At 36.0% G+C, this 144,179-nt stretch overlaps 3 protein-coding genes across 8 annotated transcripts; 2 read left to right on the top strand and 1 right to left on the bottom strand.

The window, feature by feature from the left end:
- Positions 1–11,976: 11,976 nt before the first annotated feature.
- LOC145661955 (uncharacterized) lies at positions 11,977–26,526 on the top strand. Its single transcript, XM_081727306.1, has 4 exons — positions 11,977–12,159; positions 14,791–15,012; positions 20,967–21,126; positions 26,125–26,526. The coding sequence occupies exons 1-4, from the start codon at positions 12,033–12,035 to the stop codon at positions 26,243–26,245; spliced, it is 630 nt and encodes a 209-aa protein (XP_081583432.1). The 5' UTR covers positions 11,977–12,032; the 3' UTR covers positions 26,246–26,526.
- A 13,890-nt stretch (positions 26,527–40,416) lies between these two features.
- On the top strand, positions 40,417–68,602 carry LOC145661954 (lipopolysaccharide-induced tumor necrosis factor-alpha factor homolog). Of its 3 annotated transcripts, none has more exons than XM_081727303.1 (5): positions 40,417–40,564; positions 53,182–53,297; positions 63,271–63,369; positions 66,913–67,051; positions 68,392–68,602. In XM_081727303.1, exons 1-5 carry the CDS (start codon positions 40,557–40,559, stop codon positions 68,492–68,494), a joined length of 465 nt encoding a protein of 154 aa, XP_081583429.1. In that variant the 5' UTR covers positions 40,417–40,556; the 3' UTR covers positions 68,495–68,602. The 3 variants fall into 3 exon arrangements, with proteins under 3 accessions (XP_081583429.1, XP_081583428.1, XP_081583431.1); XM_081727302.1 differs by having other exon boundaries at positions 63,268–63,369; XM_081727305.1 differs by lacking the exon at positions 63,271–63,369.
- A 2,152-nt stretch (positions 68,603–70,754) lies between these two features.
- Positions 70,755–131,480, bottom strand: LOC145662399 (F-box/WD repeat-containing protein 7-like). 4 transcript variants are annotated; one of them, XM_081727935.1, is made up of 12 exons: positions 131,330–131,480; positions 119,605–120,291; positions 107,585–107,679; positions 103,507–103,630; positions 101,386–101,520; positions 97,492–97,686; positions 95,502–95,681; positions 92,477–92,658; positions 90,660–90,885; positions 81,441–81,651; positions 76,909–77,013; positions 70,755–72,860 (listed from the first exon to the last, which is right to left on the bottom strand). In XM_081727935.1, the coding sequence occupies exons 1-12, from the start codon at positions 131,441–131,443 to the stop codon at positions 72,697–72,699; spliced, it is 2,418 nt and encodes an 805-aa protein (XP_081584061.1). In that variant the 5' UTR covers positions 131,444–131,480; the 3' UTR covers positions 70,755–72,696. The 4 variants fall into 4 exon arrangements, with proteins under 4 accessions (XP_081584061.1, XP_081584063.1, XP_081584062.1 ...); XM_081727937.1 differs by having other exon boundaries at positions 131,359–131,448; XM_081727936.1 differs by having other exon boundaries at positions 131,164–131,389.
- Between the last annotated feature and the right edge of the window lie 12,699 nt (positions 131,481–144,179).

Genomic DNA, 144,179 nt, shown 5'->3' with positions numbered 1-144,179 from the left:
ACAGGTGGCCAATTTACAGAGTAATAAGTAAAAAATGTGTTATGGGAAAATGCAGGTTCAAGATGAACCAGATTAAGATGAGCAGGTGGCCAAGTTGACAGGTTTTACTGTATATATAGGTTGTTTCAAAACAACACTTACATTTTAGAGTCGATTCCTGACACCAAGATAAGACAAAAAGTATCAAGCAACCTAGGTGTAGAAATGTTTCCTTTTTGGCTCTGTGAGCAGTTTAAAAAATGTCGGAAAAATGCAAAAACAGCCATAACTCGAGAACAAAATGTCGGATTGAAGTTGGGTAAAAAGGAATGTCTATTCTGGTATATTTAGTCATAGATTCTACTGATGCACAATTGGATGTGGGGGAGGGGTGGCGCAAAGGTAACCCCCAAAGCAATTAGAGAATTCCTGAGATATTTTATCAGAAGTTGAATGAAAAAAACATCAAATTCAATATTTCAACGAACAAAAATATAGTATATTGTTCAAGTTAAAAGAACACTGTTAGAATTCGAAAAAAAAAAATAGAAACACATGTTTGATCTATCTTGTCTCACAGAGGAAGAACTGTCCGTCCGATGGACTTGGCCTGTGAATGTATAACTAATCATTTACAAAAAGAATATTGAAATACGTATTGAAATACATATGTTGCGCGGAAGTTTGCAGCTTTCGTAATTAACAAGAATGTTCTGTACTTTATGAATAATCTACCACTTTCGTCTCAAAGTGTTATAACTAGGGCTCGGAAGTTGAAGACCTAAAAATTGCCTGAAAAGGACCTATAAAAAGACCTAAGGATATATAGAAATAAATAAATAAATAAATAAAAATAAAAAACGTAAAAACTGGAAAGAGGACGTAAAAATAAGACCCAATGTAATTAGAATTACATATTTAATGAATATAATGCTCAAGAAATACAAGTTTCTGGTAGTATACAATATACTGTTGAAAGAAACGGTGCAGCGGTGCGCATACTCATTTCGGAGGGTAGACTAGTCAGGAAGGAATCTTCCGATTTGTATACTGCCCCAAAAACATTTTGAAAGTTTAATTTTTATCATAGCCAACGGGATATTTGCCCCAAGTAAGGCACTGCAAAAATATTTGTAAAACAGAGAGATTTAGTATGTTCACTAGTACTTTGTCCTAACATAAGCTGTTTTTCCTTTTTCTCCGCGGTCCGGGAAGTACAAAAAAACGACGTTAAGACCTATGAAAAGCTTGGAAAAAGACCAATAAAGAAACAAACGCCGAAAAAGGCAAGAAAGGACAAATAAAATCCACCATTTTTTGGCCTACAATGACCCAATATGAACATATACTATGTTAAGCCTCTTCTTTGGGCACGCGTAAAAAAGACGATTTTCCTCAACTTTCCGGCCCTAGTTATAACTGATATTTGGGGAGATTTCTCAGGCTCTGGCTAGAATTATGTTCTACTAATTTTTAGAAACAACCACATTGGCGCAAGGGATCCCTGATTCGACACCAAGCCATGTGAGTTTGTGGTAGAACATCGTGTACGTGGGTTTTCTCAGGATTCTTCCATTTTTTCTCACATTTTCATTCAATCATAATCATCCTTCTCTTTTAGCCTACAGAATATAATCGTGAGACACAAAACTAAAAGATTTCATTATTTTCCTTTTTGCTAATACATCTGTATTCTTATGGTTTCAGCTAGTGGCTCTCTCAACCTTTTTTGAATGACGATGCACTTAACTGAATACCTACAACATCGCGGCACATTTGGTTCATTTTTTTTATTAATAACTATAGTGTTTTCAAAACTAGAAACAAATTGACGTTTGGAGAAGCACGTGGTACGCTGTTGCCAGTTCGTGCGCATCACGATGAGTCATTAGTTGGAACTGTCCTGTGAGTCTTAACGAAAAGGAAAATTTCTAAATATTGGTTTGTTTGGAATGGATAAAAGGATATGTTTGTCGTCTCATTTTTTGCATGTTGGGAACGAGGGGATGCTTTGTTTTTAATCACTTCCACGTACAAAGAAACGAAAGACTCTTCCTTCATTGTGAAAACACGTATTTCTATTTAGCGGCAACATTAGAATCTTGAGGTCTGTTGCCAAGGAAACCCTCTACCCACTGTTGCTAAAATGACGTTTATGATTCGGCCCTCGCTGAGTAATCGCTATAACTATGTGACGTAGATGCACGTGTTCTTGAGCTCTCAATTTGTTTCTAGTTTTGAAAGCACTTTAGTGTCATTCAATCATTTTTATATATCTCCCCTTCCCCTCCCCCAAGTTGCGGGGCTCGGCATCGGAAGTGTCACTGATCATCTCAGCTGCCCCTAAAACTTTGGATTTGATACTAATACCGGTCAATTTCTATTATTTTTATATATATCTCCCCTCCCCTCCACTACGTTGTACTGTCAAAGTGAAGTGATAGAAACCATCCCAGGTCCGAATCTCATCTATGTTGAAAATTTGATCAAGATTGGTCGGATAGTTCGAGAGTTATTAAGACACATAGTCCCTCTCATTTATACTGTATATACAAGGTGTTTCAAAACAACACCGACAACGTTTGGGAGATGATTCCTGACACAAAGATAAGACTAAAAGTATAGATCAACCTGGATGGACAAATTCTTCTTTTCGGACTTATAGACTGCCGAAAACATGAAAAATAACTTTAAAGACCCATAGCTCCCAAAGTATGGGACCTACCGTTGTCGGGTCAAAACTTCACTCAGGAACTAGTATGTGTCCTGTCCAAAAATCCATGTTGTCTGTGTCAGTTTAAATTGAGAACAGAAGAACCAAACCTTAAGACTGATATTGATTGCCTTTGACATCCAGCGAGCTTGCTGCATTTAGCCCAGGAGCTCGGAACTTGGTCTGGGTTGATGGACCAGAAGGTGAACTTCTTTAGAAGATTAACATCAGCAAGAGCAGTTCGCGATAATCATCTCGCGGTTGATGAAAGCGAATTACTTCATCCTGGACATCACGAATTTATGTGGCTGGAAAATCGTCTGAGATGACATCCTCATACTTTCCCTGATTGATGGAGGGCCACTGTTGCTTGAAACGTTTGAACATGAGAATGTCTGATGAGCAGATGAGTTCTAAGCATTTTCAAAAACAGAGAACAACATAAGTTCCAGGATGTGGTGTCGACATCCGAAGTGTAGAAGACTATAGCTTAGTAGCTGTTCACGAATGATACACGCTCTTGACGAACGGCCAGCGTTGGAACTGGTAGTATCAAAACACATGACACGGATCAAGTTTTCCAGTCCCCATTCCTTCACTCTACTGTACGCAGCGTAAGCGTAGCCTTTCCACTTCCAAAGGATAACTGGAATTTCTAGTAATTTCTTCTTCACCATGTATGACGTATTTCTTAAAATGGCTGAATATTTAAACTTGTAAGATTGGGAGTGTAGACTACAGACAGAGTCATGATGATGTCGCTGTTTTCGGTCATCCTCCAAACAATATGATATAGGTCGTAACATTTTCCCGTCATATGTATTAAATTTCTGTGCTGTTCTTTCTCGGGGCACACACAGACAGACAGAAGCGCCCTGTATATAAGCATACGCATCATTATATTTACAAATTTATATTATTAATTTATTGTAATATATTGTTTATTATTCATCTTAATTTATACATGATGGAATATATAATTATAATAACGCGATAGCATGTCATGCGCAACTTGCACTGTACTCTGCGGCAAACTATGCAATCAACTTCAAATCGCTTGAGCCACCTCTAAATATTAATGAATTCTATTCAAATTTCACAAAAAAAAAAAAAAATGTTTTTCGTAGAAAAGAGCAATATGAAAGGATCAGTTGAAATTTAAGACATGTGAAAATAAGGACCACCCTAATATCTATCTATCTACCTATCTATATCTATATCTCTCTCTCTTTCTCTCTCTCTCTCTCTCTCTCTCTCTCTCTCTATATATATATATATATATATATATATATATATATATATATATATATATATATGTAAACGTGACTGTAATGCTGAGCATGTTTGCTGGTTCTGCAGGCGTTCATTGCTATTTAAGCTGTACAAAATTAGTAACAAAAAAGAAAAGAAACTTGAAACCTATTTGACAAACTATAAAGTTCCCTTTGAGTGCGAAAATCTTCCAAATCTCCCACTGATTGAAACGCGATTAAGAAACGAGTTGAACAAGCTTTGTGTAAAGCAATTAATGAAATATATAACTGTCCTAATAAGAATCAAATCCACTACTGAGTACTGTGAGGACAATATTTGTATCTATGTTAAACTGCTTTTAGGTTTCATGCTTGAAGGATTTGCTTTCCGATTCAGTTCTCTGTTTACTTTTAGCAACTTGTTTTGTAATTAAGATATTGCAAAATGCTCACTTCATTTCACTTGTAAAATACTTGCAAGTGCGTGTGTGTTTCTTCTGTTCTTGAATTTTCAGTAAGTAATTAATAAAAATCCAATTAAAAGTGGCTATTCTTCCCATGGTGGCTAATAGTTAGTGTTCTTTTCATGCATATTTTACAAAAAAGATATTCGATTTCCATAATATCTTGCAACAAAAAGATCAAGCTAATTGCTTCGGCTGCAAACTAAACAGACTGTCTCATTACGTATGATTTCGAAGTAAACCTTAGACATGATAATATAGAAGAAACCCTTTCATATCTGTGACTATTAGCAAAATAGCGTTCTGCTGTTCTTCTCATTGGTAAACAATCACATTGTAACTTTTACAGTGTGAAGCTTAAATATCAAGCTATCATAAATATAATTTTCCTTTAGCCTTGCACGAATATACCTACTTCTGTACAGCAAAATACCAAAGTCACTCTGTGTCCCTGAGGTAATCAACTCTCCCTATACATGTTCGTAGTGCATAGGATCGTTCAAGTTTGTGTTTACTGTAAGAGTTGTAGATTTGTTACTTTTGAGCACCAGTGTGTATCCATTATCCTCATAGTCAACCATTATATGATATCTAGTCAAATGTTGATCAATTTCGTCTAAAATTATGTCAACGTTTAGGAAATATCAAATTGCACACAAAAATATTTTAGATGCAGTCTTCAACACAACAAAAACGAAATAAAAATGATTGGAAGTTCCATAATAGTATATTAGACTAAAATAATCCCAAAAATGTTACAATCTATTAATTTGCATGAGCAGCAGTGGCTCAGTGGTAGAGCATTCTCCTCTGGTGCATGGAGTCCTTGGTTCATTTCCAGCTCGCGCTTTGTGGTGGACAAACATCGTGTGCGTGTATTCTCCCGTTTTCTCCCACTTTATTCATTCCACCATTGCATTAATTTATCATCATCGCCGTCTCCTTTAGCCTAGCCGGCATAACCGTAGGACATAAAAACTGAAAGATTTTATTTTATTAATTTGCATACTACAGTATGTTTTTAACATATCTTTACACGTATTATAGCCCAACTGTATGATACTGACTTCAAAGTGGTAGCGATATTCTTAAACAACAGTCTACTCAAAAGCGTGTGCATGAGGGAGAAGGTGAGCAAATGCCTGCTAATACCTTGATATTGTATAAAATGTCATATTGAAAACCCCATGGCTTAACTATATCTCCTTATTCAGAGGTTTACAAATACCTTGTATACTACCCCGTACATATTTATTACATATCAACCTGATGCTTTCTGCTCGCAAATTAAATTCTATGTGGTAACAGATTTTCTTACACTTACTACTCACCCTTTTATAATACTGATGAAATTGAATTTTGGAACTATGAAAATTATCACAAATATCATGTAAGTTTTATGTTTCTTGTAAGTGCATCTTCTACCTCCCAGTTTACAAAACAAATACAAGGTGTATACGAAAATTATATGTATTTTCTCACAACTTCAGCTGTTTTCAATTTTAGAGTTGTACATTTTGTATTACTGCACTTTTCAACACAATTTCCAGACACTTCCATATACCGTTGCAATCTCTGTATCCTACTACTGATTTTACAAAAAGCACCATTCCTTTGTTTTTATCCTGTAAAATACCTTTTTTTTTTAACTTGTGAGACCATTTTTAAATTTTTAATCTTCATTCAACTGTCAAGGGACTCAATGTGAACTGACCTTGCCCAACTTCAAGTGTCTGTCAAAATCCTTTCTACAACGCAATGAGAGAATCATGTAAGGTTACAGATATACTCAACAGTTAGCCTCTTGTCTCCCATGATCTGGGTCTCAACATGAGCAATGTTTTCTGCAAAAGTTACACAAATTGGACTTCCGGATCTTGGCAGATCTTCAGATTGTGGGATCAGTGTTCCCACGAACATCCTTCAACTAGCGACGAATATCAACAGCTTTTTCACAACGCACAAAGAAAAACTTTTCTTTTAGAAACACATTGTTCCTTTAAGTGATGAAATCTTTTATTTCAGGTCAGTATCAGAAAAGGGATTTCCTTCACAAGGAATTCATTAAAAACGAACACGTATAGAAGCTTGACATTTTGCACAGTTAAGTCTTCAAGTCCAAAGACAGTTCACTTGTAATTATATTAATCTACTCTTATTAGTTTGTGAACAATGACAAAAAGTGCGTAATTTTAGTATGCACCTTGTACCATAAGCTTCATAATCTCTGCATAGTAATATTTTTCAAACTTAATAATTCTTCTAACAAATAATTCAAACTAGAGTCGGAAGAATGTTCTCAGTTTGTTAGAGGTACCCACGAGACAATATTTTACTGTCTCATCTCGAGAAGTCGTCTGCGTATTATCTGTGTCTTGTCTCGAAATGTTTCTATTGGAATAGCTCTGCTTCATTTCATATCATGTGATAAATATTTTGTCTCGTCATGTGGGAAACACTAACTGTGATAGAATACATATAGAAAGTTCGTAGAAAATATATTATTTGTTCTTGTTGTTGTTAAATAATAATGATAAATATTTGGCCAACTCTATAATAATATTTAATTCATATTAAATAATTGATTAAATTTTACTTACATAAATGGTTGGGGTTCGTTGTCCAAATATTATGTTAACGGGAGAAGGTAACTTCAATCATCTTCCCTTATATAATAACTGACCTTAATAAGTTAAATATTAAATAAGTGCTGCATATATGGACCATATATGGAAAAGGATAAGCAGAAGTAACCAAGCAACATGAACAAAATTACTTATCTCATAAACATATCAGAACCTTGGAAGAGAAAGGGCAAACCCGAAAAATCGATTTTTTTAAATTTTTTATCCTCACAACGGACAGGTCTGAACAACATAGATACCGCGTTTTGCCCTAATTCGCCCTTAGTTTTCTCGCAGTTTCAAGATAAACAAAGATTCGCCCACGTTATTTTAATGTACTTGTAAAACTTTCAGCTTGATTTCCCAACACTCCGATTTCAGGATGGCCCTTTCTCCTCCAAGGACCAGATATGACACTGTTAGATGTTAGTAAACTCCGTGTCATAAATTTCGGGAATGATTCTTTATATACTCCTATCAAGTAAAAGAAAATAAGTTCTAATAAACATGGGAGGAAATATTTTATAATTCCCAGATATACCCATGCAATGAGTACTCAATTATAGCAATTTGTTTAAAGAGAATCTCAGTACCCAAACTTATTTCACACAATTCGTTACGTCGGTATCAGGGAATTGTGAAACATAAATATTTAAATGAACTACAGTCTACTTCCTGTACAAAGTGTAATTCCCGAAGCTGTTCGTCTGAGGTCTTATAATTTTCAAGCTATGGTTTTAAAATTTGATATTTCGATTTTTCGCCGGTTTTATAACTCCGAAATGACGCGTTTTCCGACCTATGATTGTTAGACCTTTTTTTCCTTTATTTGAAACTAGCTGAAAGCTAATTCTTTCCATGGGGAAAATAGATCTGTGGAAAATATTTGAACCTCCTCCTCTCTTTGGATACCAATTCCAATGAAAGCTTAATTATGAAAACCCATAAAATGCTCTATTTCAGGAATAAATTTTGAATCGCTCTTTCCTTAGGATGAACCTTTTAATCAAGATGACATGATAAAATTCCAGTGAGAGGTAGGTACTAACTATGTGCCATAATTCATTCCAAACGGTTCCACCATTTTCCTGTGATCGACTACAAAAAAGTAGCAGTCGATTTCAACATGGTCAAAAAAATTCAGAAAATTCCTCCTTCCTTTTAAAAGAGAAATTATCGAAACTACTCAGACAGGAGTCCTCTATTTTTAATGAATTGTCTATAGCATATACCGATTTCTATTTTCCTATAGTTTAATGAGCTCATGAGGTAGTGTATTTTTGGTATAAATTTTGAATCCCCTCTCTGCTCTTAATCAAAGGTAACATAACAAAAACTTAGGCCGAGGTAGATACTACCTATGTTCCAAAATTCATATTTCAAACTGTTCAGCCATTTTCCCGTGATATGATTGCAAACAACATAGCTTTCAATGTAAAGAACCAAATTATACAAAATGTCTCTCTTAAAACGGCTATTTTCAAAAACACTGGGTTATTTTAAATAAGGAATTTTTCCACTGTGTCTTTCTAACTTGACAGGCTCGTGACATATTCAATTTCTTGTGTAAATTATGATCCTCACTCCCCCCCCCCTTGGAATATGTATTTTAATCAAAGTAACATGATTTTTAAAAAAAAAACCTTTGGAGGTAGTTGATAGCTATATTCAAATGTTAATTTCAAAGGGTTCAGTAGTTTTCTCGTGATTCGATCACCTACAAGATCACTTCCTTTTTTATAAACTAGGTAAGGAAATACCTCCTAAATTTATGACACGGAGATCATTAACACCCTGTATATACATATTTTAGACAAACGGTTCACCCTATAAAATGGATCCCGTTTTAAGGGATCTTGGACTTCCACTAAATTTCATTCCTGCAGAGGGGTGTAGCCAAGGGGGGTCCCAACGGAGCCAGGCCCCCCAAATGACTTCCTGCCCCCCCAAATGACCAGCTTTAGAGTTTACATATAATTAATAATTTACCGTAAAATAGTATGTATTATTTTACCATACCGATCAAAAGATAGTATGGTATCTCTTCCTTATACCGATCGGAAATTAATATGATATACTTTTTGTAACAGCAGATTACACAATTTACTGCGATTTATATTTAACAAGATACTATAAATACTACCATAAAACAATGGTATTAAACTAATTAGTAAGTACATTATATTTTTATGTGCTGTAATTAATGTTTTAAAAACATTTTTATCATATGGAAAATTTGGTGGAAAACAGGCAAACAGCGCTTTTACTCAATTTTTCAGTTTGGATTTCATTCGCTCTTTTTAATGCTAATTGGTGTAAAACAGGAAGTGAGATATAGCTGTTAGTAAAATAATTATGCTTTGTCATGAATAATAAATAAATATTTTTGTTAGGAAATATTAAAGAAATTAAGTAATTTCAAAGAAAATCAGTCTTATGTATAAAGGTAATCAAGAAAGTTTTTTTTTTTTTTTTAGGTCTGTGTTCCATTGGCCCTCACACCGTGATTTGAATACGAATGGGGATAAGGCGAAAGTCAGTTGTTGGTGTGGGGAATATCCAACATACTATCTGGTAGTAGCAATTCAGTTACACTGTGAACATGCGTAAGGACAGAGTGAACATGGGACCTCCAAAGAGCTTCATTAGGGCGTGTATGCTATACGACTTCAAATTGGGGTCAAACGCCGCTGCAGCGGAGCGGAAGATATGCCGGGCCTTTGGTGAGGGTGTCGTGACTACGCGGATAGTGCAATGATGGTTTAGCAAGTTTAAGGACGGTGACGAAACATTCAAAGACGCACCACGTCCGGAAGACCAACACATGTACAAAATGAAGATCTTCAAGCAGCAACAGAGGCGAACAGTGGCCAGGCATGTGAGAAACTGGGACTACAATTCAGTGTGAGTGGAGAAACCATTCGGCAACACCTCCATCAACTAGGGGAACACTACAAGTTGGGTCGATGGTTCGTACATGATTTGACTCCTGGTCAGAAGGCAACGTGAGCAGACACCTGTGTTTGTTTGCTGTCTCGTCTGCGGAAGGATCCATTTCTGGACAGGGTTTTGACATATGATGAGAAGTGGGTTTTGACGAAGCTCCACGGCGCCGCCATCATTGGTTAGCTTCCATGCATCAGGAACTGCTACCAGCTGGTCAGAGCATCAATGCAACTGTGTACTGTCAGCAGTTGAGCCGTGTTCAAGAAAAACTCAATCTCTGGATCCAGCACTTCTGAATCGCTAAGGGGTCCTCCTGTTATAGGACAACGCTAAGTCCCATGTGGCTAGGATGACCCGAGACACCATTCTAGGCCTTGGATTTGAAACACTATTGCATCCGCCATACTCCCCGGACATTGCACCGTCCAATTATCACCTGTTCCATTCCTTGGAAAATCACTTTCGAAGACGCCAGTTCAAATCCCTAGTAGAGATGCAAAATGTACTTGATACCTTCTTCGCTTCACAGCCCGCGAAGTTCTACCGCGATGGAAACCATTGCCTCCAAGAACGTTGGCAGAAGGTCGTCGACACTGATATTAACTATTTTTGATCTTCCAGGTAGTCAGAGCCCTAGGTGACATATCGATGTTCGAAGGTGGTGGGTGAAAAAGCGATATAACTTTCTTGGTTACCTTTATAGATAGGTTCTGTGTATGACTTAAATTGAAATAGTTATGCACAAAGGTATAATGTTTCGTCCGGAGCAGTAGTTCTTGCTTAAACATAATAAAAACTACCTGAAACATAATGTATCGAGAAAAAGTAAGTAAATAAATAAATAAAATATTATAATAATAATAATAATAATAATAATAATAATAATAATAATAATAATAATAATAATAATAATAATAATAATAATAATAATAATAATCTTAAAAACAGTGTTTTTAGTTTCCTGGAAGGAAACGAAAATTTTCTGGTTTTTCAGGCCTCAAAAACACTAGCTGCAACACATCTTTTTATTATTTGTACATTGTAGCTGGCCCCCTTCAAAATCGATGGGCCCCTCCTACTTAAACCTGCTGGCTACACCCCTGTTCCTGCATTTCACCATTTAATACCTAGAAACCCATTTGAAATTGCATGATTTCTTTTAAGTGAATGAATTCCGGTAGATTCTAAATATGATCAAATCATGCAGTCCTAGTTTAGGTGAACATACATTCATGACATTATTACTTTCTTTCATTAAGAATTTCGATCTTACTACTTTAGAAAGTGTCACTTAAGGGAGCAGTTGCAATACTAGGTACAGATTCACTTTAGAAGGCCTACCCATTATTGATATAAATATATTGTTACTTATGCCATAAAAAGTACAGTGCAAAAACCATTAGCCAACTTGTGCTATGTGACCTGTAAAAAGTGAGAATTTTTACCTAACCGAATCAGGGCAGGAGCGCAGTAAGGAGGTCCGCGTGGTAGCGTGGAGTGTATCCGTAGGGAACAAACTCGTCAGCGATGGTGAGTATACGCAGAAAGAGGATAGTGAAAAAAAAAATTCATATTGCTAAAAAGCACATGCTTTGCATGTAGCACATATTTGCGACACTTCTATGATCACTTGATACAACGCCTCACATAGCGCTTCACTTTATCATGGCTTATTTATGGAGTATAATGTGGTAAAGAGCACACTTTACATTTCCACCCTATTATATATGAGAGAGGTAAGATCCCGATATATTTTCGATTACTTATTCATTGGTCTTCCAAAATAGCATAACATATTACTTCCCTAAACTTTGCAAATCTATCTTTACCTAATCTGAGACAGCTTAGTATTACGGGAATGCTAAATACTATAATAATGTGGGTTATGTTTTTAAATGAGTTAATTCAAATGAAAAAAAAAAAAAAAAAACATTTGCATCCTTGAGCATCGCCGAGAATCTATTTCCATTTTGAAACTGTCAACACTGCGTAAAATAAAAGCACAGCAAAATAATCTAACAGTTCACAATTGATGAATTTTAAATTGTTTTAAATGTTTAGTGAAGGATTAGAAATAACTATGAGTATGAAACATGGACAGAAATGGATTAACTATAAACCATGGTGGAAAAAATCGGATAAAAATCCGACGAGTGAGATTCAAAAGAAGGACATTGATAGTATGTGCATCTTTTAATATTCATATTATTCATTCGGGATTGTTTTTGAATTTTTAATTTGTATTATTTCAGTAGTAAAAAATGGTACCAGGTCAGTTACAAATAAAATTTAAAGTAGATTTAGTTACATCTGTATGTAATCCAACTGTTTTACTTAGACATGACATGATGTGGGTTTCAAATTCAGCAAACATTAAAATTATTGACAGGAACTGACTCATTGGTCTGTAACATCTATCAACCGTTAAAAAAAAAAAAAAAAGTTATCATAAAAAAGGAATGAATAGCAATACAGAAAGTGTGCAGTTTAAGTTTGAGCATATTTAAGAATTAGGAAAAAAATCTAGTGGTAAAATCCTCGAAAGGAATAGGTATTGATAAGAAACACATTTCGGGATGTCAGAAATAAAACATAAACATGTGAGTTTCTTCTTACTTGTGAAACTATGTTAAATTTCCAAACTGTGCCAATGTGATACTGGTATTGAAATCGGAAATAACTTCTACTTGTAACAGGGAGAGAAGGAACTTATTCTTGAGTTCCTGAAACTACTTCAAAAACCTGTTCCTCGCTATCTCTTATACCGTTCTTGGGTGCCGATTTACTGTACAGAGCTACATATGTTTCTGAAATTCATAGAACATATTTCGGATTGAGTATAGCCCGCTCCCCCCAGTGATTCTTAACGAATCATAGTGATTCTAATAATTCATATTAGTTCATAATGAATCCGAATCGCATGTTATAAAGATTTAAGATGTAAATCTTGTGGTAAGGAAGCTTTAGTATAAGTAGTAGTAGCGATAGTAGTAGTAGTACCAGCAGTAGTAGTAGTAGTACCAGCAGTAGTAGTAGTAGTAGTGGTAGTTAGTAGCAATAGTAATAGTAGTACTAGTAGTAGGAACGGGTTAGAAGCCCCGCAGGGGTTGGTTGGGTTATGTTCTCGATATAAGTAGTAGTAGTAGTAGTAGTAGTAGTAGTAGCAGCAGTAGTAGTAGTAGTAGTAAAGTAGTAGTAGTAGTAGTAGCAGTAGTAGTAGTAGTGACTCCTCCAGTTCCGGTGACAAAGAACTGGGGGGAGCGGGCTATACACAAGCCCATATTTCTAATAATATTTTAATAGACCAGTATGTAAATATTCGAAAAACGTTCTGTTCTTACCTGTGTATTAACCAGTTTAACCTATTAGGCCTAAGCACAGATTGGTCCATAAGCTAGTCATTAAAAACAGTATGAAGTGAAATATCTGAAGGCACAATGCAAACCAGTGTTGCCACAGTCCTAGCTCTGGAGTAGGCTGAAAACAGTACCAAATTGAACCAAGAAGGGGTGAACTGAATAGTTTATACCAGTGTAATACATGGCTCTATAACACGAAACTAAAATAGGTAAACCTCTAGAACACTCTCCCCCTCTTCCAAGAGTCCAAATCAAGAAAATGTTCTTTTTATAAATTACTGTTTATTTGCTAGGATTTTATCCACCTGATTCGAAGTATGTGATGAACTCTGGACGGAATAGTGTTGCTTGCTTTTCAGTCTTCGGTAATTCTTAAGAATAGCTACTTCTCATCTCCGGTGCACGAGGATACTTCTTACTGTTGCATTAGCTACAAAATTGATTCTTCATATTATTATTATTATTATTATTATTATTATTATTATTATTATTATTATTATTATTATTATTATTATTAGTAGTAGTAGTAGTAGTAGTAGTAGTAGTAGTAGTAGTAGTAGTAGTAGTAGTAGTAGTAGTAGTAGAAGAAGAAGAAGAAGACTTACTAATATTACACTGGTCAACATTATCGTTTTTCACAAAATCCTGAGTGAATGCCGAACCTGACGCAGTTTATCCTTCTGAATTCATAAATGTAATCATAATCTTTCCATCAAACAAGATTTTGTTGATAGTCATTTTTTAACCTTTATACCTGAAATAGACCTATTTTCTTGAAACATGCATGTTTTGGGAGCAGCATAGCTCAGGTGTTTAATAACGTAGAAGATATAAGTGTCAGATTATTGTGGAAAGAGACAGCTTTCATCTGATGTAGAGTTTGTTAACATCGATTCCATAGAAAGGTGGTAGATCATTGAATTTCAGCAAAATATTTTAGAAGTTGTATATTTTCAATTCTGCAATTCCTTCCCCCCCTCCTCTTTGCTGCCGCTAACCATGGGCGAAAACTTATAAAAGTTAGACAGCTTATAATCCTATGAGATCGATGACGACAAACTACATACCACGTGAAAGCTTTATCTTTCCACAATAATTTGACATCTAAATCATCCTTCTATGTCAATAAACAGCTCAGTAATGCCGCTCTGAACACATGCTTGTTTCAAGAAAATAGGTCAATTTCGCGTATAACAAAAAAAAATAAATAAATAAATAAATAAATAAATAAATAAATAAATAAATAAATAAAACCTTGCCTGATAAAAAAAAATTCTGACTACATTTTTGAATTCAGAATGAAAAAAGACCCTTTAGACTTGGTAACTTCGATCAAGATTTTATATATCAGTGTTATTATTATTATTATTATTATTATTATTATTATTATTATTATTATTATTATTATTATTATTATTATTATTATTATTATTATTATTATTATTATTACAGCTCAATCCGTGAGTGGTGATGATAGAATTCCGAGATTTCAGATTCATCTGGCTGAAGAGAGAGGTCCAGAACTAGAAACCCTCTATGATTCATGTAGCAGTGGATCAAATTCTGCAAGGGAAGGAGACTCAGAAGATGAGTCGTTGCAAGTGCACCCACTTAGAGGAATTAAATCCAGCAGCCTTATTGAGATTGATTTAAACGAAGATGATGATGATAAAGGTAATTAATTAACTGTCTGAATAACAGTTTTGTCTACGTACAAATAGGGTCGGAGAGTCAATATACCTATAATGTGATTCCACATACTCGCTTCAAGTAGGCATTATGGTGAACAAACATCCTGTGGGTGAGTTTTCTTGAGGTTCTCCTGTTTCCTCTCACTTTTGTCATTTTATCGTAAATATCATCACCGTCTCCCTTAAACTCAGTGCATAATCGTGGCACCTTAAAAAGAAAAATCCTCGTACCGTAGCCGGATCCGTTTGCATGGTCTTGTAATCCACCTAGGCGATATAATGTGGTGGGGAATTACCTATTGTGTGTAAGAGTTGGTCTTGCATGATGGTTTGTGCATCTGCCAACTGAACCGGACTCAAACACTTCCATGATTGGTTCAATCCCTCATAGTCACTTTGTTGCATAAGAACGCAAAGTTTAAGCTCTCAACTCTCTGTGTACTGTACATAAAATATGGTATCAGACGAATGTACTACTTAGTGGAGTTTCAAGGAAAAGAAGGCTTGTTTTGGGGTAGACGAACAAATAACAATAATAATATTTATACATTCCAAATCTATGCCTATGTCTGAATGTTCTACCGAAAAGAAGGTTGTAGCCTACCTACCCTAACATAGTTAGGCGAACCAACTAAGCCAATAGGTTAGAATTAGGTTTTCTATATTTTTTTCATATTCTGTACGTGTCAATATAAAAATTAAGATCAGAAGTAAAGGCATAGGTTGAGGATTACGATTAGGGATACAACTATACGATAACTGTGTAAGTATGATTCAGTACGATACAGGTTAGTCACTTGCACACGTGAATTAACATTCCTCTGCCTTTTTATACCATCAAAAGAGCCAGAAACTTCACAGACTGTTCCCAATTTTCAGACATTTCATCATAAATTAATTTAATGGCCTGTATATATTTTAAAATCACGTTATTAAAGGCAACAAGTTTTTAAAAACATATTTTCTAATAAAAAGACATATCTTCCTAGGTATAGTGTTTATTACGAGTGCACAGAGAAAAATCCGTTGTCCGGACAGTGGTATATTGTACAAATATACGGTATCCTCTTGATTACTATAGAGATCAGTACGCAGCATACGTTATCCGTATGCTACATAGGCACTGCCCTTAGGTGTTACATCATGCCGTTGCAGGATGTATGACATCTAACAGTTTTCTACTTATCACATGCATATACTTATGTTACCTTCGTCAGCTATATGTTATATCGACCATTTGTATATGAGATCCTGACCGCCTACATTGTTTCATACAGAAAGTACGTATAGATGGAACACTTATACATTGTGAGCTAGTGGTCTACTATGCCACGCTTAATTGCATGCATGGAGAGCATGCCCGCGACCGTTCGGTCTATTTGATGGACGGGTTCCGCAAGAATGTAATGCACCCCGCCCGTAGTTCCACAATATACGCTATTGTTGCTCGTGCACAAAGTGCACCGTCAAGATTTGTCCCTTAACCTTGACACCTAAGTGTGTAACCCCCATTCACTGAGGGAGTGGGATACGCCCACTGCGCGGCCAGACCGAAGTCCTGAGTGCCTACCAGTAACCTACTGGTTGAGGCAGACTGCTAGCGAGTCAGTCCTACCATGCTCTGCAGGCATGGCACCCGAGCGTTATAAGGCAAGCTCACCTCCCGCCCGTGTTCACCGTTACCCAGATTCCTGGGATTGGCTCCCACAAGCTACCGAATCCCACGGTATGACCACAGCCCGGCAGAGTCCAACCCAATTCCGGGGCCCCAGGCAATGCCCGAGGGGGCTTGTTCAATCCCGGCCCTGCCTACCTCTATCGTTCAACTGGCAACCTCCTTGTCGTGTAGAGGTACCACGCACACGTCGAGATACTCCCATATCTCATCCCGGACCCAATGGTACGTGTTAAGTCACCATTTGAGTTTGATGCCAGCCCTATCCACAGAGTTTCCTTCCTTTGGCAGGATCAGAACCGTTACCCAGATTCCTGGGATTGGCCCCTCCCCACACCTCCGTTTGGTCCCCCTGCAGGCAGGAATCTAACACCCCCCCCCGGTAGGGTCGTCCGAAAAATACGGGACTTCCTCTAATTACGGTAGAGGTACACCGTACATTACCAGAGCCAATGACTGATGTAGACCGTTTGCTCAAGGCAGACATTGTCATTTGGGAGCCGTGTCTCCCCTGGTAGGCCCGCCCAAACAATACGGGGCTACCTATCTTTAACGTGTTTAGGTACCACGTACACGTTGTAGCAAAGCTACCTGTCCGAATCCCAATGGTACGTGTAAGCCACCATTAGAAGGGACACCCACACCCTTCCTTCGGTAGGGTCGTCCAAACAATACGGGATTACCTCTTCTTACGAGAAAGGTGAACCGTACATTACCAGACCCAATGGCTGATGTAGACTGTCTACCTTTAAAGACAATGGCCATTTGGGAGCGGCGGCTCCCCTGGTAGGGTCGTGGCTCCTGCACCCAGCTCACACTACTGGGACGGAGGGACCCTGAGGTACGAGTATACGTTAGGACCCGGACCCAAGAGAACGCATCCCGGACCCAAGAGAACGCATTACACTCTCTTTGAGGGCAGTACCTACATCATCCTCCCGGTAGGGCGTTGGATCCGCCCACTCAGGGCACACCAACTACTCACTCTTTTTAGCGTGTTGGGGTACCACGCAGCCTTATCTCCCGGACCCAAGGGCACGGCCTAGTTGCCCATTTCGGGGGATACCCGAGGGCTCACCCCCGCCGGTAGGTACGGCAGCCGAAACTACCTACCCCACTGAGGACGTGATGGGATCACACGTACTCTTCCAGATCCAATGGAACGAGTTAGTCGCCCATTTCAGAGGATGCCCCCCGAAGGCTCACCTCTGCCCGTAGGTTGTTGACACCGCGTGCTCACCCACTACTATATGGCAGTTAAAGTACCGGTAGTGAGTTCGGGCACCAGTGTCGCCTATCTCCCCCTGAAGGGTGCCGAGCCACCACAAGGCATGTGACCCAGGAAATACACAGGAGGTCGAAACACTTATACAGAAAGTATTATAAACCATGCGTTTTCAGTTATACGTCTGCTGTACGTTAAGTCCAAAAACGCGTGTAACCTATCTTTTTAAGTACGCCACCTACACTTTTTTTCTCAGTGTGTTTGAGTTTTCCTAACTTTGAGACTAACCTGGTGGTGGATGTTGTTAGTTCCTATCTAGGATACATTACAAATTGGCTTCTTCCTTCAAAGGATTGAACCCCGTCAATGTCATAGAATGTCTTCCCGGTCGGGAACAAACGGGAATCGAATTGGCTTAAAATGGCTTCCCGCCCAGAGATAAGCAGAAATTTAACCCCGTGAACCTTATGATGTGAAGTGTATGTTTCTTCAACAAAATGTTTACCAAATACCTGCTAATACTTATAAGCAAACATATATCTACTTTTTTATATCAGTTCCTGATTCTTGTTGATCTTAAAATGGCTGGACTCGGCTTCCGATTAGGGTAAGGAAATCTTCGCACCGTGACTGTCTCGGTTTGTGAAGTCTGAAACTGTTCTTCCACCTTCACTGACATCTTCAAATATTAATTTCCTCTTCCTGCTGGCGCGGAGTGCCTCGTCCAGCACTCTCTCAGGCTACATGAATAATCAAAAGGACAATAGTCTTGCTCATATAAACGTCCAGTGAGTGATTCGAAACAAAACAATGCGAAGATTAATATTATTATGGCTAACTTGACTAAAAAGTCCAGCGATTCGTGATATCGCGGAAATGTATCATCCGAGCCTTTAAGTCTCTTCGGATAGTTCATTTTAATTTCCGCTGCGTAATTCTGTTCTTTATTTAGGCTTTTCTATAAGGAACATAGAGTCACTTGCCAAATACTCATCAACTACACATCTCTCTGAAGACATGCAATTATTGCACTGAGCTGCACAGGTCCTACTGAGCTGCAGGTTAGCATTACAGCAAATAAACGAATAAATGAATTGCAAATAATATAACTTTATTCTCTCATAGGAAGAAATATGATTCAGTAACAGAAAACAGGTCATCTCCCGTTCATGACTGAAACGCACTATCAGTTATTCCTAAAATATCTCTCCAATAAAGTACATTCTGTCAAGGAAGTACCGGGAATTGGTCAATAAAACACAAATTATGCATAATTCATCCAATTTTATTGTATCGCCTTCAAAGTAGGTCCCTTCCGAAATAATACACTTATGCCAACGAATAATCCAATCATCAAACCATTTTTGAAACGCATTTTCCGGAATCGACTTCAGTACCGTACTCGTCGCGAATTCTCTTTGATGTTTTCTATCGACTGAAAACGGATGCCTTGATGTGGTAATTTAAGTTTTGGAAAAAGAAAAAAGTCGGCCGGAGCCAGGTCAGAGGAATACGGTGTTGTTCGAGATTTGTTGACTTTTTGGACAGAAATTCGTTCACAATTATAGCCTTTTATAAGATGGTGCGTCGGCACTAGTCGAGCAGCAACACATTTCATGCCCAAATAATCGTTTAAAATGATACGAATTGATTTCTGAGACACACACATTTCAGTGGCTATATCTCTCAGACTTAAACGACGATTTTCAGTCACCATTTCCTTTACTTTACTGGTGTTAAGTTTAGTTGAAGACGTTGATGGTCGACTAGAGCGAGGCAAATCTTCCACCACCTCTCGACCACTTTTGAATACCACTCATACGCACGTATTTTTGATAAAGCCGATTCACCGTAAGCCTTATGTAACATTTTCAGCGCTTCGGTACACGTAATTCCGTTTGCAATGCAAAATTTCAGACAGATTGTTTGTTCGATAGTTTTGTTTTATCCATTGTAAAAATTGCCCACACACACTTGCGGTGAGCTGACAAATGGAGCACTGTAAATAAATTGACAAGATGACACTTAAACTCCACATGAGCATAGAGGGCAGTTGTGCTAACGTAGCAACAAGAATTTCTGCGCTCCCTTTCGTTGGGCTTTGTATATGTACAATTCCCGGTACTTTCTTGACAGAGTGTAATAAGAAGTTTTTACATTCCATACACAGAATTTCCCCCCATAATAGCTACTCTGTTGTTATTATTTTTAATAATTTCAGTGTGTTAGATTGTTCATTTGCAGATAGATTTTTCGTCTTGGTTTAGTTTGAACTTTATTCTATATTAGACTTCCCAAATATTGTGGAACATGACGTAACGCAAAGAATGCAAAAATCAATTATAACTGCTATCCCTATTGTCGTAAACTAAAATGCAGATTTTTCTTTGCGTTGACGCAAACCAGTACGTAATGACCCCTAAATCAGTATCTCCGCCCAATCGTAGTACGCTGTTTTGTTGTGTGTAGCTCAACAGATTACACAGATTTGGCAAGATTTTTCAAACATTATAAATTGAATATTCACATGGTAGAAAACATTTTCGATGCTTACAAGAACTGATGTCGATCACAAAAATCTTGTGTATATTAGAGGGGTTTTGATCCAAAACATGTTCGTTAATTAGAAGACTGTAAACGTATCAAAGAACCATCATTACTTCCGCATTTAATTTCGTAGTTCATAAGATGTATTTCTTGACAGTGGCGTATTTACGATTTTGTTTCGGAGAGGGCTTTGCTAACTTTCGGGAGGGCTTTGCCTGAAAATGTGAAAATTCTGCAAGATATTTCATATACTTTACTATAGTAAGTAAGATTTCGGGGGGCTTAAGCCCGAAAGCCTCCCCTTAATACGCCACTGAGTATATATATTATATATATATATATATATATATATATATATATATATATATATATATATATATATATATATATAATGTTTCAGTGTAAAATGGCCTAGTGCTGTATCTGAAACCTATTATAAATAAATAAATAAATAAACAGTATATGCTTTCAAAAGTAAAATTTCTTTCAGACGAACCAGATGCTTCTGAGCTGTCTAAACTGGAGTCATTTACAGACTATTGTTCCACGTGTCTCGCAAAAGTGCAGTGCAAGATAGTTTTCTCGAAACCACAGTTGCAAAAAGCGAATGTGTTGGCACGTTTCTGGTCTGCTTTGCTTGATATGTTTGTGTAAGTTGCACATATTGTAACTAGTAATTATTAATATAAATTTAGTTAATTGCGCACCACGTAATGATTAGGTCACATCACTTTGAAGCATGTGATCAAACTTCAATTTCCAACAGGGATACGTATTATTTGGTTTTGTCTAATGGTTGGAGAGATATTCAAATCAAAATGTAAGGAACAGCTAGTCTGGAAACTGCGATGGCAGCCAATGTATTGATCATGCCTTATTAATGCTTTCATAGTCTGAAAGAAGACTTTTGGATTGCTTTTGGTATCTATAAAGCGCTCGCCCAGAAAAGTCATGCCCCCTCCCCAAGAACAACTTGCTAGTTACATTCTTGAATTGGCGTCACGGGCTAGTAACGGAAATCGCTTTAGGCGTGGGTTCAAACCTGGCCTAAGGAAAGTTTTTTTTATTTTTTAAATTTTCATAACACTTTTTTTCCATTAAAATAAGATGAAAATAATACTCAAAAAGTTATTTACTTACTTTTGTGCAGATAAGTAGTAGTAGCAGGGGTAGGAGTAGGAGTAGGAATAGGAGTAGTAGGAGCAGGAGTAGTAGTAGTAGTGGTGGTGGTAGTAGTAGTAGTAGTAGGAATGGGTTAGAAGCCCCACAGGGCTCTTTTTGTTTCACCTTGACCCCCATGATATAAATTTTGTGACCAACTTAAAACAGCTGGCTAGGGCACGCGAAAAAAATGTACTTCCCAGAGTATTACTCTCCCGAGGGGGTCGTAATTACAGGGGTTGTACACGGTGGGGCACGATGCACGAACAACTATAATATTTGAGGAATAACACATGTTTAGGACATAATTATCACCGCCCTCGTTGTGGGTGCTTGGAATAGCATTGCGAGAGAGTGGTTTAAACAGCACTAAAATATTGAAGCGTATACAAGCGAGCACGAAACGTACGGATGCCTTTTCGACTCTGAAGGACGCAATAGAAAAGATGACTGCGTCGAAACGAGACCGCATAGTGAGGTTACTGGAAGGTGGTTGCAGTGTTGAATTCAGACTTTTGTACAGGGGGGGCAATAGCAATTTAAGGGGGGCTCTCTGTTCTAGATTGCAATAGAGCAGCAGGAATCTGACGGAACAGAACTCGCAACTTTATTGTCCGGTCGGTTGCAATAACCAACATATTGCCATTTTTTTTAAATCTAAGTAACGTTGTAAAGCGTTTGTGTGCGTCTGTATCTAATTTCCAAGTTTTTATATAACTTCTACTTTATACGCGGTTTGTTAATTAGAACAATTAGATTGGGCAAAAGGAGGAACTAATTTCCTTTTTAAAATCCTTGCTTTTAAGACTTTTCTTTCCGAAAAAATTAAACAGAACGAAGCAAATATTTCAATGCATGTGTAATTATAGATATTATAGGGGGGCACATTTATATTCTAGGGGGCTCAGCCCCCCTTGAACATGCGTGAATTCAACACTGGGTGGCTGCACGTACCGAAAACAGTTTGCGTACAGAAATACCACCCCATCAATAATATGTATGCATGGAAACAAGTTGGCGAGCGCTTTATAGATACGTACCAAAAGCAAACCAAATACAATGCACGTATTGCAAACTACCACTTATTATTATTATTATTATTATTATTATTATTATTATTATTATTATTATTATTATTATTATTATTATTATTATTATTATTATTATTATTATTTCAGTATATAACCGTTTTGCAACAGTCTTGACAGTGCGTGAGGTTAGAATCACAGGCTGAAGGATTGATTTGATTTTGAATGTAGCGCCCCTTTCAGCAGCGAGAGAATATGAGATGTAGACCTAAAGCTTAACGTCGAATCCGAAGCACACGAGCTCACGTTGAGAATCGAACCCGGGCATCCTACTCCAAAGGGATGCACGCTAACTGCTTAGCTGCGAGGAAGCTCCATACAAGTTGAAGGAAATATATGAATAATCAACTCATAATAAAACGAACGCTGTTAGGGAAGTCAATTTGTTTAACTCGTTATTGCATATATACTAGTGTGCACAACTTAAGGACAAGATAGATAAAGTAACATACAAATATTGAGTAGTAGGTGGAAGTAATGAAAACCCCATAGTATGTTGCCAGAGCTTTCCTAGACGTACACACGGAGCAATGCATTGTATGGCATGACGTCAACGTGATCATAGCGCCAAATTGGTCTGCTTCCCCAACATGAACAGCTTAATGAAAGGAACGAGACAGCGTCCTGTCTTAATGTGCATTATCGTGTTACTCACGACTAAGTGGCCCGCAGACAACAATTGGCTGACCCCACACAGAGAAGAGTCATCAGATAGCAGCAAGAAGAACGAAGTGTAACATGTGCCATCCAAGAGTTTGGTATTACCCTCAGCATTATTTCACATGCATGGGGAGCGTTCCGAATCACAGGTAATGGTGTGCAAAGGAAAAATGGTGTCCACCATCGTCAACCACAGCAGCGGACAATTGCTACATTGTGCAACAGACCAAAAGGGACCGACGTTAAACAGCAGATGCAATTGCAAATACATTTGACACGGTTATAAGACGCCCGTTTCACATTTTACAGTGACATGCAGACTGCACAGGAGTTGTCTCTTTTGCCTGATTGCTGTTATGTTGTGTCTAGTTGACATCGATGCGGTGGTGCCAAGAACATCAGAACTGGACCGAGGTGCAGTAGGATCGCCTTCTCTTTTCACATGAGTATAGAATGTATCTGAGTAGGGAGAGATAGGAACACGTTATGAACCCAGGAACATTGTCGAACAAGATCTTTTTGGTGATCCAGTTTTTCTTGTGTAGGGAAGCATGATGCTGCATGGGCATATCAACCTCCAAATTTTTGAACACGATATGGCCATTAGTCAACGTCATTGTGACGCTGTAGTTCTTCCCCACGTGCATCTTTCAGGGGTGCAATCAATTTAATCTTTATGGGTGATAATATACGACCGAATAGAACAGCGCAAGCGGCTGAGCACTTGGAAGAGAGAATATTCGGCAAATGGGCTGGCTTACTCATTTCCCCGACTTGAATATCATCGAGCGCGTATCGGATGCTATAAGATGTCTTGCAGCACGTCCAGATGCACCAAGGACCATCCAGCAGTTGTTAGCTCCGCTGGTGAAGAAATAGAACTCATTAGCAACCTTGTGAGCAGCATGGGAACAGCAAGCAGCTGGAGAACTTGCTTCACTGTCCGTGGTTACAACACCCTTCTAAGGACAATTTCATTCCTTCCGTAATGTCAGGGGGCGTCATGTGTAGCAGCACCTTCAGTTTATGTTATTGTCTCTGTATAAAAATGCAACTTTTGTTTTTCTAATCCCATGTTTCTATCTGTCCTTTTCCGTATCATATGTATTACTACTTACTATGTTAATTGATCTCTGCCGCTTAGGAGTGACATAGCATGCGAAACTTACTTCCATCCTGAAATTCTGCATACCAATGTAAATTGCATATAAATTGGTTTAATTTTTTATACAAAAAATCTCTAACAAAAAATAAAGTCAAACTAAGACACTGTTAATCCTTTATTGGGCAGTATTGTTCCTAAGCAACATCGCATTCTACTGCGGTATCCGCACGAATTATAACTTCAGTGACCATTTAATTGGCATTATTGCTTTCATACAATATTCATATACATGATTTGCGGGTCGCTTCTTTAGATACTTCTAATCTTCGTCAACAGGGAACAATCAAATTTAGTATTGTAGAACCTTTATCTCTTACGTTCCGCGAAAGTTCTTTTTTATTTATTTTTTTTATTTGTGGTTTCTTGCTCTGTAGGAAAATATTTCAACAAAACTTTTGGTAATTACTGAGAGTATTCTTATGATATTTTACCACAATAGGGCAATGCTGTCATGCGCGCCGATTATGTGGGTGCTCCGGGGCCCCAGACCCATACAAATAATCTTGTGGGTGCGACGCATCCACAAGATTTTTAGTTTGGACAAAAGTTGGAACCCGTTTCTCTTACGTTTAGTCAGCCGTGTTACCGACGGAGATAGGGCAGCCCCAACTTATTATAGTACCGGTATATTTTACTTTATCACAGCACATGCCTTTATAACAATGTTCATAAAAGATTTTAACCAATGCTCGAAGCGGAAAAGAAGCAGAGGCGCATTGTTTTATTATGATTTTGACTCAACATACCGGCTATTTAAATATTGTCTTGACCACTGATTTTTACTAAAAATAAATCAATCAAACATCGAGACTTCCCTGAAAACATATAGACTAACACGTCCCGCTATTGATATGTACCCACATAAATTTTGGAAAGTCGGCGCCGTTGAATGCTGCTCAGTAGATACACGTAAGACCTATTTTATGGCGATGTTGCTTTGAAATAAACATACTGTATTTTGTAACCAAAGTACAAAAATACTTTAAAAATTACAAAATTATAATCAGGAAAACTTGGTTCAACCGTAAAAGCAAACTAAATATTTTAATGGTATGCTATCAATGCTTGCCCATTAAAGGGTTAAGCAGTTCAATAGTACACAGTGTATAGTAACATATTTGCAACTGTACGGATTCAGTTAGATAAAATGAAAGTACAAAATTGATTATTAATTTCAGTTGTTTTAAATATTTTTACGTGTTAACATGGTTTATTACTATTTTACAAAATATTTGTCTCACATATTATATTGTAAACATTCTTCATTTACTGTTAGTAGGCGTATTAAACAACTATAATAAACATAAAACAAGTAAACCTCATTTGAGGGAATAGAAGGTTGTTTGAGGACCTCCCCCCTGTGTCAATGCCACAGATCTCTTTGGACAAATTCAGTGTCTAAGAAATATAATATCTTAAATAGTCAGTGACATAATTTCTTCATAATTAGAAAATACAATTAGTTGTTAGCTTTTATAGGCTCAATGTAGTTAGATACGTATAGGTAGTTAATATTATGTTATATAATTCATCGGTGAATGTATCTGAAGAAATATTTATGTCTTCTTTTCCAGTATTGCGCTAGGATACATACGAATTCCGAACAAGGGAAAGATTCGAATTGTACAACATGTCTGTCCATTGTGTGGTGATGTCATTAGAGAAATACCCGTGCGGGTAAACACAAGACGCTGATTTACAAGTTATACTAAGAAATTATACACATAAATATATCCAGAAATATGTGCTAAAATAAAAGTGGATAAGAAATCGAAATACATACCTGTGCAGGGAGCAATCATAGTACAGTTGTTGGTTTTCTAAAATGAAACATTCGGGAACTGATGCATCTGTATTTATGTACATAACATATGTACACATTCTTATAAATTTGAATAACAATTTAATAATAATATTCTTTGATTTAATACTGTGTGCTTCGCCAATGTTGCAATTGGAATGATAGAATAAATAATAAAACCAATAAAATGAAAATCAGTAGATTTTGTTTTTCAAAAAATTACTTTTTACTTGTTATTCTATAGATTACTCTGAAGTATAAATTATTTTATCAAAGAAAGAAAAAGTTTCAATTATTAAAAATGATTTACAACGCTGCTGTATCTGGTCACGCATCTTTCCTTCGTTTCAATCAGTGTTCGTGAGTTTTAAGTTCTAAAATGCGTAAGTCTTAAAGTATAATTCTAAGCATTCGCGCCGACTATGTGGGTGCTCCGAGACTCCAGCACCCACACAAATAATCCTGTGGGTGCGGCGCTCCCACAAGATTTTTAGTTTGATAGAAATAACATAAATATTCCTCACTTACCATTTAAAAAAAATAATAAGCAATTAAAACATTGAGATGGAAGTTAAAATTTCTAACCTCTAAAACATAATTGTTTGTTACAAATTTGTTTGTATTGTGCAAAGGCAACCAAGCAACACACTGTCCCTTCCTTGCTTGTCTCTGGCCTAGTCAAGGGTAGTTCTCACAATAAAAAAAAAACTACAGTATATTGTGAATGAATCCAGCACAGTCTTTTATGACAGTGTTCATAAAATATTTTAACCAAAAAGAAATCAATCAGAAAATATCCAGACTCCCCTGAAAACATGTTAAGACGACCCGCCATTGATATGCACCCACATACATTTTGGAAATTCGGCGCCGTTAACCCTAGGTTCTAAATTTTGGATCTTATATGATTGAGAATTCGTCCATCTAAATGAACTTAGTACTTGTGCAATTCAGGATTATGTACTTATTTGATTTTTAGGACTTCTGCACATTAGGACTTGCGCATACTCAGTTAAGTTTCTTTATTTCTTAAATTTACCACCACTACAGAGAATTGCAACAGTGCAATAGTTACAAAATGTCTGTTACAAACACAGTTAATAACAAATATAACATCAACATTAGTAATATTAAAACTATTATTATTATTATTATTTATTCTGCAGTTTTACAGGAATTATTCAAACATCTTACTTGAGTGTAATGTGAAGATATGTGTATTTGGACACATAATGAAGCATTTTATTTCGGACTTTGGGACATTTTATTTTAAAATTCTATGCAGTAAAAAGCATCATCGTTTATTTAAAGTTGAATCACTTTTTGATTTTTTTTCTAAGTTCATTTACTTTTCTTACAAGGAAGTTTTCTTGCTGTTTGTTAATTCCTTCAACACATGTAATTTCTTAATCAATAAAAACGACAGATTATTTCTGTGTCAGCATTCCTATCATCACCTCACCTTTGGTTAATCTATGAGCATGTACTTTTCATCGAAACAGAAGAAATAGTCAACGACCCAGGATATTAACCCGGAGGGGTATCGAACAAAACCATTGAGGCACTTTTGGAAAGAGGTAGTCCGGATCGAATGAGAGACGAGTCAACATGTAGGAACACTAGCTACAATTCCGAGTTTACGAGAAGTTTACCTTGCTATAGCCTAGAGAGCACTTTGTCTTAGCTAACGTTATAAGCTATCAGCTACGATGGACAATTCGTTAAAGAGCGATTTCGATTTTGATTAAATTTACTGTTTTCGCAACGCTAGTTTTCCTTCCCGGGTTTCTATGACCCTTAACACACGATTACCTGAACGGAGAGAAGGATGGACGGACATCAATCCACTGGAAGAATCGTCGAGGAGGAAGCACCGAGATTTACAAGTAAGTGCGAGCAGATTAACCAATCCTAAAAGTTACTCCCTTCTCACCCTTTTCAACCCCTTCGACATCACAATCTGTTTCTTTTGTACATATTCAATTTTATTTGTATGCAACCCAGGTCAGATCCTGTACTTTACGCTCTACCAAATTCAATGTTTACAAAATCCTGGGCGCAACTTGTCAGTTTTGACATCTCCAATTACACCATTAATTAGTACGTTGTCTGAGCTTTCAGACTGACAAGGGGCGACTGCACAGTAAGAATGAATGAAAAAATATATTTTTTCTTTTAGCAGATAGGGTATATAACTTCGGTGCATTTCATTTTAGAAGCGATTTTATATATAAACTAGCTGAACCTGCGCTCTCTACTCAGTGCATCATTCTCATATGAGCATGAATCTCCTTGTCATTCCTCACAACATCTGTACATGTTCTTTTACAGACACAAGTGAAAGACGTCTTGATAAAAATCGGCAAGGAATGTCATAAAGGGGAGATTTTTTCAATTATTTTTTTCAATATCCCGCACCTTCTGCAAGATTGAGCCTACTTCCGGTTGGAGTTTCTAATTCATGTATGATCAGTGTTTTCTTTCTTTTGCATGCAGTATGTAATAAGCAAATACATTACATACACAATTAATTATGTCAGTGATATATGGTGTTCATTGGGCAAAACATTCCAAACAATAAAGATTCATCCTATACTGGAGAAATGGTTATCCTTCATTGTTCATTATCACTGAGCCATGAAGCAAACACCTGAGAGATATGCAACCCTTGTATACAAATATGCTGTGTTGGAACGTATAACTCAGGATATGATGCTTTACTTTTTGAAATTTCAACATTTCCAGTGTACTCCTAAAAATGTAATGAAGAAATAACAGTCACGGTTTTTTATATATTCAATTAGAACTGGACAATCTACACAAAATTTGGAATTGACCAGCGAAATCAGCAAGTTTCTAGCACTTGTGGTTTTCGAGATCTCATTGTCGACAGGACTGGAGACAAACATAAACCTAGTATTTTACACACATATATAATACATAAACACATTTTATAATAAATACTACCCCAAATCCGCTATTATCACATCAGATCGATTAAATTATAATGGCTAAGATTTTCAGACCAACCGTTTTCTATATAAAATTCTTAATTGAGTGGTTTTAGTGCGTAGCCATTTGAACAAATGATTCAAATCCTACACATGTTATAAGAGTAATGATTGCGCCACCTTATAAACAACAAAAGAACATTTAAAACCACATTGCTATATTACATTGTGTACATTTCCATTCATAAATGCATAGACTATATTCATAATTTTCGCTTCTACTACAAGTATCAAAACAAAAATCAATTGCATATTCTCTTTCGGTCCGTGTTGTCATAGTCTATTTTTACTATGTTTTGTTAGGCATTAATTATATAAATAAATCACATTTTATTTTATTTTTAATTCTTACTTCTCGGCAGCCTTATAGTGATCCCATGGAAATATGTTTATATCATCTTCCAATGCACATTTTTTATCGTGTATAGTACTGAGTATTAGCTTATTCACTTCTACAACATATACTTCAATCTTATAACTTCTAATTAAATTTATCTTCTTATATGTTCCTTTTAATTGAACAAACAGTTTTGGTATTCATTAAATGTAAGTTCTTTATATATAACATCATTCTTGATCTTCTAAGTCCTTATATGTTGTTAAGTCAATTTTGGTGTTTTAATAGAATACATTTTAGATCTTAATCCAACAAATTCTTCTATAATTGTTCATTTAAATTCATTTTTCGTTTTCCTGAGTATCTTATTTTTCTGTGGTTTTCTTTCTGATAATTGCTTATACCAAAGTATTAAGAAAGCTTTACATATTTTCATAAAATCTTTATTTGAATTCGGTTAATGTAACCACAGTATCAGTATCACTATAACACACCTCCATCTTATCTCCATACTTAGGTTTCATCACATTATAATAGAAGTCGTACATTAAATATTTTTATAGGTCTAATATGTTTATTCCTACATTTTGTTTGTTAAAAGGTAATATAGTTTTATTCATTATTATTGCGCAGAGGTTTTCTGTATAAATTATTCTATTTCTAAAATTTGGTTTTGCAATCAATCTCTCCAACGTTAATGGGTCACTTTCTATTGCTACTCGCTTACATTCCTTTCTAATGTTTTCCATTATCTTGCTAAACATTGAGATGTTCATTAACGTATAAAAATTATTTTTCAATATCCTTTAACGCTTTTGTTTCCGTCTGTTTGTTTAGGTCAGTATAATTTTTTAATCAATTTCACTGATTAAACTGTGTTACTCGATGCATTTACTTTTAATAAGTGATATATATTGTTTTAAGTATCGATAGCGACTCTAGGAGCGGATCCAGGGGCCATCGTCCCCTCCCCCAGAAGATTAAACAACTTTCTTATTTTATATACTTATAAACAAAACCCATCCCAGAGTTTGGAGCTCTTAAAAGTAGCTCTAAGTAGCAGTATTACAACTCACCGCCCGCCAGAAGTCCGTTCTAGATCCGCCCCTAAGTAACTCACATATTTCTCTTTATCGTATAGAGTTGTCAATAGCTTAGATTTTTTGAACCAGGTAGACAAATGTTTGAGCAGCTAATGAATAGTCTTTATGATAGTAATATAATTCTTTTGAATATTCAAGATCAACTTCTAAAATACAACCAACATCAGAATTATCAGGAACATGTTCGAAATCGATTGATTTTATTTACTTATCGTCTAACCTTTTAACCTATATGTATTACCGTTAAAAATATAGCATAGGAGATACCGTGGGGTCCCTTTGGGACCCCAATTGAAAATAAGTAACTTTTGTTATTTCGTGCAGAAATTTCAAAACAATACTTTATTGCACTGCACTCCAACTCAGACTGTCACTTTCAACATTAGTGACATCATCGTCATCTAAAATGGAAAAAGAAATACTTGACGACCTCGTCACCAGATAACAGACACAACTGCAACGCACAATAATCAAGTCATGTCATCTTATGCGGTTATTACTTGAACCAACGGGCTTTAGCCCTTTCTTCTTCGTTTGCTAAGAAGAAAAAAAAAGAAATAACCAATTATTTATATTAACATTACTTAGAGGGTCTTTTACGACTCCAGTCGTAAACAATCATCTTTTACAAAACAGCAAAACAGCAAACGATATCTTGTGTTCAATACATTAAACACACACACTGAGAAAAAATACGAGAATAGACTTAAATACTCAGGTGCATTTAAGAGATATACTAAATTAAATATCTCTGGAGTCCCAAAAGAACTCCAAGGTAGTACACAAGGGTTAAATGCTTTACATGGTAAGTATTGACTCAAACCATCCATAAAGATTTCTGCACCTAAGTACTGTACACCTAAGTAGGTAAGAGTCTTCTTTATTGTTATAATCTTTCATATAAACGTTGTTTTCCTTATCATATCCCTTACTATATTGACATTTCTTTTCTTACATTTTCCTCAATAGTTAATACCATATCATTATCATTTAACAGTTCTAATTCTTTAGTTGTTGTTTTCATCATTGTGTCCCATGCTAAATCTGAAGTGGTCATATACCAAGCAGGATCAAGACATTGCACATTCACATATCTGGCATTTTCAAACACATCTACCACTAACAACAGATCTGCTTTTAAATACAAGTCATGATATTGTCCAAGAAATTTAATGTTAAATTGATACCAAACACTTTTCGCATGTTCGGACTCCATCACTAATTTCAGTGTTGTTATTTTGTAGAGCAACGCTTTTTAGATTATAACTTTTTCTGTAAATTTGTTCCAATCATTAATGTACTAGTATGTTCAAATTGTTCTTGATTGAGATAGAAGTGTTGTGTATGAACCATTTGCTCTGTTGTTAGATTTGGTGATATTTTACCCAAATTAACGCCATAAATCTAAAAGAGTGTATGGATTTTAATTTCATATTTCCAGCTCTTTTTACTGAATGAGATATACAGTTCTTCATTATTTGGTATTATATCTTTCGTTTCTTTATCACATCCAAGTTCCGTTATAAGCAAGGAAGAGTTATATCTTGCCAAGTTATGTATTGTGGCTGGTACAAACTTTGAGACTTCAACTTTAAAACTACAGTTATTTCAAAGAGAAGCTACAAATTCTGTTTTATGATCATGGTGTTTAATCTTGTTCTTCAGTATATTCTTTATTATAGTAAAAATAACATGCAGATTTTTTGAATTGTTTCTTTTGTTTTCCTGTTAAAGATAATTCATTATTTTCTTTATGCATGTTTCATATTGTTTTGGCTTTCTTCTCTAACTTACTTATGAATTTCTTTGCAAGTCTCTACCTTTATATGCAACATGATTTGTTTTAGCTCCATTGCATGTTACAATGTAATAAGAGAAACCCGAATAATTTGTCGTTGATATTACTTTCCTTATGACTCGTTTTCGGGACGACACTCTACAGCCCATAATCTTATATAACAAACATTCAAAATCAGTATTAATCACAAATGACATTTCCATTGTATATTGATAGTTCTTAAATTAGTTATAAAAACCATTCTTTGGCATCTCTATCTTGATTGCTTCGTGAGTTGAACAATCTTTCTCATGTACCTTTAATCTTTCTTGTCACCTGAAATATATATATAAAAAACCTTTCACATATGAGATACTTCTTTTCAAATTTGTTTTGTTAAGAATTAACTAATTCAAGGAAATTTCTAGTCCAACAATAACGTGTTTAACTCCTTAACTCCTTTATTTTGTTCTTTTATATGTAATATATTAAAATGCTTTTCTCTCTTGTTTTGTGTGTGATATATACAAACTGGATATTTTTCTTTATTGTATGCGTACACATTAATGGATATATCAAGTCTATTTTCAATGTTCGGAATATCATTTAATGTTACAGGAAAATGAATATCTTTTAGTTTCCATTCTAGATTCATAAGTTAAAATTAAGTCTTTCAGTTTAACGTCCCACGATTATCCCCTATAGACCAAGAAAGACAGTCTAAAGTCAATAGCCGCGCATTACTTGTTGGTACTAGATGAGCATAGAATTCATGGGTATAAGGCTCCAAATATCGAATATAAGAAATGTTTTATATTTTTCATCTTCGTTTAGTACATTGGTATATATATTTTTTGTTTTTAATGACATCAGTAAGTTCCATATGTGATGTAAGAAGTTTATATTCATAAGAGCCCATCCAGATACTCTAGCTTGGAACTCATTCATTTTAGTTCTTACATCATCTTTACTGTTACTTGTAAATTCGTTTAAATTTGTTGATTCAAGTACAGTAAGGTATAAATCAAGTGTTATGTATGGTAAGGTATAAATCTCTAACTTATTTTTCTTACACTTCCAACTGAATGTTATATCGTACCTTTGCACCATCGTGTTTGTTTAGACATGTGCTCTGCTTATTATCACTTTGTATGTTGCTTTTATAAGATCTTTTAGAGAATCGCATAAACTAACTTCAAATCTTAATATGGTGCTTTTGTTGCTAATCCCCACGTTTCTAGTCTTGATTTTAATGGCATATCTTAAGACTATACTTTTTTGGTTATGTTTCTGGTCATTCTAGTTTCGGTTCTTTAAATACATCTTCAAGGGTATATCACTTTCTGTTTAGGTTTTCATTACTCATTATGTTCTTAAAGTTTTGTAGTCTAACCTATCAGTTGGAAATAACCTCTTATTCCTTTTTTTTTTTTTTTTTTTACATATTTTTAAAATTCAGTTGCAGTGTGATTGTTTCTCATCATCATTTTGTTTTCCACTTTGATCTTACCGATGATTTCATTTTTCGTACTTTCTTAACATTACTATTAAGACAAATCTCTTATTTATTATATAGAAAATATTTGACTCTTTCATTTTTCAAATACAGCATCTAATATTCGTCGTATGGATGCTGTGGAATAAAGTAGAGTTTCGGCTGGTATGACCCTGCAGCTGTCGTGTGGAGTGTTATGTTTACTCGTGATGGAGCTCTTGCTACAAGCATAACTAAAATGTCACTATCCGAAGCAACTACTGTAACTTTCAGCCTAGATGTTGATTTATCCAAAGCATTAGGAACTATAAGTGTCAGCATCTCATTAGTTTTCCTCAACTTTCATTTTCCTTTCTTCAAGAAGAGTTTAAGTTGTTGAATAAATCTTTTTTGTTGCCATTGTTACACAAAAATCGGATTGGGTACACAAACCATTTTGTCCTTCCACCAGAATATCTGCATAGTTTCGTTTTCTTGCATTGCGAATTTGCTCCTGCTCCTTCGTTGCTGTAGCAGAATCGTAACCATTGAAAACTACAGTCGACGAATTAGAGTAGTGGGTAGAGATATCTTACATATCTCGCGCACCGGGACACGTCTCGGTGTTCCGGTGGGCCAGCACGGGTCTGGAGCAGCCATATGACTTTCCGAACCAACATCCCATCGTCTACTGTCCAACAGACAAAGTTTTTTAAAGATGTTTTTCGGATGAAGTTCTTAGCAGATCGCAAATGGATGACTTGTCTGCTTTTCATATTTTGGTTCCACAGAATAGATCTAATGGATATTGAGTTAATTTATATTTCAGTACTTTCTCTGTTTTGATTACACGTGCAATTCTCATGAAAAGAAGATTCGTGTCAACTGGAATAATATCAGGAAGTTTGCTGCATGGTCCAGAGCAAGATATCGGTTTCATTTTCTGAGATCGCTTTTGTTTGATGTTATTACCTGACCAGCGAATGAGTGCGGGCGGCCGGTTTTGGAACTAAAATACAAACAACACTGTTTCTAACCGGATTACTTGCAATTAATCTATCACAGTTCTTTTTTGTTCAGTTCGTAATAAACCACTTCACGCATATGTTCAAGTTAAGATAAACACAGTTTTGAAAGTTGTGGAAGTTATTTCCAGAACATTTTAAGCAACCCACAAAAAAAGTACACACACCCTCCATATTAATTTCGCAAGAACTTGCGAATAAATTAACATCAGTGTTATACAAAGAAACACTAAGAGCTTCATAGCATTCGAGTGTAAGGAGTTTCTACTCCTCCTATTAATAAAACCTCGAATTTCATCTTTGTGAATTAAAGTTAGGCCTATACATTTGGCAACTGTGGTCTCATTGTATAAAGCAAGTTTTACTGTGTAATTTTAAAATAAGATGTCTTCGAAATTGCGACCTGGTCAGGCCATGTGAACTCCGATCGATTGTCTAAGCAGTCTTGAGTGACAAAATTATTTTGCGTTGAGATCATATTCGAATGTGCTGTAAAGTCCGATGAGAGAGAAACTGATAATATTTCACCGCCACACTGCTAGCCTCCTCCGAAGGAGTCTTGGATTCGCCCCTAATTGAGATTGTAGACAAAGATAACCTGTCATTATTTAGCATGGTTTGGTAATAAAGAACATCCAGTATTTCTGCCACATTTTGAACACTTTATTTAATAGAAATATACCCAATGTTGCATTGGGTGCGGAGGGGGAGCGATTAAAGTTTAAAGTGGGGTAGGCCTACCTGAAGCTTCCTTATAACCAGTATAATTCAGGAAAAAAAACTGAATTACGTATAACCAGTGAAACTCAGAAAAAAACTGAATTACGCATTAAAAAGAAAACAATATACATTTTCAGGGTAACTCTTACAACCATTACGCTATTATAAGATTAATGATACTTCTGAAACTGATTAGGGTGAATATATAGGTATATTTGAATAACAAAACGACTTGCATAAGTTTTTCAAAGTATCAAGTTTGAGAAGAACGAAATTTGTCTTCCACTGTTATCTCATTGCTCAAAGAAACTGGTGATTAAATAAATGGCCGGAAATCACGTAACCGCTTCTTACATAAATTCATGGAGATGAATGTCAATATTAGGTACCTAAGTTCAGTATTTAAAAAAAAAAAGCCACCCAACCTTTCGCAACCACACGTAGCACATTTTAATACTTGAAAATATAGTTGGTTAAAGACGATTGCCTTTGTCTTTGAATGTCATGACAATACAGGGTTTTTCAGATAAAGGAGGGGGAGGGCCGGGTTTTATTAAGCAAGACTACATTTGGTATGTTATGACATATAGACCAGTGTTTCTTACAGACATGTTTTTAGGGGGCACTGCTGCCCCGGAGTTCTGGAAGTGCCCCCCGGAGTAGACCAAAATAATACATCTATACAGTGGCGTATTTAGGGGGGGGCTTCCGGGCTTAAGCCCCCCCCCGAAATCTTACTTACTATAGTAAAGTATATGAAATATCTTGCACAATTTTCAGATTTTCATGCAAAGCCCGCCCCTCCGAAACTTAGCAAAGCCCTCCCCGAAACAAAATCGTAAATACGCCACTGCATCTATAATATAATAATAAATAGAATAGTACCAGCAGTGCCTTCTGGAATACAAAGCGTGCCCTCTCGGAACAGTTTCTGAAAGAAACACTGTTATAGACAACTTTTTCCTACAGGCTAAACTCAGTCCTCTGAAGTCAATCGACAAATGATTATATATTAGACACAAAGGTAACACTAGGCTCTCAAGTTTCAAAATTATATTGTGTGTGAAAGCAGTTAGTAGAATTAATTCTTTGTCACCTGAGAGCTAGAATCTGAGAGAAATTCAGAGGGAGTTCAAGGGGAATTCAGAGGGAGTTCTGTCTTTATAAATAGAAGTTGTGAATTTATTGTGTTTAAGTAATGATACGCATACACTATCCATACGCTGATGTTTTATCAATACTTCTATTACAAGTTTACCGAAGGGCTGGATTTCGATAATAGTTAAAGTGAGGGCAAGGGCGGATCCAGGACGGACTTCTTGGGGGCCATGAGTTGTAATACTGCTACTTACTGCTACTCTTCAGAGCTCCAAACTCTAGAATGGGTTTTATTTATATAAAAAATATGAGAGTTTTCTCTTCTGGGAGACGTGGATCGGCCTCTGAGTGAAGGATTGTAAAATTAATTCTTGGGTCCTCACTGGGAATCGAACCCAGAACTACGTACAGCAACAACACGTGCGTTAGCCAACAGACCAACGGAGAGGACTTCGACAGTTCTTGAGTGGAAACATATCGGAATACTTCCCTGGCCAAAATTCGAGAAAATAATTTATTTGTCAACCGATAAACATACACTTAAAACAAACACAAGCATCGTGAGCCTTAACCTTAACTGGATTTAAACTTACAGTTACAAGATATTGGGCAAGTCTCTAAGCTATCAATCCTACATTAATCTTCTTGTCATTGACATCGTCATTCCTGCGTTTTACAGGTTGCTCCTGTTTTATAATGAAATCAAATAAAACGTAATTAATTTTTCATACTTCTTTCGTACAATCTGCTTAATACACGGTAGAAACTCACTGAATTGTCAATTGTACTATGTTGCTCTTAAACTGCTAATTTTCATGCATATGACCATTCCTGCATTCAATAACAACTATATAACTTGTGGGTTCTTTATTAAGTGCAAACAGATTAGGCTACGTATAACATCTAAAATACAACTTTTAAAAGCCGTTGGATACACTACAGAGTGACAGTGTCCGCTCCCTTGTCCCACCGCGCTTACCAAGAAACCGATGTAAACACAACAGCAGCGCCATTCTCCAAAAACCGCACTAATATCCTGGTCAGGTAATACCAAAATTCAAGCCTATCAGTTTCGAGATGCAGTTTTCACCCACAGCTTCCGCAGAGTCACAATTAACTGAACCTTCAGCGACGACACATGTTGCTACAGAGATTAGATCACTTGTTTCCTGATCAAAAGGGCTGTGGTCATTCAACCACGTAGTCAGCTTCTGGATATACCTTGTGTCGTGCAGTTGCCAAAACTCTTGAAGTTCCACATATTGAGATGAAGAAGAAACACCGCAAAAGGTTTCGTCAGCTTCACATATCCTCAAAGTTCCAGGAAAAGAAAGAACCCACTGGGAAAGGGTAAGATCATATCACTCTTCACTCCGCTCCAGAATTTTTCACTTCTTCTGATACTAAAGTAGCCTTGAACAACAAACTTTTCAAAGTCCTTAGTAGAGATTGTCGATAGAAGATCTTGCATTTCCTGTACATACAAGTGAGCACATTTTGTATAATTCAGGTGACCTGCAGCATGCAGATGAGGCAACATGCTTTTAACGCAGTGCAAATGAAGTTTCCAATCCGAGGTACTTTCTGCCCTAATAAACTAACGAATCAAATTGATGTGTTTGATATACTATATCTACAGTGTTGTAGTTCTATTGTTATTTGATAGATTGTCACATGCATTTTTTATGGCGGATAGGATTATAAAGACAACATTCGTTCACTAAGATGTGCACAGGTAGTTAAAGAATAGCTGGATTTTCCCCCATAAGACATCCTTTCCGCAGGGCTTGAAACCTATGAGTTTGACAACTGCACTTCAAAATATGATTACGCTGCCTGTATCTGTCACACCATGTGGACGATCCTTCAGTAGGATGAAGGTGATAAAATCGTACTTGCGTTACACAGTGTGCCAGGAGAGCATTACAAATCTGACTGTTCTTTTCATCGAGCATGAAAATAGCATTAACTTTGGATTTTGAGGACAACAAACTTCCGCAGCTACCGAAAAAATAATGGTAGATTTTAATCTGAATGTTAGTGCAAAAACAGGATAGTGAGATAATAATACAAAGTGCTTCTTCCACACTGTCCCCCGGAGCTCTGAGAGTGCCCCTCGGATAAGAACAAAATACTATGCCTATAATACTATAAGAAATAGAATAGTACAAGTAGTGTGCCCTTCAAAATACTAAGCGTGCCCCTGGAACATTTTTTAAAAAGAGAAACTGATAATACGGTAGTTGAAAATATCATCTCATGTAACTATATACAGAACAGGCATTTATTCAGCTCATATTGCACACAAGCCCTATAAAATTACAAAAAGAAAAGTTAATTAATTAAAAAAAACTATAAGCCTATATTATAAAACTATACATAAAAATAAATCTCCGTCAAAATCTGACTAGAATCTCTACGCGGTGAAGGGTGATAACGAAAAAGAATTCCGGCAAATAATAGAAATGTGCACTCGAATTGTTTTTCAAACTGATCTCGTTGAATTTTACTTATCCCGGGCCCTAGTTGGGCTTACATCATCTCTGGCTAAGGATCCATATATTTGTGAAATTTAAGGAATTTAACTTTAAAACAGTAATGTAGAAGCAATGAAAACATCTCGATCTTTCTTCGAACGTGAATAATAACGTACAAATATATAATCAAACACGTAAGGAAGGTATTTTTATGCCACATACAGTTTTTTTTTACTATCCTCATTTATACGTACCCCCACCACCGTCGCTGCCGTGCCTGTTTCTTACGGACACGCTTAATTGAGGATCCCTGCTGCGCTCCTGTTCTGACTCAGTTATATAGCATTCGTACTACTTACTGGCAACCTATCACAAGTTAGTTACATATTTTTGCACAATAGTTTTAGAAAAACGAAAACTGAAGCCCTCCCAAAGTGAATCTGCAGCAAGGAATGCAAGAACATACCCCAAAAATTATTGTTTAAGGTGCAGAGTGAATTACTGGAAAAGATTATATACAATGAATGTATGTATGGGCCCAGATTTTCAATCTGCAACCCATATATCTATAAAGTCATGTGAATTTTGACAAGAAACCAAATAGTATTATAAATACACATAACTTTGCATTCGCATATTTTCCTCAAATTAAAAAGGGTAAGAGTTTTCTACAGGCATTTCATTCAATTGAATCGTTCAATGAACCGATTCATAAAGAACCGGTTCCTGCCCTTGAACTATGAAATGGAAATAATCAAGGATGTTATAAATAGATGTTATCTATTTTATAAGATCCTTGGAAATAATAGAATCATTACAACATTTCATAGTTCAAGGGGAGGAACCGGTTCTTTATGAATCGGTTTATTGAACGATTCAATTGAATGAAATGCCTATAGGAAACTCTTGCTTTAAAAAGCTATAAGCGAAAGTATCTGGTATATTATTGATATACTCTTTACAACTTCAATATCATATTAATGTATACTCTATCTTCTAATCTTCTTTGACCTGCAATTTTCAAATATTTTGTTTAGAGCTATTTCTATACTCAAACTTTACATGTGCTTTTTTTTATTGTAATTTTATATTTTTCTTTAGTTTTGTGCCTATTTATTATTAAGATAATATTCAATGACAAGTATTCTGAAATAATTTTAAGAAGAAACTGGGTGATTTGTAAATGAAAAAGTAAGTTTTATGTGCATCTAATTATTTCACTAAGTTTTTGCCAAGTTTGTAACTATTACATTTGTTACTGTTGTGATCGGATTATAGGGGAGAGTTCCCGATATCGCACCGGGTTCTAAATCGCACCATCCCTAGTTTAAAAAGAACCGTAGTACTAACATGCCATCCCGTAGTTAAATACCTAAGCATACTCCCAAAATTGCACAGCAAAGTGACGACGTTCAGTAAGTTATGTGATTGTGGAGTACAATAAAATTGGAGTATTCCTTACTAATTTTCGGGATATTTCACTATAGAATAAGAATTAAGGTAAGGGAATTAGCTTATGTTTCAATAAGTAGTAATAAACAAAATACCATTAATATTATAGTGACAATCTCAAGTTATGGTTTTTAAAATTTGTGAGGTATATGTAAAAAAAAAAATCATTTTTTTTTAAATGACATAATTTCTCAAATCGCACTACTATCGTATGTCTGAAATCGCACCAGTGCAGTTTTGACTCCCGTGTTGTAATCGGTTTTCATAACTTTTTTTTCTCGGTACAATTCACACAAAACGGGTACACGCCAGGGGCGGATCCAGGACCGACTTCTGGGGGGGGCGGTGGGTTGTCGTACTGCTACTTTTAAGGGCTCCAAACTTTGGGATGGGTTTTATATATATATATATATATATATATATATATATATATATATATATATATATATAATAAGAAAGTTTCCTCTTCTGCGGAGGGGGCGATTGCCCCGATCGCCTTCCCCCCTGGATCCGCCCCTGGTACACGCCAATATGGAAAATTGTCTCCGGAGTCTATGAATCGTGCTTTGAACGTGTATATGGAAAATAAAGTGAAATTAAATGAAATAGAAAGTAAGTATTGTATTCCAAACAAAACATTTTTGCGACACTACCGCGGTGAGGTGGCATATGGAACCGGAAAAACGGAAAATCGTCAAAGCTACTAACAAGAGTTCATGAAATCATTACGCTGCCCAGTGCCCACTCCAATAGCAGGAGAAAGTAGGCCCACCAACAAACAACAATAGAGAACAGAAGTTTTCCCGTCAAGTCCTTAGAAAAATAATCTTGAAGAACGACAAAGGCAATCAAGAGTATCTAATTGTGTGGAGAGAACTAATCTTTCTGAACCGTGACCTAGGTCTGTATGTTCTTCAGGAAACCTTAACACCAAAAGTGTACTCGAAAAGTAGATACATCCAAATCACGATGCTCCGAGCTACATATTCGCAGTGTTTCAAATATGGCTATTGAACAAGATTGGTTTTGTCCTTTGTCAACAAAATTTAGTCGAAGATATGGTACAGTGTGTTTTGTGTAAAGTCTGGATGCATGAGCCTTGTGCGGGTGTTTCAGGAGATTAACGTACATTCCAATGTGCACATAAGGTGTAGCTGTCCGTGTTCTCCATAAATACTGATACGTTTACGTTTCATAGGATTATGAGCAACATTACTCATGGATTATTGCTTATTGAATCAACAATATGGATATTTTTTCCTTTAATGATATATTCTTCCTCATATTAATAACACTCAGATAAAAGAATGTGATATATCTTCAGAAATATTAATTTGTTTTATTTATAGGGTGCATTTCTACTTAATTAGCTTATTTCTAAGACGTTATTTCTGTGCTCGGTTATTTAAATTGCAGTATTTTTTTCTCTTTAAAAATGTATTATTCTTCGTCTTAATAAAACATGAATAAAATAATGTGATATTCAATGGAAACGATAATTTATTTTATCCACAAATTTTACTGCATAATTTGCATGTATTCAAATGGCGGTGCAATTTCGGCTTCACATAGTGCGATTTGGGAAACCTGTTGCGTAAATCGCACCAATCGAAGGTTTCTAAAATATCGTCATTTTAATCATGATCATGATAAGATATCGTTATGAAATCACTGTGAAAGGATCGGAAAACTATAGAGTTCAATACGATCAAAAAATCATTTTAAATTTCAAAAGTTTCGAATTAAAACAGTTTCTGTAAAAAGTGGTGCGATTTTGGCTACTCTCCCCCTATGTATGAATCTAAACGGCAGTATTATTCAGTAATAAATGAGTACAAAATAGACAGGGCCGGCCTTAGGTGATGCGGGGCCCCAGGTTTACAACTAACTTGCACCAAGGTCTGTAAAACCAACATATAGCCTATACCCATAGGGAGAGCGCATATATATATAGTGGGTTCCTGTCACCAGGGCATGGCGCGTCCTCAGGTTACGGATCGAGGAGAAGGCCTCTAGATATAGAGTTTAGCTGCGAATATACTGAATAAGCAGTAGAAGACAGACGACTAGGAGTGATCCTCCAGCTTGGGGGTTTGGGTAAGACTAACAACCTCATCCTGTAAAAGAAAAAAAAGCACTTGTTCAGAAATATTCACAAAAGCCTCGGACAAGGACTGATAACTTGGCACGACCTCAGCAAAAGAAAATGGACATGAGATTTGGAACATGGAATATTAGAAGTCTTTATAGGGCAGGCGCGTTAAACTCCGTAACGAGTGAGTTAGAGAAATACAGGATGGACCTAGTAGAAGCTCAGGAAGTTAGATGGGAAGGAAATGGATCTGTGAATTCCGGAAATTTTACGTTCTTTTACGGGGAAGAAAATAAAAATCACCAGTTAGGAATAGGGTTTTTCGTTCACAAACGAATATTACCAGCAATTAAACGGGTTGAATTTGTTACTGACAGACTTTCTTTAATTACTCTTAAGGGACGGTGGTGTGATATTATTGTTTTAAATGTATATATCCCAACTGAAGATAAAGATGACGATATAAAAGACAGTTTTTATGAAGAAGTGGAACGGATATTTGAACAACTCCCGCGATACCATATGAAAATTCTATTAGGGGATTTCAATGCGAAGGTAGGACGTGAGAATGTTTTCAAACCGATTATAGGGAACGAAAATCTGTATAAGGAAAGTAATGACAACGGTGTTAGACTCGTGAACTTTGCAACATCCACAAACCTAATCGTGAAGAGTACAAAATTCCCACATCGCGAAGTTCATAAATACACTTGGACATCATCAGACGGAAAGACACATAATCAAATTGATCACGTTTTAGTAGATAGAAGAAGACAATCTAGCATAATTGATGTCCGGTCGTTTAGAGGCGCTGATTCTGACACTGATCTCTACCTGGTAGCAGCGATAATACGGAAGAGATTTTTGTTTAATAAAGGTAATATTCATTGTCCGAAAACGGAGAGATTCAATTTAAAGAAATTAGAATAGAGCCAGGTAAGAGAGGAATACCAGATTGAAGTTTCGAATAGATTCTCGGCTTTAGAAGATTCGGAGTGCACTAGTGTTGAGGATACCTGGATTGAAATTAGAGATAGCGTTAAAATTTCAGCAAAAGAAAAATTGGGACACGCGGAAATACATAGGAACAAACCATGATTCGACCAGGAATGTATTAAACTAACAGAAAAGAGAAAACAGGCCAAATTACGCTGGCTACAAAATCCGAATGAAATAACTACACTGATATCAGGCGGGAAACTTCCAAAACATTTAAAACAAAGAAACGCGATTTTTTGAAAGCTAAAATTAAGGAACTTGAAGATAATAATAAAAATAAAAACATCCGGGACATGTATAAGGGGATCAGCGAATTTAAGAATGGCTATCAACCTCGTGCTTATATATTAAAGAAATCTGACGGTGCAGTTCTCACTGATACGGATAGCATCTTAATGAACAAACTCCGTGGCTCTGGATAAGTAGCTTAACAAATAAAACACAGTTCTGACCAGAGCAGAATGAAATATATTAAAACTATACTTGCAATGTGTTACAGTTTCAAGGACCTAACGTCCTCTTCATCAGACACAGACACTCTACACAGAGAGTGTCTGTGTCTGATGAAGAGGACGTTAGGTCCTTGAAACTGTAACACATTGCAAGTATAGTTTTAATATATTTCATTCTGCTCTGGTCAGAACTGTGTTTTATTTGTTAGGATAGCATCTTAAATAGATGGAAAGATTTCTTTGACGATTTGCTTAACACGCAACCAAAAACTAGTGTGCGTGGAGAAAAGGAGATACACACCGCAGAACCGTATATTCCAGAACCCAACCGAATAGAAGTAGAAACCGCTATAAAGAAATTAAAGAAACACAAATCTCCTGGTGTAGATGAAATTCCGGCTGAGTTAATTTTAGCGGGAGGCGAAAAATTGTGGAACAAGATACACAAACTCATTCTCCTTATCTGGAACAAGGAAGAATTGCCACAAGAGTGGAAAGAATCAATCATTGTCCCAATTCACAAGAAAGGCGACAAAACTGACTGTAATAATTATCGAGGCATTTCTCTTTTGTCAACATCCTATAAAATCCTTTCAAATATTCTATTAGCAAGATTGACCCCATACGCAGATAAAATTATTGGAGATTATCAGTGTGTATTTAGACGAAATCGATCAACTATCGACCAAATATTCACCATTCGCCAAATACTCGAAAAAAAAAGTGGGAATACAATACCCTGGTACATCAACTATTTATTGATTTTAGAAAGGTGTACGACTCGGTTAGGAGAGAAACATTATACAACGTTCTTACAGAACTTGGAATGCCGAGAAAGCTAATTAGATTAATTAAGATATGTTTGAATGAATCCCAAAGTAAAGTCCGGGTAGGAAAATTTTTGTCCACGAGCTTTCACGTCGAAAATGGCCTGAAACAAGGAGATGCGTTGTCGTCATTATTATTTAACTTTGTTCTGGAATACGCTATAAGGAAAATCAAAGTTAGCAACCAGGGCCAAGAGTTGAACGGTATTCACCAGGTTATGGCATATGCTGATGATGTAAATTTAATAAGGGATGATAGGAGAACAATAGAAAGAAATACAGAGATCTTATTAAACGCTTGCAGGGACATGGGTTTAGAAGTAAATGCAGAGAAAACTAAATACATGGAAGTGCGTCGGGACCGTAATACGGCAAATTATGGATTCGTTAAAATATTAAATAATACTTTTGATAAAGTGGATAGTTTCAAATATCTAGGATCAGTATTAAAACAGAAGAAAATCATATTCTCGAAGAAATTAAATGTCGACTAAAAGTAGGGAATTTGTGTTATTATTCGGTTCAAAATCTCTTGTCGTCGCGAATTCTGTCCAGGAATCTGAAGCTTAAAATATACAAAACGATAATCATGCCTGTTGTTCTGTATGGTTGCGAAACATGGTTGCTTACTCTGACGGAAGAACATAGACTGAAAGTATTTGAGAACAAGATCCTGAGACGAATATTCGGACCCAAGAGGAAGGGGAATGGGGAATGGCGGAAACTTCATAACGAGGAATTACATAATTTATACGGTTTACCCAACATTGTTAGGGTCGTCAAGTCTAGGAGCAGTGGCGTATTTAGGGGGGGCTTCCGGGCTTAAGCCCCCCCGAAATCTTAATTACTATAGTAAAGTATATGAAATATCTTGCAGAATTTTCACATTTTCAGGCAAAGCCCCCCCCCCGAAAGTTAGCTAAGCCCTCCCCGAAACAAAATCGTAAATACGCCACTGTCTAGGAGGCTTAGGTGGGCGGGTCGTAGCTAGAATGGAAGAAAGTAGAAACACTTTCAAAGTCTTGACTGGAAGACCAATCGGAAAACGACCATTAGGAAGACCTGGGCGCAGATGGTAGGACAATATTAAGATGGATCTCGCAGAGATTGGAATACAAAGTTCAATCCAAGAAACTGGGTGCAGTTAGCTAAGCATAGAAGTTAGTGGAGAGCTTTTGTGAACGCGGCATTGAACCTCCGGGTTCCATAGGAGCTAGTCTTGCACATCAGGTCTTGGTCTTTGTCTTACAGTTAGTCTTGCTTGCAAAAGTATTGCAAGTCTTGCTTTTAAGAAATCTTATGCTTTTCATAGGTAAATTTTACTCTGGATATAAGGGATATCAAATTCTATAGTGCGCCAATAGTAACGGAAATACATTGTATTTTTCTAAATGTAATATAGTTTACCTTCGTGTAAGTATGATGATAGTGTACAACATAGGTAATGAAATTTATTTTTTTTTTCAATGGGTGTCCATGCTTCATTACTTACTTGCCCAACGATTCGTAATCTTTATATATATATATATATATATATATATATATATTAAACAGATACAATAGTCCATTGGTTCCCAAACTGGGGAGACTGCCCCTGAGATGCATGAAAGAAAATGAAAAATGAAAAAATGAAATGAAATTTTTAACTTTTGTGTCCCACTTTTATGCCGTCTAGACTAAAGGAAACGGTGCTGATGAGAAATGAACGAAATGGTGGAATAAAGAAGGTGTGAGGAAACGGGATAACTCCGAGAAAACCCACGCACGTGGTGAATGTCCACCACAAAATTTATTTAGCATGAGCTGGGATCGAACCAAGGACCTTCATGCACCAGAGGTGAAAGCTCTACCACTGAGCCACCGCGGCCCACATGAAAGAAAATCAAGACGGCACAGATTACTGAAATACCATGAATTGCAAAATTATTTTTAAACTCTAAAGGCGTCAGATTTTTTTTTTTTTCTTTTCAACCACGATTAGCTAATCTTTGTATTGAACAAACTTCTAATTAAATATTGAGATTTTGTTTTACTGATTCCAATATGTACTCTATTGGGGAGAAACGTGGACCTTACGCAAAAGTGATGAAAAAATTGGAGGGTTAAAAATAGCAATAGGGAAGAAAAGAAGAATTTTAGATGTAATTAAGAGGAGGAAGAGGAAATAGTAGGAGACATTGGCTAAGAAAAAACTATATTATGAGGGAAGTGCTAGAAGGTATGGTGGAAGGAAAGAGAGGGAGGAGACGAAGGAAACTGTAGTTGAAGGAAGGTATTGAAACAGAAAATTGCTGCGTCAAGACGAAGAGACTATCTGAGGACCACCGTGCATCGAAGCTTCTCAGTTGCAGCAAGTAACCTGCCATTAATGGTAGAGTAGCTATGATGATGATAATGATATGTTTAGCAATGTTGGCCGAGAGAGAGAGATAAAATTAAAATAATAATGAATATAATCAAACTTCTTAATATTTTAGAATAATTTGAGTGAAATGTGAAAACTACTCAACTGTCTATGTTTTTTGTGTAAACTCAATTTATATAAATACTTTTGACCTACAGTATATTAGAAATACAAAATAACGGCATCAAACTCCAAGTTATTTGAAATAACTGTACATAATCATTCTCACTTGTGAGTATGGATTATTTATTGTTGTATAATGTTATATCGTTCAACACCCGATATGCCGTGGAGGCTAAAAGTTATATTGATAAACAATTATTCAACGGCCATGATATCTGTATTAAGCTTGCGGTCACATGCACAAAGTTTGCGTCAATGTCATGAAAATGTTATTTCGATATTAATTTTATGAACACACGTTAAAGACTTCCAACTAAAGCTTCAGCTTCGGAGCCAAGGCCATATCCATGTAGTCGGCACACATGGTATACGGAATTACCAAGGTGCAATACTACATTTCTCTTTAGTTTTGGAAGAAGAACACCACTAATATGTTTTGAAATGAAATCAAATATCTGGTTTAACGTCCCACTATAATGCATTAAGGTTAAGGGAAACGGTGATGATGAGAAGTGAATGAAATGGTGGAATGAAGAAATTAGGAGGAAAGAGGAAAACCCGGAGAAAACTCAAGCACACGGTGTTTGCCCACCAAAAAGCACACATGGCGCAAGCTGGGATCGAACCAGGGATCCTATGCACCAGGTGAAAGCTCTCCACTGAGCCGGTATTTGTGCAAGACTTTTGCGCAAGTCTTGCTCTTGGTATTGGTCTTGTAGGTATGACCTTGGGCTTGGTCTTGGTCCTGTACCCTTTGGTCTTGGTCTTGGTCTTGCATCAGGATTCCTGGTCTTGGTTTTGGTCTTGCATGCAAGACCAAGACTCTTACGCTCATCACTACTCGAACCAGATTCCCGATTAGAGAGCACACAAAATTTAATTTAATAATCACTCCCTTTCATTAATCATCCATCTCCTAAGAACAAATCCTGGGACGTCAAATAAAAGAAATGTATAATTTTCATTTGATTTCCAAAGCTTAATAGAAATTTTGCAGTCAGAATGGGTGGCAATCAAAATGTGCACATAAATAGGTCTAATGCGTGAAAGTTAATAGACTAAACATGTATAAGGTACATTTCAATACAAAATTATATAGGCCTATATGTAAATAGGTACATTTCAATACAAAATTATATATATGTAAATTTACAACTAGCAATATTAGTACATCATATCTGAAAAGGACATAATCATAATACTATTTGTTTTAGTGACCCCTTCCCCGAAATTTTGAAAAGTTGTTAAAATAAAACCTAACATTACGTTTTCAGTCCCTACATTACCAAATATTAACAAACACTGAGGGCCCCTGGACCTCCCGAAAAGTTTAAAGTTGTTAAAAGAAACCTTAAATTCGAGTTTTAATTTCCCCATAGGCGAAAACATTCCGAGGGAGGACCCCCGAACCCATCCCGAAATGAAATCCTGGCTATACTACTGTGCATATATTAATATAGTAAATATCTATAGTACTATAGAATTTCATACTAATCTATTAAATACAACAGTGTATCAGCAAGCCAATCTAACAAATTTTGACATGTACTTCGAAGAATTGAACACTCTTCGAAGGTGATGTATGCCTAACTGACCCCTTGCCCCACTCTGCGTGCGGCCATACATACAATAATCATATTTTAAGACGTGTTTTAAAAATTTAGCAAAAGTTGTCAACAATTCTTATATTGTGGAAAATGTAAGAGAATGACGTCTTAAATGTGTCATAATAGCTATAAATACCATAGTTTCTTTGCCAATTTGGCCTTACACGAATTGATTTTCGAAAGTTATTTTGCAATTTAAGGTTAAAATATTAGTCCCTACTTGCACTGTGTGTTAATATGATTGAATAAAACGTAACACTTGGATATAATTTCTTATAAAAAGTCGCCCGTTACTAAAGGCATACTTGAAAATGAATGAGAAAACGAGAAAACGAATTCATCTCACATGTTAGGGTCTGTTGGGGCAGGGGCGTCATTTAGGGAGGGCAGGAGGGGGCAATTGCCCCCCCCAAGAGCTTGAGGAATGCATATACTTTAATCGATTGCCTACTAATAACTAGTACAAAACGTGAAATTCTTATGTCGGTGGTGCTCTTGCCCCCCCCAAGCAAAGTCTGAAATGACGCCCCTGTGTTGGGGGTGTGCAGAATACTCCCTTGACATATCTATTTGTACAACAGAAGTTGTAAACGTAAAAAATAAGCAAACTACTGCAGCATCAAATTCAGAAAATATTTGCGTATGTCCGGGAACTTAATACAAACTATTCATTTACTTGTTAGGGAGAGGCCATACTCTCTCCCTTGTGGAGTCTATGGATGTACTGTACCTGTAATTCAATATGATGTGTGTACTTGACAACCGAAAGTAGCAGAGCCATCTTAATGATACCATAGCCATTTGGCTGGGGGGGGGGGGGGGCGAGCAGAATGACATGTATTAATTACATGTGTTAGGAACAAAATTTAGTCATAGGGGCCACAACACACTTGTTTGCTCTGGGGCCTAATATGCTGTTAAAACAGCACTGGAGAGTAGAGTAGACGGAGCTAGCGCGGGGCCCGATTGGGAGCAATCGGTCCAATCGGCTTAAGACCGGCCCTGAAAATAGAGTAATTTGTTGATGTTGACCATGAGCTTCCGAACAGAGACTACAGGATTTGAGAGAAGGCGTATATGCTGAATTCCTCTGACGTAAGGGGGATGTATGTAATTCTGTTGCAAGTTGGAGTGTCGGAAATATTGTTTAAATAAAGTTCGAGGATGTAACTGAAGATCACGAATGTGTGAATTCACTGGACTTATTATCTTCAAGATGACAATATGAGAGTGCAGTATGGTGTGGTGTGGATAGATGGTGTGGTGTGGATAGATTCTGTATTTCCCATCCCTTTGCATCTACGGACAAGCATATGACAATCATTACGTCAAAGACAGACAGACATGACAGCTCATCGCTGAATACTACTACCCTTCATTCAACTTGCTACTCCAGTTTCCCCGAACATCGCCGAAGACATTCTCACCAATGTGTTTGACAAGCACAATCACGTGAGACGAATTTGGCATATAGATTCTTTGTAATACATTCCGTTCAACAATCGATTGTTTAGTTTTCATATGCCCCTATGAGGAAGTATGGTGAAAGCCGTCCTGTTCAGGAGTGCCCATCCCCTCGACGCTTTTGGCACAACTCTCCAACCCAGATAGCACGAATACTTGCGGCAAATTTTTGCTTCGTTTAGTGGAGCAAACAATCTGAAAGTTTGCGAAGGCAAAATTTCTTAATATTTATTAAAAACTTTCATTATGATCTGCAAATTTTCGCTGATTTATAAAAATAAATTCACCACTGCAATTAATTTGCATCTTTTTTGAAAATATAGCGTCGAAAGTTTGCCGTCGCAAACAGTTTGCAACTCTGTAGAAAACTTGTTTCGAAAAACTTGCTGAAAGCAAATATGTGATGATATTACCGAGTGCGCGCGCATGGTACCCAGAATTCACTGCGCTACATCAACTGTGACAAAACAAGCGGGAAGTGAGAATCGAGAAAAACCAATACATCAGAGGACTCCAGAATAAACTCACTGGTCTCTTATCAAATGTTTTTATTGACCCAGGCAGCCTGACGTTATTTTGTGAAAGTGTGTGAGAGTAAGTACAGGGATATGATCGTTGAGTAAGTAGATAAATTGCGATATCCTTTGTCTGTGCGTTTATCGTTCGCAAGTTTTTTATCTTTGGCAAGTAGCTAAAGATGTTTAATGCTTGCCACTAAGAAAAGACGGATCCACATTATAAAAATGTTGATGTTTCATAAAGTTAGGTTTCACTTCATAAATTTGCAGCAAACATTACCTGATACATTTGCAGCAAACATGATCTTGTGACCGTGAAAACACTTTCTGTAATGTTGCTGCAAACCTTTCAATATTTTCACCAAATTCATCAGCTCATTTTCGGAAATTTTGTCAAAGAAAATCTGCACAAAATATTTGCAGCAAAGTCCTGGTAAACGTTCTTGCTGTGCAGTCGCAAACATTTCGTTTGTATTGGCAGATGTTTTCATTTTCTGAGGCAACTTTGCTGCAAACTCAGCCAGCGTCAACTTCGTTATTTGCATTGAACTTTCGGCAAATTTTCTCATTTGAAAAGGCAAGTTTTTTGCAATCATTTTAGTTTGCCTTTGCAAATTTTTAAACATTTTGAAAAAGTTTTCTGTGCTATCTGGGAAACTTACCATTCTACACCCCTAAAATTACCACTCTGCCACCCAAATTTACCATTTGATTGTACCATCTTCAATGAAAAATTATGTTTCCCGAAATATTCTCATGCGTGCAACTTTCGCCCCAAAACTCCCTGTGGGCACCTCTGGCCCTGTTAGGTAGAGTGAAGGCAACTCAACAATCTTTCTTCTTTCTGTCGAGATGCTTGCTGATTGTAGTATGATGCCACGTTCTCAAAATACAAATTTTGAGCAATAGACAATACTATACGTCCAAAAACAATTTCCACTTTTTTTTTCAACTTGAAAGCAGTATCTCAATGGCCCAACGCTTACCTAGTTTTCTTCCACATTAATATAACCCTTCTTCCTTTTACCGAAGCGGTTCTTAATCACAGTATGATGCTACAAAATTAAAATATAAATTTCTAAGCAATACATTTTCCATCTTTTTTAAAAGTTTATTTATCAGTTATTTCTTCAACCTGTTAATTTCTTTGCATATATATATATATATATATATATATATATATATATATATATATATATATATATATATATATATATATATATATATATATATATATATATATATATATACAGAGAGAGAGAGAGAGAGAGAAATAGATTAAATTACGACAAAATTGTATTGATGTCGCTTTCTCTCTTGTGTCTTTAAGAAAAGAAAAAGAAATGGCTATAGGAGGTGTATTTAGGAATCCTATTGCAGTTTGTATCCCAGGCAATCTTACTCAGTTGTGCCTTTGTTGAATTTACATTTCTAATAAATTTCATTCTTTAAAAAAAAAAAATGTAAAGAAACAAAGAAAGAAAAGGCACGAGAACCCCTAAAAAGAAATCCTGTATACGCACTTCCAAGGGTTAAAATTAAAGAGAATTATATTAACTGCATCATTGATGGAATAAGAGATCAAATGCAAGCAGTGGCGTATTTACGATTTTGTTTCGGCGGTGGCTTTTCTAACTTTATTCCTGGAAAAATGAAAATTCTGCAAGATATTTCATTTACTTTGAAATTATAAATAAAGTTCCGGGGGGGGGGCGGTTAAGGCCGGAAGGCACCCATTAAATACGCCACTGAATGTAAGCTTTATTATTTTATGCTTCATCGAATTAACATCGGCTCATACAAATTTCTTCTTTTTTTGTTTTATAATAATTAGTGATTTCAGCATAGAGACTGCTCTTTTGCCTTTCAGAAATAATATAGTGCACTACACAATGCTTTTATCTGGACAGAAGCTCTATGAAAGAGAAGGTTCTTTAATTTCAAGATCTCTATCAACCTCTTGCCTGGATAGGCTACTTTTTCAAGGTATGTTTATTCATAAATCTTCCTGTATAGTATTCAGATTTTTTTCTGTAAATTCAAAAATTACTGTTAAGGGAAGAATGCTTTCTAAAGATAGCAACAAAGTCATCAGCTCTGTGACATAAAATTCTGGCAGGTTTATTTTCAGCCATTCGATCATTAGATTTATATACTGAACAAGTTTTAAAAGAATCGTTAAGTAACAGATTGTATACGCGTGTCAAGTTACACAAACCACCAACATGAAAACGACCGGAACATATCTCAGAATTATGGGCTATTTATGGGCTAATTAGTTGCTCTAATCCCAATTTTTGGGCTCATACCGTTTAGCGGGAAATCCGATTCAAAATGGGCGAGTCTAGCTTGATATCAAGCTAGAACCCCTCATATGGTTACGGTAACAATGGTCCGATCGAAAAAAATTCAAACGCCAGAATTATGGGCTATTTATGGGCCAATTAGTTGCTCTAATCCCAATTTTTGGGCTCCTACCGTTTAGTGGGAAATCGGAATCAAAATGGGCGAGTCTAGCTTCATATCAAGCTAGAACCCCCATATGGTTACGGTAACAATGGTCCGATCGAAAAAATTCAAACGCCAGATTTATGGGCTAATTAGTTGCTCTAATCCCAATTTTTGGGCTCCTACCGTTTAGCGGGAAATCCGATTCAAAATGGGCGAGTCTAGCTTGATATCAAGCTAGAATCCCCCATATGGTTACAATGGTCCGATCGAAAAAATTCAAACGCCAGTGTTATTTGCAATTTTTATGGGCTAATTAGTTGCTCTAATCTCAATTTTTGGGCTCTCACTGTTTAGCGGGAAATCGGAATCAAAATGGGCGTGTCCAGCTTGATATCAAGCTAGAACGCCCTATGCGGTAACGATGCTGATCCAATAAAACTCAAACGCCGGAATTATGGGCTATTTATGGACTTAAAATTGCTCTAATTCCGAGTTTGGGGGTGTTACCGTTTAGCAGGAATTCTTCGTCAAATTGTGGGATTCAGCTTGACTTCTAGCTCTGGACCTAGTGCTATAATACTCCGATCAAATCATTAAAATGCCGGAATTATGGGTTGTTTGTGTACTATTTAGATACTCTATTGTCGATTTTGGTTCTTCTATCGTTCGCAAGAAACCTCATGCAAGATTGATATTGATTTCTATATAACGTGGGATGATAATTTCAAAGTTGCAGTGAGAAAACGTCGATGTCTATTAACGGAAAATTGATTTATTTGCATTCTCAAAGAAATGCAAATATATATCTCTACTAGTGAATCCATGAATTGTCTTTTCACGTTTTTATGTTCATTATATTCATTATGAATGAAGTGAGAGGAAATGGGAGACCTCCGATAAAACCGAAGCACATGGTGTTTGTAAACCACAAATACCACTTGGCGTGATCTGGGTTCGAACCAGGGATCACACGTACAAGAGGTAAACGCTCTAGCTCTGTACCACTGCGACCCCAGCAACGGTGAACAGGCATTTCCTTTGCACAACTAATTTATTTAAAAAATAATGATATTTCACTATATAAATTCTATATATAGACTACTTACTTCCAAACATAATGAACATAAACACGTGAAAAAATAATTATGGATTTACTAGTAGAGATATAGATTTACATTTGCGGAGAGTGCAAACAAATCAATTTTCAGTTAATAAACATCGATCTTTTCTCACTGCAACTTTGAAAGTATCATCCCACCTTATCTAAAGTTAATATCAATCTTGCATGAGATTTCTTGCGAACGATAGAAGAACCAAAATCGACAACAGAGTATCTAACTAGTACACAAATAACTCATAATTCCGGCATTTTAATGATTTGATCGGAGTATTATAGCACTAGGTTCATAGCTAGAAGTTAAGTTAAATCCCACAATTTGACGAAGAATTCTGCTAAACGGTAACAATCCCAAACTCGGAGTTAGAGCAATAATAAGTAAATAAATAACCCATAATTCCGGCGTTTGAGTTTTATTGAATCGAAGCATCGTTACCGCGTAGGGAGTTCTAGCTTGATATCAAGTTAGACTCTCCCGTTTTGAATCCGATTTCCCACTAAATGGTAGGAGCCCAAAAATCGGGATTAGAGCAACTAATTAGCCCATAATTAGCCCATAATTCTGGCGTTTGAATTTTTTCGATCGGACCATTGTAACCGTAACCGTATGGCGGGTTCTAGCTTGATATCAAGCTAGACTCGCCCATTTTGATTCCGATTAACCACTAAACAGTAGGAGCCCAAAATTTGGGATTAGAGCAACTAATTAGCCCATAAATAGCCCATAATTCTGGCGTTTGAATTTTTTTTGATCGGACCATTGTTACCGTAACCATATGGAGGTTCTAGCTTGATATCAAACTAGACTCGCCCATTTTGAATCGGATTTCCCGCTAAACGGTAGGGCCCAAAAAATTGGGATTAGAGCAACTAATTAGCCCATAAATAGCTTATAATTCTGGCGTTTGATTTTTTTCGATCGGACCATTGTAACCATATGGGGGGTTCTAGCTTGATATCAAGCTAGACTCGCCCATTTTGAATCCGATTTCCCACTTAATAGTATGAGCTCAAACTTGGGATTAGAGCAACTAATTAGCCCATAAATAGCCCATAATTCTTGAGTTTGAATTTTTTGGATCGGACCATTGTTACCGTAACCATATGGGGGGTTCTAGCTTGATGTCGAGCAAGACTCGCCGATTTTGAAACCGATTTCCCACTAAATGGTAGGAGGCCAAAAATTGGGATTAGAGCAACTAATTAGCCCATAAATAGCCCATAATTCTTGAGTTTGAATTTTTTGGATCGGACCATTGTAACCGTAACCATATGAGGGTGAGTTATTAGGAAGAGAAAGAGAAACTGGTTGGGACATTGCCTAAGAAGAGACTGTATCATGAGGGACGTCCTAGAGGGTATGGTGGCGGGAAAGAGAGGAAGGGGGCGAAGGAGACTACAATTAATGGAGGATATTAAAACAGAAAGATCATACGCGAAGACGAAAAGGTTAGCGGAGGACCGTGGAGCATGGAAGCTTCTCAGCTGCGGCAAGTGACCTGCCAATAAAGGCAGAATTAGTGTTGTAAAAAAACGGTTTTTTTTTTCTGTGAAGTTTTTTTTTCAATAAAAAACATCGTTCTTTTTCATGTTTTTTTTTCAAAAGTCTGTTTTTTTTTCTGGCAACTATTATTTATTGATTTATGTTGCAGTTTATGGAAATAATTAACAGAACTTAAGTCGAAGCCCTCGTAACTTACAAATCGTTTGTTTCTTTGAACCTATACGAGCAAAATTGTGTGATTATTCCTTTCGGCCCCAGGTCATTTTTGGCGTTTTCATAAATTTCCAGTTAGTGACTTATTGCTCAAAAACTATTCACTCGATTGATATGGTTAAGGCCTTGTTTTCAAGAAAATGGATGTGGCTATTTTTTGGTGTAAGTTGCATTGCAGTGTTGCCAACGGGTGGGAAATTATTGAGGGAAATGTAGGGGTGAAAATTTACAAAAAATTCCCTAACCGAATTTCAAAAAATTTTTGTACCTCGCACCACTGCTGCTATATGGGTTCAAGTCACCTAAACAAATCTTTGGTGTGTTGACAAGATACAGTGAAATCCTGAAGTCGCTGGCTTCCATTCAAAGAGGGGAAGAAAAAATTCTGTCATACACATGAAATTTTGACACTTTTTACGCCTCAGAAGCAAAAATCAAATATGCCGGGGTACAGCTTCTCTAATTATCCTATTGAAACTTTTTATGGTGCGTTCTGTAGGGCAAAGAGGAAGCTTTCAGGTAGTGGTACGTTTGTTTCAATGTAGTCAGTAAGAGGGTAATATAATAGAGGGGAAAAGGGAAATTTTCCCGAATTTTTCACCTAATAGCGGGCATTAATTGTTTTGGTTGGAAACGTTGCCATGAGACAGACGAAAACTATCTGAAAATAAACCGTTGTACTCCAAGAATATATCCTACAAGTATCATGGCGATATATAACAAAGTAAGCATGAAATTTTTAAAAAAACCTCTCATTCTACCCCAGAAATTCACCATTTTCTTACCATTTCCAGAACATGGTTTATTATAAACCTCAACTGTACTTCCCCTAATTATTCTAGTGAAACTTTTTATGGTGCGCTGTGTAGGCTAAAGATGAGGCTGTTAGACACTGGTACATTTGTTCGAATGTAGCCAACAAGAAGGAAATATTAGAAATAAAAAAGGGAATTTTTCCCAAAATTTGCCCCTAAAATCTGGAATTAATTTTTTTTGTAGGTAGCAACACTACTATCAGACACACACAAACTATCTTAAAATAAGCTTTGGTATCCCTCTAATATATCCTACAAGTATTGTGACGATATCTAATAAAGTAAGCATGTCAATAAAAAATCTCATTCTACCTTTAAAAATATCACAGTTATCTTTCCAATTAGAGAACAAGGTCCACTGTAAACCTCAACTGTACTTCCCCTAATTATCCTATTCAAACTTTCTATAGTGCGTTGTGTAGAGCAAAGACGAGACTTCCAGATACTGGTACGTTTGTTCCGATATAGCCAACAAGAGGGAAATAATAGAGACAAAACATATAATTTTTCCAAAATTTCCCCCTTAAATCTGGAATTAAAATATTCTGTAGCTGGCAACACTGCTACCAGACAGACGCAAACTATCTTAAATTAAACATTGGTACACCACTAATATATCCTACAAGTATTATGGCGATATTTAAGGAACAAAGCTTCTAATTACCAAAAAAATATTACGGTAAACAGAAAAGTAAGGAAAAACTAGAAAAATCAACGGCTAGAACCTAAATACGAATTTTACGTGCGCCCCCTAATTACCCCATTGTAACGATTTGTACTTTCGTTTGTTAAATAAGGACAAATGTTCGATTGGCGTAAGTTGACTTGCACTCGGACGTATAGGTACGGATTTATAAACAAAAATTTCTAATGTTTTGCCCAAATATAGGAGAATTTTAATTTTCCTAATTGGTAACACTGTGCGCAGGCCCGTCCAATTGATGTCAACAGTTAGGTATCCATCCGAGGTATCTACCTGGCAAGTCTTAAGAATGTCTTTCTACAACGAAGGAAGCTACAGGAAAAAAAAGTAAAGGAAATTCGAAATTAGAAAGTTCTCGAACTTTTGACTGAGGTGAAATTTGAGAAGGAAATTCGACACCAGAAGAAAAAGAAATTACTATGATAAACTACAGACCAACCACATTTTGCAAGAATAATATCCCGATATCTTAATTAGTGTCCACACTGGAGCGGATTAAACAAGTGACACACCTGTGTGTGCCACTTTGGCCACCTGGGCCACCGAGTATACATTTGATTTCATTTTTTTGACTACTAACTCGTGTTGTTGTTGTAGTTATAGTCTCGACTAATAACAATATCGTTGTAAACAATAACTTTATAAGGAAAATTTTCTCTCCTTTTTACATCTTAGTTCCAACACTGTTGGTGAGAAATGTAGGGTGTTTCAAAATAAATTTTGGGGTTTTAAGTCTTCGTAGTACTTATTACATTTTAAGTACAATTATAAGCAATGCATCAAGTAAGAGCACCTCAAACAGTCTTTGCTACAAGTGTTCGATGTGAGATTCATTCGTCACACGGCACACATCTAGTCGATAGGCGAGAAAGGCCCATAAACTTTCCGCCATATGGCACAAAACACATTCAATTTAGGGGAGTTTCGTTTCAATTGTACCATCTCCTGAGGATTTGCTGACGGCCAGATGCAAACATTATGAGTGTTCACATTAGCTCTTAGGTGAAAAGTCGATTTATCACTGAAGACGACACGATCCAGAAAGTCTTCATTGTTATGCAGCAATATTTCACTTGCGAAATTGGCACGTAAACCGTAGTCTGTAGGCTTTAGACCTGTAGCAACTGCAAACAATAAATAAAGACGTAGTTGCAAGCGTCTCCTTAATATTCTTCATACAGACGGTTGCACTGTACAGGTTCAGTCTTTATTAAAACATAAAAAGCTTTCTGCTCTCTAGTCTCCATCTTTGCTACTTGCTCTTTCTAACGGCAGACAGAATAAACAACGCATGTACATGTGTGCGTACAAAACTGTTTGAGTTGCTCTTTCATTTGATATAATATTTATAATTGTAAGTTAATTGTAATAGATACTACAAAGTTTCAAAACCCTAAAATTAATTTTGAAACACCCTGCATTACTTCAAATTGAGTCATCCTATATTGAGGTCCTAGTCAATTTGTCGCCTCGTGCAATGGCATAATTTGCCGCCTCCCCCTTTCTCCAGAAAGAACAAATCTTAGAAGTCATGATTTTAAGTATGCTACTCCAGCATGAACAACAAAGGTGAGGGTAAGTGCAGTCGCACTCAGAAAGGTTTAAATACTTACTAAAAATGCAATTCCGTTGTGTATGTTTTTTTCTTTAAATGTTAATGTGTTATGATAGTGAAAGATAAAGCAAACACACCTGCAGAGGAAAGATGGTAATCCTTTTTATAGAATTCACTATCGAGCTTCAATCTCAATGTATCAGTTTGCAATTCCAGTGCAACTAGCTCTTTTATCTTTATTTCTTGATTTTTCTTCTACATCTTCTAACATTTAAAAAAAAAACTTGTTTCTATCTTCAATGATAAGGAACTTGCTTCTAACAAAAACAAGACTAGTTGTCATATCAAAACTGTGATAACTTACTAAATGGAACAGATATTCACTACTATTCGAGAATTGAATTCTTGCATTTGACAACAATCAAGCAATTTGTGCTCGGATTTATTCGATCATTTGCTTTAGCATTGTCCATGTGGCCTTAAACTAATGCAACCTAAACATAATTTATGAATGTAGTATTCAAATAGAAGGTCAGCTTAGTAAATGTAACTACCATCATCATGACGTCTGTTTCCAACAAGAAATATTTAATTTAAATAATAAACTTATGACAGATTTTGCCGGACCATCCAAGCTTGCCATTCCACGCAAATACACGTGTTGCATATATACAGTGGCGTATTTAGCCCCCCCCGAAATCTTACTTACTATGGTAAAGTATATGAAATATCTTGCAGAATTTTCACATTTTCAGACAAAGCCCCCCCCGAAAGTTAGCAAAGCCCCTCCCGAAACAAAATCGTAAATACGCCACTGCATATATGGTAGAGCCAGCTCTGCATATCATATATATCTAATCGACAAATTATTTATATATGACATTTAGAAAAATACTATTAGGCAAATTAGTATTAGTTTTTATCTTTAGACAAGTTATTGGAATTTTATACTGTTCGTGACATTATTTTCGTACTTATTAAAGGCCTGCTTTTACTAAAAAACATAATTTCATTTCTACTTTTATTTCTTAGTTGATATTGATGAAAACTGCTGAAACCTGAATTGTTAATAGGTATGGTATTCATGTAAATTGTAAAATATTTGTAGGGTATCAGTATCTAGCGTTTAATTTATGTTGCATTTTACGGTGATTACACCTACATAAAAATATTTCATACTTAAATAGACGTAAGATGCATTGCAAATGACTATTTGAAAAAAAAACGAAATTTAGAAAAAAAAAACGAGAGGCAATGTTTTTTTCTAAAAAACGTACATTTCTGAAAAAATACGAACCGTTTTTTTTATTTTTTTATTTACAACACTAGGCAGAATACCTATGATGATGAATCAGTGACGAAACTAGATATTTGGCGGTCCAGGGTACATTTTGCGATTAGTACCCCCCCCCCCTTCATCTACATCTACACCAATAAACACACAGGTTAGTTTGCTGGCGCCCAGGGCAACTGTCCCGGTTGCAGCCTCTTTTTTTGATCTGGCCGTAGTTCAATTATTTTTTGATACTTCTACCCTTCAGCTCTAAAACTGAGTAATGAATTGCCTTTATTTCATTAAAATGATGAAGTGAACACTCTTTGAAGCCAAAAAAGGAAATGTTTTTCTTTTCCTGATATCAAACAGTGTCAGAACAGACATTTCAATGGGAACTCCTAGCAAAAGAAGTATACGTGGCCTTTTTCTTTCTTTTGCTTGCCTTCACTAGTTTTTTTATTTTTATTTTTGTTGTAGTTGAAGTAACTTAACGCTACTATCCTGTAGTCAATGATAAATTAATATTGTTAGTTTTGAGATTAGATTTGAAGGAGGGGCATTAATTAGTACAGTATATCCTGTTGAAAATGCATGTCACCACTGATTTACTGTTCTGCATAATTACTACAATGTTATTTTCTCAGAAATGCTTAATTTTCTCATAAATACATGCATATTTTGACGAAGAACAAATATAAATCTGTAATAAAAGTGGGTATTCACTGACTGAACTTACTGAATGGAATATCTGTTGACCAGTCCCATAAACTCCTGATATCTCCAGCAGTATCAGTCTGTGTGTGGAGGGGCGAAGAATTTGAGCAAGGGGGCCTGGCCCCCTAGGCCTTCCCTTGGCTTCGCCACTGAATAAGAGAGTCTTTGTTTTTATGACTCCAACCCAGTGGTTAAAGTGAGGCGGTATGAGCCGGTTATGCATCCGAAAATTCGAAAATCGGCCGGTATGGAATACCGGTAAAAATAACTTATTTAAATTGTAATTGGCGTGCAGAAAAGAAAACAGATTTTACACACAATAATAAGTACGACGTTAACATTGACTCAACAAATATATCTGTACTATCAAAGATTTCGTTGCTGCTGCTTCGAAAGTAAATATCATTCCCCATTACCCTATTCAGTGGCAGAATTTGTGCTCTTGATTTTTTCAACATTTGTGTGAGCAATTCTACCTCTCTCTCTCAAAAAAAAAAAAAATAAATAAAATAAAATAAAATAAATAAATAAATAAAAAAATAACTATCGTACCACCCGCCTAGAATGCTTAACCTGACAGGACTCTTTTTAAAATACAGGATTATTCTTTTCACATTGTCTGGACTTCTGTGTTTATAATTATAAGAAAATTAGTGTTGACCAGGAGACGAGATGAGACCAGAAGAATTTTTTTGAAAATGGAAATTAGATTGGAAAGGATCATTAAATACTAGTGGAATACAATACAATACAATGGAATACAACGGAAAACAATATTCATTGAATACTAAGATGATGATAGGTGGGGAGTAAAACATTTACAAATTACTCATTTGCTGCAACAGTGACACAACTCAAAAATCGCAACTTTTCAGGAGACGAGTTTAAAAGGTTTCAACATGTTATACTTTCAACAGTAATTTACATAAAGAAACTGCTTCCTCTAAGCCAATTTTCCAATTTCAGACGTCTCGCTCTAGAAATAGAAAGTAGATGCATAACGGGTTTTCTTCTTCCCATTGACTCAATAAGAGTTATTTTTGAGTTGTGTCTCTGTTGTCACTATTGAGTTCTCTCTCTCTCTCTCTCTCCCTCTCTCTCTCTACATTTTCATGTAAAAATGGTTAAAAAATGTCAGGAGTAGAGATGCTCTTTATGGTTCTGTCAAAATTACTGCTCTAAGTGGTCATATTTGTTCCATACCGTCACCTCCTCTAATATCACTTTAAGTACTGCTCCAACCTCTATACTTACTTACGTCCGTGGCTATACATCCCCCCCCCCTTCCCAGACCAGTCCAGCCCGAATAGCTACATGAAAAGTTCCGACATTTTTGCTTTGAAAATGTGGTAACCCTTTCTCGGGGATTCGGATTCGGGAGGCATCTTACGTTAGATGAGTAGGTAGCTACTAAAACGATGGTAGTGTTAACAAATCCTTTCCTACTGTAAAATTCCCCGGCAATGTTGAAATTTTCAGTTTCTTTGTTTATGTATTTACTTACTATTCGGAATTTAGCTTTATATGTATATACTGTATATATATATATATATATATATATATATATATATATATATATATATATATATATATATTGTTATTTTGCAGCAGACAAAGAGAAATCTAGTTTTTATAACTCTACCCTGATTCCTCCAAATACTTCTTCAGTCAGTCCATTGGTTAGCAGTATTGGTGGCGAGTCAACTCCAGGTTTGTATTAAGTAACATTTTTGTTTTTTTGTTTTTTTTTTTTTTAAAGTTGTAACCTTACTTACACTCGCTATCATAGTGATGAATAGTTTTAATACTAAATCTTTCAGTTTAACGTCCTACGATTATGGTCTTCAGGCAAAGGGAGACGATGAATTAAAGCAAGTGAATGATGATGGAAGAATTGGTGGAATGAAAATGTGCGAGGAAACCAGAGTATCCATGAAAACCCACGGACACGATGTTGTCCACCAGAAACCTGGTCGGAGATCGAACCAGGGACCCCACGCACCAGAGGTAAGCGCTCTACCACTGAGCCACCGTACTCCCTTTAATACTAAAAGAACGTGTCTTATACAGGGTGTTCAGAAAGTAACTTTGCAGTGCCATGTTGTAGTGTGCTAAGTATTGACTGATATGATTGTCAAATAGTAATACAACATTTTCCATTGTTTAACATATTTGAACCATATTTGACCAGGTATTTGTATTTGTTCACAGGTCCGGTTTGATTGAAGACCAACATCTTGTGACATCATTGCGATCCAGGTTATCATGTTGTCAATTAAACAAAGAGTGCTTCTTATGGAGCATGTGTTCCGCAATGGAGACAAGTTTACCTCAGCAGTAGAAGCTGCATTTGGAGCAAAGTTCCCAGGAGTATAGATGCCTAACCGCAATGCTGTACGGAACCTCACCACCAAGTTTCCAAAGATCGGGAGTGTTCATAATGCTCCAAAATCAGGTACACCATCCACAGCCACATCCGCAGAGAAGGTGGCAGAAGTGCAAGACGTGATGCTGCACAGTCCAAAGAAATCGGTTAGACGGCTACCTCAGCAGGCCCACGTGTCCGTGGGTTCCACTCACAAAATTCTCCGGAAGTCACTGTCCATGTATCCGTACAAAATTTCGATCGTGCATGAACTGAGAGACCGATCGCCCGGCGCGTGTGGAATTTTGCAACTGGCTCCTATCCTTTCTGTAGGGCAATGGTGAGGGGATTCTTGACAAAACGTTTTTAACGGATGAGGCATGGTTTTACCTCTCCGGTTACGTGAATAGCCAGAATGGTCGTGTGTGGAGTACGAAGAATCCGCATGAATTTCGTGTGTCCCCACTGCATGATCAAAAGGTTGGTGTTTGGTGCGCCATGACTCGTAAACGCATTATTGGTCCCATCTTCTTTTAGGACACCATAAATGCAGAACGGTACTGCACTTCCATTCTGGAGCCCTTCCTAGATGAACTGAATGAGGACGAAATTGAGAATGCCTGGTTCCAACAGGATGGGAAGACTGCACATACCGCCCACAAGGCGATGAGCTGTTTACAGGACATCCGCATCATCTCGGTGACCGCATCATCTCTCGAGGACTCTGGCCTCGGCGTTCACCAGACTTAACACCACTGGATTACTTTCTATGGGGTACGATGAAGGGAAAGGCGTATGAAGGCAATCCGCACACCATACAAGAACTCCAAGCTGCACTGATACGTCACATTCAGAACATAACTCCCGATGTTCTGCACAACGTCTTCAAGAATATGGAGAAACATGTGCAACTGTGTCTTCAAGTGCAAGAGGATCACTTTCAGCATCTCTTATAACTTCCATGACATTAAAGTTTAGCTTCAAGTTAATTTCAGTCGTTTAAAGTGGTTTATGGAAAATAAAATACGGCAAGTTATGAACTGCATAGTTACTTTCTGAACACCCAGAACTGATCTGCAATCAACTTAGAATAAGGAAACAATTATATTAGGGACGGCCAAAATTTTTCGAAATCCGAAACATTATTTTTCGGAATCGGAAATTGCACTTTCCGGATTTCGGAAAAATCCAGATTCCGAAATTGGTCATCCCTTTTGTTTTTTTCGGTTTTGGCCCAGTGTCGTAAGGCAAATGGAAATTATTTGAATTAAGGAGTATCTTTCTGGCGTCAAAAGTAATGTAATCGGGAGCCAATATTATATTATAGGAGAAGTTAATTAAGCATGACGTAACATAAATAGCCAAAAATACCACAGATTTTTATTATATAATGGTATGATAGCAGAGCCCGTGAGTGACAGTTGTGTGCAGAAAACTCTCATAAAGAAGCGAGCACGCCTTTGGTGCAAAGTCCCGCGTTCGTATCCCGGTGAGAAATCATTGAAATTTGAAAGCCGATTTTCACTTTAAACTGTAGGTCCATGTCTCATATAGCCCTAGTTTTTACAACGAACGCTACTCTACAACAAACAAACATATAAGTACGGAAGAATGTGGGTAGCCATGGTTTCTTCTCTAAGCAAAGCAAACATTCGTTATTACTAATATGTCCGTGGGTTTTCTGGGTGTTTACTCTTTCCTCACATATTCTAATTTTATCAGTTCTTTCATTATCATTTGTTTTCACTAATCATCCGTCTTCTTAAGCCCAAAGGGCAGATCTGTAGGGCCTCTTTCACACTACACGCCGTCCGTGAAGGGCGCAGTGCCGTGTGTACAAAAGTTATGTCATAAAACATACGGCTTTTGTGGTAAACATCACGGCAGCTTTTTTGCCAGCCAAACTAATGTGTCGTTTTTATAATAGAGACTGTATGGATGATCGAGGTAGGTTATTATATTTGTACTGGTTCTACTTAAAATCTAAAAGACGAAGGCACAAAGGAAGAAAATGGGTTTATTTCTTGAATATTCAAAGATCTGTAGCTGGTGCATTTGTGCTATTATTTAGTGACTTAAGAAGTGATGAAACGATTTTTTATAATTATTTTCGTATGTCGATAGCAACCTTTGATGAGTTGTTAGACGAAATAAAAAGACAGATTTTAAGGCAAAATCCCGCTTAAGACATGCCATTTCACCGACTGAAAGACTTGCCGTAGCTCTGAGGTATAGTTGGAAATTCTAGTTGGAATTGAGGTATAGTTTCGAAAATGTTTAATGTTCATATTTACACGTTTGTATGCAATTGTAAATGGTTTAGAAACTATATATCCCAAGTAATAAAATATCACATTTAATTTTAAAAAACAGGATATAAATCACATTCTCCGAAGTATCAATAATACAAGATTAAACTATAGAATTTTATCAGGCACACGCCGTCTAGTCTGCAGAGCGACAATAGTAATCAACATGTCGTGTACGGTGGGGAGCCGAGCATCGTCTTGAAGGATGGCGTGATGTTTACGGCAGCCGCATGCGGCGAAACGCCGTGGATAATCTGAAAAGCCTCATATATACTAATGGTAATCAAATAATCACAGCGCCTATAAATGCCAGATGCGGCACGCGGCAAACGCCGGACAGTCTGAAAGAGGCGTAAGACTTAAACTGAATATTTCATTTTCCTATCACTAATCTATGTTACAGTTTCGGTAATATATCATTGCCTTCATCAGAGAACTGCAACATAGATTAGTAATAATAATTATTGTTTGCTTTGGTTGGATTTTATTTTATTTTATTTTTTTTAAGTTCGACGTAGTGGATTCAGAGCTAGAATGAGCAGTTACATATATGCTGAAGAGAGCATCATTTAATTTCAGGCGGTGCGTCAGAAAATACCCGTACGTGGACATCAAAGCCAATAAAGTGTAAGAAATGTGGAATCTTTGTCTTCACAAGACCTATAGCCAAACCAACTATAATTACTCATCTTTTGGCTGCTCTATTATGTCTCTCCGGGTAAGAAATTATTATTATTATTACTATTATTGTAGTTTTCAAGCAGATTTACTTTTTAATCATAAGCTAACAGGACAAATATTATATATATATATATATATATATATATATATATATATATATATATATATATATATATATATATATATATATATATATATATAGTGGCGGATCCAGGATATGATCAAGGGAGGGGCTAAACCATAGTTTGCCGTTTTATCCAGTGTAAAGCAGGATTGAAGCCCATTTTATCCAGTGTGCATCTGAGCGTCAAGGGGGGTCTATGGCCCCCTTAGATCCGCCCTTATATATATATATATATATATATATATATATATATATATATATATATATATACGCTTGTGACTGAGGCGTATCTAGTAGCATCTGATTGAATAACTGTTATGGTTTTGTCCGGCTGGATTAGTACTCATCCATCAGAATATCCACGATGCGGTTAAGCTTTGGGGACGAGCTGTCGAAATTTTACTTTTGCTCTGGACGTTCGTAGAATTTTATAAAGCAAATAAATAAATTTCAACATTTAAAAAATGGTTCTTATACAAGTTTGATTAGGTTTAGGTTATCTTTTTTGTTTTATTCTGAATTTTGTACACAGTATCTTCACATCCAACGAGTCAAGCTTATCCGGATATGGATTAAGAGTTACAAAATGACTCAATCTTGCCTGATCATTGTGGAACTCAGGTATGTTTGGAAACGCCGCAATGTTGAGAAAATTCTCTCAGCAGTTGCAGACGTCGCCGGCATGGCAAGCAGGAGACGAAGAATTTTCAACACTTCAGAAAACAACTCTCTCTGTTTCTTAACGGAGTTTCTTGAAGTTTTCAAACAGAACTTTTAGATTTTTTGAAGTGGGAAAGGTGGTAAGTAACAGCTGTATTGTGAGTATAGTCAGTTCAGCTTGACACGGAACTCTCTTAAAATGTCGCTAAAGGGCAAAATATCTTAATTCTACCTCTGCAACGGGCAAAAGGTTCCGTAAGACCCAGCTGCAACGGGTAGTGTTATTCTTAACCGGCAAACTTCGTGCTGTAACGGGCAAAAGATCCACTAAAAGTGAACTTAGAGGGAAGAACTTTAAGAGACAAATAGAAAATTACTTATTTGTACATTTTTTGTACGAACTGTATAAACATCTTTCATTATAAAAAGTGAGAAAAAACACTCGTGTACTGTTACCCTATCGAATATTACATTATCATTGTTTAGACCACTATTGCACCCAGCTCCACAATCGAAATTAATGTACTTTCTAGGTGGTTATGTGTAACTTCTTTGAAAAATACTCACTTTTGTTTCTTTTGTTTTGAAACTAGTTTGAGTTGTGGTTGCTGTTTAGTTCCATATTGTATAGACAAATGGCACAGAGTCGAACACTACTGTCCCAGATGCCATATTCTTCTGAGATCCTACGAATAACAAGGAATAGTAGCGAAGCTTAGGAGTACATTAGTTGTATGTTTCGTCACGGAAGTAGTATATACACAATTACTACTTACGTTATTTAATAAACTATATGAAATAATATGTTAACTGTGTTATTCGTAGTGGCCACATGATGATTGAGAGAATGGAAAATAATATTATTTCACAGTACTTTTTAAATTGTGTTTTATGTAATAATTATATAAATAGGGCCTATTTATATTAAGGACGTTTCTCCTCACTCCATATTTGAAGGCCTTGATGGAAAAAGGGGAATCCTAGAATGTACGAAGGTCGGTCAAAAAGTAAAGCACAATCTCACTCAGCAATGGCAAGCACTACAGAAATAAAAATTTTCTAAGTAGAAACATCGGGACTTTACCACTCAACCTATACCTAAATGCTGTTGCAGATAAACCACCGTGGATGATTACTGTGACACCCGACTACCCCAACATGTAGTGATCGAATTCCTCTACACATCCGGGCATAAATCAGCAAAATCGATTCACAGTAAGTTGTTGCGAGACGATGTTGACAACACAATGGATCAAAATATTGTATGTCCATGATTTACTGTGTGCGTAAGGAAAGATGGCTTCCGACAGTTGCGTAGAGCACGTGGAGTTTTGGAGGCGCTGTTGCCAGAGGCTCCGCAACAGAAACAGCAGCTCTGGCGACAAACTTAAGACGTTTAACAAATCGTCTCAACTATCGGCAACAGCGCGATCAATGACTTTCGTTACCTAGCAACAGCGTGAAAGAATACTGCTGTGATTGGCGAACAATCCTCCCTTCTCGTTTTGTTTGCAACATGTGCAGCTATCTGTCTGTCAGAGGCCACCTTTTAGTAACTTGATAATAGGCGGATGCTACCCCTTTGTTCACTCGAATTTCCCCCTATCTAATAATAGAAATATATTATTGAGTTTCTCAACATGAACAAATAATTACAAAAATTTGCTGGTTGCGAAATGGGAAAAGTGTATGGCTGCAGCCGAAATTACTTTTACTAATCATGGTGTGTTACTACCTTTTTTTTTCTTCTTCAATTTCTTTCCTTGAAAGTGGCACATGTCTCCGGACATTTTAATCACACCAACCTAATACTTAACAACAAATATAACTTTCATTTGTTCTGCCTGTCTTTACTTCTTCCATATAGACCTAAATACTTTTAGCATTGATCCATTTCATCCCCACAAAATATTAGGGAGACGCTCCCCCGCCACAGACGCCGATGCATGGAGTAATCACATGTAATGAAACCTGCCTGTTTGCAAAACTGAAGGCTCATCTGCATGAGAAACAATTTTGAGATAACGAACTCGTTAGTTGTGTGAGAAAAGGTGTAACAACCAACATCAATAGCTTCATTAACGTGCATTCGTTAATGAAAACAAAGACGGCTGCAGTGCAGTGAAGCAACTGAATCACTTATTGAGTAACTGTTCCAAAACTCTAGTAGTTACCATTATGGAGCTATTATGCGTTACTTTTGACCACCCTTTGTACTTATATGTATCCTTTAAAAAATTAAAAAATAATTTAAAAAAAAAAAAGTCTCAGTTTCGATTCTCTATGGCTTTCTGGGAAACAGGTGATAGTACTTCTTGAATGGCTTTCCAACCAATAACAAGGTGAGCAGTGTTGCATATTATGACACATTGCTTCGGCACAGAATACAGCTGAGAAGGCCAATGGACAAGTGGAATGTTGCTGCTCCATGACAATGCACGTTTTAACGTTTTCGAAACCTTGGATATACAGTTGTACAGTCAGCGACAAAAGTTCTTTTCATTGCTGAAATTAGCTTCGTACATAACTTCAGAATGGAAGGACAATTTGATACAGTTTTCAGTAAATTAAAAAGAATGTAATTTTGTGTATGTTCCTGCCATACCACCGTTATTACCAAAATAAATTTAATCAAATAGAAAGAACTTTTATCGCTGTCTGTACCACATCCTCCACTTCCCAGACCTTGTTCTATCTACTTTAACAAAATGAAGGAATTCTCTCTGATGAACTCATATTGCTGTTCGCGAGTGATCCGACATTTCCGAAAACAGTGATGCTCCAAGGTCACCAAGAAGCTGCCTTAACGGTGAGTGGATTTAGGAAAGGAATATGAGAAACAATCCGTCTTAGTTTTCTAGTCGATAAAACATTTACCAAAATTACAAGGTCATTCAATATTAAGTTACTCTTGTACTAAAATACATACATTGGGTGAAAAAAATGCTACAAGTAATTACTGACTAAGAAACGATTTTATTACATGTATAATACATTTAACATTTTACAAAAGAACATTTTTGAGCAATATTTTCTCTTGTGTATTCACACATGGGAACAATACAAAACAGGAGGGGAGAGGAGGGGCAAGGGAGTACACCACGATTTGTAACTGGAGCCAGATAGTAAATGAGTATTTGCTTTGCAGTTATGACACGAAAAAAAATATATATAAAGTCTTTCTCTTTGTTCCCATTAAAAAAAAAAAGAAAAAGAATTTCATCTGAAACAAAAAAAATCATTGAGAGAAACGTACATGATTCTAACAATATGTTAAAATCTGATAACCTGAGCAGGATGGCTCCAAAAATATGAACTCAAATACAATCGCAGAAATGTCCTTGGAACATATCTACAATATGGCATACTTCAATGAGACACGTATTATACAGGCATTCCATTAGACAATAAATAATTGTACATACAAATAGAACGTTTCTCCCTTGTATAGTCGACATCATATTATATAATAATAATAATAATAATAATGCTATAATAATAATAATTAAGATTTCATGGAATCAAAAATATCATGAGGAACTATTTTATTCAAAAATTTAAAATGTTCAAAAAAATAACAATTACTATTTTCCCCACAGTTTCTCTGGGAGAACTGTTTCAAAGAAATATTTTTAAATACAAATAAAAATAAACACAACGAAGTACACTCATTTAAGTGAAAATCTTATGATAAAAAAAAGAATGTACTAAGAAAATGAAAAATCTACTTTTTTCAGAAAAAAAAGCCAACAAAAAATTGTGCCGAAAAAAATAATGACAAAAGGGGAAAAATAAGCTATAGCCTGATCAAGAAGAGAAAATAAGCAATACCGATGTGGAAAAGAGTAAACAGCAAGGACGTTTCCTCTCCCAAAATACAAGTACACCTGAATTTTTCTCTCTTTTTTTTTCTTTTTTTTTTTCTTTATGCTCGCCACTGAAAAGGTGATGTCAAGTCCAGGCAGCAAACATTATGACATCCGTGGCGGGCTAGAGGTAATTACATAATACTGTATAAGAGGAGTTACATCTGTTCCCGTTCGAATTATGCATAATCAGGTTGAAATGAAAACCTATCTGGTACACTTACCATAAAATATGGTAATTACAAATTATACCGATATTTTATATTATATATATATATTTCCGTAGTACGTTTAATATAGAAACAGAAAAAAATGGAGGACGTAATTTTCTCATAAGAGGAAGAGAATTGAAAAATTTCAAGCATCTTCTTCAGTTCAGTGACTTCAAAATGCAAGCTATTTTATACGAAATTATGCTTAATTGAGACTTAATCCGTGTGTATACTACAGTAAGACGCATAATAATTCAAGAATCATTAGGAACTTAAAAAACAAAGTACTAATCAGAGTAATTACTTTCATTTGGATATATGCTGATTATTTTTCGTGTAAAAATTGGGAGAATATCTGAAATTTATCTTTAAAAGTAATAAAATAAAAAAACTACCGCCGAACGTTATTTTCTCTTCTTGCCTGGGCAAACAGCTCAATGAGGGTAGACGGTTCAGACTTAATCGCAGTTCACAGAGCACCACGTGACTTCACAACAAAGAGACACGCTTTTCTCTGCATATTGTCGCTTGTAAAACTTCATTAATATTAGTAGTTTGAGAAACCCAACGTGGAAGAAGTTTCCGACATTTTTTTCTTTCTAATTTTCTTTTCGAACTTATAGTTTGTTGATTTGCTTTCTAAAAGGAAGTACACTTTGAGGACTGCAGCAAATGCTATTACATTAAAGTTAATATATCTTTTTCTTTTGTCACGAGATTTAAGAAAGCACGCAGCAAGCGCGGTTCACAGGTTCTGTTTTTTTCTCCTTAAATTTCTGTTCTCAAACACAATTTCTTTTTCAATATTTTATAGTAATTACTATTTTGCTTCAACATCAAAGTCTAATACTAATAACTTAGTTTCTTCTGTTCCATTACGGCTGCCCACTGCACACACAAGTTTTGTTTCATTCGCACGAATACGCCACACAACACCACCACTGCCGCCGCTCTCTAATGCCACTAAGTTCCTGATAAATTCACCTGAAACAGTAACAGATCATTAGGGTTAAGTTATCTACATTTATATACTAAAACAAAAGTTTTTTTTTTTTTTTTTTTTTTTAGCTTATGTTGCGTTAATTTGTTAATTGGTCTAATGTGTTTCATCCATTAATCATCATGCGGACACCAATGGACACACAGCTTACTGTTTTTGCAGGTAAGTGCGTGTTCCGTGACAAAACACTAAAAATTATTGCACAATTGCCACTATTGGAAGAATATGGTTGTTAAGAAAACATAGTAAACATGAGAACATTCTTCTAGCACTAGCAGTTATCCAATAATTTCAGTTTTTAGTTTTATGCAGCGAGATAATGGAAAAAATGAAATGAAATCTTTTTAAGTTTTTACGTCCCACGTTTATGCTGGCTAGGCTAAAGGAGACGGTGATGAGAAATGAATGAAATACTGGAATGAACAAAGTGGGAGTAAACGGGAGAACAAGGAGAAACCTACGGACACTGTGTCCACCACAAAGTTCACTTGGCGCGAGCTAGGATCGAACCAAGGATCCCAAGTACCGAAGGTGAACGCTCTACCACTGAGCCACCACGGCTGCCCGAGGCTAATGGAGACAATGATGATGGGAGAGATGATAACAGTGGAATGAAGAAAGTGGGCGGGAACGGGAGAACACCGAGAAAACCCACAAGTCCATCTATCACGGGTGGGATCGAACCAGAAACCCCAACACTCCAGAGGTGAGCGCTCCACCACTGAGCCACCCCGGCTCCCAATAATTTCCAGTGTTGTCTCGCAAATTTATGGTACGAAATTTTAGGTAACACAATTAAAAGAACATGGACACAAGATCAAACAAATGTTGGAAAACTCAAGTTACCTATAAAAATAAGCTAGATCCCGATAGTGTCCACAGGACTGACGGACGAAATATATTGGACCAATTAATAAATGAACGCAAAATAAAGTAACAAAAGCTTTTATTTTATTACTATAAGTTGGGTAAAAATAAAATCTGTAACATTTCTGTATACGTGCTACAACTAAAAAGAAAATCATACGAATGAGAACTGTATTACTTCCAGTTTAGACAGAGGAATAATGGAAGAAGACACCTACTATTGAGACGATGAATTCATATCAGAAAATTCTACTCATCTGACCATTTTTTTCTCTGTGGGGATCCAATATTGAAACCGGAAGTGGCACATTTCATGGAAAATATTTTTTTGGGACGCTAAATCCATATAAAAAATCTCGATATCTATTACTGTTTTCTTTCTCTATGGGATCCAATATTGAAACCGGAAATTATAGTGCATTCCTACAACTTCTTTCAATAGAGGACTATCATCTTCGGAGGTGGTACCTATTTCTAGAGACATTGGTTTCATATAAAAAATCAGTTGCTCGCAATTGCAGTTTCTGCCTTACGATCATGGCTATTTGTATCGCTTTCAGTTTGAACAAAGGAATAATACTGGAGAGAGTCTGTTCTTGGGATGCTGAGTCCATATTGAAAACAAGTTTCTCACTATCTACCATTTTTGCTCTCATATCTGTCGACAGACAGACGAACGGACGGATTAGTCATTTCGTAAGAATCCCCCATACTTCTGCCTAGCCCAAGTTGGAAATATAAAACGTCCAATAGTTTTATATATTACTGTATTGACAGCAAATCTTCATTTTCATGACGATAAACTTTTAATCTTTAAATTTATATATCGAAAGGATGTGATTTCCAGTTTGAAGTTTACCTGTTCCTAATTAAAGGAACAGTCAAGCTATTCGATCTTCCAGCTTAACAAATAAATATATGAAGAAAATTGTATTCCAGCAGTGTCAGCAGTTCCAACTAACTGCCATGAATATTCCGATACTTTTACAGAAATGGTACTTAGTCCTTATGGTTTTAGAATGACACAAGAAATCCGTTAATAACAATGGTAGGAAGAATATCAAAGACATTTTCTACAAACTGCTAACTTTTCAATGGCAATACAAAATGTGTTCGCTGTTAGAATCTTCCTATGTTAAGTTCAGGCTCCTCCTTAACCTGCAAATTTATTTAGCCACGTCAACGCTGTTTTCGCATTTCACTCAACTTGCCTGTTTTCTGTCTAAATGCAATTCCATTGCAATTACGTAGGCAAGGCCACTAACTTGTACATAGGGACAAGATGGCAAGTTATCTTTTCCTGGTAGTTTAAACGGATATAGGGAACATTTGGAACTAGATAGTTAAACGTTAGCTTGAGATTACGATTAGGCTTACCATGTATACAAAAGCTAGAAAATATGGTTTCCTACAGAAATTTGATATCTATAATAACAAAATATGTCAACATATCTGTAGTATACATGTTACATTTTGAAATATTTCACATTAAAAAAAGTATGCTCGTAAAATAACCAAAAGAGTAAAACAAAATTACGCAAAAATTAGAAGAAATACAAAACTGAGGTATTTGACCCAAGATAATAAGCCACGTATAACTTTACAGAAAACGAGAACGTAAGCTACAGAGGACACAACAAACTTTTTCAGGTTAATATAGATATACAACAAATGAAATTGTGAAGTATATTCTAGATATGAAATCGCAGAGTCTACAGTTAGTGGGAAAATGTAATTTTCGCGTGACACGAGTTTTAACTAGTACACCCCAAAGTCAAATAATACGAGGGTGGATTGGAAAGTTCGTGACCTGACTAGGAAGGAAGCAATTATTTTATTTGTGTATGCATTAGCTGCGTAGCTATATCCGTTGGTAGTCACTGTGTAAAATTTCATATCGCTATCGTTTCAGGTGAGGAATGTATAAGGCGCTAAGTTGGCGGAGTGACGGAAATTTATGACATGGAGAAAATCGAGCATCAAGCTGCTGTTATCTGCATAAAAAGGGCGTTAACACCACGGGAAATTCATTTGGACATGGTAGAGATGTTAGAAGACTCCCTCGTATTCCATGGTGAAAAAGTGGGTAATTGAATTTAAGCGTGGTAGAACCAATATTGAAGATGGCCCCCGCAATGACAAGCTTTCACCGTCGAGCATTCCAGAAAATATCAATAAAATTTGTGACCTGATAGTGAATGACTGCAGAATCAAAATCTTGAGAGACTGCGGGTATTTTCTATGAGCGAGAACAAAGCATTATCGTAAACGTATTACGGTTTTCTAAGGTGTCCGCGAGATGGGTATCCAAGTTACTTTCAGTTGAACACAAACGCAATCGACTCACCCCTTCCCGTGACTGTTTGGAATTGTTTGAAAGTGATCCGGAGAAGTTTATTGGCAGATATGTGACTATGGACGAGACATAGGTACACCATCATACCCCGGAATCAAAACAACAATCAAAGCAATGGAAACGACCTGGATCTCCTGTCCCAAAGAAGGCCAAACAAGTTTTGTCGGCAAAAAAGGTTACGGCATCAATTTGTTTGGGATGCTAGGGGTATTATCTTGATTGATTTCTTGGAAAAGGGAAAGACTGTCACTCCTGAATACTACTGCACCCTTCTGCGAAGTTTGCGTGAGGAAATCAGAATTAAAAGGCCACGAATGCTGTAACGAAAGGTTGTTTCACCAGGACAACGCTCGCGCTTGCACGTCCTTTGCATTCATGGCAGAAATTCATTTCTATGGGTTCGGACTGTTGCCACACCCGCCCTATTCGCCTGATCTGGCCCCCTCGAACTTTCACTTGTTTAGAAACCTGTATATATATATATATATATATATTTTTTTTTTGGGGGGGGGGCAGCGATTTTCTTCGGATGAAGAGGTGAAAAATGCTGTAGTGGGATATTTTGCAAAGGTCGAGGAATCATGTTTTAAAAGTGGTAAAAAGAAAGCGTAAGAAGTGATGTGAAGGAGTGATGTATATCTCGGACGAGGAAAATTGCGTGGAAAAATAAAACGGAACTTATCCAAATATTTTCTAATTTTGTGGGTCAGGCCACGAACTTTCCAATCCACCCTCGTATTAATAATATTAATAAATTGAAAAATCTCACTGAAAGATTAAAATGACAACTAACTAGCATAATGCCTTACCTGTTTTCACATCCCACAACTTTACTGTTCCATCGTCTGACGAAGTAATAACAAATTTGTTATTGAACTGCAAACATGTAACTGCTGATTGATGTTTGTTGGGACCTGTTAACAAATGGTTGAAAAATAATAAAATAAATAAATAATAATAATAATACGAAAAGATTGTGTAGTTTTACACAATTACTCGTATATCACAGAAAACATTGTGATCATTTTAATACGTTAAATTGCATACTTAAATACAAATATTAATGCACAATGCTTTATCGTCAATTAATCGTTGTACTTATTAATCTATTCATCGTTGTTTAATTTTATAACCACTTCTACATTTTATAAAATAATGTATAAATTTTACTCAATTTTATGGTAGAATAAAACCTATTAACCTATTGGATCTGCAATTTCCCATTAGACATGTATTATTAATTACACTGTAAGAGGCCATCTAATTTATATTTGAACTTCGATGCACTTTAGCTATTTATTCCTCGGCGGAACCTCATGTGGTTCGAAACCTCGCGTTAAGCTGTAGGTCAATGTCTCTCACATGGCCTCGATGCTGAAAAAAATGATAAACTCGAATCCAACCAACCAACCAATTCTGTGTCTTGGCTATCTGAAATGACATTCGGAGATATATATGTACAATGAAGCGTGTACATGATTAATCTTGCACTCTTTATTTATTTATTTATTTATTTTAATTATTTTTTTTTTTTCTTTTTCGAAACGTAAAAGATATATTCCCACAACATCCTAGTGTTTTCAACAGGCAAATGATTAGTACAAAGAGTGAAAATACAAAGCAACTCGTACAAAAATTTAAAGGCCACATAATTTAGTGACTTCGATGTCTACATAGCTCACATTCCGCACTAATTCTAGAAGCCCATTGCTCTCACGAAGCTATGAGATGCGTATTATATGTTTGCATTTCCATTCGTGACTAATATCGATTACTATTTTTAAAATAGTCTGATTAAGATTTCGTCTTGTTACGGTCTCATTTTCACAGTATCTTGGAGATTCTGTTTATAAATATCACTAATTAGTTTAATAATGTAATATGAAATTCTGGATTCTCTTGTACAGAGGTTGATTCATTTATATTGAACCGAATTCAATGTGCAACTGTACTGCGCATGTGCAACCCCATCGACGTAATACTGTCACGAGGCAACCAAACGCAGTAGAGCAATGTGGTCGAACGTAGTCTGATGTTGCCGAAACAGAACAGATTCTGGAAGGAGTTTCATTGTGGTTCTTACCGAAACTAACTTCACGGCGTTGTTTATCGTAGAAATGTGTTAAGTTCGGCATAAGGCAACCTCCGAAAATCCCCACACACAGCATGTGATGGCCAGCAAATGCCGTACATCACAGGTGAAAATCAACCGTGCCATTTACAGATATTTACGACCCATGGTCGTTCGCAAGAGCAATGTGTATGCCTTGTCATGTAGCAGAGCGAAAAATGAACTGCAGGAGCTTGTATGGAAGGTCATTTCGCGGGTAATCAGTGGAAGTTTGTTGTTACTCTTGATGAGGCGTAGATTACCTCAAAAACTATGGTAAAGTTTATGCCATTACATACAGATTTGTTGACGCCAAAGGCAGAAGCATGTTCTTTCACCAGTGTGCAGTTCCCTAAAAGGGTTCATTATTGTGACCGGTTTCTCGTACAGAGGCAAACTGCGTCTCCGAACGGTGGAATGAAACGTCAAAATCAATGCTGCAGTACTACCTGACTTATGTCCTGACTGAAATGTGCCAACATGAAATCTCGGCATTGTATGAACAAGACGTGAACCAAGTTAACTGCACCAAAAAAAGGCATCCAGCTATACGGAAAAACATTCCTGGAATTCTATCGCCTTATGAAAACAAAAACTGGAATTTCAGCAATTCCCGTCTTTGACATACCTTTCGAGAGTACATATGCCAGCTGAATGGACTATTGTGCTTTCGGACTCCTCCGCATGTCTCTGGCCTAAGGAAAGCCTGTAAAGAGGAGTGGGATGAAATACCCACGGCCCAGCTGCAACGCAGTTTCCTGCAATAGAAACTTCGATGCCAGGAGACAAGTCAGTAGAGTTGGCCTGAGATCGAACACAACCAATGATGGAAACACGGCATTTCCTAGGTAAGTGGCACATTCAAATTCGATTCGTTATAAATAAATCAACCTCCGTATAAGATAATACAAACAGGGACTGACAAGAATTCTAGAATATTATTTATTCCGTATCCTTACGGTGGAAATAAATCATTAAATAAAAGAACTGATGAACTGTTTTCATTTATCAAAATTCGTATTTCGAACTGGCAACTTCCGTTTCTGTTCTGAAGTTTCATGTGAGCACATCGAACTAATTATATCTTTAATCACATCTTAAGAAATTTTTTGACACTGTAAAGGATTCATATATACTGGAATCAGACTTTACAGGATTACCTAAGTCAAGTATTTTGCACTTATTTGGATCGAAAGTATCAGTAGCAGGATTTGGAAGCAGTTTTCTCAATACTATTTCCAGTGGTAAGTAAGTATCAATTTTTCAATTAAAAACGCGACTGCGAAGTATAAAAAGAGACAAATGCCTGTTGGGAATAGTTTCTCATTTTCTAACGATTTCTTGTAATTCCCAAGATCCTACCTTACGAAATACAGACCAGACAGCTTTAAGTATTTATAAAACAATGGAATTTGTATCCTTCTCCCTCTCTTTTGCAGGAAATTAGAATTCTCCAAGGAATGAACACGCAAATTACTACAAAACAATAATGGTATTCATAAATCAAAACACACTTCGTAAATACATAAATTAAAACAAGCTAACAGTTTTAGAAAGTACATGAAGTACAAGCAATTATGGTGAGGAAGATCTGACGTGGAAAATGGTTTCAAATGTTAATTTTATGTTTCTCCAATAAATTTTCGTGGGGTGCATAGGTGTACCGGTTACTTTATATTCTTTTAATATTCCATCAATTTATTTTATTTACACTTTTACTTCTCAATAAATGCTCTATCAGATGGAATTGGTTTAATTTATGACTGCTGGAAGGCTAAGAATGGTCATTTTTGACCTTCACCGGTCTCTGTGCTTAAGTATTATCGTTTCTATTTTGAGGTAACTATTCTGCCAAGTCTCCTCCGACCGACCAAAACTTAAGTTGGTCAGCAATGATTTTTACTCTAATTTTTGGTAAAAATCGACCAAGTATTCTGAGAAATAGACGTTTACATACACAACAGAACTATAGTGGCTCGCCGCAGGAGCCAATAATATGAATTTATTACATGGTATAATCAGTTAATAATCGAAGCCCGCTCTATATGAATTTAATATCTAAAATTATAGTGATCTCTATTATGAACCTATTTTTAGAACACTCATTTTATTTGTGCAATGGACTTATTTTCACTTCTGCATTTTCTTTCATTTTACGTTATAATGGACTCTGTTCACGTTTGAACCTCATCCGTGGGAATCGCAGCGATAACATCCTCTCATAGACTCTGTTTATACTTTATAATAATGCTCCAGCCAATGAGAGTACATGTGCAAACAAAATGAATAAAAATCTGTATGAATTGAGGGTTCGCCTGGATTCTAAACCCGTGGGCGGTGCTTCGTTTGAGAAGCGGGGAGAACGACACGCTATTGTTCAAGATGGACAAATAGCATTCGGACTTGCGTAGTCATTGCTAGTTAATTCTTCTGTGAATTAACCTAATACCACATAAGTACGTACGTAAATTGAAATTGTCACAAGTATAGTTATTTACACCATATATGTATTTGATTCCGGATTTTTCCATAGTGCTTTACATGTACACAGTTCGCCTATTATAGGTTTTCTTCTATATTATGTTCTTTCCAAGTAAACTTATATTGCTGAAGTTACTGTTTTTAATGTAACTCCTAATATTGTGATTTATTGCGGTTATTTGTGGCAAGGTTGGAACAAAACTTCATTTTGTTTGAATCACGTCACAATTTGCAGGAAAACAGCATTTGAGTGCAGATAGCTTTGTGAGCATTCAGGTTACCATTGGTGAAGCTATCAATGCACAAGTGCTGGATGGATTTTAAGTTCGAGTCCCGAGCTTGGTTATCACGTTTTCTTTTGCCATCCGCAGTGCATAATAAAATACACTAAACTAGAAATAAATACTTTTTTAAACATTCTTACTTCTAGAATGTATGAAAATTCATGTAAATTAATTTTACTCGCCTGCATGTTCCTTTGTAGTAAACAAATATTTAATAGCTTCTAAATATTTCGAAAAGCAGCACGGTTTTCTCTCATTGGTATACAATGGCATCTGATCAAACATCTGATGGAAGAATCTCTCCTATTTATTACTGTACGAACGTATTGTGGATCAATTAATGAAGTACAAAATCTGACTAGAAACCTTATCTGATGATGATCTAGCCATGTTGCTTTTCGAGCTATTTAGAAGCTATTTAAAGAACATGCAAATGAGTACAGTTTAGTAAGTAAATAAATCTTACCTGACAATGTTTGTAGGCACTGGCCTGTCACTATGTCCCAAACTTTGACTGTAGAATCAGCATTCCCTGATACAAGTATGTTATTGCGTAATTCCATTCCTGATGTTAACGACTGATGGCCCATAAGTGTATGGCGACACGCTCCCGTCTCCACTTCCCACACTCGAATACTAGTGTCTAACGACCCACTCACAACATGCACCCCGTCAAACTGAAAAACAAAACATTATTTTCTTAGATGAAAGTTCTTTTAAAGCGTTAACAAATAAAGTCTGATATGACAATGAATACAATATAATATTGAATATCTGAAAAAATATAAGTAAAAACTTTGACAATGAATATCTTAGGTAAAAAAAAAAAAAAAAAAAGTTCCTGGTTGACATCTCTTCCTTTTGAACTCTCATCCAACTCAAGTGATATCCGTCAAATGAAGTCTGTAGTTCTAGGTCCAATGTTTACGCCATGTAGGGTCAAAGCCACAGAAGCTGCTCGAGAGATTTGTGAAGTGTATGAAGAAAGAAAGAAAGAAAGAAAAAAAAACGATACCTCTTGGGACAGTTCAAAATTGGCTTAAGCTCTTCAAACATGTCAATTAAACCCTCAAAGACATCCGTTCGGTTCGATGAGGAGTGATTGAATCAGCTTATTCACGATGATCCACGCCAAATGACGAGAGAACCGGCAGAGATAACGGAATGCTTCCACAGTACCATACAGTGTCACTTTCACTGGATGGGAAATGTTCAAAAGTTGAGCGCATGGTTTCCGCATGCTTTAAACAACAACAACAACTGTCAACGAGCCACGATCTCCGCCAGTTTGCTTGCCCGTCAACGGTTAACTCATGAACACAAGAGCGATTTCTCTACTGAATTGTTACCGGTGACGAAAAATGGTGCCTGTACGTCAATATGATCCAGCGCAAAGAATGGTTTAGCCCCGACAAACGGGCGCAGTAAAACAAGCTCTTCATCCGCGCAAAACGATGTGCGTATAGTGGGGACGGGACGGCATGATCGACTACGAATTGCTGTGGTGTATTAACAATCTTAAAAAACCTTTTAGAAAGATCTTAAAGTAGCTTTTTCAACCAAACTGTTTTGACTTGTTTTAAAAGATAAACAATCACAAATATGAGATTATGATTTTCTCAGCTTTGCGCCCTTCGCCATCGCAGTTTATACGGAGTGTTACGTTGCCACATTTTCCTGGCGCGTATACACTCTCAGACGGACGGGTATTTAAACTTGTCACGCACACTGTCCGGCACTTTTTAGAGATATTTTTAAAATTTTGTCTCCACAGATTTTAAACCAATTTCTTAGAAATTAACATATACAGTAAATGTGCCAAATGTTCAAAATTAAAAAGCGAACTCTTATTTTGTTTGGATTTGCATGTGATGGTCCTCGAAAATTTGTTGCTTTTTGTCAGTTTTTCACTTATTGCACGCAGTACAAAATACACTTGCACAGAAACAAATACAAGCACAAACTTTATTATATGATACAACCTTAGTTGATATGTAATATTGAGTTTACACTTCACAGAAAATCTGTTTTCAGATCTAGGAGTCCCAATACTTCTTTTTAGTGTTGTACATTTCGAAGCACTTTACCACGCAAAAGTCCAACTTTATATATCAGACAATAAACCAGGGATGCAAATAAGCAACAAAAGTTTACTCGCCCAAGAAAAAAGTTACTAGCCCACATCACATAATAAAAATAATTTACTTAACTTCCGTATGATATTAAATACTCGCCCGCACCGATGAACCACTCGCCTCGGCCGAGTTGTTATTTGCATCCCTGCAATAAACGCTAATATTTATTAAAAACTTCCTTTCACCTTGCGGATGCTACGCACTTTGCATCTCCTTTGTCCTACTCTGTTAGGATTTGCAGATATTGGGGGAAACTCTCTATAGAAGGCCCCTTGCTACCAGCCTTCTACCGGGTGAAGGTTCCTGTACTTCAATGCCTGCTGAGTGCAGCAGTTTATCTGCTACATTCGCATAATAAGTTCGAAGTGCGATATGTTTTCCTGCTTTTTTCGTGTACAGTATGTGAGCATTGACATGTGTGATAAGTCAAACAGCAGAAAAAACAGCTTCTTCCACCACTTGACAGACTACTAATAGCTCTTGCGTAGTTGATTTGTAAAAATCGCGTAAAGCTGGCTTCCGTACAAGACACATGTGAATAATTAGTGTAAAAAGTTCCTTGTTTTCAATTGAAGTAACACGCTTTCATTTAGAAAACAGAGATTTTTGTTTTAGTATTTTTTTTTTCTTTTTCCCAATCTGCTGTTTTGCGTATTGATTCATAACTTTTACTACTATTCCTGGCGGGAGCTCATGTAGTTTGGATTCCACGTTAAGCAGTAGGTCCACGTCTCATATAGCCTCATTGCTGAACAGAACGTTCAACTCAAAATCAACTCAACTTTTTTTTTTTTTTTTTTTTTTTTTTACTATAAAACTTCATCGGTAAAAACAGCTGAAACACTTTATATGCGGAATACTCTGTAGATAGCCCAGCATTTTGATAAATTCCCGGGACACCACTAAACAGGGGTTTTGCATTTACTTGAATTTTATCGCTCCAAGCTACATCAAAATCTGCCTTTGAATAGGAACGACACTTTTTTCTCTCTCTTTCCCGGCGCAGCCTCGGGTTCACTTCAAGCAGAGTTACTATCTTGTTCACTCCCGAATACGTCACTGAGCACAGAATAATCAATGTCATTACTATTCATTACTAACTCATAACCGTCTGAGTCGGAGTCATTCATCAGTTCTGCAATTTCATTATCGCTAAAACTTTTGCCTCTTCTTTTTGTAATACCGCCGCTCGTAAAGGAATATATATATATATATATATATATATATATATATATATATATATATATATATATATATATATATATATATATATATATATAAATCAAAAAGCACTCATTGCTATGAACCCATATGGTATGAGTGCGTGTGTAAGTTTTTGACGCCTACGAACCGAAGGGAAGTGTTGAAAACGTAATCAGCGCGACGTGATTAGACGCAAATACAGCCCTCATCACTTACTAATTGCATTGTTTTCTTTCGTTGAAAGAAAACAAATGACCCATTCTGTGTTACTGTACATTCGGCAGGAGAATTGATCGCAGAACTTGGGTGAACACGTGATTGCCAAGGCTACATTTCCTTTTAACCTTTAACATGTTCGTAAGCTGGAAAGTGTGTATACTGATAGATCTTGAGGTAGAAATGAAGCCATTGTTAATAAGTATTCAGGAAGATAGCAGGAGCAGCGATGAGTCAACAAACCCATTACGAAAGTGAATGAAGTAAATAGATTAAGAGATAAGTTTTTGGATGTTTTACTTCGTTTTATTTCGATTACATTGAGATGTGTAATGCATTATTATTATTTTTATGATGTTGTGAAAGGTTATAATAAATACTTTTTCCTATTACATTCTTATGAAGTAGGCTTCGCGCTACAAGCTTCCTGAACGCGACAACACTGCACGACAGAGGTGCCGCACTTCCACTTACTGTATGCTGTTTCTTCATATAAGCGCGGGGAATTTAAAGATTGGGCTGCAACATGGCTCACCACTTAACGCAGAGAATATGTTGAAGTAAAAATTTAAAAACTCTACCAACTAAACCTTTTTTTTGTTAATAGTTTCAAATATTTGGAACACTAGACTTCCAAATTTTCGAACAGTGTTTTGTACGTTTCTCTACCTACCATGGTAAAGGAGATCAGAGCGTCGTACATTTGTTTTAATTACACAAAAACTATCAAGTGATGAAAATTGAACTTTTCACAACTTACAGTTAATGGATGCATCTACATATTGTACACAGGAAATTATTTCACGTGATCTCTTTTCTGAGATATAGTCCTATAAACATTGATCTACCAAAAAAGTACGAAAAAATACGCACTTTTTCATTAATTTTTATTTTTTTATTTTATTTTATTTTTTTTTTTTCTCACTACATAGTACAAAGAAAATTTTTATGTCTTAAGTATTGAAAAGACAACACTTCAGCAATTCCAACGGGGTACGACAATGCAATATAAGTTTTGACTGAACGTTACGGCAGCTTCACGAAGTCAGGGGCCTATCTTTATGAAATGGACAGTAGTATTAAATATTTCAATATATTCACTTTATCATTAATTTTCGTATTATTACATTTTCTAAATTCCTATTTTAATTTTAGCAGCCCAAATTTATTAACAATACGTACATACATTATAAAATTTTATATTTAATTTGAGTCGCCATTATTATTTAACTTTGTGCTGGAATACGCCATAAGGAAAATCAAAGATAGCAACCAGGGCCTAGAGTTGAACGGCATTCACCAGGTTGTGGCATATGCTGATGATGTAAATTTAATAGGGGATGATAGGAGAACAGTAGAAATAAATGCAGAGATCTTATTAAACGCTTGCAGGGACATGGGTTTAGAAGTAAATGCAGAGAAAACTAAATACATGGAAGTGCGTCGGGACCGTAATACGGCAAATTGTGGAGGCGTTAAAGTATTAAATAATGCTTTTGATAAAGTGGATACTTTCAAATATTTAGGATCAATATTAACAGACGAAAATCATATTCACGAAGAAATTAAATGTCGACTAAAAGCAGGAAATTCGTGTTACTATTCGGTTCAAAATCTCTTGTCTTCGCGAATTCTGTCGAGGAATTTGAAGCTTAAAATATATAAAACGATAATCATGCCTGTTGTTCTGTATGGTTGTGAAACATGGTCGCTTACTCTGAGGGAAGAACATAGACTGAAAGTATTTGAGAACAGGATCCTGAGAAGAATATTCGGACCCAAGAGGAACGAGAATGGGGAATGGCGGAAGCTTCATAACGAGGAACTACATAGTTTATACGGTTTACCCAACATTGTTAGGGTCGTCAAGTCTAGGAGGCTTAGGTGGGCAGGTCATGTAGCTAGAATGGAAGAAAGTAGAAACGCTTTCAAAGTCTTGACTGGTAGACCCATAGGAAAACGACCATTAGGAAGACCTAGGCGCAGATGGGAGGACAATATTAAGATGGATCTCGCAGAGATAGGAATACAAAGTAGAAACTGGATGCAATTAGCTAAGGATAGAAGTCAGTGGAGAGCTTTTGTGAACGCGGCACTGAACCTCCGGGTTCCATAGGCCATAGAGTTAGTTAGTTAGTTAGTTATTTAATTTGAGTTACCAAACTTCCACTTCTTCCGGAATCAACACTATGGCAGACAGGTACGTATATAATTAATCTATGTAGTTTTTCGATTAATATTATTATTAAGACAATAATTTAGCCCGAATAATCATATCAGAAAATCCGTAAGCTCTATTTGGAACTAAATTTCTACTTTTTATAGAGAAATACATCAACCTGTCATATATGACATATACGTAGACCTAATCCAGAAACATGATTATTTATTTTGTTCTCTAACATGTTTATGGGTAACATACCCCTGCTTTACATGTCCAGCTGGCACCATAACTGTCCTCTGAACAACCTAAATAACATAAGTAAGTTAAAATTATTGCCTGAAGAGCAAGCTTAAATACCGGCAAAAATACTCTCATGCGTAATGCAAAGTGTAAACACTGTCAGTAGAAATAATGTTAACCCGCTGGCACAGATTACGAATAAGCAGGCCACAATGCTTCCTCTCGAAAATAAACAACATTCGCAATGCAGAGTATATGCTTGTTTATAGTTGTGAAAACATGTAAACATTATAATGGTACAGTTCACTGAAAAGCGGACTGTAACAGTCGGTTTCACCATCCCACTATGCCATCACTACTAGGGAATAGCTGAATGAAGATTTTCGTAATAAATGGATAGGGTGAGCATCATGCTTGATTCCCAGTCTAAACCTCACGTCTTCTGACTACATTTTTGTGGGGGTAATATCAAGGAATGTTTCCCAAAAGGGATACTACACACACAACAGTTGAAGGACGGTTTTTAAAGAGCCTCTACTGCAATCACCAAGGCAATGCTTCGTAAACTGATCACAAAGGACATGGCACCGCATCATTTTGTGCCATCGCAAATAGTGGTGTTCATCAGATCTTCTGGGTTTGTGTCAATATCAGTGAATTGACAGTGATCAACTCAAGCCTGTACATGTTTCTAGTAGTATTATATTGTTCTTACACCCTTCCGCAGAGATAGCAAAACATTTGGGAGACACTGTACTTCAGATATATTGCTGTAAACGATATTAGATGTTTTAGGTCTTTTGAAAATTACCTACATGATTGGATGTTATACGTATTTAAGCAGTTTTTCGAAAGGTTCTTTTAAAAAAAGAAAAAAATTTCAAGCCCTTGTTACTTTGTTCTATCATTCAAAACACATCATATCATGGTCGTAATATTCGACCCCCAAGTACCTCCGATGTGTACTTCACGGTTAGTCTTTCTTACGTTATTACCGCTACAGAGGCCTCCAAAGTTTGGACGTCTGTGATACTATAGAATCCTAATGAATGTGGTAGTGTAAGATTTAGTTTAAAATATACATTTGAAAATGAAATGAAATATTTTAGTTTAACGTCCCACAATTATGCTCTTGAGGCAGAGGAAGTAAAGCAAGTGAATAATGATGGAAGAAGTAGTGGAATGAGAATGTGGGGGGAAACGGGAGTAGCCCGAGAAAACCCATGGACACAATGTTGTCCACCGCAAACTTACTTGACCGGGGATCGAATCAGGGACTCCACGCACTAGAGGTATGCACTCTACCAGTGAGTCACCGTGCTCTCCTAAAATGGAGATTTGAAATAATAATAATAATAATAATTTGATGTGGTGCCATTTCAAAAGTACAACTTTATGTTAGGTTGTCAACATTGTTGTTCTACTAGTATTACAGAGTATTATGACAATGTCCTAAGGTCGATATGTCAACTGTAAAAAATGTCGAACACTATTTTAGTTTGAAAATTACAGAAGTGTTTCAAGATAAATCGTTCATCCTGTGTATATATCTAGATATACGAAATATTTTTTTTTTTTTTTCATTTGATACAATCGTGAAACTCCTAAACAAATTGGTAAAAACCTGAAATTTTGTATGAAGCAAACATCAACAGGCCAAACTAATCTCTCATACTCTGTAATACAAAGATATAAACAGTGTTGCCAAACCAACAAAACTGTATTACTTTTTAAACAGTATTATGTCAAATTATTAGACATTTCAAATCTCTATATTAAACTTAAAAGTATAGTACCACACATATTTTTCAATGCTGCAAACTAGGGGCGCTATAGTATCACAAGAATCCAAATTTAGAAGTCTCTACTACATTAACACACAGTTGAGACGGGCGGACAATATACATCCAAAGTACCTTACTTCTTCAATGACTAAGTTCGAAAAAAAAGAAAAAACAAAATTTCAAGGGATTGAAAATTTGACTTATTAAGAAAGACTTCAAATTCGAAAAAATGGTTAGACAAATATCGAATCTATCGCATTAAATGGTTTCCAATAGACGAAAGAAGGAACAGTTTTGCCGTTTACAGCAATTTGATACATCAAATCGTTCCACAGATTAGAAACACTACTTAAAATGGCACACTTGTGGAAAATTTATAAAATAATTAGTTTTCCTTTGCGTTTATAACATTACAGCAATAGTTTATGGTAACTGTAATTAGAAGTTCTGCCAATCACATAACTTTAATCAGTGCTGCAGACTTTATTCAGGTCTACATCTCTTAAACGGTCAGATATAAAATTAATGTAAATGGCAAGATGATCCTTTCGTCTATTGCAAACCATGTAAATGCTTCGATGTGATATCTGTTTGTTTATTTTCAAAATAAAATCTTTCCAACAAAGTCAAATTTTCAGTCTCTTGTAACTTATTTATTCAAAATACATCATATCAAGCATAAAAAAATTAAATCTTTCAGTTTTAAGTCCCACGGTTGTGCCGGTTAGACTAAAGGAGACGGTGATAGTGAGTAATGAATGAAACGGTGAAATAAACAAAGTGGGAGGAAACGGGAGAACCCCGAGAAAACCCACGAGCAAAAAGTGTTTTTCCACCACAAAGTCCACACGGCGTGAGCTGGGATCGAACCAGGGACCCCAAGCACCGGAGGTGAACACTCCACCACCGAGCCATCGCCTTCCCCCCTCCCCCCATATCAAGCATAGTACTCAACATTAAGGTACTTCGCATACGCACTGCTACCTCCACCTCATGTGTGTTACTATGGTAAAGTCTTTCAAAGTCTGGATAATATTACAGCGTCCTTACTGAATAATAAACGTGGTATTGTATGTTTTCATTTAACATGTAGATTTGTTGTGTAATAATCTGACGGAGTGTCATTTGTAAAATGATCCCTTTATGTTTGGCTGGCAACATTGTTCATCTCTTGGAGTTGCAGGGTATATTGAAGATTTCTTTCTGTTGATATTTATTCCGTGTAAAATTCCAGCATTTTTATTTATTACTTTAGAATATAACACCACGCCAGTTCGATTAATTTTCGAGTAAAGATGGAGATTTATTACAGTATATACTTAATAGAACTTGTTACTATTTACTATGATAATAATTCAAATAATTAGACACTATTTTGATCACTTAGAAGCACTTCCAAATAATTGATAATTGCTTCTCAGCAACTCTATACACTTCTATCTTATATGGCGTCTTTCTGAATTATATTATTTATAAATAAAACCTTGGTAACGAGAACTGTTCCCATAGCAACCGGATTACAACGTATAAACAAACATTTACCTCTAGCGACAGCAATATAAAACATTTACAAATAGAGATTATTCATGACATTTTTATACTCCTTTTTCTTCTTCTAATTCGTAGCTACTGCCAGATAAAATAACATTTTTGGCCAATATATTAAATAAAATAAAAGCAATAAATACATGTTATCGTTGTAAGTTACACGGCTGTATCAAGAAATATATATAAAATTCTGTGACATTTGCTTTATCCTCCAGTTTTGTCGATGGTAATTTATATTATTCGGAAATAAAAGAAGATTAAAATCACAATCTTGGAAATTATAAAATACAAAATAAATAAATAAATAAATAAAAACTGCATTCAGAAGAAGAAAAAAAGGAAGAGACATATTCTGTTGTAAGTTATATTGTGGCACTGTAAAACCATTTACTCACCTGTAACGAATACACACGGTTCGTATGACCCTGAAGAGTATGTAGGCACTCTTCTCTTTCAGGGTTCCACACTTTCACCATATAATCATAAGCTCCACTCACTACTAAACGTCCATCATACTGAACACAACGCACAGCAGCTAAATGTCCAACTAACACATGCAGACACTCGCCACTTTCAATGTTCCACACTCGCAACGTAGCATCACGGGATCCACTGACCACCCTTGAACAATTAAGAACAATTAATATTACATAACATCAAAACTTCAACACACATAACTACAAAATATTTTTCGAATATTATGTGTCTGGATTTTTTTTTAAAATAGACCTTAATTATTTTGCTCGAGAAACAAAGAAATGTAAAAGAATATAGGACATGTAATTACACGGTTCGAAGATGTACTCAGAATACTGAACTGATTATAATGCCTGATGACGCAGTAACAGGACACTAAGTTCTCCTTCAAATGTCAATTAGTTTCTTATTTTGCTCCAAGCTTAATAAACATAGGTTGCAAAATTTGCTGTTTCAGAGATACATCCTGAAAAACTGCGAAAAAATAAATTAGGACACGCTTGTCAATTATAGAATCTGAAAAAACTGAGAAAGTACATCCAAGTACTGTGCATTCTTTTAGAATTTTTTGGTGCCTACACAATAAGTTTTATACGAAAAGATAAAATCACAACTGTGAATCTTTCTGATGCCGAATTTTACTTTCTAAAATTACTTAAATGTTCTAAAACTAAAGTAAAACCTTAATGTTCCGTGGTTACCGTATTTTCGCAAATCTAAGACGCACCCTCAACTTTTGAAAGAAAAGTTGAAAAAAAAAAAAAAAAAAATCCTCGGATGTAAGACGCACCCTTGGCGAAAATGAATAAATATTGAACTTACTGCTGGAATTTACGGTAACACTTGATTGCGTCAGTTTTACAGTAATCCATTATCGGTATCATATTATACCAGTATGTATACACACACACATACATACATACATACAAACAAAGAAATAATTATTCAGCAATTATTTCAATTTGTTTCTTTTTCCCCCAGCCACGGTATGTGGAAGGGGAAGGAACAATCTCCGCTGTCGTAAATTCACAAGTGATTCACCTCTTTCATTTGCCACTGGTTTGCGAGCAATTTTAAAGGGTTTTTATTTCGCGTAAAATGCACGATTTTAGCTCTGCATTCTGTTTGCACACACAAAATACACATTCTTTACAGAATCATCACTAACGGGATAAGCGATTTTCGGTAAAACTATCTAATCTGGCCTAAATTTACATAAATCTAAAACGCACTTGATTTTGGAGACAAAAAAAAGTGAGTCTTAGAATCACGTAAATCGTAGCTTACGGTATATCTTGTAGGCTAAAGGACAGATGGTTATTGGAAAAGAATGGTTATGGAACAATTGGCGGGATGAAGAGAATGATGATGAAATAGTAAATATTATACCTTATACACGATTAATATAAAACAATAATTGAAATTAATAATAAAGCATAAATAATGTGGGCTGCTCTTCTTCTTCTTCTAGTACTAGTACTACTACTACTACTACTACTACTACTACTACTACTACTACTACTAATAATAATAATAATAATAATAATAATAATAATAATAATAATAAAAAGAACACGATGATATCTCTACCACAGATCTGCACTGTCTTAAATTAAACCAAGGACCGTTCACAACTCAGGTGAATGTTTTGTAACTGAATTTCATGCACCCACTTGAACTTTTTACGTAATCTCTAAAGAATGAAGAAAATAAACAGAAAAATCCTTATCCTTACTTTTTGCCATGAAGATGCATACATCTGACAGTTGATGTATGCCCGTAGAGAGTGTGAATGCACTGGCCAGTCTCTGCATTCCATACTTTTAAAGTTCTATCCGTACTACCACTAATTATTATGCTTCCAGCCATCTGCGAAGACCATACACCTCCTGTGTGGCCTACTAACGTTCGGAGACACTAAAACAGAGAAAGCACCATTACAACACTAGAACAATAAAAAAAGAAGAAAAGAATATTACAAGCTAAGTGTATCATAAGAATCAATGCCTTTAATTTTCTTATCACAATATCTTATCTCAAAATATTCAATCCTGCAATTCCGTTTTCTTTCTTCCCCCCCCCCCCCTCCCCCCGATAATGAATGTTGATTTGGGAAGTGAAAGTTGAAACAGGAGTATTTCGAAGTTCGCACTGTACTCGGCAATTGTTCGATCAAGTGTACCTCTAGAGGCAGATGCGTGAACTAATGAGCAAATCTGGCACGTGTTTTGTCTACTTGTTAAGAGTAGAGATGTAGTTCCTTTTTATGAGCAAAGGACAAATCTCGAGTAAAATTCAGAGGGAAATGGTTTGCGTGTATGGGAAAGACAGGATAGACCTTAACTACATCTTCAAGTAAAGCGGGACGTGAAAACCTTGTGTATTAACTGTATGATGGGCGTTTCGTACAGTTCAGTGTATCATCTGTTGCATGACAAACTGAAATTTATTAAAGCAAATGCTCAGTGGGTGCCAAATAACCTCACAGACCTCCATAAGGGCAACGAATGATGACATTCCTTGAACATTTAGCATGGTTCACTGAAGAAGAGCATGCTTTTCTGAAAGATATCATTAAAGATGACGAGCCCTGGGCCTCCCACTACAACCCTGAACCAATGCTGGTATCCATGGAATAGAAATATACCGACTATGCAAAGAAATTCCAAATAATGACTCAATTTGTAAAAACCTAGTGACTGTATTCTGAGATATGTACGGGGTTCTACTGGTCAATTTTCTAATCCGTTGGGCCACTGTATATGCCGTATTGTATGAAAAAATGAGGCGTGCGCTTCGTGGCAAACGCCCTATAATAAATGCTGGAAATACCAAACTCCTGCACGACTCCATGAAGAGGTAAGGGAAGGGGGTGCTCGAGCATGCGCAGTACAGTCTTGATCTAACACCTTCAGACTATTATTTAACCAGCCAACATTTCAATTTCGATAACGTAGATGGCTACATTCACAAAGATGGACTTCTATGAACAAGGTATTTTGAAATCTATGCGACGATGGAAGAAATATGCTCAGGGACTTCGTGACTATGTTGAAAAGTAGCTTTAATATGGGTCTTTACTTAGTCCACACTTTTTGTGTTTTACCTCTTCTACACAAACTGTGCGCTACCTACACTGTTCAACACAGATTTTCTAATAGATACATAAGAAGCCACTTTTGGACAACTGTGGAGAGCTAAACACACAAATGACAATGAAAAATCGAAATTGGTTCTGCCTTCCTTTACATGATTTCTCTTCTTTTAGGAATTTCAAAATGATTAAAAGTGCAAAGTACATATTTCTGTAATTAAAATAGGACTTTTCTTTCAAATAACCAAATTGTACGTAAATCAGCACACAATACACTCCGAAATACGTAGGTTGATCAATCAAGAGTGATCATCAGTGTTTATGAGGTGAATACAACAGCAAGGCACAGAAAACTAAACATGTCTGTGTAGTGGGAGAAGTGACGAATAGATCGAGAAAGTTTTAAGCCCATGACGTCAGAAATGTGACCTTGGCAGCCGTTCAAGCACACGTAGTTTCAGTTTCGCATAAGGCAACATGGAAGTGACAAGCGAAGAACAGTACAGAAATTCTGTTCACTACCTTGCAAAAATCAACGTTCCGTGTGTACCACATCCTCCATATAGCCTTGATTTAGCCCCTTGTGATTTCTTTCTTTTTTCCAAATTTGAAGAAACACCTACGGGGACGGTGTTTCGTATCTTCAGGGCAGTGGTAAAAGCTGCGGAGGCGATTTTGAAGGATCTATCCAAAAATGGCTTCCAGCATGTCTTTGATGACTGGCAGACACGTTGGACAAGTGCATTGAATGTAATGGGGACTATTTTGAGAAAGACCATCAACATTTGGAGGATTAGTATGGGTACAGTAGCCTCAGTCTAAAGACAGCCACTCGCTCACAAAGGGATGCCGCCCTCGTGTGAGCTTTCTTTTCATACTGTCCTGCTAGGTTTTTCTTTCCCTTGAAAAGTAACTGACAGGCAATAAACTGAACCCAAATCGTTGCCAAATCTTTCTCAATGATCCTTTTTCTTTGACACAACCTCTCCCACACACATTGTTAGAGACATGGATGGAAGAGAAAGAGAGGGCGATAGGCAAAGGAAAGCATTACGTATGGCAACGTTTAGAACGTTTAGTTTTTTCTTCTTCCGAAAGAATCACAAATTTTATATGACAGCTTTTTTGTGCAAAATTCAAAATCTCCCGACTGGCTATCGCCTGGGCGCGCCTTCTTTAATTATGTTTTATTCATTTATGATCATTCTTTACTGATCAACCCTCGTATTTGTAGATGGATACCTACTCTTCCTGGTGACTGTACACAAGATACCTATATCTTTGGTCTAGGTAAATAGTTATTCATGTGCTCACATGGTCTCGACCAGGGGTGAACCTGCGGCCTTCTGGACATCTTGTGAAAAATGCTAAATTATATAAGAAATATGGAATATACGAGGTGAGCAAAATGTAAAACAATAAATTTTCTTACTTTGTTTTTAATATGCTATAGTGTTATACATTTTATGTAAATTATTAATGTAACTCTGTAATTAATAAACTAGGAAAATTAGGTAAATTTAAAACTGTTATATGTGACCTTGTGAATTCGGTATTGTCAAAGTGGCCTTTAAAACAAAAAGGTTCCCCATCCTTGGTCTCGACTTTGAATAAACATTATCTAAAATTGTTTTGTTAAATGTTGACATATACAAGTTATATTTACCTTTCCCGTCGTGGCAGACCAGACTTTCAAAGTGTTGTCATCAGATCCACTGACTATTCTATTCCCTGAGAACTGAAGACAGGTTATGACATGGTCATCATGACCCTTCAAAACCTTTGGCGGCCGAATTGGTTTTATTCTCCAATTCATTTCTATTGTATGCTGTCTCATGTAAGCAGCCTGCAAAAAAAGATCATTTAGTCGTTATATGAATACACAGAGGTTAGTATCTGTAGTATAATGTATATTTCAAGTCAGAAATATACAAATACCCTTCATTATGAACAATTAATTTCCAACATTTTCGGCAAGCGTTGAGACTTTTCAACGACTTAATTCTCATTTATAAAGAATTTCATAAAATACTTACACAACTTCTAAATGTAACCAATACAATAATCACTAGTAGAATCATTTAACACCAGACAGTAGTGTTATTAATTGGATAAATGACGTATGCCACCATATTTAGTGCATATACAGACATATCAGTACTTTCTTACTAAACTTAATGTGCAACTTCCCTCGAGTAGCGCACATTACACACCTTCATCTCGGCGCCCTCACTGCTCTAACTGGGCGACTGTTTTAATTGGAAGGGTGAATATGTATTAATATGGTTATTAAAAGTACAAAAAACACCTGTTCCCCGATTTTTATGTTTCCAAATTAAATGAATAATAAATTAAATGATTATACAAGTATTATTACTTTTTTAAAAAAAAAAAACAGGGGGGGGGACGGAATTACAATAGTACAATGGACATTCCAATGTACAAGACTATATGTATACAAAATTACAGTATAATTAAATTAAAGAGTAACATAATAATACAAACATACTATTTACCAAAATACAAAAGAAAATATCAAAATTATTCAAAAGGAATTAGCTAAGTCTAAATTTCCCTCAATTAACATACATCATCCTTATCTAAAGGAAATCGGAAAATGTTTCGCCAACTAAAGTATCCAGAAACTTTCATATGGAAATTGCTATTTCTGAGTATCTGGTTCATAAAGTATGATAATTGCTTACATAACTTAGACGCAGATTTTCAATAACTATCTGGTTCATGTTAGCTTTGCTTTAGTAATTCAAAATAGAAAAATAACAGCCTATGAGCACAGCACAATGCTTTTATTAAAATATCAATGTGTAACGGTTTCGCCAACTAACTAAACCTTTGGCTTCATCAGACACATGTCTGTCTGATTATAATGTGTTTGATAAAGCCAATTGGCGAAACTATCACACGTTGATATTTTAATAAAACTATGGTGCTTTGCTCAGAGGCTGTGTGTTTATTTCTACTATGGATTTCTAGTTAGAATGTGAAACGATTCGAAGATATTTGACAAAACATCGCATTTGTCGAAATAAATTCTCAACTAGATACACATTTTCACAGTTTCAAGTCATTTCTGTTCTAGCACACAACTTACTATCTTCGTCTAATTTGGGAACATTAATTTAGAAAGACGTACAATTGTTTCTTGCAAAAACAGAAACAACCATTCGATTGCTCAATTCCACGCAAAGAATCATACTGCTGTAAGATCATAGTTAAAAAACGAACTAGCTACTCACATTTTTCATAACCAAACACAGACTGTTTGTTATCCATTTAATATCTTTGGTTGAAATTGATATCCCAAATAGTAAAAGGAAGATTCATAATTTAGTATTATCTTTGGGGAAGAGTAATAGGTTTTTCCAAAGAGTTACCATATCCTAAGAGGTGTCATATCTTTTTAACAGACTGTGACGTCATACATACATATTAGAATGTCTTTCAAGACTGATTTTACGGAATTTCAAAAGTCGATCTAGTAACTTTTAGCATTTTCATAGGGGTTAAATATTAAGAATGTTGACATTTTCCACGTACAGTGAAACAATTACCTACTTTATTCTATTAGAAATGTACAAATCAAATTACCTTATTCTATTAGAAATATAAAAATCAAATTTTAAATAAGAACTCGCCTTCCACGGAGATGCAACACTTGCGCCCCTCTGCCGTCGTCGGTTAAGTGTCTCCCGAACATCATCGATGCCAGCCTCCCGACACTTCTCCCTCCACAGAAGGTTGTCCTCCGCTAACACTCGCCAGTATCGACAAGTTTGAGCTGCCCGTAACAGATCACGAGGTTCAAGGAACGATAATACATATAATGCAAGCTACAAAAAGAGAAAACATGATTTAGTAAAACATTTTTCAGACTCCACTAGAACTTAACTTTGTACTAATAAGCAACCACTTGTAAAAACGAGGTCTACTTTAATTTATACTATCCTAACCATGCCTTTACCTGAAACCACATGTGCAAGTATCATGGTACCATACTCAGCTGTAGGTGGAGTTCCGGCTGTAACGTTCTACTGCCACTTGTGTTACACAGATAATAAGGAAGGAATCAGCAGTCGAACTTCTGAGACAATCTCGTGTTCCACAGGCAAATGCTCATATCGAAGTGATGTTTCATCGACATCAGGAATCATATACTTGTACCAGTAATAAATAAAATCAGCACATCATCTTAGTATATTTTCTTTATTACCTCTCTTTCGTTCAAGTAACTCATGAAGGCATGTGCTGTAACATTTCTTCACACCATGATTCACTATTTCCACTAACATCATTGTCAGCAATTGCTATGTCACGCACTAAACAAATCAAGCATTAACAATTCCCTTTCATATCAAATATGAGCAATACATACTTGCTCTTAATATTCCCAAAAAAATATATATAAACATTTGTAGAACATTGTAAAGAACTATTGTCTGACAAGGACATCAAGCATCATGGTGAATTACAGCCAAAAACAAAGGTATGAATTGATGATTCCCAAAAGGAAAGAAATATCTAATTCTCACGGATCATGAGATTCCTATTTAGCTACTGTTACTCCTGTTTACGTACGTAATAGAAATAAACAAGCAATACAAATCGAATGTGAATATAACCTGGATTAATATTATCAACCATTATACAATTTTTTCATGTAACAACTGTTATTCCAGGATGTCTACTAAAATTCCAAAATGAAATATCGTGACTTTTTCGTGACCTTTTCTTTACCAAACCATACAATTTCGCAACATTCTCAAGAACGAATTTGGGTGCGAATTAGGCCGAATTTTCATACATGCGATAAAGGCATGCTTTGCTTGCGATTTGGTAGTGTCTAAAGGTGATACATAGACAATTTTGGTGATGGATTTTGACGTTTTATAGAACAAAATTTTCCAGTCTGTACTTATATTTGTACCGATCTAAAAAAAATCGTGACCCAAAAGCTAAATTTCGTGTCTTTTTCATGACTTTCCTGACCGATAGACACCCTGCATTTGGTCAAAATAAATGCGCAAATACAGGGTGGGCCAAAAGTAACAAAGGGGTTATAACTGTGAATAACTTTTTTATTTATCATTAATTTCCACTGATATTTGACCGACTTAAAGACCAAGGAGGCGAGATTCTTTACACTTATATGTGGGATATAATCTCAGGCATGTGTCGCCATTATCTTAAAGCCCGTATCTGAGTAGCACATGATTCATGATAGAAGTCAACACTTTGATCCGAGTACCCGTATTTCCTAGGGATGGCCAGAACCGGTTCCTGGTGGGACCGGTTTTCGGGTCTGAACGGATCCGGTTCTAGAAGATCCGGTTTTTCGGATCCAGGTCTGGAACCGGTTCTGAAAACAGATCTCCAAGAACCGGTTCCACTGGAACCGAAACTGTGACCATCCCTACGCTAAACCCGAGCTGCTGGCAGGCTGTGAACAGTGTGCTAGATGAAATGGTGGAAGCAACAGGTAGGCGCCCAGGCGGCGGCCGCTTGTCTCATTTGGCTGGGTAACTGGCAAACTCATTGGCTAAACAGGCAAACTGGCCAACTCATTTGGCTAAACACCCACTGATGGACCAAAATTTTTTGGGGGGGACACAAGCGCATGGTCCCTTTTTGCAGTGTTTTGAAGGTGAACTTTGTGCCTCCTTTACGGGTCTTTGGGGGCTTTCAAATCCAGGTCTGGAACCGGGTTTTCGGATCCAGGTCTGGAACCGGGTTTTCGGATCCAGGTCTGGAACCGGTTCCTAAGATCTGGTTCTGGAACCGGATTTTCGGATCCAGGTCTGGAACCGGTTCCTAAGATCCGGTTCTGGAACCGGGTCTTCGGACCAGGTCCGGAACCGGTTCTGAAAACCGAATCTCCGAGAACCGGTTCCTCGTGGAACCGGAACTTTGTGGCCATCCCTAGTATTTCCGCACGAATATTGTCCTTGAATTGGTGTAAGTTCAAGGTGTATGTGAACAAACCACAAGCAATACAGCAGAACCTTAGTAAATCTATCAATGTACTCGCTGCCATTGATCTGTAAATTTATCATGGAAAGCCGTGAAAAGAGAAATCATACGGAACTGCATGTTTTCTACTCCGTCCAAGCCAAACTTGAATAACGCAGAGGGTGATGGAATTCAAAATTATATCCAGACACTCCTCATTCAACCTGCATACGGAAATATATTAATGAAAGAAGGAAACAACAGATTTAAATTTTATTTTTACACCAAATCCTCTGTAGGTGTGAATTCAATAACATACACGAGTGAAAAAGTAAGTGGCTGGATCGGAACCCGGGATCTCCGACAAACCGTGCCGATGCGTTATAACCACTACGCCACCCAGTCCGCTGTGTGGAGAGCACCGACTACAAAGGTGGGAGAGTGTTTGGCTGTTCTAGGAAGCGGACTGGGCGGCTGGTTAACGCATCGGCAGGGTATGCCGCAGATCCCGGGTTGAGTCCCGATCCAGTCAGTCACTTTTTCATTCTTTGTATGTTATGGACACAGAAATGTTGACGCGTTCGATTATACCTCTCTTGATAAAGATTTGGTAGTTGAAAATAACATTCAGAGATCGTTCAATTTGTGAATAACGTGAAGGACAATCAGTGAAGTGGAAGTGAAGAGGAAATAGACGAAAATTCGTCGGATCAACTCGAGATACCGAACTACAAATTGTCGTTTCAAGCAGTTGGACAATTACAGGAGTTTGCTATTAATTGCGGTGACAGTGAAGCCTTTCAATTACTCCAGCAGTTAGTAGCAAATTTCAAACAGAAACTAGTTTTTGCTGGATGTACGCAGCAGATAACTATTGCACATTTTTTCCGAAGAAATTTATAATTAGTAAGTTTTCTCTGCATTTTCAGTATTTAATAATAATATTGCATGTTCTTATTACATTAATTTTGTTTTGTAGTAAAGTCGGCATGTCAATTAATGAATTTTTACAGAGAGATGGCATGTGCTTTAGAAGAAAATTACCACATTTGTAGTATATTTTGCAGCACACGCCCACATATATACATCCCATGCAAATAAGTTTTGTTGCTTTACAAATTGAATTCCTCCTAACCCTCCGACTAATTCAAACCGTAAGTACAGTGTTTTGATATTACTCTATACGTATTTACACTTATAACAAATGTATTTACAGTAGATTGCATACAATTATCGCTATGAGCAAACTAAATTTCTCACCCTCTCTGTAACTGACACCTCTTATTAACGAACAAAAAAACTAATGTCCCATTAGTGTCACTGATGTCCCATTCAGAGGCTTCACTGTACTTTTTATTTCACCTGTCTTACACACAAACTAGTGCATAATACAAAACTATACTCCTTACGCATATTAACTAAATGTGTCACAGACCGGTAAAATGGTTAATGGAACCGTATCATTTCATGGAGAGACAGTGTAAAACATAAATGACTCATTACCAGACCCAAAAGAAAAGAAGTATCACTTCCTTCCGATTTCATCTCAAGAGCAATATGAGAAATAAACGAATATGTCTTACCTCTTTTGGCAACAATGAAATGAAATCCCTTTGAAACTGAGGTTCAATGACTTGCATCATATGCCTAACCTGCGTAGGTTCACAGGTTTCTATTAATTGGTCAATAGCTAACATTCTTTCAGCGTTTGACCACCTCTGCAAGAGAACAAAAGAGAAGGAAAGTTATTCAATTGCAATTTTATACCATATAATACTAGTGTTACACACTGAGAACGAGTATTTCTACTGTGAATTTAGAAGAATTACTAGAATGTTTAACCATAAAACTACCTTGTGTCTATATTGTAAAGAGAGAGAATAACCGCATGCAATGGCTTGAGAAACGCAATAGTTCATAACCGCAAAAACAAATATTCGACACTAGATTTTATTTTGTGGTAAACGTATCTGGTCACTGTTGTAGTTATCCACTTTCTACAGATCCTACTTTATATTACCTTCCGACTTTCTTCATCTATTCATAGGTCTCTTTCAACAGGCTTCCTAATTAAAACCCCATCAACCTCATTAGTTTTCATCATGTGAGAAAGCTTTATACAGGGTGTTCGAAAAAACATATCGGACTGATCTTAAGAACATGAGTAGCCAATTCGAGCGGCCATACAAGTAGCTGTTCGGGTAGGTAACTAGTCGTACAGATGCTTAATGTCTATATAGAGTATGGTATCCAACGTTCACTGTACCTGTTACTGGAGCACGGCGGCAGTCAAGCGTCAAGCCATCATGTCCGAAACATGTCCGGTTGTTCGGTACGGCGTTAAGTCTGGAGACTAGTAGTTCGGATAGGTGTATACAAGCTAGGTTGCCTTAATAGTAAGGAGACGTGCGTTATCCTGCTGGAAGATGGTATTCCGGAAATTATACACATAAGATTAGAGGACATTACCGACGATGTCACGAATATAAGATACACTCGCCATACTTACTAAGCGAGCCTATTGCTCCATACCAGGATGCCTGGTGTAAGTTATTCGGTACGGTGACTGCGAACACATGCTAGATTTTCTTGCTCTTACATATTTACGGATACGCACATGGTTGTTATGTCTGAGATAGAGACAATTCTCAGTACTGGATACTATTTCCTCCATTAGTCTAATCTTGCAGTCTTTTCCAACATTACCGGAGACGCTCTCGGTGATAAGCAGGGAACAGTATTTACTAATCGTGCGAAAGGGCCTCAAGAATGTCCACTTGCTTCCAACAATCTATTTCTTTAGTGTTCGTGCACTCACAAGTAGTCACAATGTTGTTTCATACTGGCGGTCTCAGTCTTGTTTGTTAGGGCGGCATGAACGATCCTTTTGTCAAGGCATTCCTGATGCACTGAGGGTACGTCTGCTGCGGGAACTCTCTGCCTCTACCATGTACACTACCAAACCAAACTGAAACGTCACGAGGCACGTCAATGATAATTTTATGCAACAACCATCCAACCTCTTGCAGCTCCACTATTCCGCCACGCTCAAAGTATAACTGCACAACAGGTGTTTGTTACTGTCATCCTAGCATTGCAGACACTGATCAGCACAGATTCGCATACACAACTACAGCCCTAACCCAAGTGCACCGTTACCATGATTTGCCGTTATTTACGCACAGTAGTGAAAAATCAATTGTTTGTTTTCCATGGTGCACTTTCACAAAACCCTCTTCAACAATACACTGCCTCTTTACTGACTGCGTGATATAGTGCTGTTCATATTTTGAGTTACTCAAATAATTACTTTAAATACTACCTTGTTGCTCTCTTACCTCTCACCTTGGCAATGCTGAAACAATTGAAAGTTTGACAAATGAATTGTATCCACAATAAACAGCAAAGTTTCCCAAATGTTAGTACTGAATATAATTTGTTAATCAGTGTCCAATAACTGTAAACAAACTGGTTCCACAAACACCTATTTTACAGTGCCTAAAATGCATATTAGAACTTCATCTATCTTACATTGAAGATAAAAGTCTGCTGTATACGTTTCAGGCACATACACGAAATAATTTGTTACTTCGTAAGTTTGGATGTTATATATATATATATATATATATATATATATATATATATAACTTTAAAACAAATATATATATATTATTACAAGGAAATTGCTTTCAGCAAATACTCACTTGGAATACCAACAGCCATTCATTCATTTCCGGTGGTGGGTTGGCTTTGGAAGGGATTACACTTCTTTGTACCTTGGCTTTTTCAATAGGGATGCAGCCTTCTAAAGGAAGTTTTTTCTTCAAGCTGCAAAAAGAGAATAACCATGTTAAATAAGTGGAGATATAAATACATAATGTAATACAGTTACTGGAAGAAGTTTGAACTCAAGGTTTTAACGCTGAAATCTTTTTCATACTAACTAAAGAATGTGCCAAAACGTAACTAAAACCGATTGATTCACCAGCAAAACCAATACTCTATGAGATGGAACCTACTCCTTGAAGTGGGACTCGAACCCGAGACCATTAGGCACTTAACCACGAACACAACATGTAACTGAAACCATGTTTACATACGTCCACTGAAAGCAAGTTAAGCTCTTTGTTACTCAGAAGTTCAGTGTAATAAGCTAAGTTCTTAAGTTTATAATTCAATTTACACTCAATTCCAGTTTCAATTCATAGAACTTAAGTTTTCAGTTATGGGCAAGAAGGTCTGTTAAAACTGTTAGTATACCGTACCTATTTCATAAACTCATACGCAACCACATCAGATCAAGCACTGACGAACGGTTAGAGGTGTCCGGAGTTCTAAGAAAACACTTTTCATTCCTGCTAGAAACTTAGCAAGAATTCTTCAAGATTGTAAGTCTCTATTTCATAAGCTTGGACTCTCTCTCCTCATAAGCTACCTGGTGATTTTTTTTAATGAAGTCTAATATATATATACACATATTATATATATACACATGTGGATAAATAAGGTTGTATCAGAGGTGGAAGTGACTTACACGTACACATGGATTGTCTTTTCGTTTCACGATCATACTGAAAGGTACAAATTTCGTCACCAGTGACGATTTTCGTTATCAACTCTCCATTGTGTCGATGCACACGTACTTCCAAAGTTCTTCTACTTTTTTTTTTTTTATTATTATTTTTTATTTACTTTTTTAGTGCAAAAATTGCGCATGTTCAAATGGTCGTGCAAAATTGTGTGGACAGGTTCTCTATCGATGCCCACCATGCTTGCTATCATTCGAATGCTGAGGCTGCGATCTTTCCGGATAATGTCACTTCTACCATATTTTCCTTTATTGTTGCTGTGACAGGACGACCCGGTGTTTAATCTTCATCAATATTATCGCGCCCACAAAGTGTTTGTGTCATTCACACACTCACGTACGTGACATTGTATTATCACCATACACATTCAGCAACAGTTTCACACACTCAATTGATTTCTTTACTTTCACAAGGAGTTGATTTTGATTTTGACGTCCCTTTCAGCAGCGAGGCTATATGAGGCGGGACCTACTGATTAGTGTGGAATCCGAACCACATGAGCTCCCGTCGGGAATCGAACCCGGGTCTCCCACGCCAAAGACGCGGACGCTAACCGCTTAGCCACGAGGAGCTCAATTTCACAAGGAATTGCGAGTTAACGCGCTGCTAAAATTTCATATTTGTCATTCTTTCGGTAGCATGATTGCACACTTCTTGTCTCCAATCGCTGCTTACAGACTAAACCAGACTGACAGTGACATCTCATATATATTTATATCATATTTTCTTCTCGAAGGTCTAAGATTGTTCTGCGTGCATGCGCTCCCTACAGCTCAATGTATATTACTAACAGGGTTGTCAATCCCGTTATTTTATAGCAAAGCCTTGTATATATTTTAATAATTACTTAAGATCAATTTTGGGACAAACTATACCAGTGAATGCCTGCAGCAACCATGCTCAGCACCACATAGTCACGTTTATATATATATATATATCGGGTGTTTCAAAATAATACCGACAACGTTTGGAAGGTGATTCCTAACACCAAGATAAGACAAAAAATATAGACCAACCTGGGTGCACAAATGCTTACTTTCGGAGTTATGGGCCACGAAAACATGAAAAAATGAATTTTAAAGATCCATAGCCCCAAAGCTATGGGGCCTACCGTAGTTGGATCAAGACTTTACTTAGGAACTAATATGTGACCTATCCAAAAATCCGTGTTTCAGAATCCTAAGGTATTCACGCAACAATTTTTATATAGGGAGTTTAGCTAGGGCATATAAATTGAAATACTCAAAAATTATCTCTATAAAAGTCTTATTTTGGTGTCAAGAATCACCTCTCAAACGTTGTCGGTGTTGTTTTGAAACACCCTATATATATATATATATATATATATATATATATATATATATATATATATATATATATATATATATATATATATATATATATATACCATGTGACCATAAATTATCTTTACAACTTTAAAAATATACTAGAAAATAATAAACGGTTTTCAACCCTCATACACGTCAATGAGTGTAGCCTGGTGGACGGACAACGTCAAGCCGATATTCAACTTCTCTCTGTATATGCTACAGGAACTCCACGATGTTGCGAATATGTATCTTCATGTCCCGTAGGTCTGTAACCTTGGTTCGGTACATCTGATCCTTTACAAACCCCCGTAAGAAGATATCTAGTGGTATGAGATCAGGTGGTCGTGGCGGCCATTGAATCGAACTACCTCGTCCAATCCACCTACCCGGAAAGTTTCATTCAGAAATTAACGAACGTTTAGGGATCAATGAGGTGGTGCTCCATCCTACTGAAATATGACGTCAGACTGCAGGTATTTCAATTGTGGCACAGCAAACTCTTTTAACATGTCCACGTTACACTCGCTGAAAAAGAACGGACCAAAGACGCAATTGTGCCTAAGTCCGCACCACACATTTCACACGTGTAACATGAAGCAGCTCTGATTCCCATATACGAACGTTATGACGATTCAGTTTGCTAGATACATGAAAAGTTGACTCATTGGAGAAATAAATATTCTCAAAAAAGAAAGAAAAGTAATCTGTTTGCGTCAAATATATTATTCGCGGGTCGAGTCAAAACTTTGTTTCGAACTCGCTATTTCTAAACTGAAATACATATTCAATGATGCTCTTTGTGTATCATTGAATTCGTATCTACAGAAGATCTGGCATATTAAAAATCAGGTTGTTTCATCCTTTCATTAATATACACTAACCTTCTTTCCTCATTCTTTGGGATATAAGGCCAGTATTTTAATATTGATACATACCTATTTACTCGGAGTCTATAATTCTTATTTATTTATTTTTTCAAATCTGATTTACTAATAGGGGTCTTGATCTACTGTAAGGGCTGAAATGTACGTAACATATATATTTTTCATATACTTCTGTACGGTTATACGTGAACTGAATGGTATTAATTTGAAAATTTTCGTTCTCAATGTGGTGATATATCCAATTCAATTTACAGTATAGTGCGAATATTGTAGTATATATGCTGCTAATCTTTATTGTGTCATGTAAACGCATTTGGACAGAATGTGATCACGAATGTTCGACACATTGACTCACTATTAAATATTGAAGTAATTAGTACCGTAAATATTAACTAAACTGTGAAATAGCAATGGAACCGCTGAATATGTAAGTGAGTTGCAAAGAGACATTTCATTTGTAGCATGTTGAACGTACAATTGAAATAAGGTGTCGTCTACGGAACGGCTAATTACCCGAACATTGGTTTAGTCCCTGAATCCCTTAAGTACACCAAGAAGAGAACCTTTCCTCTAAAAATGAGAATGTACACGAGGTACTTGGAATAAGCAGCCTTGCCGTTCATGTAAGTTTATATTGCAGGACCTACCTCAATCTTCTCCAGCAAATGATCTATGATTAGTAACGATGGTGTTCAGTTTAATGAAAAATTAGTTGTTGCTTTGATGTGATATAGTGCTGGTCTACAGGGCGTAGTAATCTAACCGCACTCGCATACGACTTCTTCTGATGAGGATTTTTATGGCTTTCAACACTGGTGCCATTTGCAGTACTTAAGGTTTTCCAGTACATAAGGGAACACTCAAGGACATATAAGTAAAGATAACTTCATTCTAATATTTTATTTACCTCCTTAATCCTTAAACAAATAATAGATTATTAATAGCATAATTAATAAATTATTACCACACTGAGCTTACCTCATAATACCAGAAACAGTCTTTTCTTCGGGGTAGAGTTTCTTACATGGAAACCCATTTTGTACATCTAATCGGTTGTCGAGTTTTCGTTTCCTCTAAAATACGAGAAATATGGACATTAGCATGAAATATACGTGTATTTAAAATTTACTATTTTATCTATGACGTTCAACATAGACTAAAATTTTTGACTGCAATATAACAAAAGCACAAAACTTTATGTTTCGTCACTGCGCTCTTCTCCATTTACAATAAAATTTTCTTAATAGTGTTGGTGAAATTCTTTTAAATGAACCAGAATTTTCTTTAGGTGATTTTACTGATTTCATCTTTATAATAAAATGTTCCTTGTTTTTTCACATACATAGGTTGATAAAAAGTAGTGGCAAAACTGTTCTGACACCAGAGGGCTGTCTCTCACCACTTCAAGAGTTCCGTAGCTGATAGAAGTCTGCACGGGCTTGGGCCGAACCCGCGGCCCAGACTCGGACCTACAAAGCATAAATCACTTCGGGCTCAGGCCGTAAATTTTTAAATACACAACCAAATTTCTCAGGCATTTTCGGTCTTAACTTTGTAAATATACTGTACAACGATATTTATCGGACTGGTCTTTCTGGAGAACTTTTGAACTACAACTGCAAAATTAAACCTCTAATTGCTGGAAATAAAAATACATTTTTGCTTTATTAAGTTTCTGTAACTCGATCATCACACGGGCTCGGGCCTAAAGGCTTAAACATATTTCAGTCTCGGGTCGGGCCCGGGCTAAAGATTCCAGCCCGTACAGACCTCTAGTAGCTGATAAGGGAATTGTGGCGAATGATATTGTCTATATGTTATCAGTCAAAAGCAGCAGTGTCATAAAGTAGAGAAGGGAAGTGGAAGCACCTTACCAATATGTTTCGAAATGACAACGTGTGGATAAAGATAGGAACAGTGCACAACAATGTTTCCAAGAACTTTGTGACAGCTTTTCCGCCAAAAGAAGGAACTAGTACGCGGGAAGCACTATGACACAAGAGAACCCATCATTCATGCCACATGGCGAGCCCTACAGACATCAACAACGACTGAAGTTCTGACAGATAAGGAAGTCTTCCATGCGTGTCGCAGACGGTGATAGAGATGGGAGGCGATTGCACTGAACAAGTGTAAAAGTGTTCTTTAACAAAAAGCCAAGTACAAATTACAACCATTTTGCCACAACTTTTTATCCAATCCTTATAAATTTTCATTATATACATTTGCCTGTCAGAAAATGAAACCTAATCTTGATGTCAATCTCTGGTAAAAATTTCACAGATGTCATTCCAAAACTGGGCGCTAGAGAGCACGTTATGTCGTTCTTGTGCCCATTCGTTTTCACTGCGTTTCGAAACTTTCAAATGCTTCTCCTGAAAAGTTAGGAATTTTGAGTTATGTCACTCTTGAAATAAATCGGTGATAATATATATATATCTTAAATTTTGTTACTAAATATTAAAATTATATAACAAATTTCAATTTTCACGGAACACAGGACATTTAAAGAGATGTGAAGAAGAAATCAGTAAAATTAAAGGGTCCATGACATTTGGGTGCAAAACCTTTTATCCACGTAGGTTTACATACTATATGTCATAGTGAATTTCATAACTAGAGCTTGGATGTTTAGGCACTGGAAATTCCGAAACACTTCCACAAATAATTTTGCAAAAACTAAAAAGTAGCATCTTTAACACAGCAAAGTTTCTGCACGTCATGCACAACTTATCTCTACCAGTTAAAAAGAAATAGGAAGGAACTACAGCAGACTCTCGACTATCTGGGTCGCGATATCCGTATTCTGTACTATGTAATTTAGTTTTAAAAGATTTTTCTTTTCTTTTTAATAAAATAAAACATATAATAAAGAAATGTAATCTGTGTAAAAAACGCACCTTTTCGTTAATATTTAGTTATTTTAAAGATGTGACTATATATTTATACTGCACTGTGTATTTGATTTTTTGTCAGAAATCATAGAATTTATCTTAAAATGTGTACAATACTGTACATATTTTCATTTCTGCACTTTCATTTTCTACAATAAATTATTAAAAAGCATGGTACAATCCGCGGCAAAAAACCTGCAACATGAGGATGTAAGTTTATTGTGAAACTACGCCTAACAGCACAGGGAATGAACATAACATCTAAGTGGAACGAATCACACCAGGATAAACCTCGGCCTCCTCCCGTACACACTTATTTTGGTGCAAAAGACTTCGTCATTTCACAATAAACTTATATGCTCATGTTGCAGGTTTTTTGCCGCGGATTGTACAAGAATAATAACATTATTTCCAATAAGGATGTGGAATTTGAATGATAGAATTCTCAATGACCATAGTCAAGAATGAACACCACGCCGAAGCAGCTCATCGTGGACTGCGATCCGAGCTTTAAATGGGCCATCCGTCGATTTGGTGCTTTTTTGATGCATTTAGGACGACTTACTGTACGAGGCAATGCTTCGAGAAGAAGAGTCGCCCAAGAAAAGAAGAAAATATATTAATGCAGATGAAAGGATTCGCCGTATTGTACAGAATTTTAAAACTGTTGACATTGTACAATACTTGCGGGGTTTGGCCCATAATTCCGCCATGGAATGATAGTCATGATTAGTGTACCACAAGACAAAAATAAATTGTTCAATATCTGTATTATATTTCACTGTTGTTTCCTTTCCAACTATCTCTGTTGCAAATATAGTAACAAACAGTAATAAAATGTTATGAATGGCTATGAAGTTATGAATATCCAAAATGCCTATTCCTTTACGTTAGCGATGATATAAAGGTAACTTCACTGAAGTTTATTTTGGGGTGTCATAGGATGCCTACAGAAAATTTTGTTTTAGTTCAATACAGATTCATGCTGAAAAACAAAAATCTGCGGATCATGATCTTCGATTTTCTTCAAATTAGGATATATTATTCTAGAAACAAAATAATTAGACCCGTATATTATATATATATATATATATATATATTCGTTCTCCGTTATACAAAAATTTACTAGAACTAAACCAAGCATTTAATGCAACTGAGACTTTCAGTGACTATTTACCATAAGACATACTACAATGTAACGAAAGTTTAGTTTTGAAGATAGCTTTTTTAAGGGATGAAATTTCACTTTTCTGAATATTTTAAGTTGTGCAGTTATTTGTTTATCTTTGTGATATTAGTGCCTATTTTCGAAGCTTTTAGTGCATAGACATTCGGGTTCCAGGTATGAAATACATTATATCCCATTTAAGTAGATTAACCTATTCAGATATAGCCTACGGCTTTGCGCCCAAATGTCCTGCTCCGAAAATTAAACCATTAAAATTCCAATAAATTTCAAAGAAACAGCAAAGCAATTCCCCCCTTATAAATCAATAGACTGAAAAAGAAAAATAGCGCAGTTATTCAAAATCATTAACAACGCAAAGAGAATAAATGTATACGATATTAGCTGTAAGCACCAATAATTCACAACCTAAGTAAAACGAAAAGAACTATGTCCTAAAAGACCTTCTCCACAATAATTTCATTGCCCGAGTATTTATCCTGTGCTGTTATGTAGGCCCGCATAACAGAATATGGGTTGTATATATACAAGGTTTTTTTTTAGAAATAACCAAAGAAGAAACATGCATAACAATCTGACCTTCCCAGATACCACTTCCCCAGAGCCGAAAATCAGAAAAATGGATTTTAATTCAAAATCTGTGATTTTAAGAATGCCAATTCTTTTACTCTAATCTGAAATATCTATTTTTATCAGTATATAAGCATAAAATTTACAGTTCGTCAAATATTATTTGTAGTATTTTTTGACGATGTTTTTACTTTAAGACAAAAATTATTTGGCAAGAAATTATTGGTTAATCCGATACTATTTTATTTTATTGGATCACAAGATCCAATATATTTCAATCAAAAATTTTCTTGTACGCCTTATATCTGGAAAACTACATATAGTGTAACCAAACCCAAACTATCACTTAACTCAGTATGATGTGCTTATTCCGTAGAAAATACGAAAACTCGATTTAGGGACCGTTGAAAAATATTGTGGCCCCTGTTTCAAAAACTAATTATTGGCCAAGATCGCAATTTTTTTTTTTTTTTTTTTTTTTAAATTTATCGTTCCTAAAATTCTTTTCAGCACAGTGGCAAATTAATTATGGGCCAAGATCGTAATCTTTTGATCGATTTTTTCCTTAAAATTATTGTTATTCTGTTTTATTGTTTCAGTAAGTAGGTTACACTGTATGCAATACGTGCTTATTTTTGTCTGATAATGTGCTGTATTTTTGCCGTTAGGCTGCTAATAGCACAGAAACCATTATTATTATTATTATTATTATTATTATTATTATTATTATTAAAAGAAAAGTAATTATACAGAATAAATAAACAATAACCTACCTCTATATCTGGTGACGAATTTCCTGGTTATTTGTAGATCATATCGGTCTGGTCTAAGACCTTCCTCAACATCATCACTGCTTAAAGACCTCCAATATTTCACATAATCATTATTGCAAATTATTGCCGCGGAAAATTGTTTTCTGCTTTAACTCTTCAGGGCAGTAAGTTAAAACAATGATTATATACAATATTCGAGGTCTGTAACCAGTGTTGGCGTTCAGGAAGATCTTAGAGCAGATAGATATGATGCACGAATAACCAGCAAATTCGTCACCGATTACAGAGGTACCTTATTATTGTTTGTTTATTCTATATAATTACTTATCTTCTTTTAATAATAATAATAGGCTCTCAGATCAGAACGACATGATGCACTAATCTGGAAATTCCGCACAGAGTATCTATTATTAACATGCTATGAACCATATAGCGTCTACCAGCAAATAATAACAGTGCCTTGTTAAAAGTGTTCCAAGTTTCGACCGCTTGTCCTCTTCAGTCGGACCGAGTTCGTTGCTCAACTAGTTTTTTTTTTTCTTTCTTTTTTTTTTTCTTTCTTCACACTATTACAATGCGTAACTACATCCTGTAATTATTCTGCTTGGTTGAAGTACGAAAATGATAAGCTTTGAAAATAGGTACTGCTATTTTTTAAAATTCCTGTTGTGAATACAGCTTTCTCATATGCTTACACTAGAAGGAGTGGTTTCCACATTCAAACGAATGATTCATGGTTAAGTTTGTTTACAATAAATTTGTTTATAGCAATACAACAATCAAATTTTGACTGCGAGAGGATATGGTGGCAGCAAAGAGGGAGGGGGAGGAAACAATTAATGGACGATACCAAAACAGTTCAGAAAACAATACCGAAAAATCATACGTCAAGACCGTGGAGCATGGAAGCTTATCAGTTGCGGTAAGTGACTTGCAAATAATGGCAGAATACAGAATCATCATCATAATAATTCCGGGTATGTATTATCGATAATTTCGTTAGCTCAAATCATTGTTTCAAAACATTTATTCTTACATTACATGCAATGACCGTAAAAATGACGTAAACATATTGTTTTCAGTTACTGACATTAATCAATCTGTTTACAATAGGAATCTTTAGGTTACCATTTTCATCCTTCAGTAATTAGGAACTGCAACAAATTACAAGAATTCTCTACGTATTATGATGTACATAACTTCATGAATAGCGGCTCCGTCGAAACTATATAGGATAATTTTAATAAGACTTGAACTTTTTGTGTAGTTCTATAAAAGCATGCTTCATTTCGTTAAATTAGTAAGCCAAGAAGTATTCATATACCGGTAATCAAATAAAAACTAAAGATACTTCTACATCTCTTCTCAGAGCTTTTAAAAAAATGAACAGAATGAATGAGTACGGAATGGGACGTTAGTATCGAGGATATTTGTCCCCGTCTCGATTAATGTGGTTGCTCAAGACGGACTGCAACATAAGAGGAAGAAAATGCTACAACCAGTATAATACAAATACACAAAAACGCTGGTAAATTAAAACAAACACAAAACAAGAAGATAAATAAGATAAAATATATAACAATAACAATATATAGAACAAGACAAAAAAAGGTGAGAGAAATATAAAAATTTAACAGCAATAAAATAATAACAACAAACTAAAAGAGCTCAGAGAACGTGAGCAACCCAAAAAGTGAACAGAATATATAACATCTGAGTCTCGAAATTCCTGCACTATACTGATTTTTAAAACTACCATTAGTTCATCAGATAGCATTTTATAAATAATAAATGAACAACTCCCAAAAATGAATTTATTGTTATTGTGTTATTAAAAAAATAAACAGAACAAAAAAGATGGAGACATTAAGAAACCGCATATCATAATACCTTAATTAATGAGTGATTTCACTGATTTATATTTTCGAGACAAACATGCTTTAAATTATACTCGTTTTTAGGTTCACGTCGTGTATATTAACAAATCTTTCACCTGAAATTGTTTCACGAGCTTACCACCAGCTTAATCACAAGTTTTTGTTTTGCATTTAGCTTTTCTAATACAAATTTAACGAATTATCTTTGATTTTAATTGGTATTCATTGTTACAATCCAATTTATAATTCGTCAATTATTTTTTCTTAATTGTTTCGTAAATTTATTTAATGGAACTGTTACAATTTTATTCAAATTATTATATTTTTCTGTTATTCTGTTAGCAATTATTGTTCCATTCCTCATTTATGCCTGTTGTTATTTTAGTTGAATGTCGAATAATTTTGAATTGTAATAAATTTGTTGGTAAACTGTAAAATAATAATAATCATAATAATAATATTAATAATAATTATAATTATAGCTAGATATATAAGGAAAAAATCGTCAATTGTAAGTTTTTAAACTTAAAAGTTCAATGTAATAATCTGACTTTTTAATATAATACGTTGCATTAGTTTTTTTTTTTTTTTTTTTTTTTTTTTTTTTTTTTTTTTTTTTTTTTTTTTCCTCCTTACATCGTACTACCGTTTGCAAGCATAATAATTAAGACAGAACCGTATTTATGCACAGGCAGCAGGGTGGCATACAAAAATCGAGACTGAAGTTAGGATTAGGATCAGAAATTGGATTTCTGGGCTTTTGATATAAGAAATGGGGGGAAAAGGTGGCCTAGAACAATTATGTTAGGAAAAAGCTCGGTATTTGCCTGGTGTGAATGAACCATCAGTGTCTGAAAAAGAGTTAACATATTCGCTTCAAAGATACATCTCAGAAACCCCCTTTTATTATAATTATTATTTGTTTGAGTTCATTTCTCTTATAGATAAGAACACGGCTTTTCAGGTAGTGGTGTGTGGTCAGGTTTTTTCAACATTAAATATACATACTCAACTCGAATTAATTTGGGAAACTACTCGAAACGTATGTGAATACAGTGACTGATTAAAGTCAACGAATCATAACAAGTAAATGGAATTTTATCTCATTACATGAAAGTTTAAACAACACAATACCTTCCAGGTCAAAATAAGTTAACTATAGTGTACTTTGATTGCAGCAAATTTTACGGCACTGACCATACAAACACTAGCTACTCCTTAAGCAGCCTCTAATGCTTTAATTTAGATTCGTCAACCATTATGCAATTTTTCTTAAAATATTATTTGTGTGTGTGAAGTCAAGAATGTTAGTATAGGCAAACATATGAAAACACAATTATAAGACAACATATTTCTCCAAAACTGTCATTATTAACCCCTTTATACGGAAGTGGCATACAAACACTGTCGATCATTCCGTTGACTGATGTGATACACGTATAAATAAAACATCTGGACATCTAGACAGAGAGAACAAGTATCAGAGTGGTTTAGAAGCCTCATTTGCGTTTAATTTGTAAAATAAGTCGTTAAATACTAAATCATAGGCTTGGAAGACTTTTTTTTCCCCTGAAGATCGACAGTTGTCCCTAAAGAATTAAGTCTTACTATTTCGCTCCGACTCCTAGACTTATCATATGAGGGTACATACAGTTTATAGCACTGTTCTTTTCAGTTTTATTATTATTGCAATCGTGAAAATAGGCTTTAAAACAAGAACGAAAAAAAAGTATGCACGCATATGAAATTTAAGACTAAAGTGAGCATTTTAAAAGTACTTCCTTCATTTGCGAATGCAAGGAAGTACAAAATCATTCCCACCACCCCTCAAATTTATTCCTTTTGATTGTACTTTAATAACTTCCAAGTACCCAATCCTAAAGTCTGAAGTTGAATCAACAATAAAACTGTTTGATGCAAAGCAATTGAATACGATATCGACAGTGATAATTTGAAATCAAGGGCAAGGAAGATTTTAAATCTATATTTACCATTAACCTTTTTAAATGTCCCTAATTTTGAATTTTGCTTAAAAATTTCACTGTCTCCATTACAATATTAAACTATTAAATATGTTATTAATATTCACATGTTATTAACTTATAAGGTATTCTATATTTAAAAATAAGCTTAAAACAATCACATTTATTGGTTAAAATTAAAAATTATTTGCAACACCTAGAATTACGAAGGATAAGTTTCTATATTAACTAAATTCAACAATTTCTTGATTTGATTGCAAAAATATTTATATAAAAACTCGCACATTGTTACTCACATTATTGACTATACATGAAGTCGAAAGAAAAGAATGTTTTTGTTGCATTTTCTATCGATCATCATCTTGAGTGTTGGTAACACATGTGATTCAATAATGTGGCATAATTACATTATGCTGGTATTGAAATGGAAAATTATGAAGTTTAATTTTTATTAGAAAGCCATTTACAGCAATGTCCCAATCAGGGTGGATTGATTTAAATCAGTCTGATTTAAATCGAGATTTAAATCACTTGATTTTTTAAATAAAAATCGTTGATTTAAATCAAATTCCAAAATAAATTAATTTAAAGTGAAAATAAGTAAAATCCCGTTTCTGTTCTGTTATTTCGATTATGGAAGTTAATAATCATAATACAATGAGACTCAAATGTACAGTATAGTATGAAAACAAGTGTCATGCAGAGGATGATTAGGGAAAATCCCGTTTTGAACAGGTAAGGGAGCAATCCTGCTTTCTTCTTTTCGTAACATTGGGTTTGGGATTTAAAATCGTTAACTATTTCAACGGGGAAATCACCATCGACATTTAAGACGAGAATTCTTTTTTTGTGCGTGTCTGTGTTTGTTTGTTCCCAGATAATAGGGCGTATTTAGAGGGGTCCTATCCCCTCCCGCCCCCCAAAAAAATTTTGTTAATTTTATAATTTTAAGCGAATTTTATGTATTTCATGCCGCAAGCTAGTTCTGAGTTTTTAAAAATAGGCCCCTGCCAAATATCAGTAACTTTTGTGAAAAAAGTGTCATTTTGATAAACGTTGTTGTACTTTTTCCTTAATTCCTAGCCTTTTAAATGATATCACCTATTTTTAGGTGATCAGGTAGAATCGTCATTATTCGATTAAAAAAGTACCAATAAGGCTTTTTACTTCGTTTTCTTCAAGACTAGAGGCATTTTAGAACACGTTACATATGCTTTCACGCCTTTCTGCGTTGAGGCATAGTGTGTGATGACGTCATAAATTTCAAGATATTTTTTGTTAAGCATATTATTTTTGAGCAGGTTACATTTTGCATTCAGAAGACTGAAATTTTGCACACTCGTTCAGTGCATCCCTTAATAATTTTCAGATCTCTGCGTGGAAACAGCTGGGTCCAGAGGGGCAAACATGTTTTTAAAAAGGATATTTTTAACAAAAATAGCTTTTTTCGTGATTTTCCCGCCTTAGATGGAGGCATATGAATGGTACCGTTTGAAAAGCTGTTCTATTCTGAAGAAAATGATGTACGTACTATGCTCCTAGGATAAATAGGGATGTCTCAGGAAACTGTTACCTGACATCCTGTTTTATACGGGAATCTGGGGTATTTGGGGAATATTATTTTTCGTAGGCTTAGAATACTTTTGCACATACAAGACTGAAATTTTGCACATCTACTCAGTGCACCTCTCAGTATTTTTCAGATTTGTTTCAGATCTCTGCCTTAAAACAGGCAAAGGGGTCCACAGAGGTAAAAATAAATAAATAAAATAAAAAATAAAAAAATTGAAAAAGATATTTTTAACAGAAAATTCCTTTTTTCGTGGCTTACCCGCCCCAGATACATGATGGAAACTTTTGAAGGGTACCGTTTGAAAATTTGTTTTATTCTGAAGAGAATAATGTACAAATCATGATCCTAGGATAAATAGGGATGTCTGAGGAAATTTTTATATTACATCCGGGTCATCTGGGGCATTATGGGAATGTTCTTAGCTCACTGTTAAATAATTTCCTCACCCTTACCACTCAAGATAGAAGCTTGAAATTTTGTACACACATTTAGTACACCCTTAGTACTTCCCAGTTGATTTTGAGATCTGTGCGTTGATACTGGGGAATCCAGAGGGGATCAAAATTTAAAAGAAAAAGTAAAAAGAAATGCCGATTACTCGCAAAATTTCCCGCTTCAGGGACATGATAGGGAAATGTGAATGTTACCGCTTCAAAAGCTGTTTTATTCTAAAGAGAGTGATGTATGTACCATGATCCTAGGATAAATAGGGATGATGCTGTAGCTGCTTGACTGAAAGTCTATAATTTACCTTTAAAAAGAGCCATAATTTAAAAGGGCTAAGAAACATTGCTTGGGATTGATATAGGTTAACGACTGGGGATAATTCAAAATTCAACCCCAATATTTTCACTTAAATGGCATAATTAGCATTTAATACTAATTCCTAATGCTTTTTCTTCAGTTCGCGACTTGTATTATACGAGGAGAAAGATTTGATTTAAATCAAAAAAATCAACAAAAATGATTTTTTTTTAAAAAATCATGATTTTTTTCCACCCTGGTCCCAATCTTCATTTAAATTTCCCTTTGTTCCTATGAGAGTCCTGGATTTTTTCTGTAGATGTGGAAATGTGCTTTCTATTTGCAAAGTTGCTTTAGGTAGAACAGATGATTCGTAAGCTCTGATTGTTAGCAAACCAATGTTTAGGCAAAACCTGATGTGACTGCATTTCCTTCTTCTAAATTCCTAGTGTGTTTCAACTCTTGATCTTTATGTTAAGTTTTCTCATGCCATTAACGTGGAATTGTATTTAATTTTATTTCATGAACTATAGATGAGAATGTGGTCTACAAAATAATGAGTGGGACTAGTTACAGCCCTTCCTGTATTACGGAGGTTTGGAGCTTGATTTCAAAGCTACTAAAAATCTCACAAAAGTGTACCTTTAAAACAAGTTTTAAACCGTCCATTAATACGGAAAAAGATTAACTGTATTTTAAACATTACTCAGTAGACAAGATTCTCATTCTGAGTTTATGAAATACAATATGAAAGCAATAGCACGAATATTGGCATACTAAACGCAACATAAAAATCAGAACAAAGAAAGACGCCACATTACGTTTGTAAGTTTGTCTAGACATTTATTCGATTTAAAAAAATAAAAATAAAACAAATAAAGGCTTATTTTACTCAATGTGATTCCGAAAATAAAGGTCTCAGCCGGATAAGAATTGAGATATTACCATGAACAGCTTTGTAATATTCAATCTCAAAAAGAGTTACATATAAATTATACAACTGTGTCCAGTTGTTTAGTTACAAGGCTTACCAACACAAATACTAAGGATGCAGACAGTACAACAGTAAAAACAATCATTTTAATTTAAGCTTGTGTTTACAATCAATAATGTAAATACAACTGGGCAAGTTGGATAAATATTTACAGAATCAAATCAAGAAATTATTAGATTTTGTCCACATATAAACGTATGTTTTGTAATTCTAGTATTTTAAGTATGTTAATTATTCTTAACTTTTAACTTTACCAAATACTAACTAGAGACTCCAGTAGAGGCGATTGAAATTACAGAGTACCTCACTTTCGCCTTAATTTACTTGAAGTACCTTACTAAAATCAGCGTTTTAATATCTCAATTCGTAGGTAATGTAACCTTTTACTTAAGAAACAATACTTACCCAAGACCTGGGGTTTATGGCACTTCCAGTTTCTCCAGCACTACCATCACCTTCAAGGGTCCTCACTAGATCAAGATCACACTCGCCTTCATCTGCACTACGCTCGCCTTCTTCATCTACCTCTTCCTCACCCTCCTCATTGTCCAATTCCTCCTCCTCTTCTTCCTCCTGTTCCGGCTCATCACCAAAATCTCCGAGATTATCTTCCAGACCGAAACACTTGATCAAATTTTTGTCCCGATGTGCTAGATCCTCATGAGCCTCGGCTGGGAGCACATCGTAAAGTCCGTCCTCATAAATGCCCTCATTGAGGGACGACCTCGAGTCACAAACCTCACTGACCCCTTCGTTACTCACATCACAACCCACCTCACACTCTAAGTTCTCTGAAAGTTCTTCAAGATTCTCGTGGCTAGGTCCTGCCTGTCCTGAACCTCCGTAAACTACCATCTTCGGAGCATCTTCAGACACTAAGAGATCATCCGAGCACATCACCACCACGTCAGCGGTTTCGGCTTCACACGTCGTGTTGCCCTCATTGTCACTAGCAGCACTATTGTTCTGAGGAGCTTCAGAAGAAGTTCTACTGGGGCTGGTACTTTTTCTTTGGGAACATTCAGTCTTGGTATTTTTGGACGTGTCTGAAGAGCATGATGCAGCCATTCTCAAAACTACAGGTCCCCTCTCCTGTAACAAACAAATATCATTGATTTTAGATGAGTTTACCCTTTGTACGGAGATTTTGCTTTAACTTAAAAAGGCTATTCACTATGCATAAATATAAAACACAAAAAACAATTAAGCCAACTAGTATCTACAAAATTGCATTACATTACATTACGAAGACCCAGGTTTATTCTCCCAGCTCGGCACAGCTTATTACGTTCTGACCCTCGGGGACTCAAAATTCTGCAATAAATGATATTAAAAACTACTAAATCAGTGTGTTTTAAGTATAAAACTTCCTACTTTCAAGGTAGCAATTTACTCGTAGTTTTATTTAAAACGGGAAAAAAATTTCGAAACGTAACCATGACCCTCAAATTTAAATTTATAGAATACGAGGAGGCATATTTTTATACCAATAACTGTTGAAACATCTGAAAGTTAAAGAGAACGCCGATATTGTAAATGGTTGAAGTTACAGAACGAAAGACACAATTTATCCACACTCGAAAATGAACGTCGTTATTCAAGTTTCCTATAACAGAAATCAGACATTGGTAAAAGTTTTGTTAAACCGCTCACTGCCACCCTGCAAACAAAGGGTGATCTTTGGAGATACATATATTTTTTTCTGAGTTTTAAAAGTACACAAGATTCACATTTTAAGTAAACATTATTATCGATTTGCGTGCATGAGTTTCCATGGCATCGAAAGGCTAAGCATAACAGAACTTAACCGACAGTGTACGTTGTGTTTCAGTTAAGCAACCTCTTGATCAGAAACAGTGTGACTACGTTTCAAGTGTCAAAAATCCAAACTTTTTTTTACCTTCTAAGTAATATCTGACATGCAGGTCTCTCCTTAAGTACACTACTTCCTATGCAGTCACATTAAATAAACAAAAACCCACCTCTTCCTATCTATGCACTAGTAAAACTACATGAAAGAGTACAAATTGTCATGTTGAAACCTTTCTTCTAAACCTATGCATCACGTTCTATACCTGTGGATCTAAGGAGAGTATACATCTTTTAATTTTATTTATTTATTTATTAATTTTTTTATTTTTTGTAATATTACTGTCCACACGAATGAACTTCAGAAGCGGAAATTACATATTTGAAATGACTCTCATTTTGCAGATTTAAAAACTGGGTGAGACATACGTTAATTGTCAAAATATTACGAAATATCAGTGAGCAGTGACCCGTGACTGCAAGTTTGTGCTACTACTACTGAAAGCTGTGGTGTGCTTGTTTCTACATGACTGTACTTTTTAAAATATGTATCATTATATTGAGATTTTGTTCTTTCAATTTCTTATTTTATCAATTACATGTTTTCAGAAGAAAGAAAAGAGTGAATCAGAATTTTCTGCTCGGAGACTGACCACAACTGACCAACCCACAGTACAGATATGTGAGAAGGTTAGCGAGTTAAGGAACTGTAAAATAAACCTTTATTCTCAATTCTACTTGCACAGCAAAACCTAGTCCACTCGGTAAGACAGAATTGTTAGTAATGAAAGGACTATAAAACATTCTTCTAGTGAATGAGCATATTCTGCGGGCAGGTTTTTTCTTTCCTTCATTTTTTTTTATTTTATTTACAACAGAATAATAAGATAAGCGGGAAGGAAAAACTACAAACGATCGCTTCATCTGTAAATAATTCTTCTACTTCCAAAATATTACAGCTCTGGCCAAAAGTACTGAGCACCCTATAAATTTTGCAGATGTGCGAGAACCATCAACCCTGTTGGTTAGGAAGTTTTTTGTCAGCATCTCAAAAAGGGAAAAAACAATGGTCCACGCCAAAGCTACGAATAAAATACTGGTGTAATAAAACGTGTAATTTTGAAACTTTTCCATTTATATTTCAGGTCTCTACTTTCGCTCATTGTAGACACATCCTGTGATCTAGTGTGCTTTTGATGTTTCGATTTGTGACATTTAGTGATACTGTTTCAATATGCCAAAAGGAAACGAATTTAGTGTAGAAAAACGTGTGCAGATACAATTTTTGCACGAGCAAGGAAAATCGCAGGCACATACTTCGAAAACTGTGAAATATTCGCGCCGATCTGTCCAATATGCTATTGAGCGATTCGCGATAACCGGATCACATGTTAATAGGCCCAAGACCGGGCGCAAACGAATCACAACAGACCGTGACAACCGACAAACAGCGAGAGAGTCGTTAAAAAATAGGAAGAAGCAGTCATCAGCCGCCACAATTATTTCCAAAGAATAGTTAAAGGATCGCTAGCGCCAAGAGTGGAATGCTATATGTCCCGAATATTGTAATTTGTGGGCTCTCTACCAAAACGAATTTCTCCTATAATTAAAGCAAAGGGTAAGACCAGTAAATATTGATTTTTTTTTTTCCTGCATAATAAACCTACACACGTTTCAATTTCGTTACATTTGATATTCTTCCCGAACTACAAAGTTATCCTGGGTGCTCAATACTTTTGGCCAAGGCTGTATATTCATGGTTATTTTCGATTACTCTTCCTCTCTCTCATTTTCAAGTTTGCCTTTCCAAATATATATTCGATTGATCATCTCAGACTTCTTCCCTCGGATTGACTTTGGAGTATAAGGTCTCAACTGGTCTTTCCGGGACTCGTTCAACAATTTTTGATCCTAAGATTCGAACATAAAAAAGAAAATATATATATATTTAACTGTATTAGGAGTGAAATGAAATTTCTACGTTTTAGATCCAACAAATATACGGTAGCAATATGTTAAAGGAGGCGGATGATTGATGATATTTAAGAGCTGTAAAACGTCCATTTCTTTGTTGAAATTTTTAGTCTCTGTTTAGTACCGAGACTGTAAGAACTGTGAACCTAAAATTCAAGGCGGAATCCGAACTATCATAGTGAGTTCAATACTCTCCCACCGGGAATCGAACTCGGAACATTATGTACCGAAGACACACGCGCTAGCTACTAAACCGGCTACTAAATTCGGTTGGCTCCCATTCTTTTCGTTCGGTGAGAGAGATTATAAACGTAAAATATTTTAAATATAATCTTTTGTCGTTAGGAATTTCGTTTATGCTAGTTCCAATTCAGAAATCGTAATCCTCCTTTGTCAGCAGAGAGAATCTCGAAACTAGAAACTGATTAATTACGCGTAAGTTAAAAACTGCTTTCGTACAATTTAATTTCTTTAATCTATAATTTATCGAATTAGCTCATTCGAGTAGTTTTCCTATCTTAAACTAACGCACATTATCTTCAAGTCGCAAAAACCTTTGTTGAAATCGATTTGAGCTGATTAACCTTAAATTTCAGAAGACTAAACAGAGAAAATCCAATTTTAAAAGTGACTGTACTCTGAAAAGCTAACAAGGACTTTAAGTACTTACTCTTCACCCTTCCCCACTAGCTCTTCACTTCACTTCATATATTGTGGAAATATATATATTAGAGATGGCCAACATTTTCTGGAAGCGGAAATTTCAGTTTCCGAATTTCGGAAAAATTCCGGAATTTAGAAGATATATTTATCCGGAGGAAAATATCTATATATTTATTTATTTATTTTGTTTATGATTAGCTTAAGTACAAGTGTTCAATTCAGTGATAGTTAAGCCTGGGTATTTTATTTCTTTATTTCTTCAGCGTTTTAAAGGTGTTTCACTTCAATATATGGAAGAATAATTCAAATACTCGAATACATGAGTGGAACTTGAGCCACTTTTAGGAGATAGGTGCTTTGATGAGGACACTGGAGGTTTTCCTTATAGATGTCGAAACATTAGGTTGTCTAAAAAGTATTGAGCCTTTGGTGGTCAAAATTGAGAATTGATTTGAGATTTGAAAACAACATTATGAAACCACATATACACCATTTTGTTTGGTTATCTGCCATTTCTCCGTCGACATCATAGTCCTGTCATTATAGAACCTGCATGGTTGAAAAAAATGCCCGGTTTGCACAGGCTTGTTTTGAAACAAACTCAACTGCATTGAGAGAGTTCTGCACAAACCGAAACATACAATTGTCTGACAGTACCAGGTCCGGGCTATACGGTGGATGCATTAAAACCTCCCAGTCAACTTCTCTCAATTTTAACAGGTTGTTAAAAGATGCATGTGGTCTGGTGTTGTTAATGTGATATACGACACCACTCCTGCAGACCAGCCCCGACCGTTTCTTTTGACTTGCTAGGTGCACTTGCGCTAATTCTCGACAGTACAAGTCTATCGGCCTATGATGCACAATGCCCTTCTAATCATACAAAATACACAGCTTATTCTTCCTAAGCGTCACTGTTAGTTTTGCGACGCAGCTGCTTCTCACTTCGATTTATTTATTATAACGTTCCATATGCATATTATGCATCGAGGATAAGGAAAACAGTGACAATGAGATAGATAATGGTGGAATGACGAAAATAAAAGAAAACGGGATAACCCCGAGAAAAACCACGCACTCAGTGATTATCCCCCAAAAGAAACAACTTGGTGGAAGCTTGTATCGAATTAGGTTCATAGCTTATTCACTTTCCATTACTTATGATCAACTGCTACAGAAACGGCTCGAATTTGTTGTTCCAGTCGCAGTGGGATTCGCAGAAAATCTAGTAAATGCTTTTGAGTCAAATCATGTGGCACCCAATTTCGAGCTTCTTTCCGTAGCCAGCTTCCGCCAAATGGTTCAACACGGTTTGGTTACGGATGTTTAGAACATTGGCGATTTCACGAATAGTTATATGTCAGTCTTGCTCGATTATTGACAGATTATTATCCACTACTTCCGTGGTTGGATAATAATTTCCAGATCGAAAGCAGCTGAACCACCCTTTGGCTGTTGGTTTTGATAACGTATCTTGTCCATAAATAGCAAAAATTTATTCGCGGCACTGTGGACCACTTGCGCTTTTGTCGAAATAAAATTGTAAAAAATTGCTATTTTGTGGAAAGCTCACTCAACTTCACGGCGCAACGCCTTACGTCTAATTATAAGAATTCAAACACTCCTTGCACGTCTAATACCTCCAATTGTTAGCTGTCAAATGACGTTAGACCTGGAGACCTGACACGCTGTGACTCATACACTTAAGTTGTGGAACACTAACACCACCTAGTGCGCAAAAGGCTCAATACTTTTGAGAATAAAGTAATAATTGGCCTGATACACACTAATAGTAAGACTACGCAATTTTTATTTATTTATTTTTTTTTTAATGGGCTTGTTCCATATATTTTTGTTGTAAGCAGCAATTAGAGAAATTCTTCACTTAAATTTCACTAGGTCCAAATTGCAATTTTGATTAACAATAACTCGGGAACCAAAGATCCAAACAAAAATATTTCACATATGTACTAGGAGGGTCAAACACTACGGAACACCACACAAAATTACCTAAAAATGCACTAAATTCACGGGTAAAGCGTTGATATAGATATAAAATATATAGCTTGAGTATGGTAATAATATTGTACTCCCTCCTCCCCCCTTTCTTTCTTTTCACAGATACACAATGTGGACTTTTATTTTTATCTCCAAGATTTGAATGCATAATTGTACAGATTTCTACAGTAAAAAACAGCATTCGTAGCCAAGAAAAAGAAAACTCAGTTCAAATTGTTTCTTCAGTGCAAGGAAGCTACCAAATACGTAGTTCTAAAAGCAATGTCGATTCCTTAAAAGGCACGTTCCGGTAAAGGTGACAAGTAGTTGTTGAATCGTCTATGGTCAAGTTTTCAGTTGGGTGATTATTGTGTTGGGGATTATAGTTACACATAGTCATACAAAACATGTGGACAGAAATTTGAGTAAGAAAAACTTACAGTGTACTGAAATTAAGATGTAATATAACTATGTTAATATTGACCTTGTAAAACTGTGTATCTACGACCATATTAAAAAAAAAAAAAAAATATCTCGGAGAAAGAATGTATGTATAAACATATACCGTACTAATTAATTTCTGTTGCTCGTAACATTGTTATCCCATTCCCAGTACAAGTTTTCTTTTTCAATATTAAGTTTTCGTTTTCTTGTGCTAATGAAATAGTTATTTTAAATGTTCCTTTCTATTATTTACGTTGCACGGTGTAAAAACTATGTCTCCCATTAATATATATATATATATATATATATATATATATATATATATATATATATATATTGAGAATCCCGAAACCGCTTCCTTATTTTCTCTTGACTCTCTTAAATGTTCCTTTCGACTAGTGTTAATATTTCTTTTGGTCTCACAACATAAGTATCTTGGAATGACCAGCGAATTTCATAAATGTCGCTCAAAGAGTTTTCTTTCGTTTGAGGTTACTCGTGTATTTATCAGAAACATTGGAACGTTTATTATGAATTACGGAATACAAGAAGGTATAATTTTCCGTATTCAAAAAGAGAAAAATAAATAAAGTGAGAATGCACATATAACAAAACGTACGATAAGCGCACGTTTGAACTACTGCTAGATATAGTAGCCGAATACGGTAATATTATAAGAGATGGTTCACGAGTTTAGAAGGACAGTTAAGTCTTTTGCAGACACGCAACACAGTAGCATATTTGACAATATTAATTTTAAAATTAACAGTTTACTGAAGAAAGACAAAAATCTAGAATCAGCCCTTCGAAATCACAATTTGTTTAAAAGAAGTATACTGATTTAAGATTATGCTGCCTGTAGTATGTGGTAAAGCACCAAAAGTTTACCCAGAAACTACAATCAGATGAAAACCTAAAAATGCATATTCCGTGGGTTTAGTTCAGAGCCCACGATATGATTTAAAGTACAAATTATCCAAAACTAGCACATTCCACAATTATGCGCCTGATTACTAGAAGTCAAATCACAATGATTAACATAAAGAACACTATCGTTTTTAGATTGTTCATTAAATGCTGCATCTACGTAAGACGTTCTTTTATGTGTAAGTTTAGGTGATAAAAAAAGAATTGGTTCTAATTTACATTAGCTTCGCCATTAAGTATCCTTACGCAGACAGATAAACTGGCACACTTACATTTAACCAAATCGCCACAGTAGAAAAGGATCAAATAGACGGAATTTCCCTCACGCACCACCGTTGACGCGCCTGCTCCTACAGCAGCACCCCACCGCTGCCACGTGAGTCGTCCAGCTAAGCTCTGCCTGAATCGAACCATACACAAACCTAAATTCTAATGACCATTATTGGACACAATTGCATTCCAGTGCTACCTTCTGAAGCAGAACGACCCAAACTGGCAACGCTACATTCGAAGTACCTATCATAGAAGCTATAGGACACATATTGATATATAAACTGGCTTACCTTGTGTTTATTACTTTAATTATTTTTAAAGTAATGTGACTTATAATGAGTCGTTTATGCGTACTCCGTCACATGCGTCGCTGACGCGCCTGCGCTCTACAGACGCACCCTTTCGGTACCACTCGGACCCCCGCAGCTACGCTTCTGCTCTGACTCGGTTAGATAACATTCGTGCTTTTGGTGGCCTCTAGCACAAGTTGGTTCGTGTTTTATGGTTTTTATTTCAAAAGTTCACACTGCATTACTAGTCATAAATACATCACATTTACAAATAACGAAACGTAATCACTACTAAGTGAGCCAGTGTCACTACCAATTGATTTGGAGGAGAACCTAAAAAATACCCTTCTTTTTCTCTATTTGAACGTATCAGCATTATTTTTATCGGTCATAGGATCCTTACCTATACAAGTTTCGCCCCCTTAAAATACCTGCAATAGGACATGCAAAAGTAAAGGATCCGTTGATACCAGGCCCGTATTTAGGTAAGTGCTATTCTGTGCTTGAGCACAGGGCGGCAAAATTCTGGATTTTCTTTTAAGATTCACAATACAGTAATATTCAAAACTAGCAACCCGTAGAATCAGGCGCAAGCACCAGAAAATATGTTCATATGTTTAATTCGCTCTAATCACAGTAATTACTCACTAGCTACCTTATCTGATTATTTCTAAAAAAAAATTATCCTCTCCCACTCTCATCCCAAGGGGTGAGGATAAAACTTGAGTATCATGAAAACTGATACCGTTAAACTTAGCAACCTCGAAAACTATGAATTCAACACTAACATATATCGCTTTCGATTACTTATAAAACCTCGCTCCCTCCCTGGGGAGTGGAGTATGACCTTGAAGTTGAATTGGATTAAATGCGTCACTATTCATCTCAGTAACCCCAAAAACTGTGAATTCAATTCTAATATTGGTCGTTTTCGGAAGGGCGGCAAATTATTTAGAGCACAGGGGCGCAGAATATATAAATACGGGCCTGGTTGACACAGTAATAAAAATGATGATGATGATGACATTCCCAGGGAACAAAGAAATATTCAGTTAAAGTACGAAGAAACTGAAAAATACCAAGAAAACTGGACATGATACCAACTGTTAATATGGCGTGCGGTTGAACTAAGGACCCCTTGCAGTAGACGTTAGCGCTCTACTACTGAACCTCTGTGCTCCCACCCAAGAAACAATACGATCGATCGTTGAATTGATCATTCAAAATTAACTGATATACCGGCACTGTTGGAAAGAAAACGGAACACGAAACACCCAGAACGCTATTACCTAGATGACGACTAAAAAACATGAACGTATTAAAAACTAGCAACTAACATACATATATTCAAACAAATTAAATTACACGTACATTTCACAAATTACATTTTGACTATTAAGTACCGTAGCTTCTTTACTATACATTATGTGTGTTTTTGCGAAGAGTGCAGAGAAAGAATGATACTACCCTAGTTTAGCCTACCATACATGAATTCACGACTTATGGAGTCCTTTGTTCACGAAATGCATTCCTGGTTGCGAATTCACTTTAGAAGGGTTCAACAATTATGGGTTACAGCGGACACAGCTATCCTATAAAATCGACAGTGGAACGCAAACCAGCATGTCCTAGGTTGCCACTAACAAGCACGAATTGTAACTGAGTAAGCGTAGGTCGAAGCTGGTGGCCCACGTGGGGCGCGTTGATAGGGCGCAGGCGCGTCAGTAACTGTGGGTATACACGTAAGCGAGACTAGATGTAACATACTGCAGGAATTATGTTACTAGACGCCTTACGTGTTTTATTTCTTCCTGTAAGACATTCGATATTTCTTCTGTAAATTTTACATATCTACGGTTACCTAAAATAAGGGCAGCACCGAAGGAACAATCTATATTGAAATAAAACGTAGGCCTAATTTGTAAATAACACGTGATAATAATTGAATCTAGCTATTGTTAGTTCCTACTTTTCTGCTTATAATGCTAATTCTTAATACCTTGCAAATATGATACTTGGATCTTCCTTTTCTAAAGCGTATTGCTGTTCTATAAATAAAATGTTAATAACAACTGACCATTATTGAAGAAACCTGCTTATGTGCAATTTACAAGCGAATCACTTTTGTACAGCCCGATGATAAAATTTTAAAATACGTACTCGCCCAGGACAATTCTTAGAATAATGAAAAGCCTATTAAATAAAGAAAAAGGTAATAGTATACTTGAGAACGCCGTAATCTGCGTTTCTTCTGTGTTCTATTACCACTTCTACATGAAATACCATAAATTTTCTACGTAGTGCAATAGTAAGAAGTATCCATGTGCACAAGACATGCGATATGCGTTAAATTCTTCCCCTTCCCCACACACACACATAGTCATAGATAAAGTACAAGGGCACTACACATGCAGATATAAAGTACAGGTATGTTCTTTACTGTATTCATTTTCGTATCAGTCGATAAGTAAATCAAAGTCGCTTTGTTACCCCCTTGGTAAGTTCGTAGATACTTAATGAATAATCCCTAAAAGTATGAGCGTCCAGCTCCTTCGGGAACTGACGCGGCTTTACGTATACTATATCCAAGAAAAATTTCCACGCACGTTCACGAAGAGGTATATTTATCAAAATTTAACGATTCTCTTATATTGGAATATTCCTTGTACAAAATACTGAAAACCATTCCAAGGTCCAACAGAGGCCACAGGTATTGTCAAAGTCACAATCTACTGTTAATAATGATTTTGCAAAATCAAATTAACAATATTATAGGGCTACCTAACTAGATATTTCTCTCAGAACGGAGTTTCAAACTTTCATACGATGCAGGTATAAATTACGGTCATCCCCAAGTATTCAACTACTGATAATGTATTATACTAGTTGCAATACATTCTAACATCTCAATTGTTCATTCCGGTCCTATTTTTATCTAATAAAAGTTACATATTGACGCAAATTCGATTTGTAATTTATTCGTCCCAAATTCGAGACAATATTCAGTTACTTTCAAAGTCAACCTTATATTGTTCTTACGTCCAAACAGAAATACTTTTTATATAAAATTCAATGATAATTATTTTCAAGAAGCAGTAAACCTATAATGAAAATTTATCACTTTTATTATTATTATTATTATTTTGTACACAATGCGAAAGCTTGATTGGACGAATTGTTTCATAGCAAATTTTGCTAGCTTCAGACTTATCAAATTTAAAGCGTACTTACCTAGCCTCCCATTTTAAATTACGCAATCCATTCCAAGTAACAGAACCTGTTTAACTCGCTTTTTCGAATGTGTCCTCCGAAATATGACACAGCACAATAAGATACAACTTTAATTCGACTACTCCCAGTCCCAGGTTATCGAAGGTGACAAGACGTACCAACCTACATGGGTTACTACGAAGCATTCATGTTTAGAACGAAAGTAGCTGTTCGTCGAACCATAACACATCTTTACGGTAGCTCTATCGTGTGCTAAGAAATGTAGCACTAACTGAATCTATTAGCCAAACTTTATTTGATTACAATGTGCTATTCGCCATGCCCAAGCCCGAGGGTTAGTGGAGTTTAATAATACCTGGTACTTAGTTTTTGTTCTAAGGTCAGCCACGAGCCTACTGCATGTTATTATCCACTTTGTCACAAAGCACATAGTTTAATCATACATCACAATCAATATCTTTCCATAAAGTGCACATGCAAAAACGTTTAAAAACAGCTGAAATTTGTTACACAATACCAACCCTATCCCCTTTCAGGCAGCCATACTTGCCATAACCAGACAAACGTAATCGAAATGCTTTATGCTGCATGCCACAGCAGTTGTTTGTAACGGGTGGTCGGCCATTTGCTGCCATCTGTTGTACGGCAAGCGAAAGACTTGCCCAGCTTGTATTTCGTGCGTGATGTTACATAGATAGCAATTATGTAATTATATGTGCTAATTCGTTTTTGAGTTACGATATGAAAGTACGATTTCGAAATATATTTTCATTCTTCGCCTTTAATAATTATAACATAGATAATGTGTCATTACATAAATTTATTTGAATTTTCACATTTTGGAGATAATTATGAAAATCAAGGTCCTTTAGAGGGAGATCTCTTTTTTTGTTTAAAGAAAAGCTCAGAGATGAAAAATTTGAACTCCTTAGTAGACAACTTTTCAGTTCAATGATATGTGGTCAGTACATCGACTTCCATTAACATTACTTCTGGCATAAAGCACAGTTCGTTACTTCTAAATACTGTAATTATAATTGTTTATTGAAAAGAAGACTCTCGTTAGCTCATTTCGAAATTTATCGTATTACATTGCAATGATAATTATATTACATTACTGGTTGAAATGTGCCATATGGTCGCGGTCTGAGTCCTTCATGGGTTCTTGCGACAAGAAGTTTAGTATTTTGTTTCAATTCTCGGTGCTACAGCCCATTAAGAGGTATGGCCGGCCAGATGGATGATGCCAGGCACTATTATCTCTGAATTTCTGTACCGGAGTTCTCTACCTCTTAATTCAGTTTATCGAAATACTGTCTCCAACACCGGAAAATTTTAGCGCTCACACCGAGAATAGACACAGGGACTACGCACACCAAAGTCGTGCGCCTGAACAATTGAGCTAAACAGCTGAATAATATTTTAAGAAATGAAACTCCATTTATACTTTTTATTCGCACCTGCAGATAATAAATTTTAATGCATATGCTAACGAGAAAGAACCCGAAGAGTATGCAGGGTGGCACTAAAGTGTGGAATACCCTAATATAGTGGTAAACGCTCCAAAATATAACCAAAGTAACAATGTGAATGGGGAATAAGGATGCAGAAATGTTTGAGGACATATCACAATGACATTCACACTCTTGAATTTTCTTAAATTGTTTTAAATTGAAACAACAGTATTTGATATGTCATTTTAATAGCAAAATTGAATGGCATTGGTATTTTTGCTCTAGCGCTAACCATTAATAAGTTATGATCGTGATGGATCCCCATTTCGGTCTATTGCCAAATGTATTCTGAGTAACCAGTCACGCAAAACCTTGCGCAAAGTTGGCCGTATTTTTGGAACACGCGCCCACAATTCGCTACTTGATATCCTGAACATCCCTAATTTTTACTACATACACAACGTAATTCACATTGGCTCACAGGTTGTAGTCCAGTAGTGTCAGGTCAGAATTGCAAAAAAAAAAAATTTAAAAAAAAATAAATAAATACATTGATTCATCACAGTGGTGACTTACAGAGTTTTATAAGAAGGAAGTCACATCGCCAATGGGAGTGAAACCGGCTTTCCTTCTCCTCCCTACAAGCCCCTCCCCCAAGCTTTGGGAGTCGCAAGTAATTTTCAGTTTGAAATCATTCTTTAAATTTTGATGGGAGATACAGATAGAAAGATTATAGGAAAAATAAATAATTAGACTCAGTAGGCCTTATGCAGAGTCGTTTTGATGTAAGATTAACGCCATACTAAAGACCTGACTACTGCAGGAAACATAGGCTATGTTAGTCAAACTCTTTAGTATGGCACTAATCACCCGTCAGAACGACTCTGCATAAGGCGCCGTATGTCTTACATGAAGAATTATTAAACTTAATTTTAAATATTTTATTCACTATAAAGAATTGAAGCTAGAGTAGTCATTCAAAAAGTGGAAAACAATTCATGTTACCAATATTGCTCAATTTGTTTCTTCTAATTTAATTTGTTAATTGACTGTAAAAAAAAAAAAAAAAAATCACTCGGTGACATATTCATTAACATACGATGAGTATGATTTGAAATTGATACAAAATTTACGTATTATAAAGGTAAAAAGTTAACTAGCTTAATTTCTCGTATAATTATAACATTTATTAACTTGCAAAATGTTTGCATGATACATTGAAATTCAAGGATGTATTCGATTTCCATCGTTTCTAAATCAAATTAATAACTATTTCAATAATTCATTTTTAACACCAAGGCATAGACTTATTATTTAATATAAATTCTAAGTCACGCGTGCTCCCACCTGGAATTGAACTTCGGATTTCATTTCGAAAGCGCTTTTGCTAATCATATACAGGATAGGGGTGTTCGATATGGCTGATGACGTATTAAACTTCGGGAGTAAAAATTTATCGAATTGTCATCGGTTATTCGAAAGCGTTGAGTATTTGAAATTATCGAAGTTTCGGGTATTATCGAAAGTTCGAGTATTATCGAAAGTTCGGGTATCGAGTTTGTGGGAAGAAACTTTTCTTGCACTTCATTTCAAAAGAGACATCTTTTAAAACGAACGCCCTGCATATATGTAGTACATGTACATCTATGATAACCTCGATTCCATTGTTTCTTCTAACACTCCAATAATACTGAACATTTCAAAATATTCAAACGACTCGATAAACTGCGATCATACTGAGATCTTTCAGTATTTGCTGCTTTCAAACAATTCGAGACTCACGAACAGTTCGACTGTCTCAAACTCGTCGAATGTTTCTAACATTTCGAATGTCTCGAATACTTGAGTGCCATGAAAGTTTCGAGTGTCTCGAGCATTTCGATAGTGTCGATCACTTCGAGTGTCTCGAACACCTCGAGAGTCTCAAACATTTCGAGAGTCTCGACAGGTCGATAATTCCATAAACTCAAAATTCTTTATCGACGAAACGGTTTTGAAATTTTATCGAATTGTTATCGATTACTCGATTATCGGAACAGCACTAATACAGGGTGTTTCAAAACAACACCAACAACGTTTGGGAGGTGATTTCTGACACCAAGATAAGACAGAAAGTATAGACCAACCTGGGTGCAAAAATGCTTCCTTTCGGAATTATAGGCTGCCTAAAACATGAAGAAATGAATTTTAAGGTCCATAGTTCCAAAAATAAGGGACCTACCATGGTCGGATCAAGACTTCACTTAGGAACTAGTATGTGCCCTATTCAAATATCCAAGTTTCAGAATCCTGCGGTATTTCCGCAACATTTTTTTTAGAGTTAGTTGGTGAGTACTTCAAATTATATGCCCGTACCCAAACTCCCTCTATAAAAATTGTTGCCTAAGTACCGCAGGATTCTGAAATATGTATTTTTGGATAGGTCACACATTAGTTCCTAAGTGAAGTTATGACCCGACTGTAGGTCCCACAATTTTAGAAGTATGAACCTTTAAAGTTCAATTTTTCATGTTTTCAGCAGCCTATAACTTCAAAATTAAGCATTTGTGCACCCAGGTTGGTATATACTTTTTGTCTTATCTTGATGTCAGGAATCACCTCCCAATCGTTGTTAGTGTTGTTTTGAAGCACCCTGTATCTAAAAGGAATAACAAAATTTACTCAAGTCTATCCGGAACCAAATTTACTGAATCCCCTTGTGTTCCCCGCCTTAAACATAACTTACATGACAATTGACCGAAATCCACGGTAATTCTGATCTTCAGGTTAGTGAAAACAATAGAGATTCATATTTATGTAGCATATTTCTTTGTAAAGTTTGAAATTGTATCTTTCGACATTTTGCTATTCTCTGCTTATCGGTATTCTATAGATATTGATTTGAATTACAAGTGTAATACTTACTTAGGTATCTGTGGCTTTGTATGCATACTTTCACAGTAACATTTCAGATTAAATCAATTTAAAATGTGCTTTAACAATAATCAATAATTCCTCAAATATTAAAAAAGAAAGAAAATGAAAAGCATTAAGAAAGTATTATATTTTTTCCTTATACGTAATAATTTATACATGGCCGTCATCAAGGGCGCCGATCCTGGGGCGGGGGGGGCCGGGCCCCCTATTGTATTTATAATACACAATATTTGACAATTTGAATGCAATTTGTCTTAAAATTCTCATATATATACCTTCTGCATCTAAATTCCCCCCGCCCAAATTTACGGAGAAATCGGCGCCCTTGGCCGTCATAAAGGAAGCACAATCCTTCATTGGAAACCTATTGAGGAGGATCCTCTTGCCCTTGAAACAATATTTGAACAAAACTTATTCTTTCTCCCGCGAGAAACAGAAAAAATATCCCTCCCTCGAATCGCTCCCTTGTTACACAGAGCGAGCGGCAGAGTATCAACTTATGCTCCACCCATTTCCTTTATTTCTCTGCCGCAAGGATGCAAGAAAAAAAGCATTTCTGTCACAAAAATTGTGTGATTCCTATTGTACGTAAAGCTAGGTGTTTAAAGGGGTGTTTTGTGACAGCAGCGTACGTTAGAAACAGCCAAGCCAGAACACGTGAACAGAAGGTAACATCAATCATTGTGTTTTGTGCTATCTTGCCCTAATGAACATCAATTTAGTGTTTCAAACTTCATATCAAAATAACTAAAATTTTCATTTCTTTTTCCTCATTTCTATACAGGAATTAAAATCCATAAGTTTTTCTTAATATTTTTCTTTGTATTAATTGGGTAGATACGTGACTTTGTGAGTATATTACACAGCCGCCCCTGGTTCAACGTAGTCTAATGTTCGGTATGTTTGGGAATTCATAATTGCACAAATTAAGGTAAAAAAAAAATGGGTTAATATAGGCTAATTGCATGAGTTGGGACTTTGTAATTGCAATAATAAATTTGAAAAATACGTTGACCCAACTTTGTTTTAAAGTGTTTGTTGGTCAACCAATTATTTACCGTCATTTATTCAAGACTTTCAACACCGTACTCCTAACCTCAATTTTATTTGGTTCGTAGGAGTTCCGTTGGCAACAGAGTTTGGTTGTCAAATGCTTGGCTAAATGGTCAATTGCAACATAGCGCCAACGTTAGCAGTTGGCTAGCCTACCATTTCCCACTGTTGTCACTAATGCTTGTGCTGCTAGGATATTGTCAAGCGTTCATCTATAAGTCGAATTGTCCAAAAATATTGTGTTGGGGCATATAATACAATGTAACTGTTATAACAGATTATTTAAGTTATCCAGGAATATCCCATTACTCGTGGAATCGAATGATGCAGTAGGTTACAAATTAGACGAAGGAGCACTAGACAAGAGTTACTATTGCTATTCCCATGCTCAAGCCATATTCAAACCAAGTCAATCCACAATCCGTTCAATTGCTACGCGTCACAAAAGCTACGCAAAGCGGTTTTAGGAATGCTTTCCGAACTGCGTGTCATTATCACTTTTCAATTAAAAATGAAACTGAAGTATTAAGAAAAGTACAAGATATAGAATGGCTTTTAAAAGTTTATTCCAGTACAAGACAGACTTACGTGAGTTACAAATAGAGCCATCGCCCCTCTTCCCCCCCCCCCCCATCAAGTCCCGCGCCATGGAAGAAGTGAGTTAGACCATGCATGTAAAACTCAGCATCTTCAAGTGGCCCCAGCGGACATACTCATAAGTGTACAATGGTGAAGGCAGTAACGTAACGCAAAAATATCGGGCCCATCCGCAGGATTATTTTTGGGCCTCCCTTCCCATGCCCATTAACTTCCCTCTATATTATGTCCCTGTAGAAGACAATGGTTAATAAATCCATGGAATATAATAAAGTTACAATTAAAATTAATACTCACCGTAAAAGAAAAAAATATTTTCCCTTAACCTTCGAGTGCTAAGATGATTTTTTAAACTGATGTTGCTAGAATGGATGAATTTTCACCCAGAGCATATTTTTCTTTCTGAAGTAAATAATGTTGTTCAGGGAAATGGATATTCTGTATTCAGCTCACTTTTTGTAGCTTATAGTTCTTGGCATTTGCTTCGCGGTGGGCCCCCAAACCCTGCGGGCCTAACCGCACTGTAGGCCCTACGGGCCATTCAGTTATGCCACTGGGTGAAGGCCTCAAGGCATTAAAAATACTTAATGATCTATTTAAAAAGTAAATAATACATAAGGACTTGTCTAATGCTGTAGTTTAAAAAAAAAGAAAGAAAAGAAAGAAAGAAATAAATCCGGAGAGTAGTTGAATACCTATTGATTTTCCCCCGACACCTGGCATTCTTTTCCTGCAATCAGCTCTCGGGTTTTTGGAAACATACTGTTCGCACTAGCAATTTTCAGGGCAGAGGGCAGATGAATATCTCTTAACTCAGATTTCACTGGAACTTGTTTCTCTTCATGAGTGACAAAAATTTTAAGAAAAAAAATTATATATTAAATCGTACTAGCGAACATGAAAATTACGTACGACGCAAATTTCAGGGATTCCGGGAGTCGCAAAAGCTGCGCTGGAAAACATTCTTACAATTTTGTAAATAAGTAAATTATATATATATTCTTTTGTCAGGTGATTAGAGGGTCGCAGAAAAATTAATGAAGGGCCGCGAGTTTGACATACGTACCAAGTTTACTACTTCTAATTAATTCTTGGAATTCAAAATATTTAGAGATGATTAACTACCATTTTGGAAGACACTTTTATGACTATATACTATTAATGTCGCGAAGTTCACTCACAACGTCAACAAATGTTACATTACACGCAGTACTATTTAAATATAAAGGCAGTACTATTTAAACGCAGTATCGAGCGAAGTAACTCAAGTGGTGAAGCGTTGGCTTCGTATTCGGGAGGTCGTGGGTTCGAATCCTGCTGCCGACCATCTTGACTGAGGTTTTCCAGGATTTCCCTCAGTCCTACCAGGCAAATGCCGGGATGGTACCTACTAAACAGGCCCTGGCCGATGCCTTCCCAAATCCTTTCCATTGTTATTGTTGTTGTTGGATATCCAGTGTAAAATGGCCTCGGAGCTGTATCTGGTGATTGTTAAATAAATAAATACATAAATAAATTTATGATGGATACCCTTGATATGAAACAATATGAAACAGGACTTGCAAAATAATTTATTTATGCTAGACAAAATTCTCATAGGTACCGCAAATCGGTGGCACTGCCAATTCTAAATGCAGTCTTTTCTCTTGATTTTTTTTTTTTTTTTTTTTTTAATTGTAGTGCCTCTAGCCATAAGATTTCCTGTTTACATTTCAGATTTACTAGTAAGATAGCAGAAACGGGTTCGCAACTTTTATAATTACCTCGGTTTATTCTGTCCATTTGCTCTCATCTTTTTACCATTTACCTTCATCTCATATTCCTAAAACTAGTTCAAATTCCCTTACAATTTTCTAGTATAAGAAAAACTATAATGGTTTCGACTTACCTGTAGACAGCCATCTTATTTCGAATTCCCGTTTCCCTCGCAAACTAATTCAAATAAAAAAGCTTGTTTTGCAAAGTGTTGACAAAACACATGTCTAAATAATAGTCGGATGACACAAAATTACAAGATAACTAGGTTCACTTGAAATCCATGTTTTGATGAATCAGTGTTTAAGATACGCAAACGAAATCAAAAATCTACTAACAACACCAGAACAATATTATGTACTGAATCGCACTACAGATCTAAATAAAATTCGTGACCTATTTGACTGTATTGTTATGTTACTCCAGAATCACAATTCAGTTCATGGTTGAGGGAAACTTTGTGTGTTTTATGTTTTTGTTTTAACTTGAAGAGGTTTCCTGCTCATGGACCGTGTACCGACAGGGCCGCATAGCACCTTTATAATATAATGAATCGTTGTCTTAAAATTACGTATGCATGCGTAATTGGCTTAACTCATTTCAGGAATGGTTACCCATGTGAATGAAATAGTGACACTTCCTTTCTTTATATTTTATTATATTAATGTGTTAAAGAAATCTTGATGCAAAGTAATTTATACGTAGATACAATGTAAATATATATATAGAAAGCGAGTTTTTTTTTTTTTTTTTTTGCAAACATAAAGAATATACGTAATATAATGCCCATTTGATATCTAAACCATTGTTTTGAATCTATACTTTCTTTGAAAAAAAAAAGTGATTGAGGGATTTTCTCTGAATCATTATTGCTTTGAGAATATTGTAATCTGATGTGATTTTATCGGATTTATATAAAATACGACCTTCAGTAGCGATCTTTTTACTGCCTTGTTCTGTCTGGTTTTAACTTAAGTGAATATTTTTTCGACTTCCGGGTGAGAAAAGTAAGCCTTACTAAAAATTCAAACATAATCTCAGAATTTCATTTTAAAAGTAATTTGGAATGAAATTCAGGAAGGAGGACGGCAATTGCCCTCTCTGAGCTTGAGATGAATATATACAGTACTTTAGTCCAGGCCTGTATCAACGGGGGGCCGCCCCCTAAAATTTTCACGGTAGGCTTGCAAATGAACTATAATATGATTGAATCGGGCCCCCCAACTTCTATTTGACCCCCTCTACATTTTTAGGGTGACTACGAACCTCTTGAAAATCATATCGATGGAGAATCTTGTTTTCCGTCCAAGTAAAACCCAGAATGATGCCACTACAGGAGTCAAGGGGGCGAACCCTGGTGGTTTTTTCTCCTCCTCCCCAGAATGCCTCCTAACATGTCGAATTGAAATGTATGTCAAGTAGTTTAAAGGTATTAATATTTCGCGTAAAAAAATGTTCCCTCAAACAATATATCTGCCTCTTAGGTTACTCCCATCCAAGGAATTAAAGCTGATGTGTCCACTGCTGGTTGTATGCAATGGAGGAAAACGGTTTTCTTGCACCTTCCTTACAATCAAAATATCGTATCCACTTTAATGGAGGTGTTCATGGGCACCGATCTTGAGGGACCGAAGGCGCCCCCTCCAAGAGTTTCCTTGACCACCCTGGATTTATTTGCTTAGATATCTAACAACAGAACAAGCATAGACCTACCTGAACAAGCCCCAGAAACTAAACACAAATCGACGCCCGTGGAGGTGTTACCCTATCCACTTGGACTTCTAGAGTTGAAGTTAATCGTTTCCTAGACCTTGTCCTGAAAGAAAAACTTGTACAGCTGTCATTCTTTTCCCCCGAATACAGTTGTTTCGGAAACGACGGTGAAAAGTTTTGCATGGGATTTCTATATGAACAGATAGTTTCTGAGTTAAAAACGCAAACAATATATAGAACAGTTAATTCGAAATTTTATATGACGCAAAAGTTATATCTATCTGAAAGGTTTTAGAAGTATTAAATCTCCGAGTAGTGATTAAACTAAGAAAGTCAATTCATTTTAGTTAGTTAGAACCAGTAGTATAGTCAGAAAAAAACATTATAGGAGTAGCAAGTAATTCTTATGTCGAAGAAAGATGCACACACATGCATAATGTAGTATTATATGGATGAGGTCAGAAATATGTGGTATTGGAACCAGATGCAGTGGCCACGTGTCACAGCTGAAATGTGTGCCATATAAGAAATGAAGACCTAGAGATTTTTATGGGCACCTACGACTCGCGATACGTATCTTAATTCAGTACACAGAGGTGTGAGGCACATTGTAGGACAGACAGATAAGGGGGCCACATGGGATTGAAACAGCGATAAATTTAGCTAACAAATAGCTCATTATTTCTGCCTTTCCGGACTGAAGTTTGCTGCCTTTTAATTCAAGGACATGCTCAATTGTCTCATGATACTGGACCAAGACCGGAAATATTTTACGCTTCCAACGAGAATAGAATCAGGTACCACTCACATCAAAGTCGCTTACGCTAACAATTCGACTCGAAGATCTGTAATACGACTATTAAAAGTAAAAAGAACTTAAACATAAACTTTTGTGTGTATGTGTGTGTACTACCATGAGCAAAATAAATGACGCGTCTCTTTATTTTGAAGTTTTTTAAAAATATCTCCGTTTTCTTTATATGTTCGAAATTTCGGAAGGTTTCCCCAGCAGGACAGGTTAATAACAAACCCGTTTTTAATATTTGTGTTAGATATTAGCTTAAAATAAAGAAATTAGAAGCAAAAAACATTAAATCGACAGAAATCTCGAGAATTACCAACTCTGCTAAAGTGGGAAATTTTCAAGAACACGAGGGAATTCTGCATTTCAACACGAAGCAGCGACATCTATGTCATTGAGAGAAATATGGATTAAATCTACAAACTAAACTTTTAACGAATATTTCTAGTATGCATTATGCATTATCTGCAAACTCCAAATATATGAATATATGCTAAGTATTAACATAAAGATAGAGCAAATAGTGGAAATTATCTATGGAAAAGGACGAATTGGTAGGACGATCGTAATGAAATATCGTCTTTACCGGAACAGGCTCAGTTCACGTAAAAAAACAAATAGCTCAGTTAGTTAAAGCAACGAGTCTGTATGCTGAAGGTAGCGGGTTCGATCCCGTGGAAGAGCCGTTATCATTTTTATCACTACACTACGGTTATTTTATTTATTTTTTTATTTGGGAAAGAATCAAATTGTAACGTATGTGTAAAACTCATGACGATACCAAAAAAAGAAAAAATGCTATTGTCGCACTTGTATTAGCGTCCCTAATTTTGTTTGCAAACAGTTTCGTAATTATTTCCCCTGTGCTCACTGCTCACCATATGCTCGCTGGCGCATAACGAATGTTTCCCAGTAAATGTTAATTCTAATTTGGAGAATTTTATAAAGTTTCACAATATTTCTGACTAGATAGTCTTCTATCTACGTGTTTGGATATTTTGATAACAGATTTCCCTATTAAATGTTTAATTTTCCCTAGATGTTTAATTACGGAAAAGTTTTACAAGTATTTGTATTGAATTGAAATTGTTTTGAATTTACTAGATAAGGTAAGTAGACCGAAGCAGGAGAACTCAAGTAATTGATATTCTACGTAAAAGCAACCTATTGTAGAATGATGATGCTTCTTACCTTCAGCACATAATCTTTACGTTAGAGAGTCAGACAGAGAAAAATCCTGGTCTTTCCTCCTCTATGATCACCCATCTTAAACCTCTACATATCATTGTTCGTCTCACAAAATTTCGGTGCTCCAAAAACATTCAAATAATAATAATAATAATAATAATAATAATAATAATAATAATAATAATAATAATAATAATAATAATAATAATAATAATAATAATAATAATAATAATAATAATAATCATCATCATCATCATCATCCTGAATATGCCATCCTTACATAATGTAGGATATCTTAGTTTCCTAGTTTAAATCTTAAATATCTTAGTTTAAAATGCTTTCTTTAGTACTTATTTGAGCAACCATGTAGGAGGGGGTACGACTTTTTATTTTTCCCCTCTCATTTCAGTAGCCTTCCAACAGAAAGTAATTTTTGATAAGCAGGACAGACAAAATGAATAAGAAATATATTTACAGCATCCTCTCCCCTTTCATGATTGGAATATTACGTAATATTTTTTATTCTACGAAAGATGGCCCTGTGCGGTTAGGGGTAGGTAACTAAAAAAATACCTAATATATAGCGCCCCTTGATTGTAATATTACCGCTTCTTTATTTGTACGAGGGAGCCCCTACACAATCAAGGGTGACAAAAAGAATAGGAAGAGTGTCTATTGATTCCAGTGGTGGATCCAGCACGAACTCCTGGGGGAGGGAGGGGGAAGTGAAACATTCTTTTGATGATGTGAAGCTGTCACAAATTACCACTTAACTAAACTAAACAATAGTGGGGGGAACCGGAACCCAGTCAGTTTAAATTGATGTAAAAGTTTAATTTTTGCTTCATATTAAAGTTTTGGTTTCAAATGAGAATTTCAGTCCAAGTGGTCAATGATCAAATCTCGTGGGGCTCTTCAGTGTAGGCTAATACGGCCCCCTTATGAGAAAAGGCAAAATTATTAACATGTTTATAACTTTCGAATCTTTCGTCTATTTTAAAGAAATATTTTGCTTCGTATTAAAGTGTTGGTTCCAAATGACAAATTCAGTCCGAGTGGACAATGATCAAATCTCCGGGGGGGTCTTCAGTATAGGGGGCTACGGCTCCCTTATGGGAAACGGCAAAAATATGAAAATGCTTATAACTTCCGAATTTTCCGTCTATTTTAAAGAAATTATTGGCTTCATATTAAAGTCTTGGCTTCAAATGACAATTTCAGTCCGTGTGGACAATGATCAAATCTCGGAGGGCTCTTCGGTGTAGGGGTTTCGGCTTCTTTATGGGACAAGATTCACGTAGTTGATATTGCAAAATTGTTTTGTATATATAAGTGGAAACTTGCACCATTTGGTTAATTTTACCTCTTATGTTTTGCAGATTCATATTCCAAGCAATAGTTACTTGGCAGAGCTAAAAGAAGGCACTTACTAGTTTCATTAAAATGAAATGTCTTTTATGAGAGGAGCAGACGAACGAACAGGCACCCAAACGTTGGTTGAGTCGTACGGTTGAAACTCGTTAAGCTCGTTTCAATTATTATTATTATTATTATTATTATTATTATTATTATTATTATTATTATTATTATTAATAATAATAATAATAATAATAAAGCATTGCAGGGACCTTTGGTGCAGGGGGTCCGTGGCTCGATTCCACTTCGTGCCAAGTGAAATTTGAGGTGGACAAATATCGTGTGCATGGGTATGTGTTTTCTTGAGATTTTCCATTTTCCTCCCACTTTCTTCATTTCACCATTTCATTCATCATCATTCTCCCTTAGCGTAGGTGCATAATCGTCCAACGTTAAACTAGATATTGCAATTTCAATAATAATAATAATAATAATAATAATTAATTCAACTGAAAGGACTGTAATTTATGTGGACAG

The sequence above is a fragment of the Thermobia domestica genome, chromosome 10, assembly GCF_964235325.1.
Source record: "Thermobia domestica chromosome 10, izTheDome1.hap1.1, whole genome shotgun sequence".
In the NCBI taxonomy this organism is placed as follows: domain Eukaryota; kingdom Metazoa; phylum Arthropoda; class Insecta; order Zygentoma; family Lepismatidae; genus Thermobia; species Thermobia domestica.
The sequence above is the reverse complement of the archived record's forward strand: the minus strand, read 5'-3'. Positions and strand labels throughout refer to the sequence as shown.

Bases quoted from the DNA above. Each gene is read 5' to 3' on its own strand.
- LOC145662399 (XM_081727935.1), bottom strand. From the start codon at position 131,443: ATGGCAGCAAATGGCCGACCACCCGTTACAAACAACTGCTGTGGCATG. The intron at 97,687-101,385 runs GTAAGACATATT...CTCTTTTTGTAG, and splicing joins TTTCATTGTTGCCAAAAGAG to CTTGCATTATATGTATTATC. The intron at 90,886-92,476 runs GTAAGGATAAGG...TAATTGTTCAAG, and splicing joins ATGCATCTTCATGGCAAAAA to GGTGGTCAGTGGATCCCGTG.
- LOC145661955 (XM_081727306.1), top strand. From the start codon at position 12,033: ATGTTTAGTGAAGGATTAGAAATAACTATGAGTATGAAACATGGACAG. The intron at 15,013-20,966 runs GTAATTAATTAA...AATTTCTTTCAG, and splicing joins CGAAGATGATGATGATAAAG to ACGAACCAGATGCTTCTGAG. The intron at 21,127-26,124 runs GTAAGTTGCACA...CTTCTTTTCCAG, and splicing joins GCTTTGCTTGATATGTTTGT to TATTGCGCTAGGATACATAC.
- LOC145661954 (XM_081727302.1), top strand. The intron at 53,298-63,267 runs GTATGTTTATTC...GTTATTTTGCAG, and splicing joins GGATAGGCTACTTTTTCAAG to CAGACAAAGAGAAATCTAGT. The intron at 63,370-66,912 runs GTTTGTATTAAG...ATTTAATTTCAG, and splicing joins TGGTGGCGAGTCAACTCCAG to GCGGTGCGTCAGAAAATACC.